Source organism: Myzus persicae, unplaced genomic scaffold (genome assembly GCF_001856785.1).
Source record: "Myzus persicae strain clone G006 unplaced genomic scaffold, MPER_G0061.0, whole genome shotgun sequence".
Classification (NCBI taxonomy): Eukaryota; Metazoa; Arthropoda; class Insecta; order Hemiptera; family Aphididae; genus Myzus; species Myzus persicae.
In genome coordinates, this window is record NW_019103557.1 from 103,235 (window position 1) to 222,368 (window position 119,134).

The 119,134-nt window shown below is 29.4% G+C and overlaps 2 protein-coding genes and 3 long non-coding RNA genes across 13 annotated transcripts; 1 reads left to right on the forward strand and 4 right to left on the reverse strand.

Moving 5' to 3' along the window:
• Positions 1–8,933: 8,933 nt before the first annotated feature.
• LOC111034767 lies at positions 8,934–12,249 on the reverse strand. Its single transcript, XR_002604583.1, has 2 exons — positions 11,462–12,249; positions 8,934–9,543 (listed from the first exon to the last, which is right to left on the reverse strand). It is a non-coding gene; the product is annotated as an uncharacterized LOC111034767 (long non-coding RNA).
• Positions 12,250–21,977: 9,728 nt separating this feature from the next.
• LOC111034756 lies at positions 21,978–32,713 on the reverse strand. Its single transcript, XR_002604581.1, has 5 exons — positions 32,318–32,713; positions 29,612–29,660; positions 25,019–25,036; positions 24,232–24,434; positions 21,978–22,037 (listed from the first exon to the last, which is right to left on the reverse strand). It is a non-coding gene; the product is annotated as an uncharacterized LOC111034756 (long non-coding RNA).
• A 4,069-nt stretch (positions 32,714–36,782) lies between these two features.
• Positions 36,783–42,785, reverse strand: LOC111034757. The gene is made up of 4 exons (XR_002604582.1): positions 42,724–42,785; positions 42,421–42,435; positions 37,105–37,144; positions 36,783–36,886 (listed from the first exon to the last, which is right to left on the reverse strand). It is a non-coding gene; the product is annotated as an uncharacterized LOC111034757 (long non-coding RNA).
• A 3,186-nt stretch (positions 42,786–45,971) lies between these two features.
• Positions 45,972–117,958, forward strand: LOC111034754. 9 transcript variants are annotated; one of them, XM_022316102.1, is made up of 34 exons: positions 45,972–46,132; positions 49,320–49,382; positions 51,093–51,137; positions 51,769–51,783; positions 52,518–52,613; positions 54,883–54,915; positions 58,318–58,377; positions 59,840–59,854; positions 59,976–60,017; positions 60,584–60,625; positions 64,215–64,256; positions 71,205–71,252; positions 71,522–71,548; positions 74,979–75,011; positions 76,133–76,213; positions 77,284–77,325; positions 78,507–78,542; positions 79,413–79,445; positions 80,249–80,296; positions 80,795–80,809; positions 82,468–82,482; positions 92,386–92,421; positions 100,766–100,774; positions 102,779–102,823; positions 104,962–105,021; positions 110,137–110,163; positions 110,323–110,379; positions 111,537–111,548; positions 111,733–111,741; positions 111,865–111,933; positions 112,294–112,326; positions 115,257–115,316; positions 116,577–116,630; positions 117,325–117,958. In XM_022316102.1, exons 1-34 carry the CDS (start codon positions 46,021–46,023, stop codon positions 117,372–117,374), a joined length of 1,464 nt encoding a protein of 487 aa, XP_022171794.1. In that variant the 5' UTR covers positions 45,972–46,020; the 3' UTR covers positions 117,375–117,958. The 9 variants fall into 9 exon arrangements, 6 of the variants coding, with proteins under 6 accessions (XP_022171794.1, XP_022171796.1, XP_022171795.1 ...); XM_022316104.1 differs by having other exon boundaries at positions 110,152–110,163; positions 117,325–117,852; XM_022316103.1 differs by lacking the exon at positions 100,766–100,774 and having other exon boundaries at positions 117,325–117,387.
• LOC111034755 lies at positions 98,009–98,738 on the reverse strand. The gene is made up of 2 exons (XM_022316109.1): positions 98,623–98,738; positions 98,009–98,561 (listed from the first exon to the last, which is right to left on the reverse strand). Exon 2 carries the CDS (start codon positions 98,517–98,519, stop codon positions 98,142–98,144), a length of 378 nt encoding a protein of 125 aa, XP_022171801.1. The 5' UTR covers positions 98,520–98,561; positions 98,623–98,738; the 3' UTR covers positions 98,009–98,141.
• Positions 117,959–119,134: the final 1,176 nt, after the last annotated feature.

Below are 119,134 nucleotides of genomic sequence, written 5' to 3' on the forward strand. Positions count from 1 at the left end.
AACCAACAAATACAACATTTTATTCCTCAAATGCCAGACGAAGAGCACTCTTTCCACTTGGTATCATGTCTTTACGCCGACGGTATCAACGCCGACGGTATCTACGCCGACGGTATCGACGCCGACGGCATTTACACCGACGGCATCTACGCCGACGGCATCTACGCCGACTAGTATCTACGCCGACGAAAAAAATGCCGATGAGTATCTACGCCGATAGTAAATACGCCGATGGTATGTTTTTTTACAAAACGAATGTTTTTCTATGGGACTAATATGAAACTGAAAATTATGGAAAATTAATTATGTTATTAAATAATTAAAAATAAAATACCTAACTCGTGTTGCCTAGTTTTTTTCAATAATAAATATTTTTTGGCTCTAAAAAGAGCCTTTTTATGCCCTAAAAAGAACATTTTTTAATACGACGAGTGCCCCCTAAGCATGACCATTTAGAAAGATTGGAATTAAAAATGATGAGCAATTCCTTGCAAATAATCGGAGGTGTCGCGATTCCCATAGTCTTCAACGATTTCTTTAATACGAAATGCTGTGTCTCGATAACACCGTCGTCCCTGTGCTGGTGGTAATCCAGCAATGTACTGGTTGATTTGGAATTCATTTAGGCTCTGCTGATTTTGCAGACCCTCAATGAATTTCCAAATAGATGGATGATTTGTTCCTAAAAGAGAGCTAAATCCTCGATGTCAGCCTTCAACTGCGTTGTTAGTTTTGGGTAGGTCATTCAACGATGCCTCGTAACAATTCCAGAGGCTCAGCTTAAATTTAGGAAGCATTCTGGCAAGGCCGGTTCGTCGGGGCTTTCCAATCCACGTGGACTCAAAATAATCTACCAAATCTGACATTAGGTCTTCGTTATCCGTATAAAATTTTGTCCGGAGGAGTCTTTCAAAACAATCAACTACGTCAGGCTCTGGAACAAATGCAAGAGCGGCCAACTTTCGCACGTTCAATGCAAAATCCGGATCATCCTTATCCTCGTATTTGGATCGAATGTCAGCAATTGTCTAAATTTTTCTCCAAATGCATTGACTGAAGTGAAAAAAACAAAATCTGTTCCTGATATCTGGAAAATTATGGGAAAAAGCATTTATCTGGGCATTTTCAAAATCGGTCATAACACTGACTGGAGACAGCCCTGGTTTAAGCAGCTTCAGTTTATCCAATACACTCGAATACGTATCTTGCCATTTATCCGGCAAAAGTGAGTAAACCGTTAACAGAACGTTATTATACTTAATAGCGTGTATTGTAAAAACTTGCTTAAACAATGGCGGTGACGTTTTAAATGTACCATCAGCGTACCAATGGTCACATGTCGCCATCAAATCCAAATTCTTTTGCGTGCTAAAGATAATAATTCTATTATCTGAAGCACAGCTGTCGAATTGGAGAAATTTATCTCCAGCCACCGTATAAGCACCGTATAAGTGTATTTCTCGGGAATCAGTAAATCACGCATGTTAGTATGTTTTGTGTATACCACGGACAAAATCAAAGAAGACAAACACATACCCATAACTGTGTTATCGAGACACAGCATTGCGAATTAACTAAATCGTTGAAGACTATGAGAATCGCGACACCTCCGATTATTTGCAAGGAATTGCTCATCATTTTAAATTCAAATCTTGCTAAATGGTCATGCTTAGGGGGCACTCGTCGTATTAAAAAATGTCCTTTTTAGGGCATAAAAAGGCTCTTTTCAGAGCCAAAAAATATTTATTATTAAAAAAAACTAGGCAATACGAGTTAGGTATTTTATTTTTAATTATTTAATAACATAATTAATTTTCCATAATTTTCAGTTTCATATTAGTGATTAGTCCCATAGAAAAACATTCGTTTTGTCAAAAAACATACCATCGGCGTATTTACTATCGGCGTAGATACTCATCGGCATTTTTTCCGTCGGCGTAGATACTAGTCGGCGTAGATGCCGTCGGCGTAGATGCCGTCGGAGTAAATGCCGTCGGCGTAAATACCGTCGGCGTAGATACCGTCGGCGTTGATACCGTCGGCGTAAAGACATGGAACCTTCCACTTATATAGGGAAACAATCAAAAATTAAACTTAATACAAAACTGCTACGTATAAAACCCTTCTCAAACCAATTTGGTTATATGGAATCCAACTATGGGGATCAGCAAAACAATCAAATATTTATAAAATTCAAACATTCCAATCAATCTCGCTACGCATGATTACATGCGCCCCATTTAACATCGAAAACGAACAACTTGTTAAAGATGCTTTACAGCATGATTTCTCAACCTTTTGAGGTCCACGCCCCCTTTCAAACTATTTTATGGGTTCGCACTCGCAAGGCACGACGGTGGAAACAGCAGGTTTTCATTTTTTGTGAATTTTTTCAAAATGTTCACGCCCCCCCCCCCCGTGACATTTTGTCATGCCTCCCTTGGGAGGAGCGCCCTCCAGGTTGAGAACTACTTATTTACAGGAATCATATTATTCGTCATCTTCGTTTTCTGAAGAATTTGACGATGATATTAATGATAATGATTTTGAAGTTGTCAAAAATTTCTGATAATTTAAATGGAATTTTTTGTCTCAATAGCGACTCTGAATGTGAACCTACTGTTGTAGAAATTGATACTGCTCTCAATACACTAGTTACTAGTGACTAGTAGATTCTGGTGATGACTTGGCAGAATTACTAAACAAACCGTCAACTTCAACTGGTAAACTGGTAAAAAAAGATGTAACCCGTCAGTTTGGAAGCGAAACTAAAAATTATTTTTACCAGCAATCTAAAATCCTGATTTAATACACACTTCGTTTGAGTTAGTATGAAGTTCTTAAAATGTCTTCTTTACTCTTAATTCATCCTTAAAATGTGTGATTCAATAGGGAACCTCAGAGTCATACAATGTATTATGTCCTGCGCTCTGTGTCGGTTCGTCTTGTTACATCGGTTATTTGAAGTGCCATCTCCACGATCACAATTAAACGATTCTAAAGATTGAATCTAATCGATCATCGATAGAATTGAATCTAAAGATTCTAGAATTTAGGTAGGTATATAACTTTTTGCCATTGGACATTTGTTTCTACTTTAGTTTTTACGACAAAATAATATTGCAAAGTAAATATAAGATTAACTACCAGTAATCTAACTGTAATTTAAAGCGTTTGGAAGTTTTTTTTTTTGTGTCAAGTGTATATGTGTAGCTAACATAGCGATATGTTTGATGTACAACCTTATACATTTTAAAAATAGGTACAAATATCACTTGTGTACCAGCTGAGGTAACAATATTTATCATATTTTCTTTATGTTTGTCTATTATTTACAACTCCGCGTGTTTATAGTTTTGTTTAAAAAAATGCCAAAAGTTTACTCAAATGTTCATGTCATCAAAAATAATCTAAATCGTAAAACTAATGTATTATTGAAATTTTGTAAAAATATTATTTTAAAGTACAGTCTAGTATTTACTAGTTACAGTACAAGTCGTACAATTTTTTAAAATACAAAATGTGTTTTATTTCGTTTATAATCGTTTTAAATGTTTCTATCATTTTAATGATGATGATTGCTTTTTTTAATATAACGTTTGTGAATCAAATACAATCTTTACAATTATATCGTAAGTATTTGAATAAAACGTAGTATTATACGAATATTAAACGTAGGTAGGTACCTGTCCTATCGTATATTATATAGATATTACACAGTTCAATACTAATTAGATCTGTTATCTGTACATGTTACTTAATACTGTGTATTCATACATAATGTAGTCAGTGGCATTACATTAAATGATTTTATAATAACACATATTTTATTCATGTGTATGTATGTTTATATTTATAGTTTATATCGTTTGGGGTTAGTATAAATAAAACAAAATACATTTTAATTCCGCTGTCTTCATAATTTTTCAGAACTTGCGGATTTAAATAATCTAGACTATGATGAATATTTGAAAAGAGGAATGATATCAAATTGTAAGACCACTTATACAAATTATAAGTATAAAATATAAGTACAATAAAGTTTCAAATCAGCACATTACTTCCGTCCTCTATATTTTCACGCATAAGATCCATTCTCGAATTCAGCTTGGTTGTTTGGCTCCCACCAACTTTGTCTAACTTAACATTTTTAGCTTAGGCTACTTTCATTTCCAACATTTTGATCACACACCACGGCAACTCCCACATTCAATCTTTATCTTCAAGTCACCTCAAAGATTAAACTGGGCCAAAGATTCATTACTTTACTTTTAAATAGGTTCCTGGATGCACCAGATCTTCTCAAAAGAGTCTGCTTTTTTTCCGTCATATACTACCCACAACCAGCTTTTGTTAAATAGTCCCACCACCCAGCACCTTGTACGGCCATAACTGGTCACTTTAACGCATGCTCAGAACATTAACCGTCTGACTCACCCTCTTTTAGATTATACTTTATATTCAATAAATCTCATATTTATATTTTAAATTTTCAATTATACTCAGAATTATAATGTATTGTTTATATTATTGTTTTGTTTTCATTTTTGTAATAATTAACTATATATTTCCATTTTTCTACTACTTCTTCCATTTATAGTAGGTATTTATTGAAAAATAAATAAAAAATAAACTTCGTTTCTATAAAAAAATAATACTTCAACATTTTTAACTATTTTTCACATCAGCATTTATTTTGTCCTATCATATGTTAAGATATTCATAATGAATACAAGGTTAGGTATTTCTCAAAATCAGGGTTCGGGACTTATAGCACTTAAAAACACAATAATAAGCGCTAAAATATGCACCTAAAAATATGCATTTAATATATTTATTATTATTTATTATTTTATTAATAATTATTAAATACAATAAGTGTACTTAATATAAAAAATTTAAAAAAAATCAACTGATTGTTAACTTGTTTCTTAAATTTAAGAGTTTATTGAATTTTATTCGTCAACTATATAATGATGTGAACAATTAAAAATTAAATTTTTCATTTAAATCGATAAATAAATAATTTTACATTTACCGGGAATACCTTTAATTTCAAAGAACGCTTAATAACTGCAATATATTAAAATAATCGTATCGCTCGTATCGCAACATATTATATAATATGTAACGATACGGTCAATCAGGCCATCATAATTTTTTCAAACCACGAAAATTATAAGGAGTTGTGGGTTGTATTTAGCAAATAGGTACATAAGACTGATGCGAGTAAACTGCAGCATTACTATTTTCTTTTTTAGATCGGGTTAAATTTGTGAAGTTGAAATGTTGAAAATTTTTCTAAAATATACAAATTAAGCACAATAGTGTAAAAATAAGCAGTTTCCCGCAAAATTTATGAAATATGCAAAATTATGCACATTCAAATTTTATCATGGCATAGAGAAATGAATTTATTTCGCACTCTGCTACATTTTACAATAAATAAAAAAAGTATGCAATTGCTATAAATCCCGAACCTTGCTCATAATATTTAATTCCAGGGTGCAGCCAATTTATAAAACTGTTTCTCTACATTTTTATATCGCTGTTTTTATTATCGACAGTACCACAGTGTTTTAAATGAATGTGCTAACTTTGTAGTTCCAGCTTTACGTAGGTCTGTTTAACGCTAGCGAGAACAAGTATAATATATTATGTATTCAATGAATTAAAAATTTGTAATATAACCTTGCATTTAACTAAAATGTTTTTGGTATTACAGTAGCTTATAGTCTATTTATTAGCATTATACACAAACATTTAAGAAATCGTACCTATCACATTATTATTTATCATAATTTATGGTTGCTTATTAATAACATGCCTTCATAATGTTATGATGGCATTTTTTAAGTGTAAAATGTGATCACCGGCCACCTTAACGTTTTGTATACTGTATCAAAATATACAATAGAAAATTGTGAATCAAATATAGTCAATAGTTAAATAAATTTAAAGAATAGAATAATCAAATTTGAATATTGTGCTGTGCTATATGTCATGGATATATTTTTAGATGAAAAAAAATTGAATGTTCAACAATATTTTGAAGCAATATACAGTAAGTCCAAAAACATTTTTTAAGGTTGACAAAAAGGTTTATACCTATCACCAGGAGCGTGCCGAATCACCAACAATTATTTCTCAGGGGGGCAGGTGAGGTTAAATTGGTAGTATAGCTAACTCAAAAAATTGTTCAGGGTTTTGTTATCTTGTCAGAGCCATTTCCTCATTAGTCGATTAAAGTATTTTTATTTTATAAGTAAATAATAAAGTCATTTTGTTCTACTAACTATGAAAAAAATTACCACAACATTCATTACTATTAATCAGGTGGAAAAAATGAAGTTTACTCACAGCTTCAAAACTGAAAAATATTTGGATTCGACACTCTGGTTGACATAAATTTCACGTTTCTACCTATACGGAAAGCACCTTATATATTTGATAATCGGACAGTCAGTCGGTAATAAATAATCAAACTTTGAAGTGTTCAAATGTTGAAAAAACTTAATATTAATATAATGTTTATCAAGACTTTGCATTAACGCGTTAATAAGTTAAAGTTAAGTTAATTTTTTTTTATTATTATTAACTTACGGAGTACAAAGAATTAATTTTTCATCAACTGATTTAATTTTACGTTTAAACGTTTATTTCAATTTCAATTTTTATAATTTCATATTTTCATATAAATTATTACCTATTTAAATAAATATAATAATTATTATAAAATTTCGAGTATTAACAATGCTCGTTTTATTTCGCGTCATCGTCAAATGCCCCTTTAATTGATACATCTAAACATCTTATTACTTATCAAATAAAACTGGAATTTTCAGAGTTTCAACTAATATAATATTCTGTTAGTTCGTGTTTTTGGTAACCTAACAGTGCTTATCTACTATTGGTTAATCGTCAACCGATAAAAATCAGGAAATCACTTAGTTATTGTATTACAACTAGTGTACAATTGTAGTAATTTTGTCGTTTATACAAATTAATACTCTTCATTGCTAGGTATTATTTTAATATCACCAATATGAAAACAAAAACTTTTTTAAATTAACTTAACTTGAGTTAAAAAGTAAAAATTCACTTTTGGTTAGGTAACTTTTAACTTAGTTAAATTGATAGACAGTTTAGAATTAATTTTATTTATATATTAATCAAACTGAACTAAGTTATAAATATAAAATATCATTACCTTGCACAGCCTTGATATTTATATTGAACTGTTTCGTAAATAGAGTTTTTATCAGCCAATAAATAAATAATAATTAAGTTAATCAATTACATAAAAGTTAATAATTTTCTTTGTTCATTTCCATTTTTTATAGATCTAAAATTCATAGGTAAGTACTTTTTGAGACCTATACCAAGTCACCTTGTCAGTTGTCATTGTTCCATAAAATGTAATTTAATAAAACAACAGTATTTAATCATTTATTGATAACAACTTGTAATTGACAATTTTCTGGTTTTAATGTATTTTATTGCGTAGGTAATATTTACACATTCATTTTTCATACAATCATACTATTATGTTTTATTTATCTCACAAAAATGTCTGGATTTTTTTATAAACAATATATTTATTGCAATTTATAAATGCATAGATATTGTGTACCTTCCTACCATTATTAATTTTAAAGCTGAACAACTAATGTGTTTGGATAAGGATTTCTATACGTATTAAGATCAAATATTTTATAGTTTTTTTTTATTAGAAGGAACTCGTGGCAACATAGGCTATTAGGTGTGAGTTGGTACGGTAGTGAATTGGTTTTTGTTGGTTTGTAGGGGGGGAAATGGAAGGGAAACACGTGTGTTTTTGTGTTCACAGAATTTTGATTGAGCACCCATATTTTTCTGCCATGCTCCAGTTGGGGGATGGCAGCCTCTCTCCCCAGAGAGATTTCTTATCTGAGAAAAGTGCCGCCTGTGACTGAGGTTCGAATCGGCGACGGTACAAGTTGCAACCGACGTCTTAGTCCACTCAGCCACTCCATCCCCTTGTTTTTAATTATTATTTATATTAAAATAGCGAACAATCACTTAACATTTAACGAATCAATAGAGAGTATTAGCATTAACTAGTCATTTAAACGTGATTTAGTAGCCCATTGACCATAATTAGTCTTACATACTACATGAGTACGATATATATTGTGATTAAATAAAAATGTAAAGATTGTATTAATGTATAAAATAAGTCCCCTATTCCCCTATATACTTTTCAGAATTCAAATTGTCTGATAAGATTGATTTTTCCAAACATTCTGAAAATATAAAAGACTATTGTAAGTATCTAATTTAAATGCTGATTTAATAAGATTATTGACTATTTTTATTGATACTGCGGTATTAATTGTAGACTACTAGACTGTATGGTAAATGAAAATGATCACGGTTGAGGTAAAAAACTAACAAATAGTTTTGATTTTATGACGGGTGACGGTGACAGTGGTAACGTATAAACTAAAACACACAGCCGACAAGTGTACTGAAGAAGACCCGACCGAGGTACCTACTTATTGTCTTCGATGAGAAACGAAAGCTGAACACTGCCGTTTTGGTGAGAATGACCGCATTGATAGCCCAGGCCGAGGAACGCCTTTGGGCCGGTCTTCACCTGCGCTATCACTGTATGTTAAGACCATCGCATAACCTGGCAATGTAGGCACACGACGCCAGTGTGGCCTCATACAAGTAAACAAAATAAAGGCGCTAACATTCGGCCATTTCACTCCTTAGGATCGTCCTCGACCGGGTCGGTTAAGAGGAGAAAAGCTTATTGTTCCGAAAAAAGTATACTATTTATAAAAAAAAAGGAAAAACAACAATAATATAATAATACATTTATACTTTGAATACTTCCCAAGATTCGGCGTATTAAACTAAAACTAATATTAATTCATACGAACATATTACGTAAAAAAAAACCACTAAACATATGTTTATAATATGATCTATATGAAACGGTTAGGAAGACGTCTTTGACGAGTTGGTATAGACTTCCCCTGGGATGGGTACTTCTACCTCCTCGCCGAACTCCACTTCTTCGTCGCCTGGTGAACTGACGATCTTCCACGATTTTAGCTGCGAAACGTGGGCGGTGGTCGAGTACAGTTCTCGGCCATCAGTGACAATCTCAACGACCTGAAGTGTCAGACTACCAAACTTCAATAACCTGTATTGGTCGTTTGCGATATTAGGTCACAATATACGCATTCGATTGGCGCTCGATCCAACAAGTCTGACGCACCAGTAACGACTTTCAATTCAACTGTAAAGATCTTAAAAATGAATTTCGATTCGACGAGCGGGTGGTCGATTCAGCTAAACAAACGTTCGATGACCTTGACGTCCCCTCAACTTCAGCTGTACAAAAGTTGCTCCTGTGTGTGCTGAATGCTGATCTGCATTTCGAAGACCGGGGCCTAATTTTAGGACAGTCTCTGATATATATATAGCCACTAAAATATCCACCGTCTTCTATTTCTGTTTTTTCATCCCACAACGTATTTAATTATGAACCTGTGATATAAACATATTAAAGAAAATAATTTTTACTATTCTTTGTTCTTTTATTTCATATTGCTACATATTAAATTCTTCTGTATTATTTTTTATTTTATATTCCTCATTATCTTTTAAGACACAGTATATTATTGTCATATTTGGATACAGGACTTGTATGCCCTTTAATTATTACAAATAAGATAAACATAAAAAAAATTATCTTTAAAATAAGTGTTCTTAACTTTATGTTAATACTAATTATTTCTACTAATATAGATGTACGTAAATTAATTATTTAACAAATGGACAAAATTAATTATTTTATTAAATTTAGGTGATCATCATTATAAATTTCCGGAATATGCAGGTAAATAATTAATTTTGTTTGAAGTTAAATTTCGTACTGTGTTAATAATAATTCTTAGATATTAATGAAGATTTTGTATAGATAATTTATATTATATTATCTAAAATGTTATTGGTTCACAGCGGTAAAATAAATTAAATTAAGTTGTCATTGTTAAGTTGACTAATTTCTTTTTTGTTTTTTAAACACTAATTTAAATGGTTATAAGATCTTTATTATACTAGTTTAGATGATCTATTGCAGATTAATATCCTTGTTTGAAGACAAAATCAACATATCATCAGCATAATATAGGCGTTGATACCCAACCTTGACAGATTCGTTTCAATAATACTCATGTTTGAAGGAAATGTGACTAAGAGAAGTTCCCCATTGGAGACCAGTGAATGTTGAACGGTTATCTGATGAACCGAAACAGAGGAAACGAAATTTATTTTATTAAATAGTGGGAGCTGTACAGTGTACACTGTACAATATGGGTAGGGCATCCAATGAGGTAAAATGGCCTACGAAGTGCCAATAAGAACAAAGCCAAAAGCACCTTGGACTTTGATATAAGTGTTTGAGAATTCTTTGTTATTGAAGATGGATAAATATTTTCTATGAAAGTGTATAATGACCTGAGGTCACTTAAAGACAATTTTTGAGTATACAAATCGTAAACAACTATTGCACTGATATAAGAGCAATTACTGGGCTTTACATCAATCATCATATTTTATTTTATACACTACTATAGTTGCCCAAGTGCTTTAAATGATAACTAATAATTACATCAATTTGTATTTTAGTTCATCAATATCAAGTTAACAGATTCCATAAAACAATTACAGAATTAATAAAATGCGCAAGTATGTACTTACCTAATAAAAGTTTTATTATTGAGGAAATATTTTTTTTATTTTTAAGTATATTTATATTTGTATTTATATTAATGAAAAACAAAAAAGAAATGTTTTAATCTTAATATTTAAAGAATGAGTACCTACCTATATTAAACTTCTACACAATTTAAATTAATCCGAGTCATCAGAAAGTGTTTATTTCTTTTCAATTTTAATTTCTTTTTGTCCCTTGATCCAAATAATGATGTTTATAAAAGTAAATTGTTCCTAATTATTAAACAAAGTACACACGACAATAGGTAAAATTATAAAATAAAAAAACAAGTTTATCAAATTTAAATATATGCATTTTTAATATCTAGTTATAAATATTTATGTCTTTGCTCTCTAAATTATAAACTGTATCAATATTATTTTCCAGCTAAAAACCATTCCGACAAGACCTCAACAGTATTGCTTGAAAGTGGGTCAACTTATTATTTAAAATACTGAATACACAATATTATAATACTCTTATTCGCCAAAAGCCATTATAACGAATCATTAATATCATATTCCCTAGTATTTAGGCGTTATATAAAGCTGTATAAAAATAGTTATGTAATATTGTATTACCTATTACAATATTATAATTTAAAAATATTACATGAATCATGAACTATTGTAAAATATTTCGCAACGTAGTTAAATAATATAATAACAACGATTAATAAACACTCACAAAAAGCACTTCTGTCTCCTCTTCTACGTGAGTAAAAGTCTATATAACATGCTAGCCTGCTCGAGTGTCTGGTCCTCGAATGCTTATTTTCATGCAGTATTGAAAAAGTGGTGGGGCCTTGGCTAGTTAAAAAGTTTAAACAAGCTAAAAAGTTCATTAATTTTATTATTTTTATCCTAATTAGTTAATTAATTTTCGAATCATTTCAAAACTTAGAAGCTAAATTAACTGTTGAAATAACTTAGCTGTTATCAGTTGAAATTGTTGGTTTTAATGGTTTTATACATTGATATTACTTGGTTGTAAATACAAATAATTTAATAAAATATTAATAGTAATATGTATAATTTCTGTCTGTGCCTTGCGTATCCCTACACCACACCCAGCCATAGGGAACCGGTTTCAATAGCATGGCCGGCAACTTGGGGGGATGCGCAGAATCAGCGAGTTCTCTCGCCGGACAGTGTATAGTGACAACGTTCCGATAGAAAAGTAAATCTTTTCTAATAGTCTACACTTAAATACAAAAAAGAAATTGTACATAATATGTTTAATAGAAAACAATACAAATTCATCAGGAACGGTACCTATCCACCCATATAAATAACTCCTTATACAGTAATATAATTATATTCCAGATTCACCTGAGAACATTTTTGGCCTCATAAAAAAAGCTTTAAGTATGTTATCGATCATTTTTTATCAGAATTAATATAAACAATACGAATAAAACCATTTACCACCTATGTATAGCTATAGTATTATTAAACATAATTTAATCAAAAATGTCTGTGAAATAATTAAATATTTAAGTATTTATATTCCATATCAATTAAATAAAAATAATAACTTGGTATTTATTTGGTTGATTACGTTATATTTTATTTTATTTTATTATTTAAGTTCTGCCTGTTTTGTGTGGAATTGCATGATGTTATATTTGTTGAAATAATTATAATTCAATAATTATTGTTTTCACTTATTGTCGACTATCCTTTTTTATAGTAGACGGTAATTTCGGGTTTTTGGTATTCGTCGACAGTGAATAACAGAATAAGTAGTTGGGGAAATAATAACTGCAATATACAAGTTTATCCATTTAAGAAGGTACACTAATTATTTCGATAAGTATTAAGTTTTTTTGAATTTTTCTATAACTTTTAGATTTATGCTTTCTAAAACTGATTAATATTTAAATATTTTTCACCATTATATTTATTGGTGAAACCACTGTCAACTTTTGATTTTATAATGAGAATACATAATAAAAAGGACATTTATCGATACAATTTTTTTTTATGAATTTTCACATTAACATTTTTATTATCAGTTATTTCATTTGAGAGATACAGTTTCTCAAAGTTTGGTTGTTTAAGGAGGTGTTATAGTCAATTGTGCTACAAATATCCAGCTATCCAAATAACCAGTTTTCTACTAATCATTCGTCGTACTTCAGTGTGTCTAATAAGCCGATATGTTAATAAATTATTTGGGTTCAAAGTACAATAGTTATCATTTATTCATTTTTACCTTGGGTTGAACCATAGAATTATTTAACGGTATCGAATTCATCACTTAAAGCTCCTTTTCTTTACAAATAAATAAATATTACAATCAAAACCTTAAACCACCAAACTTTGAGGAGCTGTATCTCGCAACCGGAAAAAAACGAAAAATAAGTAATAATAATAAATAAAATAGTTTCATTAATTTATGACTTTTTTAGCATATTATGTTCCTATTTGAAAATCAAAAGTTGATAGTGGTCTCATCAATAAATGTAAGGGTGAAAAAAATTTAAATATTGTACAGTTCTAGAAAAACATAAACCTAAAAGTTTTTAAAAAAAAAATTTGATACTTTTTGAGATAAGTAGTGTACCCTCTTAAATGTATCACCCTGTATAGGTAATTCTCAATATCTTTTAAGGTGTGACTTAAACTAAAGACAATAGCATTACTGGCCAGTTCTTAAAATTATAAGAACCAAGAAACGAAGGACAGCAAGACAACAATGTACAAACAAACAAAAAATAGATTAAAAATATATAGGTATAAAAAAATTAAATGGTTTTTACGGCAGTGATCCCAAAACAGCTTTGTGGTCTCGGCGATGATACTTCCTCTTATTGGTGTTGATAGGCGGTTTGGGTGATTGTATTGTTAACTTTATGGTGACGTTTGTGGTGGAGGTTTGGTTTCGGTACGAAACAAAAAAACACAAAAACTAAGAAAACTATATAGCTGTATACTAAACACCTATTTTATTACCACTGAGTTATGCGTGTGTGTGTGTGTGTGTGTGTGTGTGTGTGTGTGTGTGTGTGTGTGGCAGACCGCTGATGAGGTGGTGACGAATCCGCCGGTTGTCATTTGCGCATCGCTATTGTTAATTTAGACCTTTTTTGTAAGACATTTGAGCATCGTTCGATTTTTGGGTTATATATCATTTGCGCATCAGCCGTTTAAAAGGTCTTACATCATTTGCGCATCAATATTATTTAACAATAGAATTGTAAAAAAGGTGTACACCCAAAAGTGCTAGTTGTTTTCTAACTTTGATCTTGAAATTCATTCATCAACTTTCAAATATTGTACAGATATTTCTGTTTTAAAATATGTTTGACGACGCATATGATAAAGAGAAATGGAGAGATTTTGTGATGGCAGCGATGGTACATAATGGGCCGATAAGCTGAGAATATTGAGATAATATTGTGTAGGATTATCATTATAGTTAGCAATAACATAACTAAGATATAATCGATTTTTATCGATTTTTATCGCAAAGTACATCAAACGAGATACTGACACACTGCCGGGACGTACGACTTTAACAACACGTGTTGTACGGCTCTCATATATTATTAATTTAAAAATGAGCCAATTAAAATTTATTAATTGAAATCGAGGAAAATCTGAAATCATTTTCCAAAATTATTTTTACACTGAAAGAAAAATATTAAAAAGTTGTGAAATGATATTTATGTGTCCAAAAAAAAATTGTTATGCCTCAATAAAAATTGATGAACATCGAAGAACGGTATAGAAATACGTGGAGAACATACGCATCTCAAATTGACGGATTCAGAGATAGAAAAACACGAAGTAAGTCAAATTAAGAATTATAAACAATTAATAACAATTCTATTGTTCAGCATGTTGATGCGCATTTGATGTATAATAATTTGGTGCAGGTAAAACGGACAATACACAAACGATAATTAGCGCTGATGCGCAAATGATGTACGATATTTTGGCACAGGTAAACAGACGATGCGCAAATGATGTACGGCCGACGAGTCTAGGGGCAATTAACATTCTAATTGGCGTCGACACTTTAAATTGTATTAATCTTAACAATTTTTATCAACTTAACAATTATAATTTGTATAATGTTACATCTCGGCATTCTTTTTATTTTCTTGATCTAAATAACATCAGCATCTAAGGCCATTAGTTTAAATTTAAACATTTTACAATTTCACAGTTGACATTCTATTTACAATGTTAATTTGGCTTGAATCGAGTTGCATAAATGTCCTTTAGATAGGTTACTTATCATAACCATAGGTACTTAATTAATAATATTAATATTGGATAGAAAGTTGGCATTCTTACATTGTTTGCAACTGTATATGATATTGTTCATAAGACTATTTTATTTTAATATAAGCTTAGGCATGCTCAGCCTTATGTTTCAGGTGTTGTTTTTACCACACACCCTCCTACGAAACCTCTCTTAAACAAAAAAAATAAAATAGACATTCAAAACAGGTTTATAGCATCAGTCATGACGATTTGTACGATCAAATTAATAAACTACTCACTATTTCTTTGTGTTTTTTCATTTGTATTTAAGTTATTTATTTTGTATTAGGTACCGCAGATAATGATACTTCGGTTAGTTGGTTCCCGCGTAAGTTAGTTTTTGTACTTAAAAATTAATTAAAAAAATTTGTAAGTCATAACATTTTCTTCCTGGTTCTAATTCAGTTTTTATATAAAACTGAAAATATAACGTTATAAATACATACATACATTACATTACATACATACATACATACATACATACATACATACATACATACATACATACATACATACATACATACATACATACATACATACATACATACATACATACATACATACATACATACATACATACATACATACATACATACATACATACATACATACATACATAACATTATGTATGAAGTTAATTGTAGAAAATAATTAAAAACATATTTATTAATGTTATAGTACCTTTTTTGAGTTCATTCAAGGATAGTAAGTAGTAGTCCATGTCTCTATTCAATTAAATATATATTTATTTTTTGATAAGGAATAAAATGAATTGTGCACTCAAATTCAAAATAATTACATAGTTAGTGAGAAATATGGTACTATTTTGGTTTAATGATATAATTTAAGATTTAAATGACACAATAATTTTAAAATAGGTACTTAATATTTAGATACTTACTGTAATTTACCTATGTAGATTTTTTCCTTGTCTACATATTATAATCTATGTTTATTTGAGACGTCATTAGAGAAGCTCCTTAATGATGTACTCTCACTACCGTTTTTCCCTCTTTTCACTCATTTGGATGCAATACGTCCTCCACTATATCATCGACTGCGCTGCTCGTGGACGTGTGTTGCTCATGCCTGAAACTGACATCCTAGTATGTTATATTCATGGAGCCTCACAGTAGACCTCAAACGTAACTCAGCTATGTTTATTCCACAGAAAAAATCTTTCTCTGCCTGCCGTGATGGCTCTCTTTATGGGCAATCGCATAGAGTTTGTTCAGCTGTGCCTTGTGGACGCTATCAGTGTAAGTACGTCACATAAGGAGCGTGTCCCATCCTATGAAAGTAATATGTGGAGCATTCATGTCTAGAAAGAGCTTGTGTGACATGAAACTAGGGGTTTGGATTTATGTCCACCCACCTCTTAAGGTCTGGAAGAATACTGCAAGTCACATTGTGGCCGCAACTAGATAACCCGATTTGGTTTAGTGAGTCGTTAAACATCCCGTGGACTATTTTTATTTTTACCGCTAGAAGATCTCCCAATGAAATTTCTGCCAAGAATAAGTCAACCTCAGATCAAACAGCACTATAACTGTAAGCATAGAAATCCCCTGCTCCCGAATTCCTGGATATATCGTACTTTGTTGATGTTTTGGCCTACATTAGTAATGCGCAACGCAGCATGCTCGGAAGGGATTTCTATTTATGCAGGGTTATTCAAAATGATTCATCCCATTTAAAATGGCTATATAATGGTTACTAATAGACTTTATCTCATCAAATTATATACCAATTAATAGAGGATATTCTCAAGTTTTAAAATGTCATTAATCCATTATTTTAAAATAATCGCGTACGGCGACAAGTTAGTTTCCCCAAATTTGTTGACCGGACACCACAAAGCATTTTGTGTGTAGCGTTTTTCGAAGCGTGAATCGACAATAACTGTGAAACGCGATTTTCGCCATCATTACGGGATCGATGCACACACTACTCGGAGTATACGTCGATGGTACTACAAGCAGTTTGAAGAAACATTGTGTTTGTGCAAAGGAAAAAGCACAGGCCGACCTAGTGTATCCGATGATTAAGTGGAACGACTAGATGCTATTCGTATAACCAAAGGAGTTCACATAGAACATTGATAGGTACAGTTAATTAAACTTGACATATTTTTCTTTTATCTAATGTATACCATATTGTTCTGAATCTAAAAAATAAAATTATATGAGCATCTGAAATCGAATGAATCATTTTGAATAACCCTGTATATTATATATGATAATTCAAAATAACAAAATATAAATACTGGAATAAAATATGATCTATAAAAATGAATCAAAATATATCACAAATAACAGCACTAAAATCGAACGATTAACAAATAAACGATGATTTTGAAATAACTAATATCATATGCGTTATTTTGTATTATTATGACATACCCTCATAGTGCCCATCATTTATAATATTTCCGAGCAATGATAGACTCGATTTAACATATGAACTTTTGCCTTTAATTATTATTCAACTTGCCGTTTCCCTTATATTATATGATTTATTACCCGTATCCAGTCGACATGCCCCATTGGTCATGTTAATTATCTCCCCCAGGGTCTAACGCTGGACGTCAGATAGCTATCACTTCAAACGATACAGCCATCAAACATTCATGCAATTTCATTAAGAAAATCAAAATCAAAAATGTATTGCAATAAAACCTGTTAATATACCACTGTTACTATATTAAGAAGAATTATTATTATGTAAATAAATATATATTTATATACTGTAATGGTGTTTTACAACTTTACAAGTATTTAATAGCACAACTATAACAAAAAATGTTCAATTTACTGATTGTAGTGTGGTTGTATGAATATTCAATAATAATAATTATATACTTAAATATAATAATACATAATTAGTATATTAATATTTAAGAATAATCAAGATATCAAAATATGCCTTAAATGAAATAGTTTGTTATTTACAATCAAATACAAGTTCTTTTGATAATTAGTTATGGAACACCAAAAATGTTTTAACATATTTTATTTTAGTTGATTTTTTTTAGACAAAATCAAACAGAAACAAATTGCAGCAATAGGTATGGAAATTATTAATATTATTTAATTAGTATACAATACGTTTTTTCAATTATTATCATTATTAAATCCAAAATGAAAATAAATTAAACGTATATAATGAAGCAAGTCAAGCAATCTAGGGTCTAGCTAATATGATAAGCACGTTATATCTAACCATGCAGTTCCCACAATAAGTATTATACGTATGCGTACGTATAATACCATCTTTATATCTATTCTATTTATACCATCTTTGGGTATTATTAAAAAATACCAAGGATCAGTTGCGCTTAAAACCAAATTTGTATTTTAATATATTTTAGTGTTTAATTGGGTTTACCATGAGCGTGGCTTCTTTTCGAATCTCTGCCTCGTGCTCCAATGTTGGTGTGAGAAACACCACACCACAGCCAAAGAAAGCCGATCGCCGCCCGGTACCTTTCTTTTTCTGAATAGACTGAATAGAGTATAATATATTAGAATATTAGATTATAAAATATGTATTATTGACGTTTATGTTCGTTGCATTAAAATAAAAATATAATTATTCGTGTTATTGGATAAAATAAATACTATACGTCTGTAATTTATCTTAGTATGGTCTATGAACCCTGAAAATGAAGGAGCAGGAGCACAATATTGATCATTGGTTGTATAACGAAAACGACATGTTAAGCGGAATTAATATAAGCCCAAGAAATTAGTACATTTTAAACATTAAATATCCATATTATTTTAACAGATAAAATATTGTTACAACTAGAAGAAGGACCGGAAAAAACAGAAAATCAATATTATACCCGACAATTTTACAGATGTTTTCGTAAGTTTTCAAAAAATAAAATACCCGTATAAATAAGAAGTGTTTTCATAAAAATAATAGTATTGAACTACTGATATGCAGAAATATTATTCATAAACCTAAAGGTTAACATATTAAAATGGTTAACACAATATTAGTTATAACAGGGAACATATAGGATTTGTAGCATTCACATATTTATTTTACACAATCACAAAAATAGTGGAATAAAACACAAACATGTTTTGTGCTAAGACGAAACTAGTCTTACAAGTGTATTCTGCATATAAATATATACCTATTTTGAGATTTTTTGCTTTTTTCATTTTATACTTTTTCATACATCATATTTTAGTTAACTAGGCAATAACTAATAACATAACCAAATCATACAAAAATAAGTCATAATAGTTATAAAAGTTCTAAATACTTGACTATTTTACAATCAATGATTTCTTATTATTTTTGGGGGAGTTGAATTTATTTTTCATTTTTACCGTAATATAACACATGGGTTTCGTCGTTTCGAAGAAGTGCTTAATGTTGCCCTGTTAGATTCATTTTCTGTTAATTAATATTGCTTATAGATAAATAATTTATTGCCACGGTACAAAATATGACCGATATACACAGCCATACATGTTACAGCCACAGATACCCGATTAATCAAATTTCACATTCGGTTTCTAAACTGTCAACTACGCTTTCAGTTTGCAATCTATTTTATTATTGTTGTGATTCAATGAGTACAAATTGCATTGAATCTAAAACTTTTTTTTTGTTTATATGCCGATGATATAACATACCTAAAATTAAATTATAAAGATATTTGTTATTCTTATTTTAGGTGTTTTTTGAATTATTAATATTTTTAAATTAATCGTTACAAACATTTTTTGTGCATATTGCATATTATAGGTTTTTAAGAGCAAAAGTGCTTGCATATACATAGTACTTTTTAGAGCTACTAGTCTTGTACCCTAGTTATAACACATTATAAGATAAAAAAAATTCGTTAGTTCTTTGATTATCAACATAGGTATTAAGAATTATAAATTATAAATTATAACTACATATGCACCTAATCTAATACAACATATAAATCTTTTGTTATTTCCAGAAAAGTTTAAAAACGATGTGTTTAAAAATAAATTTGAAAATGGTAAACTTAAAATTAAATCAATGTTTTGAAAATCTATTATACGATGAACTTTTTTTTATCTAAAACAGAAAATAATGAACCCGTAAATTTTTTATTTAGTAAATTAATGTTTTTAATGTAGGTAAATTTTAAACAGGGATTAAGTTAAAAGTAATGGATTTAGTCCTGAGCATGGTAGAGTCGACATGTATCATGGTGGTATATTGGAGGTGCCGTGAAAATTGCACGGTTTAAACCATCTTTGTTTATGCCCTACGTTAATCAGTTAGTGTTAGTCAATCAGTCTGGACACATTCGATCATATTATATTATAGCAGTCCCATCCAATGTTGCCCGTGAGACTAGTTTGTGATTGTGCCAACAGTAAAAATAGCTTTCCGAAAATATACCACGAGGCTCGCATGACAGTGCATAATTTCTGAGTGAAAAGTTTCAAAGTTATACCAAGTTTGTCGTTTTTACTTAATCCAACCAACGGTGGATTGGATACAATGTGTAATTTTTAATAAAGCTGTATAACAATGTAATAAATTGACTGCGGCCGGAAAAAAAAATGATCAATTAATAAAAATTAATGTACCTATCTCGGTTTTGGTGTAACTCAGTTCAGATTGTAGTATTCCAGAAACCTTCGCAGAAGTGTAGGTACTCAACAACTTCCCAAAGTTTCATCGTGATCAGACGTATATTATCATATATATCGATCAGACGATTTTATATATATTATTTATTATAGCGCGAAGTATAGTAATTAGTAATTACCTATTATGTAACTTTTTCAGCAAAGCACCCAACACAGACTACTGATGTTCATATAGGTTAGTGCTTATATAATTTTAATTATTTTATATAGTTGCTCTTATAACAGTACACTTATGAAATTAATATTATTATACATTAATAACCGTAAACACTTTGTCAAAAAAAATTAAAAATTATGAATCTGTTGAATTCGTTAAATGTTAGAACTTTAAGTGTACACTAATGTTGACATTTTGAATTTGTTTAGGATTCAACCCAAATTTTTAGATCACGACTTTTCTTGTAATTACATCTCGAAGCCATTGTAACATTTAAAACTTGTCTAAGACAATTGGCTTTTTGTATTTTTTACTAATATATTTTTTTGACTCAAAACCTGGGTATCGTCTGAGTTAATAATGATATTTTTAAGTATTTTAAGATTCATTTGAATTTTCTAACTTTTTTATGGACAAAAATTTAAAAAAAAATGTACAATATTCAAAAAGTTTCTCATGACTATAAATAGCTCAAAATTAGTCAAATTTTACATTTTATGAATAAAAGTAATAAGAATACTGGTTGAAAATGTCAAGTGCCTACGGTTATTAGGTTTTAGTAAAACTAAAAAAATAATATCAATTTTGTCAAAATTGGTTTTGTGTAAACATTCACATAATTTTTTACAATTTTGTAAAATTAATATCTACAAATATCTCATTACTGAATCTAAAATAAGAAATCACAATATTTCATAAAATACTTATTAGAAAAAATTATTATTCAAATGAAATTAAAAAAATTACTAGTTTGGTCTATTGGTCTCTTGGCCCTGGGGCTGTCTTCCGTTGAGTTACAATTTTTTATATTTTCATATTTATTTTCAAAACATTTATACAATATTACAATTTTACAATATAATTTATATTAGAACCATTTCGATACATAATCACTGGAAACAATGCTTATGAAGGTATAATATGAAATAATCATAAAATATGTAATAATAAATAAATAGTGGTTCGGCGAGGCTCGGCGTCTGGCTTCTGTTACTAACGTGTTCTCAATGCCAGAACCAATTGGAATCACTAGTTCCCGGATGTGGGACCTCCCAGGTTCCAAGTGTCAAATCCTCGCCACACATACACGTACTCTTATCCAACCGTATCCTTTCCCGTAGTAAAAACCGACAAATTGTGCAGTAGGTGACCCCATAAAATAAAATAAATAAACTCTAAAACAAAAAAAAATTTTCTAAGACAGATGAATAGAATTAAAATTATATAATATTTTTAGATGCTGATAAGATATTAACTGTACAAGAAAAAAGTAAGTTAACTTTACTTTTTACTTTCAATTTTCAAACAAGAATGCGTTTTCAATTTACTATATGCTCTAAACGTTTTGAAAGTGTTAATCCAGATATTTATTAAGTGGAATTAGACGTATAAACGTGTCACAAAATGTCAACTGAATGTCATGCAATACATGTGTTGGGTATTACCCATTTCCACCAAAAGTGTACCTTTCCTTTTCCACCAATACTCGTTTCCACCAAGACGAGTTATATACTACGTTTATAAGTTATATTAAAAGCTGTTTAAAAAGAATAAATTAATATATAACATTATAATTTATAACATAATATAGATGTATAATATGTTACCTTATAATAATAATAATGATGTTTATAATAGTCAAAATTGTCAAAACTGCCAAAATTGTCAAATGTATAAATTTAATTTAAAAAAAAAAATGATTTAATAATATTGTATAATAGTAAAATGTTACTTTATATAATTAGTTGATATTTTTTTAAAAAAATTTTATGATATAGATTTCACAAATTTGTACCAGTAATTAAAAACAATATTTTGTTTTAATTAATAAATTTAGTGTGTTATATTGTATTAAACACAATATAGGTCAAAATAATTGGTTAATACCGGAACACAGTTATAATATTACTAGATGTCTCGCCCTAACTTTTATACCATATTATTGTATAATTATTTTTTTTTTTTAATGTGTACATTTTTATTATGTTGTATATTATTTTATTACATTTTAACAGCTTTTAATATAACTTATAAGCGTAGTATATATAACTTGTCTTGGTGGAAAAGTGGTTAACATCTCATTTGGTGGAAACAAGTATTGGTGGAAAACGGAAAGGTACACTTTTGTTGGAAACGTGTTACACCTCATGTGTTCGCACTCGATTCATTATTTTCTTTTTGCGCATCAGTAACGATGAGATTTGCTGAACCAACTAATTGGCCATTGTTGACAGCCATCATTGTATATGTTACGAGTGTAACATGCCCTTGTGTACATTGCCCGGTCAATGTGGTCCTGCTCGAGCAATGTAAGCCACAATTTTTTTTTTTTAACCAACTAATATTATTTTTTATTAATATTATAAATAATAATGCTGAATCGACATTGACGAGGGTATTTTAAGGTCCTTTCCAAACCGTCTTATGTGAACTTTGCTGAGATTTAGGACATCTCTCGGGGTTATGTTGGAATAACTTGTAGAGGGAATTTCTTTACTTTGGATGTTTTTGAATTGTCTATCCATAAATTATGATTGCATATTAAACGTGATCATCATCAATTTCATCAATATTTGTAGAATATGGAGGATTTCCACTTCAAAATGACACTTGCACATTAAATACAGTCTGTTATCCCCCTTTATTATTAGTATAAATAAAACAATATTAGTCAATGAAGAATTTTCCACAGTCCTATATTCCAGCGTTTCCCAAAGTGTGTTCCGCGGAACCTTAGGGTTCCGTGGGACAATGTCAAGGGTTCTGTTAGATGTAGGAGATTATTGAGAAAATTATGTTTATTTAATGTTTGTTGTTTAAAAAATGTTTGATTGAAAATTGTTTTTAAAATTAAGTTTAATAATGAAAAGTCATTAACAGTATCATTAAAATATAATTTGGATTTGAGAGTTTAAGGAATTGATTTTCCTTTTTTAATTTACAAAAATTATAGTTGAGTTGGATTAGACATTAGGGTTTCGCGAAACACAAACAATTTTTTAAGGGTGCCGTGGTCGTAAAAGTTTGGGAACCGCTGCTATATTCAATTAAAACTGAATAGATAATCAAATGAATTAGGTATATTAGAACTTATTCCTCCTCCTTTTTTTAGGCACAATACTACAAAAAGAGGACATTGAATTTTTGAAGGACAATTTTAGTAAGTAATTTTGAGTGATTGTTAATTAGGTATGGACGTAAATTTCATATTTGTCATTTGATAATTCCAATAAAATTATCGGTAAGGTATATCAGTTTTTGTATAAGTACTATATTTTTGTATAAGAGTTGTCAAGTCAAAAATATTCCAATATTTTTCATACAAATATTATTATAATTCAAATAAACTATCTACTATTATTGGATTACGTTTGTTACACAATTCTTCTTCTTCTTCTTCTTCTTCTTCTTCTTCTTAGGGTTTATTGGGCCTTTAAGACCATTGCGTCTCACAACCAAGCTCGCATCCTTGTCTATCCAGTTCTAGAGAACTCCAATTGGAGATACCTCCCATTTATTCAACATCCTTTTTTTACACACGTCTTTCCAATATCAATTTGATATTTAAACACCTAATAATAAAAGGTAAAAAAAGAATGAACAACCTAGCTTTAATTATCTTAATATTTCAAATAAAAATTTCTAATTTAGACATTTTTTCCATATCCATTTTATGCAGTTTTTGAAGGCGGTAAGAATTTCGATTAATTTATGTTGAATATTAACTAACTCAATTCAAATGACTTATTCGTATATATTTTATGTTAATATTTTTATTAGTTTAATAATATAAGTTGCAGTCAAAATTACATGAAAATATAATCATATAATTTATATTATACATAATTAAAAATTCAATGTTGGACAAAAATAATATGATGCATCAATATTTGCCATACGCATCATTTTTATTATTGTTTTTCTAAATAAATAATGTTGCATGTAGGTGTAGGAAATTGACATGCGTGAAAGACATACGGGAATGGAATTTTAAAATTGATCCTATGCAGCAGTTGGATACATCAGAATACATCTAACTGTTCATTTATTATAAATGTCAATATTTAAAATAAATCCTACACAATTGAGGAATTTATGATGTACCCTTTTGATTTATTTCTAATTCAATAATAAGTAAAAATATACCATATATTACCTCCATATTCCATTAGACCTGAAAAAGACAAGATATTATTGGCGTTATTCATATAAACTCATAAAACAATATTGCTAGCAAAACCTGTCATTTTTAGTGACGTAAAATATATATACAGGGTGTCCCGTGAGGATATATCCATTAGCTGTAGAGGGGGACTCGCCGCCCGTAAAAAAACCTGTTTTTTGCTGTTATACCTTTTAACTAAAAAATTGATTAAAAATCAGGAGATTAATAAAATTTAAATGTTGAAACTTCAATATTTTTAGAAAAATGAACTCTGCAAAATGGGTATCTTCGATTTTTTTTTTAAATTATTTAAAAAAAATATATTTTTTAACTTTTTTACCGAAACATAAAAAAAATTAAAACATGAATTATTTGTAGTGATTATCTCTGTGAGTCTTAATAAAAAACCAGAATTATGAAATCTACATTATTTCAGGAGATATCGCAATGAGTAAATCTTCACGGGACACTCTGTATATGCTTTAAATGATTAGATATTCTTCAACTGAAATAAATATAAAATATAAGCAATAATTTACAATATTTAATAATCTTAAATTTAGGACATACATTTTCCAATTAGAGCTAGATTTAGTTTAGTTAAAAGTGCTATTCCTCAACTTCTGCAGCAATATGGAAAAAAAATGAATGTGAATTTTCTGTAATTGAGCTAAACTACTTGTATACAAAATTAAAAAAATTATATTATAGCTTGCTTATAGTAGTAGTAGGTAATTGAATTATGCAACATAATTTAAAGGGTACCGCTAGAGAACTATTGAAGATGTAACTGGTATTCAAAAGAGTTTTAAATGTATTTTTAAACAATTGATTTTTCACCCTGAAAAGGAGGTTGCTCTTTTATTCAAACAAGTAGTTCTCATCAAGATACTGAAGTTTCTACTATTGGTTTAAAAAGTTATCAGCTGGTTTATTAAAATTGTACTCTTTCAAAAAGTTTTACAATATTTTATTAATGTTTATAAATATATATGTATTATATTAAAATTAAGATACCAAGTTACCTCCTCATCCCAGTATGTGGAATTGTTTTATTATTATTTTATTTTATTTTATCGAATATCCATATATTTTTCCTGTATATACTTCAAATAACCATAATTTCCAATTATTATTTTTACTCTATGGTTTTCAGCAATTGAGTACAAAATACCCATATTTAATGAAATCAGTAAACATACAATAATAATCATAAATAATGTTAATTTAGTTTACAACAATTCCACACCATTGTTATTGTCTATATGTCTGATCAAACTTAAAATATTACTATTGTTATTATCGCTATTATTACTCATAATTATTATCATGATAAAAAAATAGTCAACAATTAATGCTACTAATTATCCATAGGCGTAGATAGCCTATATAGGCTAGGAATGTCTTATTATATTAATAATAAAAAAAAAAAGTTTACAACAATATAGTATCCTAGTTATTGGTGGTAATAACTTTTTTTTTTAAATTATTATTTTTATTAAGCTTCAGCAACTGAGGCCATTAGCTGTAGGTTGTAGTACTGTAGGGTTTTGGGACTGTAGGGTTATGGAACACGTGTGTGTTTGTTTGGCAGAATTTCAAGTGGGCACCCGTTGGTTTCTGCCATGCCCGGTTGGGGGGATGGCGGCATCCCTCTCCAGACACCGTGACCTCCCGGAGAGAAGTGCTGCCCGTGACCGAGGTTCGAACCGACGACGGTGCGCGTTGCAACCGACGCGTTATCCGCTCAGCCACTTTGTCCCCCAAGGTACTAATTTATTAGTTAATAAGTAAATAATAACTTATTAGTTATTACCATGTACGATTGAAGTAGACCATCTTAAATTTGTGTTACCAGGATACACAACCAAAAAAGATTACTCCTTAATAGCTTATGATATTCACCACCAGGGTACAGCACAATCCGTTAACTTCTCCAACCAAAAAATGTTCATAACAAAACTGGGCCGCAATGCTGTTTAGACATTCGTTTCCAGTCTATAGTATCTTAGTTCATGGTGTGTATACAAGGATTAAAATATCAGTACCAGAGTTTTTTTTGGTTGTGGACAGAGATCGCAGCGAGACGGATTCATGCACAATATTGGTCGTTTAATTTTGACCGTTACACTTTCTTAATTTTTTAGTAGAACTTAATATTTTTTGTTTGACATTGGTTAATCAAGCAGAGCAGGTTTAAGCATGCATCAAATCGAATTTTAGCACATTGCCTACCAAGGTGGCTGAGTTACACCACCCTCTGCAAGAATATTTAGCAATATTCATTTTTTTCTGTAAAATGTAATGTTTGAAGGCTCAATAAAAAGGACAAAAGATTAAGAGCCTTATTACATTTAATAGATATGAAATTATATACATATTTTAGTTACATTCTCTATACCCCGATAATATTCCATTTTCAAATCATTAATTATGTCTATAAAATCAAGAAGTTGTCAATACAATAAAAAATTGTATTCTTTAAGATGTAGTTTACTTTTTTTATAGATTCATACAGAAAAAAAATCATAATTAGCAATAAATCAAAATTAAATACACGTATAAATAATGTTTAAAATTGTTTTCAGGAATAGAAAAATCTAAAGTTTTGTTCATAAGTAACTATCAACTATACAGTATACATGATACCTACATATATGTAGGAGGAGATTTTTAACAATAAGCATTTAGTATCTAGAAAAGTGTTAATTTTTTTGGACTTTTCATTACATAATTTGAATTATTGAGTGACAAAATTATTGACAAAAAAAAAAATGTCAACTGTTTTATATTATTATGATATATTATAATATTTAAGTTTTTACTTTCTTGAATAATTTCATGTACTTTAATGTTTAGTTTCATATTGACCTTAACTCTAAATAATTATTTATTACTTTTATTTTAATAGTTAATTCCCTTAAAATCTCAGAGGACTGTTGTACATTTATTTTTATTTTGCATATAAAGATCAGCTAACTATAGCTATACCGATGTCCGATAGTAACAACTTAGTGTAACAAAACAGAGTAGTATAGAGCAAAAAAAGTAGATTATAATAATATAATAAATTTAATAACAAGAGTGTTATCATTTATATAGAGCCATAACAAGCTTTGTTGACTGCGGTGCACGTCTATTATGAATACGATTATAGTAAAAAGAATATAATAATAAGATAATGATTAAAAAACTAACAAGTTTGTTGTGCACAGCTGGCTAGCTGCTTCCTGTGCCTGTATAATTTATTTGACATGCACAACATAATATAATAATTAATAACTATCGATTCGCGCCTTCGACCATAATGATAATAAATAGTAACCGGCGATTCGCTCCACAAAAGTTATGAAACAAGAATGATGATCACCTATCTCCTTAGGGCTTACTAGTTACAAAAAATAATTCGGCGATTAGCATAATTTAACATACCTAATTTAATTACCGCGATTCGAGCACTTGATTATAATAATTGTTTGCTCGTCGATATTAACTACAACTGTTCACCGGCGTCTAACGTAGTAACGTTTTCTGATAACATAATATTAACATATTATATATAATACAATGATATAAATATAACGAGAATTATTGTGTCTGTGTGAGACAGATACTGCTTAGACGTTTTAAGATTCTAAAAACATTTGAACTTTTGGTGAAAATCAATTCAGGAAAGAATCACATAGAAAGTATTTAGTTTTTTGACTCATAATTTCAACTTCTGAAATGACATCCTAAAATGTTCATAAAATGAATATTATGTAACATAAGAATCAAACTGTAAAAATAATAAGTAACTGTGTAAGATATCAAACAGTAAGTTTAAAAGAAAAATTAATATAATTATCTTTTTTATAAATATGTACGAATATAATATGTAATGAAAATGTTTCTGTTGACTTGATACTCAGATTACATCGGTAAGCAGTTTGATTTATGGATTTTAAATTAATTATATTTAACTTACGTACCTACAACTGGTTACACATGGAGTGGTTTGACGGTAATTTATAACTATTAAATGTTCGGACTTGAAACTTTTAGAACAGTAAGAGTATTATTTTATTCTATTCACACTATATTATCAAATGCAATATTTTTTTCAAATATTAATTCAACAAACAATATTAGTATTTTTACCATCGATTATAAATGCTAGTATTTTTTTTTTTATTTAAACTTTTTTATTACAATTGGTTTCAACAGTTAAGTATTAACAAGCAACATCAACAAATAAAAAAAATACTAGTATTTATGGTAAATAGTATTATACTAATATCAAAACAAATCACATTTATAAATATTCCTTCTAAATTATCAATGAAGGATCATTTAGTAAAAACGGTGACTGTATTGAGTTAAAAACGTCTACGTTGTTAAACAATTTTTGCAGATAAATTAAACTTTCTACATGAATAATGTTCGCCAAACGATGAAATACATAAATTTCAACATTATTTAGAATTAATAAAAAATTCTGTTCAGTTATAACCCACATGATTATTATCCGAGGGAATTGTTTTGAAGTATTCTGTATTGTTTACTATTTGATTATGTATTATTTATTCAGGGTAGTATACTTACTTAATAAAATTCGATATGATCAATACATAATGCGCTTGGACATTATTTTCTACATTACAAAAACAAAATACAAATATAATACCTTTAAATCATATATAATATGAATTATAATAAAAAATATTCTTAATAGATACCTAACATTAATATTTGTAATACAAAACTGCATTATGACTATTTTCTCCAAGGTATCGTACTTATCAAAGTTTCAATAGTTAGGTCATTCGATATTACAATTAACAGAATATAATATGTTTAAATAACTGGAATCCTACAAGTGATTTAAACATTTTAATTTTAGGTTACAACGGACAACTTGAATACAATTATTATGCATCCAAACATTGTAGAAGTAAGCAAATTCGTGCATAAATAATTTATTAAAGTGTTAACTTATTTATAATGACATACATTTATAAACAAAATACAATTTCAATTTCCATCGTAAATCTCAAAATCCTCGGGTGAGCATTTTTTTCATAATACCAATTTTGAAATATCCTTCCTAAGTGCGCCCTTACACGGTGGTACAAAGGAACCATGAACATTTTAACTCTCCGTGCACCGTGGTTTAAAATCTACGTTGAAAATATAGTTAGAGAAAAAACACTTTCAATATCTATCACATTGCCTCCAGAAATGTATAGTTTGCGTAAGATTTGTTTTACTATTAGGTAATCATGTATACGAGATCCCTTCAACATGGAGACTATTGCGTGGTCATCAGTCATCACCATGAGCTTTATAAGTAAAGTTTACATAGTTTATGTTGATTTCTATACTTTATTAGTATGATACAGAATAATTATAGCATTTGGATTTTATTATTAGTTTTTCGCACTCTCTTCTACATTGAATCTACTTTAACCTGGTAGAATAATAAATTATCATCTCAAAATGTAGAGCTATAACACAATTCATTGTCTAATGTAAATGCAAAAACATTTAATCAGTGTATCTGTAAATCAGTTTATTTTAATTGTGTTTTTCATACAGCATACAGTAACTACCTTTTTATAAATATTATTTATTTTAGAGGCACTTATACACGAAAACAAAAAGCAGGGTGAATGGGAATATAATTTTACACAGCTGTGTAAGTTCAAATAACATAAATATTGTACTCAATTACTCAGATATCAAACGACTTTAAATTTAGTTTATCTAAATGTGCGATGTATCGAACTTTAAACATAATCTCTATGTATTTAAAAGGACACAGTGACTCATTTGGCTGCTTGCCGTGATAAAGTTAATGAGTTATTTAGCGTTTATGTATCGGTCTTAATTCAAACTAGTTTTTTAGACGTTTTAGGTTGAGTACTTATGTCTAATTATAAGAATAACACCATAATGTAGAGAGAATTTTCTTCCCTCAAATTTAAAGATGGAAGTAGACGTCCGTTATTTAGTCGATTTTACGTAGGCCTCAGTACGACTAATGACCACGGAAAGCACACTACTAGTGCGCAACGCGTCTTCCGCATATTACACTGTACTTTATTATCAATATTCAATCGTATTAATTTCGTGTACTAATATACATAATTTCGGAATACAGTCCACACGAAAAATAAACGTATTCGTTATTTGAATTACTTGCTTACCACGTCCCAACATTTCTGTTGAAACGATGTTGATTTTTGAGGAGTTTTATGTGTTTTTGATATACATATGTAGGGCCGGAATCCCCACTTCGTGATCTATATTAGGCTATGTAGGCATGAAGTTTGCGGAGAGCATGGCAATTACAATATTATCACTGATTATCGTTGGAGGCAATTATATTAAAACTGATGGGAGGGATAAAACTTTAGTTTTTTGTTATTTTGATGGGATGAAGTTGACTATAGGTTGTCAAACGATGACAGTTTTCTGAACATTGTTATTTACAATGACGTTAGGCAATTAAAATGACGAGTATATTCATGTTGAAAGTAACGGGCCGAACTTATTTAAAATTATTATAACATTGTTATTTGATTATAAATCATACAATTATCACTTTTTATGGTACTGTTTTCAAATGTTTGTTTATCTTATTTTTATAGTATTAATGTAGATATATTTATAAAATTAAAATTAAAAGGATTTTTTCATTACCTACAGGTTATCAATACAGTAAGCATATTTTAATTAATTTAATACTGTTTGATGTTTAAAAAATATTAAAAATGTTAAACACTTTATTTAGTTATTCTGAAGGAAGTGTTTCGATTTATAATTTTTGATTTTTAGTTTTCCCATCTCAATCGGATAGTCTAGATCTTTATAAACAAAAAAGACTAAACATAAGTAAGTTCAAATAGTATTAATACTTTATAGTTACTTCATTGCCTATCTTTTAAATCGTTTATTTACGATTCAAAGTACCTACATATGGTTCAAAAAATGTATTTATTATGTGCATATTTTAATATTTTATAATAAGTGTATAGTACTTTGTTGCGCCGAATCACTCCTACTTTTTAATGAAAGATATATAATTGACTTGCGATATGCTAAGGAAAAGAGAGGTTACTCTATAGTATAATAACGTACAGTGTGCACATACTAGGTATTATAAACAATAATGCACTATATAATATAACAACCATACAGGATGCTCCAAAATAATAATAATAATATCCAAAAAATAGATATACTAAGGTAATACAAACCACATATTGTATGATAAGTTGTCGGACAAATAATAATAATTTCACTTACATAATATTTATGGCGGAATGGCCTGACCAGCAACTGGCGTCCTCATCCACGCTTGAAATGCGACAGAGTCTTGATCGGCGGCGGCAACAATGTCTTCCAACTAACGGGAACAGGGAGCGCTTAAATGAACGAAAATATTTCTATCGATCTGTATTTCAGGAGAAAAATAATAACGTAGACAAGTTTATTAGCAGAACCGTATTTTACCAGACGATTAGTTTATTTGAGCTGTATATTTTAGCTGACAAATATATTCTGATAATATGTAATTATGTGTATGAATGTATGATGATTGATGATTGATGAATATGTCTGATAATAACAGAAAGCACGACAACCCAATATGTGTTACACTGTAATTGTGCTGTATTTACATATATAAGAATATTAAGCAAAGAAAAAAGGAGAAAACAAAAAAAAAAAAAAAATAATAATGATAAAAAGATGAGATTAAGATAACAAAAACAAATGGGTAAAGAAATTAGTACAATATAGTTAACTGAATACAAAAGTAAATAATATTATATTAAAAAATTAATATAAAGTATATTCCTAGAATTAATATCAAATATAGTGCTGACAAGAGACTGTATCGAGTTATATACTTTGAGTTTAAATATTTGGTAAAAAAAAGTAGTCCAGAGGATTGTGTTGATAGTATTTCATTTTTGGAGGTAAATGATACCGGTCTTATACAGGGTGTCCCACCAGAATTTATCCATTGCGAAATCTCTTGAGATAATTAATACATCATAAATCTGTTTTTTATTAGACACTCTGAGTAGATGTAATCCTATATTTTTTTTTTAATTTACGTAATTCAATTTTTTGAAATAATTGAAGATATCCATTTTGAAGAGTTTATTTCATTAAACATTTTTTCCTTTTTATTTTTATGAATTTCATTATTTTTAATTACATTTTTAGTTTATATAGGCCCCTACCCAGAAAACGGCGAAAAACTGGTTTTCTTCCGGGCGGAGGATCCCCCCTACGGTTAATGGGTATATCTTCACAAAATGACACACAGCATTTGTTAAAATATGAAGTATATAGGATGGGAAACTCTTATTTCTTAAGAAATCCCTAGCACTTATACAAAATTTAACTTTTATATAATTATATTCTAACATTAATTACAGTTAAAACTTTAGGTAAGTACCTACTATATTAAACTATTTACAACTACCAACAAATTATTTTTAATCGTTGACTTTATTTTTTCCGTATCATTAGTTTAAAACAATTATGTTTATTATACATGATATAATATATTATATTAATTTTTTATTCACAAATACAATTTTTAATGGTGTAAAATGCAAATAATACTGGGTGTAGGGTAGATAGTGTACACGAATCAGACAAGGTGTTCTAAATGCAATGACCAAGGTGTAGTGGATCATTATACCCTACACGTATACCTTCGATTCTAAAAAAAACAATAAGCTAGAAAACTATTTAACAAAAGTTTAAGAGCTACCAAGTTCCTCGTGAGCTGCAATATCCATTTGTGCATGTAAATTTTTTAAGAAATTCATCAACATTTTGTAGTCGAAAATTGGTAAAAATTTTAATTTTAACAATTAAGTTTAGTAATTAACTACACGATTCTTCACATGGATTTTTTTACTTTACACCAAATTTTACTAAATTTTTAGTAACCTCATTGAATGAAATATTTTACTATTTTAATTCTCTTGTTTGGGATCATCCAGTTAACTGTAATTATGCCGGGTGGTTCTAAAATTGATGATTTAACTAGTATATACAATCTCACTGTGCTGGCCGTAGATATTTTAAAATCTAGGTTCTTCCGAACTATTTTAAGAATATTTTCTTAAATGTAAAAAATAAACTCTAGTTTTTTTTGACCATTTCTTATACAAATCGAAGAGCCACATTGTTGTTGTGCTGGTTTCTCATTTTTCTTTCACTCGAGTCACCGTCTAAAAAAAAGTGGTGTGACACATCGATTTGCATGAGAACATTAACAGATGATAAACAGGTGATAGTCATTACTCATTAGTTATCATTTAATAAATTAACACAATTTTATATATTGTCAACTAATAAAAATTATGAAATAATGACAAAATTAAAGTTAACAGAGTTTAAAAAAAACAAATTTATTGACATACACACATAAGTTATGTACCTTAAGTGTAACAAATCTTACGTTACCTGAAAAAGAAAATAAAAAAAAAATGTTTAATTTTAAGATATAGAACGTACTTATTAAAAATGTTGTTTATTTCAGGTAAATGTATGAGAGTAAATTCGAATGAAAAACATACAAAAAAATGTATTAAAAAAAAAAAATTATAGTATTTTTGAATTTTTGAATACATTTAAACTTCTTTATTATACTTCTTATAGATTTTCTGTAAAATGTTGTAGTAACCAAAGAAAAAATTGATTAATTTGGGAGATTAGTAGATGAGCGATAAATAAAAGTGGTGTTTATTATGATGGGAAATATGACACAAAAGAGAAAAATTATTATAAGTTTTAGCTTCACCGTGAACAGAAACCAAAAGCGAACCGGAAATTAACTAAAATATCTAGATTTTTGTCAATGGCACGCGTCTCATAAATTAAAACCAAGCATAGATATACATCAAAACAAAAAAATTCAGAAAAACTTGAAATAAACTTTTTTGAAAAATTTTTTGACAAAAGTAATAAAAACAGTACTTTCTAATTTCATAACTGAACTTAATGTAACATGACATACATTTCCATAATCCCGAGCTAGATTTTATGTCAAACGATACTACGCTCTACTTATAAGTAAATATAACATAATTTATGAACGGTTTTGATAGCAGTACAAAAATATTTAAGACACGCAGATAGGATTTTTTTTTCTATAAACCTTATTTTTAGTTAAAATTATGGAAAAACTCATCAAAATCATAATAATTTGAAAAATTATTTTGTTGTTTTAACTTTTATAAGTTGTCCATTTTTTGTAGCTAAGAATCGAAAGATAGAATAAATATAGAATAATAATTAATACAGTAACCAAAAAATCCAGAAAAATATGTGCAATCGCAATTTAAATCAGATATTTGAACGGAGAATAACGCCTCGGCTTAGTTGGCAGGTCTTTAATTTACTATACATTTATAATTTTATAGTAACTTAAGTGGTATTTTATTTTTATTGGCAATTAATAACACAGGAACATAAAATAAATATATTATGTAGTGGTACCTCAAAGTCATAAACTATATTTGAATCTCAATGAAATGTATTAAATGTTGTAATCGTGTTCATTTTTTTTTTTTATGAAACTCGTGCAGAAAACCTTGGTAAGTATTTTTTGTATTCTCCATAATAATAATTGTATTTCATACCATATTTATGAAAATTAAAAAAAATTATTTCGAATAATAACATTTTTTACCTGTTTTTACAGACAAAGGAACCCAGAAGGGTGTTATTCAGATATCAATTTACAAAATGTTAGGAGATGCTTATGACCACGGTATATATATTACATAGTATTCATTAAGTATTATATAGTATTATATAGTTATTTAAATGTAAGGTGTAAACTGAAACATATACAATTTAATAGTACCTACTTATGGTTAAAGTGATTCGTAATCAAGGAAAATACAAACAATTATAAATATTAATTTTAATTTAAAAAAAATAAAAATGTGTATTGATATTATTAATTTTAATTATGTAGTGCATAATAAGTTTATTAGGTGATATCGTGAAATACATTTTTAATTAATTTTGATGTATAGTATTTACAAGTACATGACATATATATTTATGTCCTTATATAATGTAAAATAAAATATTATAAATAATTTTGTTTCAGTGGACGAAAAATATTTGAAAATGATGAAAAAATGTAAGTCCTTTAGTATATTATTTTTTCTTATTTAATAGGTTCTTACTGAAAATTAATATATAAATAATAAATGTTTTAATTCTTCTAAACGAATAAATTAAGTAAACTCTTCAAACTCTTCTTTACCGATGGATACTTGTACTTCATTTTGTGAAATACACTCAAAGTTTGTACAACTTGATAAGTTAAAAACAAAATATGTGCAATTTGCCAATCATTTTTCTGAATTTTCTAATGTCATGAATTTACCTAAAAGTATTCACAATGATTAAAGTGAGAAAGTTTGTTATGAAGATAATATGTCAGATGTTAGTTAAAACACACAAACGTATGATTCAGATTCAAATGATCGAATTGATTACAATATTGAAAATATAAATTTAGGAAGTTTACTAGATTTATTAAAATTATGTTACCTATTAGACATTATATACCAATATGGTTTGCAGTCATTTTAATTTTCTTCGTTCTCTAACTTAAGTTAATAAGTTAATGGAAAATTGTCATATAACTTTTAACTTCACTGAGTTTAAAAAAAAATAGATTAACTGTTAACTTTAAACTTTTTAAAATGTTTTCCATCAACTTAACTTAACTCTGTTAAAAAATGATTATTAACTTGCCCAGGCTAGTACATTGGGTAAGCCAATTATTGAATGACATTCGCTTTTGTATATTTATTGATTCCCGTGTATCTATTAAATGAATAAATCACATATTATTACAATTATAATTATCAGGTCGGGCTCTTAGCAAAGAAAGTATCTATGATGTTTACGTAATGAGACTAATTAATAACGGTAAAATTTTTTAATCAAAAGATTACATCAATAGTAGCATATTTTTCTTATGTAAATAAGACTACAAAGATATTTAATAAGATACTTAAAGATCATAGTTATTTACCACCTACTTATCTAATTAATGATCATTTTTAGGATGCAGGCCATTAGCTGAAACAGAGTGGAATGAAGAACTACAAGATGCAAAACGTTAGATTTTAGAATATTAAAATTATATTATTTTATGAATTGGGTACCAACATTTTACATTTTAATAACAGTCATAATATTTTACAGTTTGTATGTTCTCCGACTATATTGTTAATGAAATTCAATGTAGACTTTCAGTGGCATGAGCCCGTACATATATGTATATTGCATAATATTGGCTTAGAATTGCATATTAATTGTTCAATACCTATATTGCCTATTCACATTCAGTTTTTTGCAGTAGTATCTTTAACCTGCTTAAGTAATGTTTGTGTACCCGGAACAAAAATTTTCAGTGAATTTTTTGAGCAAAACGGAGACATTACTGCAATATCAACTTCCAGTTTCTATTACATTTTTTTTCGAATCGATACATGTCATATATTGTATTTACATTTCCTATAGGTAAATATAAAAAATGATAACGAATACATCCATATATTACATTCATCTTCATGTAAATATTTGTTTTACCAAAGGACCAGTTTGTACATACGCTATATTTCCTTATTCTTTGAGTTATTAGTTTATTACATTAAAACGTATCTAATCCATCCATATAAGAGAACAAGACAAAAAAATTTAAAAAATATAGTCAATTCAGTAGTACAAGTTAACACTAAATATATAAAATGTTTCAGTAAATAATGTGGTCGCTACAGAACAGTTAAAATTCAAATCATAAGACGCAATAAATACCACCTTTGTTTATAACACAGAAATATTATCAATGGTATTATTTTTTAATTGAATAAAAATAAAATATATTTCTTGTTAGAAATTAAAAATTATAATCATAATCATTATAATCATTTAACATACTTGTCATATAACAATTGCGCTTGTAATAAAAACTAATAAAACATGAAATATTTTCGAAATGTATTTGTATTTCAAACTTTAAAATTACAATATAAATAGGTACACATTATTTGTAGTGTTGTTAAGTTTATTGTATTTTATTTATTTTTTGTTTGTTTATTGTGTAAAACTGTAATAACTGATAAGTATAAGATAAATAAAAGTATTATAATCGACATGTTATATACTCTGTTCAAAATCATTTTCCCACTCGCACCCATTTCAATTTTTCATTTATCGTCAACTCCAATATTTATTACTCCATTCCTGACGATTCCAGCCACCACTTCCTGAATTCCTGCTCAACCCCGTCCCCGAAGGAAAGCTTGCAAATTGATTTTCGCTGATGAAAGTTAATGTGTATTTTTATAACCGTAAAAAACTTAAAAAATTGTAAATTGTAGAGAATTATAAAACACTGTAGAAATAATGTTAACAGTTGTAAACGTAGAAAAACTAGAAAAATGTAAAAAAATCAATTTGAAACCGTTTATAAACGTTTGACACTGCAGAAATAACAAGTCTAAAAAATTATAAACATAAAAAACTTAAAAATTCAGAAACCCACTAAAAATAAAATAAAATAATAATTATTAATAAATAGAATATTTTTAGATTCTAAGTGTAGCGTATGAATATACATATTTTTTTTATGACCCCAGTTAAGGCAGTCGGCATTTAGTCATTGTTTTTCACTTTCATATTAAGCACCCACCCACACCTAAAAATTAAAATCTCTTACCAGTCCCGTGACGGACCCATTTTTTTAAATTTTTTGGGGTGGGTGGGTGCTTAATATGAAAGTGAAAAACAATTACTAAATAATGATTAATTATTATTGCAGGGAAATAATAATAGTGATTCTTGTGTTTATTATACATTTTTTGTATTATGGTGGGTCAATTTTAGGTAGCTTTTCGGTTATTCCGAGTTCCTTAGGTTCGTCTCACCACTGTCCGATGTGAATAGACTCAATAACTACCCTAATATTTTTACCATATAATTGGCAAATAATTGTAAGCGAAAGTTATAAGTTTATAACACTACTAAATTACCCCAGAATAGTGCTACATTTTGTAATGTGACAAGTATATTACTTAGTACATACTACCATTGAATATTTGAGACTTGAGTACATTATATTGTACAGATAAATAATGTGCCTATTATAAAATATATACTAACATTTTTACTCAATGCTAATACATAATTGCTCATCGGTCATCCACGATCCACATATAACATAACTCTCAAGATGATTTTCAAGATACTTTCATAACGTTACTTCCAATACATTTCTTTCATATTTCAATTATTATCGGTCAAGTTAATTAATAATACTATTACAGAAATTACATAAGATGAAATGTGAAAACTATAAATTGTTAAAATATGTTTTGTATATATTTTGCATCAAGTCTCGAGACATTTTACATTGATGAAAATAATATAATAGTGTTTCTTCTAAAAAAAACTGACGATATCCATATTTTTATTTCCAATTCACGTCTTTCAATACTAAACGACGTTGATGTTTCACATCTTCTGCCCGTCCCTTAATGGACTAATTTTTTATTATATTTGTTTTATTGTTTTAAATATTAATACTATTTAATATCATATAAATAGAAAATAAATAAAGATTCTCCATTGTGTGTGGCGTCCGAAAAAAATGTGTAAAATTAGGACCAGTGTGTTTCCAAAATAAGAACAACGGAATTCCAGCTTCCTCAAGAGATTATAAAAAACAAAAAAAGTTTTTTTCTTGTACATTATTTTTTTTTGGTACATTGAGAGAAACATGAACTGAATTATGGTTGATGTACTCTGAATAAACAAGGAACTTATACTGTGCTGTCTGTATGTTATTCAATAATAATAGTTCAATAAATCCATTTGTAAAAAATTGAAAGAAAAGCGACGAAAACGTTAATGGTCATGAAAGCAGTTCTGTTCACTATAGTATTATTAACACTATAGTATTATACCTATAGGTATACACGACGAAATGAACTCATCGTTTGAATAATAAAACAAATACTAATAAACAGTTAATGAAACTATTGGAAGTAGAAGAAAATTATTGGATTGATATTTTATAAAGTATTGTTGAAGGTATTCGTTTTCTCCCGTCACGGGGTCTTGCATTTCGGGGTAGTCACAAAGTGATTGGAGCAACGGTTTATGATAATTATTTAGGAAAAATTGAGTTGCTCGCTAAATTTTATCCTGTGTTGAAAGCACCTATATAGAAAATTATGGTAACAAAGTCAAGGGTAGTGTGTCTTACATATAAAAAACCATTTGTGAGGAACTTATTGGTCTTTAAAAGTGTTTGATCACATAATGCCGATGAAATTATTAAATCAATGTATTTTGGTATTGTTGTTTATTCAATTCTAAATCTTGCCCATATTGATCAGCTGTCGATAATCATACGTTATTATTTGAATGGTACAGTACATGAACGGTTTCTTTGCTTTACCTCTTTTCATAGTCATACTGGTGAAGCTCTAACCGCTATTGAACTAGAATTTCTCAAACGAAGTGGTATTGGCCAACTGCCGTGCACAAACTTAAGATAATGCAGTCAACATGTCTGAGCACTCTGAGAGATATCGTGGACTACAGGCTCAAATTAAAGAACTGAATGAATTTTATGTCCCATGTGTTGCTCATCTTTGAATTTAGTTGGAGATTGCAGCGAAAACAAATGTTCAGAAGCGATCAACTTTTTTTAAATTCTTAAAAAATGATATGCGTTTTTTGTAACTTAACCCATAGACGGGTTGTATTATTAAGAAACAGTAAAAAATTAGAAAGGCTTTCAGAAGTCTCTCTAGTACACCGTGGTCTAGTCGTAATGATGCTATTGAAGCATTTGAAGCATTGGCTGGTAATTATGAAGAGATATATAATACGTTATCTGACATTTCTACAGATATAAATGAAAATGCTGACACTCGTCATTAAGCCGATTCAATTAAGAAAAAGTTAATAAAATTAGAAACAGCTATTACTTTTTTTTCAGAAATGTGTACTAGGTAGATGCTACAAGTGTTTATTTACAAAGAATTGATATATTTACTGGTATAATAGTATACTTCAATCATTGATAACATGTGTGATCAACTCAGAAATGATTTTTACGCAATTAACGATAAAGCAAAAATATTGAGTATCTAAGTAAATAAAGAATAGTCCAATAGAGGAAAAAACCAACGTATAATTATTCAAATATATTCAGATGGTACTTCAGATCATGAAAATTTAAAAGTTAGAGTAAAATTCATAGTCAACAATTGTTTCGTTACTTATATTATTAACAAAATATTATTGATAAATTGCAAATCAAAATAAAAAAAAAGGTAGTTCAGCGCATGAAAATATAGCAAACCTCTTTAGACTTTTCACTCGTTTAGTAATGAATTATTAAAAAAATTTGTATATAATTTAGCTAAAGTGTATTCTTGTGATCTAGAAGAATGTCTATAAGACGAGTTTAAACAATTCATAGGTCAACATGTTACAAATGATCGTTGAAGATAATTTTTCAGGCCCTTTTCTACGTGTTTATGTACTTATCATTCCGAATTATTTTAAGTATACCAGTTACTAACTATGAAAGTAAACGATCCTTTTCTGCACTAACCATAATAAAAATAAATATCGTTGTATGATGGGTGAATCAAGACTGACATCTCTATCAATTCTCTCAATAGAGTTGAAGATATAATAAGACAATTTGCTGAGGAAAAATCCAGGAAAAAGTTTTTTAAATATATCTTAGATTAGATTAAAAATATATGTATATTTTTTTTTATTGCATATGCCACATTACAATTAGAATAAAATGTAATTTAAAAATATGCCATACTTCTTTAAATAATATTTATTAAAAATTACTAAATCTGATTAAATAAGAGGAAATTGTTTTGGGCGAATGAGCCTCACTAAAAGTAATAGCCCCCTTTAAATTATGACTATAATCCGGCCCTGGTTGTGACCTTCAGAAATCGAAAATGACGTTCGTATATAATTTTAATACTTCCGTTTTAATGAGTTTAGAGAACACTGGACAGCTGTTACACAAAATCAGTCTTGAAAAAAATACTTTTAAAATTGTAACTAAAAACTGACACAATTATACAAATGAATCCATTCAGAAAGTATTTAAGAACAAATACCAATACTATTTGTAATTTTCCTTATAAAATTTTGTAATTAGTAATTAGTAGTTTGAAATAATAACGTCTCATCTAATTGTAATTACTAGTTAAATTTAGAACTTTGACTACCAGACTACCTACTTAATTTTATAGTACTATAATTTATACTGAAAAATGAAAATAAATAAAAATTTAATAATACATTACTTTAACTCTGGAATACTTTGATAAATTAAACAATAAACGGTTGTTAATGAAATATAAAATAAATAAATGTTTTATAATTTGATTTTGATTTAAAAAAAAAAAAAACAATAAACCTAATACAAATTATCAATAATAACAATTTTAAATGTGATAAATAATAACAATTCTTTTAAATTTTGTGTAATGAAAAAGTGTTTAAATAAATAAACCTACTTGATTTTCAAATACAAATAAGTCCATGTATTTAAAATGTATTCTTAATAGTAAGTGCTTAGTACTAAATTCGAACCATTTTAAACTTACTATTATCAACTTATATACCATAAAGGCATAAATATTTACTTGAATAATCACCCTGTAGTCTGTACAAATGTGAATTGAAAACTATAATATTGAAAAATCAGATACTATGACAAGCTGTAGACCGTGCAACAATGCGCTTTGAACGAACACTTAGTTAAACAAAAACAAATGCTTCATAAACACGTTTTTCGGAAAAACAAAACGAGCTTAAAGAGCTTTATTTCATCAGAATGTGAATTTTCAATTTCTACTGGATATTTATTTAATATTTTTCTTTGTACGAAATATATTTTTTATTGGGTGGGTAATAAAATACATTTAACATGTAAATATTATAGATAAATTAATGAACGTAAAATATATGAAAATATGAAATACATTTCATTTCAATTTTTACAAAATGTATAATTTCTATGTTGGGTGCATTTAAATGTTAATCAATCTATATCGTTTAATTATTACATTTAACGTTATATTTATACCAATTCTACTTATTTTGTTTAGGTAGACTTAAGGTTAACTTAATCTGACGTATATATTATTTGTATCATTATTTGGTTGTCACCTGATTGCGGCCCAAAGTAACCTTTTTACCTTTTTACCTTTTCACCTATCCCAATTGCAGCGAGTACACATTAGGTAGGTTTGTAGGAAACTACCTATAAAGTGGTTATAAAAACTAAATAAATATCCCGATTGCGTCCGATACGTATTTTGACATAAATATATAACTTTCGTATTCACGATTCCCACGATCACCAATATTCGGCGTGGTAATTTCCAGTCCATTAAAGATAAAAAAAAATTAAGATAAAATGTAAGACTATTTTTTTGACGTATACTTTTTACAGTCTTGTAATAAATTATAAATACTTGTATATTTATTCATAAAATGAATTATATTTATAATAATAATAAACGAGACATTGTATTTGAGTCAGGGCTTGCATTTGAAAAATAAATTTTGTTTTACGTTATTTACAATCAAAACGTTATACAAATTTTGAGTTTACCATAATTCAAAATTTAAACGTTATTCAACTTTTGTGTTTATCGTTATTCATAATTAAAACGTTATACAATTTTTGCGTTTATCGTTATTTAAAATTTAAAAGTATTTAGATACCTGTTTTAAAAGGATACGACTATGACCTTTTTTTGGGGACATAATTTCCCTATTCTGAGTTTTAAGTAGGTATTGTTTAATTTTATTTATTTAATTAAATGGGTTAAACTAATATAGAGAAAACGTATGCACGTTAAAACTATAAGTATATTAGTATAAAATATAAATATTAAACATTTGACAACAATTAGACAAACACTGACGAGTGAAGTGAATAAATCTGAGCAAACTGAACACCGAACACAATAGTTGAATAACTTGAGCGGTATAAATTTTGACCGTAGTACAGATAGTACAGTACAATATTATCAGAGCATCACTATTATTAGCTATTGGTAATTAAACTATTCTATTAATAACTTCTTATTAAGTTTTAAAATAATATCGAATACGGGATCTCCCGGATAGGCCGGATACGGAATAAAATTAATTCTTGGATTGAATAAATAATTGAATACTACTAAGTATTATTAAATAATTGGGAATTAATTATTTCGTTTAATGGAATACAGTATATACCGTTTTGCGTTATGTTTTGTTTAATGATACATCATATATTTTGTTAAACGTTACGTTTTGTTTTGTGTTATTTATTTATTTACGTTTATCGTTTTCCGTTATAATTACGTTTACAAATTTCAATCGTTTTTTATCAAATATAACGTTATAATCATAACGTTATTATAACGTTTGCAAGCCCTGATTTGAGTTACATATACCTACAAATATTTCTAATACAAAATGCATAATTTTATTAATTATAAGCTGTTTTGTGAACCAATGTGTGTTTGGACGGGCCGAAATCGGGATACTTATATTTGGGATAAACTACGACTAGTTGTATTCGTGCAGCAATCGGGCAACTCCGCATTATTTTGGCATGTAGGTAGTATAATGGGTAGGTATAGAGGTATAACAGGATAGAGATTATTATAATAAATTACGAAACGGGGGGGGGGGGAGGCAAAGGGAGAGTATACTTTACAAACAACGACGACGATGATACTAAGTTGATGATGGACGATGTAATTGGTTGGCAATTTCGGCTGCTACGGGCCCACAAAGTTGCGCTTAGCCCATTATGATTTTGAATTATGGTTGGCGAAAACAAACAAAATGAACCAGCGAAAAACAAATGTCCTCGGAACACTCCACGAGGTTAGCAAAAAAAAACAAAAATGGACCGGGGAAAGACTTCCACGAGGTTGTGGAAAAAACAAAGTGGACCGGCGAAAAAGAAGTCCGGGAGACGTGACTGGAAAACTTAGCCAGTGGTCGTGAAAAGAGTCATCGTTGGTCGGCGTCTCAGCTTGGACAGCGGTCACCGACGGAGAGTTTTGAGTAGACGGAGCTGACCAGTGTCGTCGCGTCATGAACTTTTGTACAGTAATTATATTTTGGGGGACAGGTTGCCCTGTCGGATATTTTGATATGTAATTGGAATTTTTTATTTTACTTGGATCCAAATATCTACCAGAAACCATCCTGAATTAAAGTATTTTTATGGCCCCAAAAATGACAGACAGAAAAAAATTTTCATTGTTAAATAATAAATTCATTGCCTAGCTTAGAATCTACAACAAACTATATCGTTAATAGCCTTCAATGTCATTGTTTCTTGACATTAAAAGTTAATTCTATTATCATAACCTACTAACTATTAAACATAATATTGAAACGTAACAACTTGAGCATAAAATTCTGAAGAAATGACAATCCTTAAAAATCCATCGTCAATTTTTTTTATTGAAGAGCACCAAATATAAAATTCAGCTTATTGAAAAAAATATAACAATTCACAATGGGAATCTACGACAAAATAATACTGCAAAGTAAATATAAGAACAACTATCAGTAATTTAACTGTAATTTAACGCGTTTAGTAGCTTATGTATGTGTAATATTATGTATGTACAGTTAACATAGCTATATGTTTGATGTACAACCTTTTAAATTTTTATTATGTTTGTTTGTATTTTGTTATTTACATAAAGCTCCGAGTGTTAATTCTTTTGTTTAAAAAAATGTCAATAATTACTTAAATGTTCATGTATGTTATAGGCTTGAAAAATAAAGCGTAATACTATTGAAGTTTTGTAAAATATTCTTTTAGTTTACAGTCTAGTATTTACTAGTTACAGTTCAAGACGTACAATTTTTTAACCAACAAAATGTGCTTTATTTCATATATTATCGTTTTAAATGTTTCTATCATTTTAATGATGATGATTGCTTTTTCTAATATAACGTTTGTGATTCAAATACAATCTTTACGATTATATCGTAAGTATTTAAAGAAAACATAGTATTGGACAAATATTAAACGTATCTACGGTACATTTAGATATTACACGGTTCAATACTAATTGGATTTGTTATCTGTATATAATGTTACTGTGTACTGTGTAGGTATATACATAATGCAGCCAGTGGCTTTACATGAAATAATTATGTAATAACACATAGCTTATATTATGTATTCATATATAATATTATTATATTCATAAAATATGTATATTGTATACTGTACCCATAACTTATATGATCATTGATCAATGTTCAGGCTGTTAATACTTAATAACAAACCAGCGGCGTATTTACGGGGGGGAAGGATTGGTATTTTTTTTCTATTATTGAAGAATTTACCTACATACCTTGACACTAAATCGTGTTTAGTATTTACTATCTTATTGTATTTTTCATTTTACCAAATAAAGTAGAAAAAAAATCAGTTAAAAGGTTATTAATACCCTGTCAATACGCCACTGAAACCGCCATATCGTAGCTAGTGCGGCGAGTTCGTGCGATTTCTGTCCGATTCCTATCCTAGGTATTGTGCCATACTATATGCCCCAGCAGTTGTATTACTCATTAGTCATTAGTCAGTTATTACTTATTTAAACAAACGTAAGTGCCTTGAAAATTGTGTAATCATAAATTAATAAATCCTTTTTAAAATTATAATAAATCATAAGAAATAAAAAATAAATTTCATAAGTACCATATAAAAAAATAAAAACCAAGCAACTTAAAGACTAATATTGAGTCTTAATCACTATCACTGGATCAATATTAATTAATATCCTTGTGTATATTGAGGATTTCCAAACTGTTAAGCCGCACTTGATCTGTAGTATTTCTAAGGTCAGTTTTAAATCGAAGCAAAATAGAAAAATACCATCTTCTGCCGTAGCTGTTGTAACTAATTTGAAATTTGAACTTGATACTCAATGACTGTCGACGGGAGAATAATAGTTTCGTTGCTTTCGTGATAGTCAGTAGGCCTGTCAGGTCTGACCATAGACCTTATACTACAAGATAAGAACTGTGTATAACAACAACACGCGAGCTGCGTAACAATATACCGCAGTGATGTAGGCTGTCTTTACGAAAAAAAAAATACAATAATCCATGTACTTAAATATTTTACCCTGCTAATCCGCATTACCGTGCATACGAGTAATCGAGTAATCGAAAAGCGCCCTCTATGTGGTTACGCTTTCTATACACTCATTACGTCTTGTAATGACTAGCAATGAGTGTGTGGAAAGCCCGAAAGCGTAACAACATGGAGCTCGATTTTTGGTACGCATGGTAATGCGGGGTAGCAGGATAAAATATCTAGATATTATATAGATTATTGTATTTTTTCGTAAAGGCAGCCGAAATCACTGAGATGTTTTGTTACGCAGCCCGCATGCTGTAGTTATGCGCATTAACTGGCCGGATATCGAATATATAACAATGATGGGTGCACGTGTAAGATTTATTACGAAGGCACCCGGGTATCTAGACACAGCCCTTAAAAGTTTACAGCTTAAAATCCATAGATGATGATTATTATCTATAGTAAAATCGTATAAAAAGTGCTTCAAAGCAATAATGGTCTCATCTTTGTTATTTCTCCTGTTCTAATTTTATTATTTTGATTTAAGTGTAATATGAATTATAAAATCGTTAGAGTATGTTAAATGTGAACAATTATATGAGACTTCAGTGAAAATAAATTTATGTGTGAAATAATGTTATGTTTTATGTATAAAATGTATAGTCAATCGTCAATATATTTATTTTCAATATTAAATTTTTTGCCAAAAACTACTGTTTATAATCCTCGAGACACGTATCGACAATTATCGCGATTTTTATTCTGAAAAATATTCGGGTTCTCCGTAATATGTAAAAGATCGAGCCACATTTGAACTGTTGTTATTTAGATTGCAATAAATGTTGTAATAATTTTCAAAAATTGGCAAAATTTCAAACTTAAATTTAATTTAATCAACTAACGAAAATCATAAACATGTACCTAGATTGATCCCTCGTACATGTTGTGGAAAATAAGAATATTTTTTCAAAATGCAAATTGATGTAATCGTTGTGACGTATTGTTTGGATTAGAGTTGTCTGTTTGAGCGAAAAATAAATATTTTTTCTGAATCACAAAATTGTTATCTGACTTGTGCGTGTGACTGCTTGCGAGACCTTTTCGTGTTACTACTAACGATCATTTAAGACCAACACAAGACAAAGCTGATTTCTGAATGGATAAAAAATTGTCTGTAAAATTGTATTTTCATATTATTTTTAGTCGGCCAAAAGAAAAAAATTGGATGGGAGCCGGGAGGGTATAACCTTAAGGCTTAAACATCCATGGTTGAGCCACTGAATGTGGTTACTTTACTACTATTGTTTTAAATAATATGGAACTATATTAATTATACTTAATATATTGTATTTGTTTATGAAGCTACAGTAAGCACATATCCGTCTCAAAAACGTACAACATAGCAAAAACTGTTTTTTTTCGGGTTAGAACCGCCAGACTAAGGCGACCGAATTTTCGCACTATAAAGTGGACATTTACACTTTACATTTCATCGTTTTTATTTTTACCATATCACAAACACAAAAATATCCTTATTGTTAAAAAATTCAATATTTCAAACTTGAATAACTTTTTTTATATTTATGATATCAAAGAAAATAATAACGATGATTCACAGTAAATTTTCTCCTGTTTATAGTGTGAAAATTTGGTGCTCAGTTTTTACTAGTCTGGGTGGTTCTATCCTGTCCAAAACAGATTTTGATTAAATTATTTGTACTTAGAATATTTTCAAGCCGCAATATTTTGGGTTTGGAAAATAAACGAGTTAATCGTGTATTTTCCAAACACATGGATTATTCGTAGATCGGAGTATTTTGATTTATATTTATCAATTGTAAATTGAATTAATATCATTCATGGAGCATTTGAATATACAGTAAATAGACTATTAAGTGTTAGAGTTTTATTTTTTAAATTATTACCTACTCTACTCATTATATTGTGTCATCATCACCATCACCCGTACGTAAGCAAAAAACGTTAATACAATTCTCTAAATTCTTTCAAAATACAATATTTTGAAATAAAATTAATTAACTTATTAATTAAATTGTAATTCAGCTTTTAATAATTTTCCAGAACTTACAAAAATATATGATACAGATTACGATGCATATTTTAGAAGAAAAATAACAAAAGACAGTAAGACCACTTGATTAAGTTTATATAAATTATTAGTGTAAAATATAAGCACAATAAAGTTTCAAATCTTCATATTGCTTCTATTCATTATATTTTTCATGCGTTAGATTAATTCTCGTATTCAGTGTAGTTGTTTAGGACACTTTTGTTGCGATTACCAACTTTGTCTAACTTAACATTCTTAGGTTAAATTGCTTTAATTTTTAACATTTTGATTACACTACTCCCACATCCGTGAAGTTCTCCACGTCCAATTTCTATCCTCATGTCACGTCGTCACCTCAAAGTTAAACTGAGACAAAAATTCATTACTTCACTTTAAAATAGATCCCTGAATGCACCAGATCTTCTTGAAAGAGTTTGCTTCTGTTCAGTGTTCAGTCATATCCTACCCACAACCAACTACCTTTTGCTATCCAGAGTCACACCTTATACTCATAAACGGAGCACGAAGTTGGAATGCGGGTGGGTGGTAGGGTCATTCCTTGCGACCAAAAACGTTGTTATTAACAATTACCATACAATATTATACAACTTATTGAATTATATTAAATTATATTTCATATTTATTAAACTTAATCAAAATGAGCTATATCAAAATTATAACACCTCAATTAAAATATTTTTTTGCTGTAGAAAACTAGTATAGCGCCTATGAGTTATGACCAGAATACGATAATAATTACTATGACACAATATCTATACACAACCTGGTTCATTATTCACACATGTGCAGAAGTGTGGAACAACATGCAGCGCGGCCACCTTCCCCCGCGGAAACTTCATCTATACTATGGCCACACTACCCGATACCTTGAACGGCCATAATCAGTCACTTTAACTCATGCTCAGAACATATTTTTTACCGACTAATTCCCTCTCTTTCAGATTAAACTTAATATTCAATATATTTCATATATGTATTTTAATTATATTCAGAATTATAATGTAGGTATAACATTATTATTTTATTTGCATTGTAGTATGAATTAACTAGTTCCATTTTTCTGCCACTTCTTCCATTTGGAGAATTTATTGTAAAATAGACAATTTTATTTTTATAAAAATATAGGACGTCAACATTTTTAACCATGTTTTCACATCAGCAAAAATATTGTCCTATTATAGGTATAAACTATAAGATATTCATGATGAATAAGCTTATTTCTCATAATATTGAATTCCAGAGTCCAAAATATTTTTAAACTGTTTTCAACATTTTGATATCGCCGTTTTTATTGTTCGGCAGTAGCACAGGGTTTTAAATAGATGTACTATTGTACTAACTTTGTAGTGCCAATTTCACGTAGGTCTGATTAGCGGTAGAGAGAACAAGTATAATATATTATATATTAAATGAATTGAACATTTACCTTCAATTTAATTAAAATAAGGTTTTCGTGTTAAAGTGACTCATATAAAATATTAAAATGTATTAACATAATACAAACAATATAAGAAATCGTAAATATCACATTATCATTTTTCATAATTTATAATAATCTATTAAATAACATGTCTTCATAATATTATATGATGGCAATTTGTACGTGTAAAATGTGACCACTGACCACCTTTACGCTTTGTTTACTGTATCAAAATATACGATACCAAATTGTGAATCGACTATAGTCTATATAGTTAAATAGATTTAAAGAATAATCAAATTTGAATAATGAGTCGTATTGTATGCATTGGTTATATTTTTAGAGGAAAAAAAATTGAGTGTTACACAATTTTATGCGGCAAAATACAGTAAGTCAAAAAACAATTTTTAAGGTTGCCAAAAAGGTTTATTTATACCTATAACCAAGAGTGTGCCGAACTACCAAACATAATTTCGTCCGGGAGGGGAGGAGGTAAAGCTGGTAGTTTGGCTAACTCAAAAAAATGTTTGGAGTCTTGTTATCTTGTTGGAGCCATTTATTAGGCCGTTAAAGTGCTTTTATTTTATAAGTTAATAATTAAGTCAATTTGTTGAACTAACTATGAAAAAACAAATTATAACATTCATAACGATTTATTAGGTAGGTATACAAAATTAGGTTAACTGAAAAATATTTGGATTCAACTCTCTGGTTGACATAAATTTCACGTTTCTACCAATACGCGCGAGAAGTACCTTACACATTTGATAATCGGGCAGTTAGTCGGTACTAAACATTCAAACTTTGAAGTGTTTAAATTTTAAATTACCTAATGCATTTGATAATCAGCCAGTCAGTCGGTTATAAAAATTCAAAATTTGAAGGGCTTTCATTTCGAAAAGACAATTTATTTATATTGAACTGTTTTGTAAATAAAGTTTTTATCAGCCAATAAATAAATAATAATAAAGTTAATCTATTACATAAAAGTAAATTATTTTCTTTATTCATTTTTATAGATTTAACATTCATTAGTAAGTAACCTATAGTCACCAAGTCATCACAAGTCTAAAATGTAATTTAATATAACAATAGTATTTAATCATTTATTGGTGACCAGTGACAACCTGTAATTTTCTGGTTTTTAAATCTTTTTTGCGTATTTATTACCTGCACATTCGTTTTGTGTACTATTACATTTTAGTTCATCTCACAAACAAGTGGGGATTTTTTTAGTTAAAATGTATTTATTTCAATTTATATATTTAGATATTTTGTATCTACCTACATAAACATTAAAGCTGAACAGCTTTTGTGTTTGATTTAGAGATTTCTATATGTTTAAGAGAAATTATTATATAATTATTATTTGTATTAAAATAGCGATAACTTACAATTATATTATTCAGTACCTACTCAACAATTGATAAAAAATACTAATATTATTTTTGTTTTATTTACATAGCTGTCAGTACTAAACTTTTACAGCTAAAAAATATTATTTATTATTAAAAGAATTAAAGAATTACATTTCGGCTGTTTCATATAACAGATTACAGCTATATAATCTTGTATCTTCACGTGTGAACGTGAACGAGTTCCATCAAACAAATGTGTGTTATTAGGTTGATAAAAATTAATTTCTATGTAAATATATTGTTTTATCTTTACGTACATACTACATAATAATATGTACGATAATCATCCTGATTGAATAAAATTAAAGATTGTATTAATGTATAAAATACATCTTTTATTTTTTTTTCAGGATATAATGTACCTGAGTCAGCTAACAAATATCGCCAAAAATCCTCAAAACAGATTGATAATTGTGGTATTTATTTTGAAAAAGGAGATACTTATTGTAAGTTTATAAGTTAAATGCTAATTTAATAAGATTATTGACTATTGTTCTTGTTACTGCGGTATTGTAGACTATATGGTAAATAATAAAATGATCACGGTTGAGGTAAAAAACTAACAAATAGTTTTGATTTTATGACGATTGACGGTGACAGTGGTAACGTATAAACTAAAACACACAGCCGACAAGTGTACTGAAGAAGACCCGACCGTGGTACGTATGACGTATTGTCTTCGATGAGAAACACAAGCTGAACACTGCCGTTTTGGTGAGAATGACCGCATTGATAGCCCAGGCGGAGGAACGCCTTTGGGCCGGTCTTCACCTGCCCTATCACTGTATGTTATGACTAGAGCTCGGATTTTGTAGCGAATGCTTCTTTTAGGGGGAATATGATAGGAAGATAATTCTTATATATAAATAGGTTTTGAATCGTTCCGATTTTAATGAAGTAAACTTTGTTTTGCTTTTTTTTGCTTTTTATTGCTTTTTCCCATATTTGGTTCTTTTTTCTATATTTTTATACATTTTTCTTGAAAATTTAACTTATTTAACTTATTTATGTGTATATTATACTTGGACTAAATTAATATTACCAGAAATTATAAAACCGGTGAAAAATTAAGTAATTAATGTATGACTGATAAAATAACGATGGTTATTGTGTCAAAATAGTTTTATCTGCAATTATCTATAGTTGTATTTACGACTCAAGGAAAGTGAAAATTATCTGAATTATACCTGCGTATTTTTATAGCACGTTCCAATACTTTAGTTGACTGGTAAATATCAATCGACAATCAGTGAAATAAAGTGCTCTCTATAATCGTCAAAATGCCAAAAGTTAAAAATAAAAATTATATTAGCACCTATTAGTATGAGTTTTAATGAAAGTAACGTGACTAAATATATAGTCGTAAATTCCTTTTTTAATATTTAATTTTATGTGTAACTGAAATTTGTTTTTTTAGAATTAAATTTGATAAATGTTTTTTTTTGCTTTTTTTGGCAACTTAAAATGCTTTTTTAAGGATTTATTTTGCTACAAAATCCGAGCTCTAGTTATGACGATCGCATAACCTGGCAATGTAAGCACACGACGTCAGTGTGGCCTCATACAAGTGAACAAAATAAAGGCGCTAACATTTGGCCATTTCACTCCTTAGGATAGTCCTCGACCAGGTCGGTTAAGAGGAGAAAAGCTTCTTGCCCCCCGAAAAAAGTACACCATTTAAAAATGTCGTAATTAATAAGTAATAACACATTTACGTGAATATAAAAAAAGGAAAAACAACAATAATATAATAATACATTTATACTTTGAATACTTTCCAAGATTTGGCGTATTAAACAAAAACTAATATTATTTCATACTAACATAATATGTAAAAAAAAACCACTAAACATAAGTTTATATAATCTATATGAAACGGTTAGAAAGACGTCTTTGACAAGTTGGTCTAGACTCCCCCTCGGATGGGTACTCGTACTTCTACATCCTCTCCGAACTCCACTTCTTCGTCGCCTGGTGAACTGAGGATCTTCCACGATTTTAGCTGCGAAACGCGGGCGGTGGTCGAGTGCAGCTCTCGGCCATCAGTGACTATTTCAACGACTTGATAAGTGTCAGGCTGCCAAACTTCAATAACCTGTATTGGCCATGATTTGCGTTATTAGGTCACAATATATGCATGCGATTGGCGCTCGAACCAACAATAGTTGGACGCACCAGTCTCGTCTTTCTATTCAACAGTAAAGATCTTAAAAATGAATTTCGTTTCGACGAGTGGGTGTTCGATTCGGCAAAACAAACGCTCGTTGATCTTGACGTCCCCTCAATTTTAACTGTACTACAGCTGCTTGTGTGTGTGCTCATCTACATTTCGAACAATGACACCTAATTTTAGGACAGTCTCTAGTATATATAGCCATTAAAATGTATACCGTCTTCTATTTCTGTTTTTTTTTACAATGTATTGAATTACTAACGTTTGATACAAACATATTAAAGAAAATAATTTTTACTATTATTTGTGTTTTTATTTCATATCGTCACATATTTATTTTTTATTTTTTAATCCTAATTATCTTTTAAGATACTGTATATTATTGTTATATTTATATTCAGAACGTATTACAAATAAGATAAACATAAAAAAAATTTACCTACCATAAACGTAATGTTATTACTAATTATTTCAACTAATCTAGATGTACGTAAATTAATTATTTAACAAATTGACAAAATAATCTATTTTTTAAAATTTAGGTCTCAATGAGTACCAAACTACGAACTATGCAGGTAAATATTTAATTTTGTTTGAAGTTAAATTTCATGTTGTGTTAAGTTAATAATAATTCATAGATATTATTAAAGTTTTGATATAAATAATTTATGTTCTATTATCTTAAATATTAAAATGTTTTCTTTTTTTGTGTTTGTAATCAAATCAATTGTTTCTAAATAGTCATATACTTCATTAATATTTTTTGGCAATACACGTAATATTTGTCGGTGAGCTCGATATACATTATCGCGTAATTACTTTGTAAATCTTAATAAAAGTAAATTAGTATTTACTAATGCGCAGTTCTCAATTTCGGAAATTACGATTTTGGATGGTCTTACCGTAATATCTTCAATTGCAATTATTTTTGTGATAGTCCTGATAATTAGACGCACAATTTGTTTTGTCTCCTCGTCGTGGTCATGTTCTAACTAGAACTTTTAAGTTTGATTCATCTGTTAAATAAAAGAATAGGGATAATGAATAACTACTATATAACAAAAGTTAACAGTTTTGGTATTCCTTACCTGTTTGTAAATTAGGGTAAATTAAATATATATTTTTGCTGTACATGTTTTCTTGGCACATCACCAACACGTTTTGCCACAATGGCTCTCGCGGGCAAAAGAAACCTAACCGAACCGATGTTATAAATTCCATTGTAATCATGTACGACCGAACCATGTGTAACACTAAACGTGGGTCATAAATTTTGCTATCAACTAAACGATTGCGAATATTGTGATGTTCTACAATATTTGTAGGTTCCGCTTTTAGCTTTTTTTATCAATTTCATCTGATGATAGCCCCTGCTGGGGGCAAATGTAATTTCAATACCTTTTGATAAGGCACGCGGTCGCTTCAAGTACCGGTGATTGTAAACTGCGCCCAAAATACAGGTAAACACAAAATCACACATGTAAACTGCGCCCGAGTTTTTATCAAGAGTAAAAAGGTGACATGTAAACTGCGGCCGGATAAAATTACAGGTAAAATACTTAATTCGTCGCAGCCATATAATTTGAATAATTAAAAAGAAAAATAAATACAAATATTACAAATAATTACATATGGTGGATACATATTCGTCAATTTGAATTTGACTACGATTATATTTATTAAGAGCTTTGGAATTTATAAAATTCATACTTAATTCGTTACAGCCATATAATATGAATAATTAAAAATAAAATATCATTTTAAAAAGCAAAATAAATACGAATATTACAAAAATTAACGTCATATTTTTATAATATATTAGGAATTAATATAAAATAAAATTTTAAAAATTAAAATAATTATAAATATTACAAATAGTAACATATGGTGGATACATATTCATCAATTAGAATGTGACTACTATTATTTTTATTAATTACATTTTCTAACTTTTCGCGTTTTTTTTTTGTTTTAGAGTTTTGGAATTTAAACGGTTCATTTATACTATTTAGTTTAATGTATACTTCTATTTGAATTTCTTTTAACTTTTCTATGAACATGAAAATATTTGGATGAGTTGTATAAAAGCTGGAATTAAAGTGAGAATGGAAAGACTCGCATACATTGAGGTTAAAGTTGGCTCTGCTGATGCTTGAGCCCATATTTCAGGTGAATACTGAGCTTCTTCACTTATACATACGTCTACCAAATAATCCGCAAATCGTGTCACTCTTTCGTCGTCAGGCTTTGATTTCATTAAATAATTGACAAAATACTCAGATAAACTTCCCTGGACTTAGAAATGGTAAACCGTAACAATGCACTAACCACCTTCTAATATCGCTGTTTTTATCTTTATAGTCATTACTTAAACCATTTTGTTTGATACTTCTATTCCAAGACTGTGCTAAATGAAAGCGACATCCGTGGCCAAACAGTAGGCCAAACAGTATTACATGCTAAATGAATAGCTTTTTCGAAATCTATTACAACATCGGATGGTGAAATAGTTATATTGTTTTGGAAACTATATTCACAAATAGATTTTAAGCAATTAGTATATGATATTGTACTTTTATCGGAGAGTAAAAATATGGCGAGTGGTATGTAATAGTCGTTGATAAAACCATGAATCGTAAACATTTGTGTGAAGTATTTAGGGCATTATGAAAATGTACCATCCATGTACAACCATTTTGATAGTGCAAGAGCTTTTAAATTAGAAATGCAACTGAAAACAAAATATTTCAACTCCTTGTTGTTTATTAATAAAAATAATTCATCTCTATTTGTCTGAACACCGCGTTCATCAAGAAGTAATTGAATTTCTTCAATTGATTTAGGGAATGGAGGCAATATCTTTCTTCTAGCATTATATATGTTTCTTTTAATATTACGTACATAACTTACTTGTAATTGTTCCGTTGGTATATTTTTAATACCATTACAAAATATTCTACTAGGTTTAGTGCATATATCTTCAGTCGCCTTGCGTTTTACGATACCAGTCACGAATTGTTTTTAAAGGTTTTGATCACTTAATGATTCGTGGTTATGGTTTAAACTTTATTCAGTGATTCTGTCGTCATCACCTACCGTTTTTAAAAATGCTCTACAAGTTTTGACCGTACATCGCCATTTAACCTCACCCGAACTTAGAGGCCGATTAATTTTACGAAACTTAAAATTAGAAATAATTTTCAAACATTTTTCACGCTGCGACATGAATTGTTCGGCCATTGTGACTTAACTGATTAAAATGAATACGATAGGTTCTAGCAGAACTATGCTGGAAGTAGTGATAACCATCAATTGTCGTATTACTGCAATATAGATATTTGATAACGTGATGGTATTTCTTGACGAAAATATAATGTCTGTGATATACTTGAAAAAGTACACAATCGTCAAACATAGAGACTTTGATAAGTGAACATTTAATAAGTTAATAAGTCGGGCGCAGTTTACGTTATACCTTTTTAACATAGATAACATTTGGGGCGCAGTTTACACAACACCTTCTCAACTAAGATAAAAATTCGGGCACAGTTTACAAAAAAAAAGGTCATTTGGGCGCAGTTTACGTATGCCCTCAAGTACTGCAGTTTCGAGTGCACTGCATGGTTAGTTATTGTAGTCATAATATACATATATTATTACATTAATTTTATAGTGTCCAATTACCGGATACAACAATAAAAAATCGTTGAAAATTTTGGCCCAATCACCGAGTCAACTTGTTAAAAATTTAAAACTTTAGTGGCCCAATTACCGTATAACTTTTTGAAAAAAGTTTAACTGTGGCAAAATTCCAGGGCTCCTGTAATACATGTTAAATACACGTCACAAGTGCATTATTTAATTTAGATCAATACGCAACAATATTTTATATACCTATAATATATTGCAATCCCATTAGTTTACAATATGCTTATTTAAAATGGTAACTATAATAATGACTTAAATTTGTTTTTTAGTTCAACAATATTATTTTAGGAAATTTCAAATTGCGATGGCAACATTAGTTAAGGGAGCAAGTAAGTGCCTAATTTATATAAGTTAAACTTTTATGAAATTAGTTTTAGATTCTGAGTGGAACGATGAATGTATTGATTTTACAATGATGTGTGTTTTTTTTTTTATTTTTTATTTATTTTTTTTATTTTTTTTTTTTGGGTCTGTCATCACCTTTTAGGACAATAAAACTGCTTCGATTTTCTTTAACAGCAACTTTTCTGATTGGAAAGTGAATCTAGTTGGTACTTTGGGGGGTTAAAAGTAAACATTTCCCAGTAGTTTTCAAAAGCGACGTGAAAAACAAAAGAAAAATTAAGGAAAAACGGGAATTAAAACAAAATCGATTTTGGTTTTGTTGTAACTCTAAAACAAATGGCCGTAGATATATGAAACTTTCACAGGTTGTTTATATTTGCATTTTCTATACACTATAAAATTTTGAAAATAATTGGACTCTTTTTGAACTGTTTACGGACATTGTCAGTTTTCAATTTTTTTAATTTTTTTTTTCTATAAATCCTTAGTCACGGTTTTTTTTATAAGCATTTAAAGTTCAAATATTGACAAAATACGTAAAAACGACGAAAATTTGGAAATTATTTTAAGTTAGAAATTCGTAAAAAATTTTGTTTTTAAATCTAAGATTTTAAAATTTAATACAAGATTCCTCATAAGTTTGTCTACCTTTATCAAAAAAAAAATTTTTAGGAGAAAGTCAAATTAAATTTTTATGAGCGTTTGAAATTCATATTTTTAAAACATTTGATATTCACTCGATTTCTCATATAACGATTTTCTGTTTTTGTTGTAATTAAAAAACGAATGAAAGTAGATACTTGAAAATTTCACTGAATGTTGATATTAGCATTTTCTAAACACGATAAAATTTTGAAAATAATTTGACTCTTTTTGAGATGTTTACGGACATAGTCAATTGTCAATTTTCTTAGTTTTTTTTCTATAAATACCAATAAAATTTTATTTGTTGGGCGAAAAAGTTTGAAAATTTAATACAAGGCTCCTGATATATTTTTACAATAGCAATTGTAAAATATTTAAAATACATAGGCACAATTTTTTTTTATAAGCAATTTAAAATTCGAATTTTGACTCAGATATATTGGTATTAATATGTCTTAAACCAAGACTGAAATACCGTCTCCACTCAGAATCGTTTTTCTTATACAATGATATTGTATCATTGAATTCAAATTCAATTCCATCCATTATACAGTGACCCACTCGTAACCTACTGTACAGCAGAGCGACATCCACTTACCCGCTTTTTTGTTTTTAAGTATATTAATCAAAAAACAAAACGTTTTAATCTCAGTATTTAATGAATGAATACCTACATTAAACTTCTGACAAACAGAGTCATCAAAAAGTGTTTATTTCTTTTTAACTTTTCAACTTCTTTTTTTCACTTGGTCCAAATAATGATATTTGCTAACGTAAATTATTCCAAATTATTGAACACAGTACACACGACAATAGGTAAAGTTATAAAATAAAAAAATTATTTTATCAAATTTAGATCTATGCATTTTTAATATCCAGTAACAAATATTCATGTACTTGCCTCTAAATTATAAACTGTATCAATATTATTTTTCAGCTAAGAAAATGCCCATAAATTCGGAAACTACAACGATTGAAAGTTGGTCAACTTATTATAACCTATATAATTAAAAAAAATTTAGTGTACACGATATTATAATGTTCTTATTCACTAAAAACCTATTAAATTCCGTTATTATAATATTGCTTAGTATTAAGGCTTTATTTAGATGTCTAAAAATAGTTATATAATAATATTGTATCACCTATTACAATATTAAACTTTAAAAATATCACATGAATTGTATTATTATAAAATATTTCACAACGCAGCTAAATAATATAATAACAACATTTGATAAATTCCCATAAACTATGATATCCATAAAAAAAGCACTTCCCTCTCCCCTGGCTACGCTTCTGCGTTCTTAAAAATCTATAAGACTTGTTAGCCTACTCGTGTAGTCCTGTACAATAAGTCCTTCAATGATTATTTGTATACTTAAACTATTCCAAATTATTGAACACAGTACACACGACAATAGGTAAAGTTATAAAATAAAAAAATTATTTTATCAAATTTAGATCTATGCATTTTTATTATCCGGTAACAAATATTCATGTACTTGCCTCTAAATTATAAACTGTATCAATATTATTTTTCAGCTAAGAAAATGCCCAAAAATTCGGAAACTACAAAGATTAAAAGTTGGTCAACTTATTATAACCTATATATTTAAAAAAAATTAGTGTACACGATATTATAATGTTCTTATTCACTAAAAACCTATTAAATTCCGTTATTATAATATTGCTTAGTATTAAGGCTTTATTTAACTGTCTAAAAATAGTTATATATTAATATTGTATCACCTATTACAATATTAAACTTTAAAAATATCACATGAATTGTATTATTATAAAATATTTCACAACGCAGCTAAATAATATAATAACAACATTTGATAAATTCCCATAAACTTTGATATCCATAAAAAAAGCACTTCCCTCTCCCCTGGCTACGTATTGAAAAGGGGGAGACATTGGCTAGTTAAAAGTTCAAATTAAGTTAAAAACTAAAAAGTTTATTAATTTCATTATTTTGATCTTCATCAGTTAATTCATTTTTCAATCATTTAAGAACTTACTAGGCTAATTATTGACTGTTGAAATAACTATGCTGGCTTCAGATGAAATTGTTGGTTTTAATGGTTTTATACATTAATATTACTTTACACGGTTTTAAATACAAATAATCTAATTAAATAATAATAAAAATATGTAATAATTAAATTTCTGTCTGTTCCTTGATTAAATAATATTGTAATATATAGATACTAGATAGACACAGAATACTCTATGTGATCTAAGTACTTACTGATTAAAATGGTAAATTAACATTTTTTTTAATGAGTTAATTTTTTTTTTCATAATAGTAACTTAAGTATTAGCGAGTTAAATTTATTTTTTGTTAACTTGTTAACTATTTGTTTAACTAGCTTGTGTTCACTTACCTTAACTTGAGTTAATTATTTTTATTAACTTGCCCATCTTTGGACAATAACAATGTAGTAACCCATATCAATTATTGCTCACACAAGAATTTTGTTTCGGTTGATGAAAATTAAATATTTGTTTGTTTAAATATAGGGATATCATATATCATATCATCGATGATGACAAAAAATTAAATAGTTGTGTGATTGTATATGATTTTTTATTCTTTTAAACTTGGCATAAAAAACATAGCAGATATTTATTAGGAAAACCCTTGATTTTTCAAGCTAAATTATATGACATCACACCTTACATTTGTTCTAAGGTAGGCACACCTAAAAATATGTTGATCGTACATCCAATTAAAAAAATGACAAAAAATTGTTTTTAATTATTATTATTAAAACTGGCTCAGCTTCATTTGATAGAACTATCAACTTATAAATATTTTCAGCTTTTAATAATTCAATGTTACAAAATTGTACAACATTTATTAAAATATGCTAGGAGTATAATGCCCTACTTAGCAAAAGTGGTGTAAAAACCAATTAACATTAGTTTTGAAAAAAATGCATGTTTGTATTTTTCATGTTATCTCTATTATTTTTATTATATTTGATTTAATTAAGGATTCAGCAGTATCTGCGAATTTTATCGTCGAACAGTGTATAGTGTCAATTTTTGGATAAAAAATAACTGTGTATTAGCAATTAATAATTATTCTACATTTAAATACGAAAAAATAAGTATAATATAACATTTTTAATAAAAAACAATACAAATTCACTAGGGACGGTACCTACTTCCCACATAAATAACTACTTATACAGTAATACCATTATATATTTACCAAAAAAACGGTGAAGTTAAACTCAGAATTCTATTTCACAAAGGGCTTCCAAAGGTTGGTTTCAATACTTCAGAAAACTTGGATATCCGGCAACAGTCAGCAACTAAGTAAAACCAAAGAGATCTGTCTATTGCGCACATTAACTGGTTTCTTCCAAAACTGTCGCGGGATTAGGTCTCAACTCACTAACTTTAAACTTAATGTGTGTTCTATCAATTATGATTTTATTGTTCTTACCGAAACATGGTTAAGTCAGTTAAATGATTATATTTCTGATTGTAAACTAGGCCTTGTTAATTATATTGTTTATCGACGTGATAGAAATAGCTTAACTAATACTTTCTAAGGGATGATGATATTCTCATTGGCGTGCTTAAAGATTTAACCTCACATCTAATTTCTATTTTATAATCAAATGTTAAACCAAGTTTGTAAGTGTCTCTTTTGGGCCATTAGAGTTGGTAGTTAGTGGAGTCAATATTGCTTCTTCTGCTCCTTGACTCGTCTACGAGTCACACATACAGTCAGTGGGATCAGTTATCCGTCAATTTCCAGATCACGCATATATTTTTTGTTTCGACTAAAATTTGTCGGGGATCACTTGGAATAATGATGTTTACATGTTTAGGTTAGTTTACTCTTTTCAAACGCCTGTAAGTGCTCACTGTGTTCTTGAAACCTTTGCATCTCATTCGTGTTTCCAAAGAAATAATATTTTTAACAACACCGGTTCCCTTTTAGGTCTAGTCTTTAGTAACACAACTTCTGTAGTAGTGGATAAATCCAATAAACCAATCTTAGCTATTGATTTATATCACAAATCATTAAGTCTTGCTGTCCCTTTAGGTCACCAGTAACTGCTGTGTTACTCCAGAGTCACTTGCTGTGAACATGTAGATTGTAGGTACACTAATTTTTAAAGTTTCGAAAAGTTGACTTCTCGAATATCAAATCCTTTATTGCATCAATTGATTGGACCTCTACATTTGTCACTCGATCTTGATTCCTTCTATGATGCATTGCATAAATCAGTCATTGAATTTGCATCTTACTGCCACTTAAAAACCTCCTCTAATTCCTTCATTTGGATCTAAAAAAAACCTGAAAAACTGCTTTACTCAAGAAGATAGAACATAAAAAGTTTAAATTAAATCCAAACGCGCATTCTTATAAAGAGTTTTCCCTACTCATCGCCACATTCAAATACGAATCTAAAAATGCGTATCGTGACTCTGTTAATAAAGTTGAAACATCATAACAACAGAATTCATCTTATTTTTGGAAATGAGTGAGTAAAAACCGTTCTGCTAGGGATGTTCCGAGAAATTCGTTTAACACATTTTTCGTCCGTTGTATTGCGACTGACTAAAGAGTTTTCCCAAATTAACAAGATGGAAATTGGATCTTTGCACGTTAAACGAGTCCAACTTAAATTTTTAAAGTATGCAAGTTTCATATAAGGCATTCAATGTGCCAAACAAAATTACTCTAATGAATCTAAAGAATCTTAAATTCTGGACTTTCAATCAATAGCTGACCATATGCAGATGTTAAGTTAGACTTTTCTAAAGGGTCTCTTATCTAATGTTGTTGACTCTCCTACCCATTTATCCCTGACAACCATTAAGATTCCTCAATTTCCAACCAGAGGCCCTGTGTAGTATAATCCAAAATACAAAAGCAGTTATATGAAAAATGAACAGTTAAGACGCATAATGTTCATCGCCAATGAGGATCCCTTCTTTTTAATCTAACTACCTTTATTGTTTACTACCCTCAAATCTTTTCTTATTTTTTTTGTTGTTCTATTTTTAAGCAATATTATTGTTATTATTATTCATATTATATATATTCCATATTCTTTAAGTACTCAGAATTTAAATGTAATACCTGTTGTATTAAAATGGCATCACTCTTTAATTATTATAAATAAATAAATAAATATTTCAGATACTCCCGAGAACATTTTTGTGCTTATAAATGAAGTTTTAAGTAAGTTATTAGGAAATAATTAGGAATAAAACAATATCCCACCCATGTATACCTATATCATTATTAAACATACTTTAATACATTTAGTTTGATCAAAAACTGTATGTCAAATAATTAAATATTCAAGTATCTATATCAAATATAAATAATAACTAGATATTTATTAAGTTTATATGTTATATTTTATTTGTTAATATTATTTAAGTTCTATTTGTTTTTTGTGCGATTCCATGATGTTATATTTGTTGGAATAATTACAATTCAATAGTTATTGTTATCACTTATGTTAGTTAACGAATAACCTTTTTTTGTAGTAAACTGTAATTATGGGTTTTTGGTGTTCGTTGACAGTGAATAAGTAATTGTGGAAATTATAACAATAGGTATATATGCTAAGGGTCAGGGACGGCCAAAGAGTCGATCACGGACAATTTCAGAGTAGGTTATGTTAGAATTAATTTTTAGGGCCATGAATCAGTTCGTGTTGGGATCCCGTACAGTCCACACGTACATTAATCGTACGATCTCCGCTTTTATTTGCTTCCGATAGCAGTAATTTGTGCTCGCTGCTGTCCCCAGCGCAAGTCGCGGGATATCCAATTACTGGTATTATATAAACATATTTATCTTCCAAAGCCATTTATTATACCAATTTTCCTTATCTACTTCGTGAACTCTCGTAATCGTAAACCCACAAGTCCAACCTTATAACCAATAAAGTAACAAAAAATAAAAAACGCTTTATCAGACTCAACCACTTACGATCTTCAGGTTACGCCACCTCTTCACTTTCGAAAAAGACACGAATATTTTAACTTTCGCAAAATTGTTTCTCTCCTTTAGCTCCTTCTGATGATGGCAAATGGTCACGAAAGTCGGTGAACAATTGCAGACATCTAGCGTAATCAAACCTTCAAACCCATAGTCCATATTCATCGAATCTGAGCTAAATTACAAGGATTTTATTATTAAAATTGACGAACTAACCAACTCTTCTAATAGCTAAAAAGCTCTTAAAGCTTCTACCAAAGGCCTGAAATTACAAACGTTCAACCAGGCTTCATATAGAGCAGTTGTTAAATACCTAGAAAATGAAGTTCCCCACCACTCCTTCTAGAGTAAAGAAAATAAACCATACAGAATGGTGATTAAAAATCTTCATCCCTCACCAGATTTTCATTCATAAAAGTGAAATTTCAACCCAAGAAATATTAATTTAATTTATTTCCAAATCGCTCATCCCAATACTTTTTATTGACTTAGAGCCCGATCCAACCAACTCTGCAATCTTCAAATTAACGTCACTCTGCTTCTCAAAAATAAAAGTCGAAGCACCGTAAGCCAAGAAGTCATTCTACAATGCCTCTGTTGCCAATCTTATCACCAACATACTGCAGCCACTAACCTAGATGCGTTCGCTGTTGCGGATTGCACGACTCTTCTTTATAATTAAAAAAATCGAAATGACCCGGCCAAATGTGCCTTTACAACAAAATACAAAGATTGTTGTAGTAGAATAAAATTAAAAGAATTAAAAGAAAAGAGCTAAACGAGGAGGTGAGTAGGGCGAGGATATATGAGACAGACGGTGTGTACCCGGTTCAATAGCCTATAGATTACAATTCTGATAATAATATTATACTACTACTTAATATTATTATTAGATTTACTTCCTAATTTATTAGCTGGTCTTTTAATGTGAAATAATGAATTCACTTACCTTGTATTGATGTGGATAATGTAGATCCTTGTTGTGGTGGTAACGTCTCTGGTGGGTGTGGATCGATGCGCGTTACTATTACTTTACGACTTTTACGATACTACGTTCCTTTTTCTAAATACAGTGCGTTTATTCTTAGCCTTTACGGTAGAATACAACCATGTTCTTAGTTTTAATAACACTTAGAAAACCTTTATGTAATGAATAGATTAGGATTAAAGAATGAGATTTCTAAGGCAGTGCAATAAATTTAAATAAGAGATTTTTGTGACAAAATAATTGGGAGAATATGCTAATATGAATTCATACTTGGTGTTAGAATAAACGCAATAATTTAATTAACTTTGTAAGAAAAGAAAGATCAAGGTAAAACGAAATTCTCGTTTTTCTTGAGACAAGCTGCGTGGACGTGGTGTGCCCTGTTGATTGTGATGATGCACTGCGCCGATACAGTGCATCGTATGATTGCTGCGGCTGTTCCGACGAGCATAAAGAGTAGAGCAAGAGTGAGCCTTGCTGTTGTTTGCGCGTTGTGTATATACAGGAGGTCGATTGTTTTTTCCCACTTGATTGTTGTCGCGTCAAGTTACCATTGACTGGTTGCGTTTGCCACGTGAAATATGCATTCGAATGCCTTTGTTCTTGGATGTTGGTTTTAGCATTTGTCACATTATTTGCAAGGGTACGTTTTGCTAGGACATGTACTCCCATGGTGTTGTCACTTTTCTCCCTTTACGTGACATTTTTAGTGATGATATTATAAACGAGTGTTGTATTATTATGTGTGTGTGTGGATTATGTGTTCTGGTCGTATGTACTTTTATTGAAGTAGAATTAAATGTCCATCATTGTGTCTTTTGTGTATATTGTAATGTGCATTGATTCTTGTAAGTTGCCTTTTGATGAAGTTATATGTGGTATAGCTCATCGGCGGTGTAATTATTGTTCATTGTGCAACAATTAGCTATTTGGCATTTTATTGTTTGAGGTGATATTGTATTTTTGCTTGGGATTGTGTAGTGCACCTATTTCAGCTTGTGCAAAAATTAATATTAAATTGAATATGTACTCGATATGATTTGATGGACCTTTGAGTGAGCATGTGGAATGTTGATTACGTCATAACGTGTTGTTCGATATCTTACTAGGTATTGATTAATTTCGTTTATGTGAAGACCGAAGGTGTTTACCAGAAGCGGCAATTGATAGGACTTTGAGTGAGTCATAACGTGTTGTTGTTGCTCGATATTTTATCATTGATTAATTTCGTGTATGTCCAAATATGAGCATGTTTTTTTATGAGTGTCCGTTTGGGAATTTTAATGACTTCCTGTTGTTTTCACGATTATACGATGATGTATTCGTTTAGAAATTTCGATTGCTTAATAATATTTAAAATAATATATTTAATTACGTTTATTTTTATACGCCAAAATATGTCTTCATCTAACATATTCATCCCATACGTTTATTAGAGTATAAATTATGAATTATAAATTATAAAGTATATTATTTATATATTACATTGTATTGTCCACAAGGACATCATCAAAACACGAAAGCTCCAACCTTCTAACTCCTTTCGAGAAAATACTTCAAATTCTCAAGAACAACTCATTTCTCCTAACCTTCAAAAACCAAGCCAGGCTGAATTTCCCCACCGCTCAGAAATCAATTAACACAATGATATCCCGCAGAATACTCCTTCGACTTCTCATGCTTCCTCAAGCAATAACTCTCCTTTTTCATAAACAAATTTAGATTATTAATCAATCCATTAATATTACTACTCACAACAGTCATCAACAAACTCATAAGATCAATGACCGCCAATAAACTATCCACTCTAACAGTTCTTCTTTGGAACGCTAACGGAATCTCCAACAATACATATGAACTTCAAATCGCCCTGAAAGAAAACAATGTAAATATTGCCCTCATTACGGAGTCTCTCTCACCTTCAACTCAAAATTAAAAATATTCAAATATGACCGTCTTCAGGCAAATCACCCCGACGACACAACTTACGCTGGTGCTGATCTTATTATCTCTTCCAAAATCCCACACTCTCATTTTCCCCCTAAATCAAATCAAAGCATGCAACTAGCCACTACATCTGTAAATATAAATTCCATACATACATAATATCAGCCTACTTTCGACCCGGTTGCCCTTTCCCTGCAGAAAATCTAGCCGTATATCTTCAATCACTTAACAATACACATATCATCGGTTCTGATTTATATTGATATAATAATAACAATTTAGACTTTACGATGGCAATTAATACATCAGCTCGATGTACTGGCTAATACAGTATAATCTATGGTTAATCTGGCATGTTTGTTTTTTTTTGTTTATATTACCCGGAACACGTTGGACAATTATTTAAAATATTATATTTATTCAATTTAATTGTTTTTTTTTTTTTTTTAAATGTCATCGATTGAAGTTATTCTTGTCAATGGAATGTTGACACCTCAAATAGTTGTACCAATTATCGGTGATGGTGCCTTCCTTTTCCGTTTAATATCATTTCATTTGTTTAACACTCAAGAAAGATGTCAGGAGATCCGAAATACAATTGTTTCTTATGTGTCTGATAATTGGAATAACTTTAATACTATGTCTTACAATTCAAATGGTGACAACTTTTCCACTGCTGAGGCTTATGTTCGTGAAATGGTCAATCCTACTGCCTACGGTAGTTATTGCGAATTGGTTGCAGCTGGAAATATTTTCCCATATTTATTTCAAATTTATTATAATAATAATCTTTATGCAAAATTTGGTGTAGATACATTCTCAGTAAAAAGATTGCGTCTAACTGGAAATATTAAAGTAAAAAGTAAAAAGCTTCGCCGTGCTAGATATACGGATAAGACTCGAATCAACCAAGTTAAGAAAGCTAAAACAAAGTACAAAGCAAACAAACACCAAGAAACTTTAGTGTTTCCGCCTAAAATTAATTTAATCAATTGGAAAATTAAGAAATTATCTGGCCTAGCATATAATCCCACAATTGATTATAAAAATAACATTGGCATTTGTGTATTACTATGAACCAAAAATGTAATTTTTGTAACGCTCTCAAGTGGAAAGGCGAAACTCCTGGTATGTGCTGTAATATAGGTAAAACACAACTCGATCCTTTACAGCCGCCCCCAGAACCATTACGCAGTTTACTTGAGGGAGACAATCCTGATCATGATAACTTCATTAATCGTACTAGGAAATATAATAGTTGTTTTCAAATGACTTCGTTTGGTGCTAAACAGATTGTTGAAGAAGGTTGTATGCCAACATTTAAAGTGCAAGGCCAAGTCTACCATTTGTACGGCAGTTTGATTCCAAATACTCAGGAAAACCCACAATTTTTACAAATATATTTTGTTGGCGAAGACGAAAAAGAAGTTAAACTTAGATGCTCTCTTTATCCAGAAATTAAACAAGCATTAGTCAAACAGGTACAAAATATGCTGCATACTGAAAATAAGTATATAGAAAAATTTTCTTTGACCAAAAATATGCGAGTAAATTTAAAAGGAGACAAGACTGCTGAACAATTTTCTGAGCTACTCTTAAAAATTGGAGATGGAAAATATCCATAATGTGAAGAAAAAATTACTTTGCCGACATGATTAGGTACCGTTGTTTACTTTACAAGAACTTACATACAAAATATACCCTGGCATCGAAAACCTCAAAGAAATATCAATGGACTGGTTATGTGAGAGGGCCATTTTGACATCAAAAAATGATACGGCAGGAGAAATAAATAATATATTATTGGGCTCTTTTCAAGCCAAAAAAATAGAATACAGATCGGTGAATTCGGTGCTCTAAATAGATGATGCATATCCCGTAGAATTTCTAAATTCACTCAACCCTACTGGATTCCCACCACATTTATTAACATTAAAAATTGGTACTCCTATAATGCTTCTAAGAAATCTTAGTCCACCAAAATTGTGCAATGGGACTTGCCTACGTAATACTGATCTTCAAAAAAATCTGATAGAAGCTCAAATTATGACTGGATATGCAAAAGGTGAATCAGTTTTTATTCCTCGCATACCAATGATACCATTAGATTATCCATTCCAATTTAAGAGAATGCAGTTTCCTGTCAAAGTATGTTTTGCTATGACAATAAATAAATCACAAGGACAAACCTTGAAAATTGCAGGGATCGATGTAAGAGAGGATTGTTTTTCACATGGACAATTTTATGTGGCATGCTCCAGAGTCAGTATGCCCACAAATTTAGTTATTTTAGCACCAACAGGAAAAACATCAAATGTAGTTTATAGAGAAGTTTTGTAAATTTTGTAAATTTTGTTGTCACACATTATTATTCTTTATTATTTGATTAAGTCTGCTTGATTAAGTGGTAGGTTCTTTAACAGGCTACGAAGTGCACGGGATCAGCTAGTAATATAATATAATATTCCAGCTATTTTTAAATTATTTTCCCCAATTTATTGTCGTCGAGTATCGCTTATCTGTTGTGAATATCGTACACATCCATAGGTATAGTATATCTAAATAATAATATAAATACCGTCATAAACGCTGCCGTAGTTACTGATTCCTCTTACGAAATAGTTGGTGGTATAGGGATTTAGTCTATTTAGTATTTAGTATATAGTATTTACGATATTTTAATGAAGAATATATCCAGATATTTATGTAGTTATTATATCGTGTCACAGTGTCACACAATTTATACTTCGGTCAATGATATCATTTTATAGTTTTAATTTTTCGGTTAATTTTTAAAATGTTTAAACATTTTACAATTTCACGATTCACATTTTATTTCCAATGTTAATTTGGCTTAAATCGAGTTGCATAAATTAATATCCTTTAGATAGGTTATCTATCATAGAACATAGGTAAATAATTATATTAATATTTCATAGAAAATTTGCATTCTTGCATTGATTACAACTGTATATGATATTATTCATAAGATTATTTTATTTTAATAAAAGCTTAGACGTGCTCAGCCTTGTGTTTCACGTGTTTTTTTTACCATCCGCCCGCTAATGAAACCCTGCTCAAAAAAAAAATAAGAAACATACAAAACAAATTTATAGCATTAGTCATGAAGATTTTTATGATCTTATTTATTTTTTATGATTTTTATTATATTAATAAACTACTCATTACTTCTTCGTGTCTTTTAATTTGTATTTAAGTTATTTATTTTGTATTAAAATTAGATTCCAAGGATGAAAATGGGACTTCTATTGGATGTATAACGAAGATAAGTTAGTTTTTGTACTGAAAAATCAATTTAAAACATGTATAAGTCATTACATTTTTATCCTGGTTCTAATTTAATTTTTTGAAAATATGACGTTATAAATACATAAATACATTTTATACATACATACATACATACATATATGCATACATACATACATACGTACATGCATACCTACATACATACATACATACATACATGCATACGTATATAATATTATGTTTGAAGTTAATTATAGATAATAATTAAAAAACATATTAATTAATGTTATAGAATTTCATATCGATTACTTCAAGAAAAGTAAGTAATTTTCCATGTCTTCATTCAATTAAATATATATTTATTTTTCGATATGGAATGTAATGAATTGTGCACTCTGATTCAAAATAATTACATAGTTAATTATAAATATGGTACTATTTTGGATTAATGATATAATTGAAGATTTAAATGACATAACAATTTTAACATTTAGATACTAGTTGTAATTTATCTATATTTATCTATATTAATACCTATATGTTTACTTGAATAATATGTTTTATTTTTATTTTATTTTTTATTTGGATTGTGGACACTTCGATGAGTGGCTTTAAGTGCAACCCAGCCTCCTTGGTAGGCAATGTGCTAAGATTCGATTTGATGCATGCTTAAACCTGTTCTGCCCGATTAACCAGTGACAAACAAAAAATAAAAAATAAATACTAATTTCCACTAAAAAAAAATAAAAAATGAGTTATTAATTAAAATAAACCTGAACATTGTACACGTTTATACAAATATTTTATGGCACAGCAGCCCGCGGGTTTGCAGTAACCTGCAACCTGACCTTTTCGTCCGTCATATTGTGCGTTTTACTTGATTTTATATATCTTTGACTTGTAGCATTGCGAGTTCCACGACTTAACTTTATGTGTCTAGTTTGCATTTTTAAAAACAAAATATTCCATCAAAACTTACTAAAACTCGTAATATTATTGCAATGCTCTGTTTTTTTATGTCAATTGAATGTATTTTATTGTTTAAAAGTTATATATTGTTATTACTTATTAATATTCGGTAACCATAGTGTTGTTGTACGCTCGGTGCGTATTATTATTATTATTATTATAATTATTATTATTATTATAATTATAAGTATTATTATACAATTTACAAGTTAAATATTAAAAAGAGTTTTTGTGAGCCACAATTCACACCTAGGGGTATGAAAGTCTCTGAGACTCACTTAATATACACATAAAATTTCAAGAAAATTGGTCCAGCTCTTTCGGAGGAGTTTGGTAACAAACATTGTTTATATTGCGACACGGGATTTTTATATATTAGATTTAAAATAGTAAAATATAAATACAGAAATAAAATCGGATCTATAAAAGAAATCAAAAAACATCACAAAAACCGCACTAAAATCTAACGATCAACAAATAAACGATGGTTTTGAAATCACTAATATGTAAGAAAAATAATAACAAGCATCAATATAAATCCAAATTTTAAAAATTACAAACAAAACAAAGGAAATCAAATAATAGAACAAAATCCAACATTGAACCCATAAGCAAATGGGAAAAACATTAGGTTTTTCTTGGTTACCAGAATAATCAAAATACCTTAAATTGTTAAATAGTAAAAACTTAATAAAACCAAAACATTTCCTTAGGTAACATACAGATAATCTGCACTTAAACAATGAAGATATCTGGATTAGCTTTTGATGAATAACTCACTTATATATAAAAATAATAACATATACATAACGATAAAATAAACACAATACGAGTATATTATAGACTAAACATGTTAAAAGTACTAGCAATTATAAAAGATATATAATATGGAACAGTAGATACAGAAAGGAAAAAAGCACACTAATGAAGCATTTCCCCAACCCTTCCCCCCCCCCTCATAGAAAAAATTACAATTTCAGAATTTTTCTTTTGCCAAACATCAGTGCCATTAGTGTGAATTTGTGCGACTTTAACCAGAATTTGTGCAACAAATTCGTTATACCCGAAAAAAATCGTTCTTATAAATATACCATTGTTCTATATTAAGAAAAATAATTGTTATGTAAATATATATAATATATATATACTCTATATTATGAGACTATAGATGGTGATGATGCGAGCAGTATATTATGCTTACCTGCTGTGGATTGAGGAGTGAGGACCCAGCTTGATAATTACTTGATAGAAATAATATGTTTTATTTTGATTGCGGACACGCCGATACATAAAGGTCCCCCCGGCCGCTTTTGAGAGCCTGCCTTCCCTGGTCAGATTTCACGATAGCAGTCGCTTAATAGCAGGACACTATTCGTGGTCGACCTCGTACCCCAAATTGTGTCCCCTTAAACATAATAAGACCCTAATGTATTGTAGGACGTAATTTATGGATCGTCGTGCCCATACGCCGTATCCGGCAAGCCCGCTATACGCCCGGCTGCTGAGTTAGCGTAACTGCCCCGAAAATTACGTTTACATTGTAAATAATTATAATTATCATAGAAATAAACAGACAAGTTATGCCTTAAAACTCAGTGTTGACTTATTCTCAAACTCAATGAAACAAGCCGGTAGGCCACTGTTTCACAGTGTTAATATTGTGGCTTCGATTAAATTCGGCATCAATCTTTTTACAGCTAATTTTGTGCCGTTGCACAGTTTTGGTGCATTCAAATTCCGTAGTAAAATAATTGATGAGCCGACCTTCAAATTCAAGCAATGCGACTGCATACCGGGCGATACCAATGAATTCAAAAATTCAACTGGATAGTTGACTGCATTATCTTCATTCAAAGCGCCATCAACATATTTATATGATGTCAATGCACTAGGCAATTTTTCTTGAATGAGATAATTGATAGCATTGACTTGCACATTTTTTGGTGCTACAATTGGGAGTTCACTCAACTAATTGTGATTTCTGTAATTCTGGACAATATTCGGAAACACTCGTTAAATCAATTCTTCTTTTGGTTGGGGAATTGTACAAAAATTGTTTGGCAACCTAATTAAACCGTTTGTGTTATCAATTCGAACTTTGCCATTTCCGATTCCCAACAATTTCTTCCAAAATCGATCTGCCAATTGATCACTGTGCAACTGAACACGCATGTTTATGATTAACGTCAATTTCTGCACATATCTCCACAGGAAAGAAGACTTTAGGCACTCATGATCTCATCTGCCGATGTCGAGCATGGAATTACGGGCAGTGTTTTCCTTAAATCACCAAATTTTAAAGTTTTTTGTTGTTTTTGGCTATGTCGCTAGGTATGCACTTAAGAGGCCATAACTCCGGAACCACTTATCGCACAGCGTACAAACTTCAACGAAAACATCTACATATCAATTTTAATATGGCCTGAAATTAAACCTCAAAATCGGTTTGGTGAATCTTGAGTTATAAAATGTATTTAAAATGTACACTTGTTTATATATGTAATATGTATGCAATGGTTTCTTACAAGTTTTTAATAACACAATTACAATAAAGAATATTCAATGTACTGATTGTTGGGCAATTGTATGAATATTCAATACTAATAATTATATACTTACTTAAATATTATAATATATAAATAATGTATTAAGAATAACTTAGATATCAAAATACATGTCTAAAATTCAATAATCTGTTATTTACCATCAAATAAAAGTTCTATAGATAGTTATGGAACAACAAAAAAGTTTTAAAATTTATTTTAGTTCATTTTTTTTAGAGGAAATCAAAAAGAAAAATATTGAGAAAATAGGTATGGAGATTATAATTACTATTTAATCAGTATACAATACGTTTTTTTCAATTAATATCATTATTAAATCCAAAATGAAAGTAAATTAAACGTATATAATGAAGCAAATCAAGCAACGTAGCTAATATGAAAAGCATGTTATACATGTGTGTGCGACTAACAAGGTAAGGTTAATTGGACACCACAGACCTCGCATGAGGGGGGTTCTAACTTAGCCATTAAGTGCACGTACATAAGTCAAATATGTCCTATCCTCAATCTGTTAAGTACCGATTCATTTTTTCTATTTAACGAACTGTTTATAAATCTAATGGTCCTATTTTTAATTGTGTCGAGTTTGGTGTTTTGTTGTTTCCAAGTATAGAGTCATTTGTGGTTGGTTATATCATTTATGTATCTTTTAAGGTTGTTATAGGAGGGTCCTGACATAATATTAAATTTAGGATTTGTGGTGGCGAGCTTAACCTGTTTGTCAGCTAGTTCATTCCCAGGGACCCACCCACATGAGAGTTAATTTATGTTAAATCGCTCTGTATGGCTTATATTTGGTAGTTACTACCCATACCAATATTGTGCTCCTTTTATTTTACGGTTAATATATCTGAAATTTGTGCTGACCTCTCTATTTTATTTTTAGCTTCATACTTTAAACAGTTTATATGTAAAAACAATTAATACATTTTTAATTAGAACTTATATAATAATCAATTACCGGGTGACTAGTTAAATATTTAAATTTTAACTATATAGTTTTATATAAGATTTAGTATTACCTATATCTAGTAAATTAGTTTTTAACTTTATTTTAAAATGTTCAATGGTTGTTTGATTAACCGTACAAATCGATTATTCGCACCCCCTTGGTTCCCAATTAGTGCGGATAATCGATGCTCCACGGTATTTATACATCTAAAATGAATAACTTTTACTCGTACACATTTTTATAATCAAATAAATACTGTAAGTCTGTAATTTATCTAGTATGGTCTATGAACCCTGAAAATGATGGATTACAATATTGATCATTGATTGTTTAACGAAAACGTCATGTTAAGCGGAATTAGTATAAGCCCAAGAAATTAGTACATTTTAAACATTAAATATCCATATTATTTTAACAGATAAAATATTGCTAAAACTAGGAGAAGGACCGGAAAAAACAGAAAATCAATATTATGTGCGACAATTTTATAGATGTTTTCGTAAGTTTTCAAAAAATATACCCGTATAAATAAGAAGTGTTTTCATAAAAATAATAGTATTGAACTACTAATGTACAGAAATATTATTCATAAACCTAAAGGTTAACATATTAAAATGGTTAACACAATATTAGTTATAACTAGGAACGGAGGATTTGTAGCATTCACATATTTATTTTACCCAATCATCAAAATAGCGGAATAAGAAACAAACAAGTTTTGTGCTAAGACAAGACTAGTTTTACAATTTTATTCTGAGATTTTTTGCTTTTTTCATTTTATACTTTTTGATACATCATATTTTAGTTAACTAGGTAATAACTAATAACATAACCACATGGTACAAAATAAATAATTAATTCTAAATACTTGACTATTTTACAATCAATGATTTCATATTATTTTTGAAGGAGTTGAATTTATTTTTCATTTTTACCGTAATATACATGGGTTTCGAAGAAGTGCATATTAATACTGGCCTGTTAGATTATTTTCCATTAATTAATTTTGCTTATACATAAATAATTTATTGTCATGGTACAAAATATGACCGATATACTGAGCCATACATGTTACAGCCGCAGATACCCGATTAATCAAATTTCACATTCGGCTTCTAAACTGTCAACTACGCTTTCAGTTTGCAATCTATTTTATTTTTGTAGTGATTCAATAAGTACAAATTTCATTGAATCTAAAACTTTTTTTTGTTTATATGTTAATGACATAACATATAATTAAATTATGAAGGTATTTATTATTCTTATTTTAGGTATTTTTTGAACTATTAATATTTTTTAATTAATCCCTAGGAACATTTTTTAGTGGATATTGTATATTATAGGGTTTTTAAGTGCAAAAGTGCTTGCATATATAGTACTTTTTAGAGCTAATAGTCTTGTGAGCTAATTATAAGATATTATAATATAAAAGTGTCGATAGTTCTTTGATTATTAACATATTATTATTATTAATAAAAACTTTGTTATTTTTATTATCAACTATAAATTATACCTACATACTTGTATGCACGTAATCTAATACAACACGTAATTTTTTGTTATTTCCAGAAAAGTTTAAAAACGATGTGTTTAATATTAAATTTGATAATGGTAAACTAAAAAATAAATCAATGTTTTGTAAATCTATAATACAATGGACTTTTTTTATAAAAAACAGAAAATAATGAAACCGTATATTTTTTATTTAGTAAATTAATATTTTTAATGTAGGTAAATTTTAAACACTGATTAGGTTACATGTAATGGATTTGCATATTATATAGTCCTGAGCATGGTATAGAGTCGAAATACGGGGTTCTTCTTTCAATAGACCATATATTATATTACTAGACATGCTTTATGGTAAGGTCTGTGGCAAAAGAAAAATGGCACTTTTTGTTGACTCGTTGACTCGTACGCGTGGTAGTACAATACCGCATGCTTGGTCTATTTATTCTCCATATCAGATTAACAGGTGGGTACGCGTACGATATGTGTTCTGTCTAAAACTAAACTCCACAATGGTTATTGTAACTTTAAGGTCAACACTATAAGTTGTGCACAGCCTACCAATGAGCTAAGATATTGGCTCCAGTTAAATTCTACGAACCAAAATGACTATTTAATATTCGTGAATCATAAGGAATAAGCAGCTGTTTGTTAATGTTTTATAGTGTAACTAGCACTTTGTTAAAAATTTCAACTCCATATGCTTCAAACTTTATGCACTTCGTTATTTAATATTCGGTATAATAGGGTTCAAATTTTACCATATTTAAATATTTTCATTAGCCATCTTAAATCGTAAAATACTTACACCATTTTAAAATGCAAATTTAGTAAAATGTTACATGGTGCATACTTACTGCATGGTGGCACGGTGCCGTGAAAATTAGAATAACTCAACTATCTTTGTTTAGACTCTACGTTCATCAATTAGTGTTAGTCAGTCTAGGACACGTTCGATTATATCTAAGTCTAAAGTTTCAAAGTTATATCAAGTTTGTCGTTTTTACTTATTCCAACTTACGTTGGATTGGATACAATGTACGATTCGGTGGATTTTGATAAAGCTGTATAACACTGTAATAACCTGAGTTCGGCCGGAAAAACATTATCAATTAATACAAATTAGTGTATCTTGGTTTTGGTTCAGATTGCAATACACCAGAAACCCTCTCGGAAGTGTACTCAACAACTTCCCAAAGTTTCATCGTGATCAGACATATATTTACTTTTATAAATTATACATTAGAGCTTGAAGCATAATAATTATTTTATTACTTTTTCAGTAAAACTCGAAATAAAGACTACTCAAATTGAGATAAGTAAGTTAGTATTTATATAGTTATAATTATTTTGTATAGGTACTCATATAACAGTACGCATATGAAATTAATATAATTATACATTAATAAATGTTAACATGTTGTAAGTGCACTTGGTCAAAAAAAAAAAACGTATGAATCTGTTGAATTTATTAAATTTTAAAATTTTAACTGTATTCTAGTCACATAGTTATTTTGTAATCGCTTTGCCATAGTTATTTTAAAATTAAATTTAAATTACAAAATTTTTTGATCATAACTTTTGTTGTAATAACATCTCGTAGTCTTCCTAACATTTAAAACTTGTTGAAAACAATTGGTTTTTTGTATTTTTTACCAATATATTTATTTGGCTCAAGACCTCGGTATCGGCTGAGTTAATAATTTATTTTTAAGTGTTTTAAGATTATCTTAAATTTTCTAGCTTTTTTATGGATAATAATTTTAAAAATATTTACAATATTCAATAAAATTCCCATGTCTACAAAAAGCTCAAAAGAGACAACCTATTTTGAAAATTTTGCATTTTCAAATTTACGAATAGTATTAATAAAAATACTTGTTTAAAATGTCAAGTATCCACAAAAATTAGTTTTTAATAAATCCAAAAATATAAAAAAAAAAATTGGTTTTAGTAAAAATGTCCTTGATTTTTTTACAAAAAAAATTTTAAAACCAGTATCTACATTCATCAATTTAGAAATATGAAAATAAGAAATCACAAATTTCATAAATCACTTATTAGCAAAAAGTAAAAACCGGCTAATTGTGCAGTGGTTGACGCCATAAAATAAAATAAATAAACACTAAAAAAAAATTGTTTTTCCCTTAAGATAGATGAATATAAATAAAATTATATTACATTTTTAGATGCTGATAAAAAATTGACATTAGCAGAAAAAAGTAAGTTAATAACTTAACCTTTTGCTTTCAATTTTCACAATTTATCATGTTATACATTTTTTAAACGTGTTCATCCAAAGATGGATTAAGTGATATGAGACGTATGGTAGTGTCAATTGAATATCATGTTTACCACTCGACTTATTATTTTATTTATATGCATCAGTAATAAGTTTTGTTGAACCAGTTGGTTGGTCATCGTTAACAACAATTCAAGACAAAACAAACTAGTGATCACTTGTAAAAACTGTTTTCAACACAACAAGTATGGTATTTAATAATTGACAGTAGTTTTAAGTGACAAGAGTATGAGCTACGGTTGCAAATATGACGTTCACTGTATGTGATCTGCATAAGACATCGCCATCCTGGGAAGATCTTAAAATCTCAATCGGGTAATAACAGCAATGTTGCTGGATCAACATTGACGAGAGTACTTTAGGGTCCGTTACTGAATTATCTTATGTGCACTTTGCTGAGATTTGGGATATCATTCAGATTTAGGTTAAAATAAACTGTAAAGCAAAAATTTTTAGAGGGGATGTTTTTGAATCGTCTACTAACATTATGCTCACACATTAAACGTGATCCATACGAATTTCATAAATGGCTGTAGAATATGGTGGAACTTCACTATGAAATGACACTCGTGCATTAAATTAAATATGTTTCCCCCTTATTTGTTAGTATACATAAAACACCATAATTAATAAGGAATTTACCATGGGAGTATATTCAATTAATATTGTATAGATAAATAAAATGAATTAGGTATATTAGAACTTATTACATATCTTTTTCAGGCGAAATACTACAAACAAAGGACATTGAATTTTTGATGAACAATTTAAGTGAGTAATTTTGAGTGATTGTTAATTAGGTAGGGACGTAAATTTCATATTTGTCATTTGATAATTCCAATAAAATTATCGGTAAGGTATATCAGTTTTTGTATAAGTACTATATTTTTGTATAAGAGTTGTCAAGTCAAAAATATTCCAATATTTTTCATACCAATATTATTATACTTCAAATAAACTATCTACTATTATTCGATTACGGTTTTTACACACTTCTTCTTCTTCTTAGGGTTTATTGGGCCTTTAAGAACATTTCGTCTCATAACCAAGCTCACATCCTTGTCTATCCAGTTCTAGAGTTCTCCAATTGGAGATACCTCCCATTTATTCAACATCCTTTTTTTAAACACGTCTTTCTAATATCAAATTGATGTTTAAATACCTAATAATAAAAGGTAAAAAAAGAATGATTAACCTAGCTTTGATTATCTTAATATTTCAAATAAAAATTTCTAATTTAGAAATTTTTTCCATATCCATTTTATGCAGTTTATTTTGAAATCGGTAAGAATTTCGATTAATTTATTTTGAATATTAATTAACTCAATTCAAATGACTTATTCGTATATATTTTATGTTAATATTTTTATTAGTTTAATAATATAAGTTGCAGTCAAAATTACATGAAAATATAATCATATAATTTATATTATACATAATTAAAAATTCAATGTTGGACAAAAATAATATGATGCATCAATATTTGCCATAAGCATCATTTTTATTATTGTTTTTCTAAATAAATAGTGTTGCATGTAGGTGTAGAAAATTGACATTCGTGAAAGACATACGGGAATAGAATTTTAAAATTAATCATATGCAGCAGTCGATACATCAGAATACATCTAACTGTTCATTTATTATAAATGTCAATATTTAAAATAAATCCTACACAATTGAGGAATTTATGATGTACCCTTTTGATTTATTTCTAATTCAATAATAAGTAAAAATATACCATATATTACCTCCATATTCCATTAGACCTGAAAAAGACAAGATATTATTGGGGTTATTCATATAAACTCATAAAACAATATTGCTAGCAAAACCTGTCATTTTTAGTGACGTAAAATATATATATTATGTTTTATATACTTATGAACATAAAAACAATGAAATTCTGTTTCCAAACTTAGAACTTATTACCAGTTCATCAAAAATTGTATCCATATCAAAACAATTTCCTGGCTTAGATCCAGCATAACTTTTTGCTCCACAGCGGCATTGGGCCTTCATATGCCATTTATTTATTAAATTAACCCAGAACCATAATGGAATTTAGATTCTGATACAATTGACTATTTGTCAAAAATCCGCCTTTTCTTAGTTTGATTGATATTGACTTTAAAAGTACAAAACGTTTATGCGGAAAAAATAATAGAAAATTTCCACATGATGTATTTGAAAGGTGTCTTCTTAATGGCGAATGCAAAAAAAGGAATTGGCTCTCAACTCAAAATCTAAGATTGCGCTTTTTCTAATGAACACGCCTTCAGTGTTCCTAATTTTGGATTTACAATTTTTTTAAAACGTCACAATTTAGTTAATGAACACGAGAAAAGTATAGCTCATACTACAAATGTCCGTAGATGGTTTTTGAGAACAACTAAAAATAAAGACGTTATTGATCATGCTTTACAAGAAGAAATACAAACTCAAATGAGCTACTGGAAAAATGTGTTGCATCGAAGTTAGAAGAACTGATTCATCAATTTGCCCCACAATGGAATAAGAGAAATAAAGATACTTAAATCCAGAATTATTTCATTTTAAGTATTAACCATAAATATAAATTGTAAAATATTTTGATATAGATACTTAAATAATAAATAAATACTTAAATACTACTTAATGTTTTTTATGGTTTTTTTAGAGGGGGGGGGGGTTGGCCGGAGGAGCGGAAAAAACTTTTTGCTCCATAGCGGCATTGGGCCTTCATATGCCATTTATTTATTAAATTAACCCAGAACCATAAACTACTGTGACGTCTTATTATAACAAATTTCGAATGCTTAACCGCATTTTATACAAATATGATGGTAATATTAATCATTACTATTTGTAATTATTTTGCAAGTTATATCAGTTTATTGTACTGTTAATTTATAAATATTACATTTTTCATAATATTGTTACTTAACTATTCATTTTAATTGCAGGGGACACCGATATAGGTAAGTAAAAATTAAAATTAAAATCAGCATTGAAAAAAACTTGACTACCTAATTTGACACTACCTACAATAATTTGTGTTCCTAGGTATAATAATAATATATTATACTTATGGTTCGTAAAAATAACTTCAAATTACAGCGGCTACATAAACTGCATAAAACTATAGTTATAAGTTATAACAATGTTCATTGATATTTATTTTATTTTAAATTATTATTATTATTATTATTGTTTTAATTTAGGGAATAGCCTAAACTTGAGGTTAATTTAAGTAGTTTAACACTCCAAAATCATTAAACTAAATAGGTATCAATGGTACTCCATTAATTCTCAAAATTACAAATCTAATGACTTTTTTTTATACCTTCAAATAGTTAAGTTATTATATTTTTTAGATTAACGTTCCGTTTCAGTTAATTTGACTGACAAATCCAGTTAACTTAAATTATAATGGTTAAGTACATAGTAAAGAGATAAAACAACTATCCCATATCCACTAGTGTGTTGTTCAAGGATTGGAACTTTTTCTTTTAATAATTCCGTTGGATCAAAATTAACAACGTAGCGCTGGCCGGTCACATCCAAACCACGAGTACTAGGCAGCGGTGATAGTGTCTGTGTATCAGGAACTAGGATACTATGGACTGAAAACGACAAGGTGACAGAAGTGCGACCAATTTTTACTACGGACATTTTATGGTGGGGGAATTTACCGGCCGCGCTAAACCCTGACGGTGAATACCATGAACTACTAACGAGTGTGCTGTGGTCCGAAGGCTGACTATGAAAGACATTTAATAGTTAATACCTACCTGTTTATTAAATATATGATATTGTTCCAGGTACATTGAAGAGGGAATTGTTTCTAGATATACTTTTTATAAATCTTAAAATAATCTAAACATAAATCTTGTTCTAACTTCTAACATGTAAATCATAAATACTAATAAAATAATTTATATTACCATACACAATAACAAATTCAATGGGGGATAGAAATATGATGCATCACTTTTTGCCATACGCATGATTTTTATTATTGGTGGTTTCTCTAAATAACTGGTGGATGGAACTTAAATGTTGATCATATGCAACAGTAGATACATGAGAATACATCTTTTCATTTATTCTAAATGTCAATATTTAAAATAAATCTTACACAATTAAAGAATTTATGATGTACCCTTTTGATTTATTTCCAACGCAATAAGTAAAAATAGGTCATATGTTAGCTCCATATTTCATTAGACCTGAAAAAGATAAGGTATTATTGGGGTTATTCATACAAAATAATGAAACAATATTGCTAGCAAAACCTATCATTTTTATTGTCGTATAATATAATATATCCAATGGGGGAATATAAATTCAAGTTAAAAAGTCCATGACATTATCCACTCGTAACAAGGATTAGGATTGACCTAATCGTTCTCTTTCAATAAGATTCTATTAATATCCTGTTGTAATAAATAATAGTCTTTAAGAGAAGTAGTAATTAAAAATAATTTTAGATCGCCAGAAAATAGAAGAAAACGACTGTTTAATTTCTAATGACCTTAATTTCATCAATAAAAAGTGCAAAAGAAATACAAAAGAAATATGCTCTTGAGTCTGGTGAGGAACACCAGAAGTATCATGAAAAAACGCCATTAAAATCAAAAATCTATGTGTGTCCTAACATAACGATCATGAAGACATGAACGAAACCTCCACATAAATGGTTTACCCAAACCAGAATTCAACAAAACGTCCATCAGGAAATTATAATCAACGCTATCAAACGCTTTGTCGCTTTTGTAAAATCAGTATGTTATATTAAATAACCTATGTATGGTTTTAAAAAGCATCAAATACTTGAGTTTTGAGAAAAAAACAAAGTTACAAATGTTTGTTTAACGGTAGGGGTGGAAACCACGCTTCTTATCAATTAACATTGAATTTACATAATATATCCTAACGGAATTCAAGACAAATGAATCAAATAATTTAACTACATGATTTAATACTTAAATTGGTTGATAGTTGACAATGTTAGAACTATTCCCAGGTTTAAAGATGAGTTTAACAGTACTAAGCTTTAATATTTTCGAGGAAGCATAGTGTATACTTTCATTGGCGGATTACGAAATATAAACCTCATTGGTTATGAATACTGTGACCAAATTTGAAAACAGACTATATGGAATGGATCCACAGAAATAGAAATGAATTTTGGCTTGAACAAAAGTAGCAAAGTATTGAACAAGAATAATACTTATATTGACAAAGCACATACAAACACGCATCCTTTAATGGTTGTAAATGGGCTATGATAACACACAAACTGACGAATTAACTTTTGATAATAACAAAAAAGAATTAAAGATATAGGTTCAATAAAAACTCACTAAAACGTATTACTATTTTCACAATACCAATGTTATACGATTTATAAGATAACAGAAGTTAAAAAGAAACCTCACATAAAATTATGGGGTAGTTTTGAGTGCTCAGTTAGTCAATTCCATACAGATTTGAGAGTTAAATTTTGCTCAGGGCCCAAGGAGTATTGATTTGACTATGCTAACAGTAACCATTTGCTTAAGGTATATCTTAAGATACAACGACTATTTTACGTTAACGCAACTACATTAAATAGTTAAAATTACTACCGATTTTGTAATGAAACGCAATTGGTTGGTAAGAATTTTGTTTTTATTAACATATAATATTCTGAACCAATTGGCTCATCCTCTGAGTTTGATAAAATTTAATCTTCTCTTCTTCTTTTTGGCTTCGGCCTTTAAGACCATGCCGCTAAGTACAAATCTTGCCATATATCCCTGTCCTCTGCAGCTTCTCTCCATCTGATTCATGGATCTAACGTTTTTAAGTCCTTTCTTACGCAGTCTTCCCACCTCAGTCTAGGTCTACCTAAAGGTCTTTTACCTATTGGTTCTTCCTCAATTACTTGTTTAACTAGAGATCCTTGCTTACGCCAAGCATGGCCCCCCGGCCCCCCACATAAGTCTTCTTTTTATAATCTCCTTGACTATGTCAGGTCTCTGAAACTGTCTTTTGAGTTCATAATTATGTAATTTTCTCCATTCATTGTTTCACTGTCAAAGACCGGTCCATATATTTTTCTTAAAACTTTTCTCTCGAATACTCCTAGTCTCTGTTCTTCGGCTTTCCTCAATGCCCACGTCTCAGAACCATACAGGACAATAGGTCGTAATAATGTCATATACGTTCTTATTTTTAAGTTTTGTGAGAGTGTCCTCGATTTTAGTATTCTTTCTAATCCATAATATCCCTCGTTAGGTTAGCTTAATTGTATTCTTAACGAGATGTGCGAAGACCGGTCGCTACTAACGAAATTGCGCCACAAGGGCGTTTGGTTTGTGCTTATGCTTAGTAAAAACAACTTCAAATTATAGCAGCTAAATTAACTACATAAAACTATAGTTATAACTTATAACAATGTACATTGATGTTTATTTTATTTTAACTGTTGAAATAATTCAGATAATGGCCTAAACTTACAGTTTATTTAGCCCTCCAAAAACATTAAACTAAATAGGTTACATTGATTCTCAAAATTACAAATCTAATGATTTATTTTATACCATCAAATAGTTAAGTTATTATATTTAGATAAACGTTCCATTTCAGTTAATTTGACTGACAAATCCCGTTAACTTAAATTTTAATTGTTAAGTATATAGTAAAAAGATAAAACAACTATAACATATCCATGAGTGTATTGTTCAATAATTGGAACTTTTTCTTTTAATAATTCCTTAAGAACAGTAAATAATCTGCTTAAACATATTTTTCATGAGGGTGTCACTATTCAGAAACTAAACTAAATTTTAAATATTTAATAATTAACAAGTTTCATTTGAAACAGAAAAAGCTAACTAATATTAAATATTATATTTGGTGTTGAATTAGGTTTCAATAAGATTTTCCATGTTTGTCTTACTTGTTCTATACCTATCCCTGTATATAAAGGAAATTTTACTTTAGAATTAGTTGACGCAGAGCTGAAACTATTTGAGTTATCGAATTTTGAGGATAAATTGATATTAAAATGTCAAGTTCCACTAAAAAGGGATTTTCAAGATTTTGATTTTAAAGAGTTGAAATCGGTAAATATAAATTTGCACGTATAAATTATATACCTATATTATACATATTTTACAGCACGACGGCTCCTCGGGTTTTCATAGCGACATACAACCATAACTTTTTGTCCGTCTTATTCTATTTGATCGGCGTGTAGCTATCATCGGGCAAAGCAGGGCAGTTCACTGGGGCCCCTTAGAGCTCAAGGGCCCTCAGAGGTCTTTGTAAATTTTAAAAATACACCCGTAAAATAATTGAAATAAAATTGAAAAAAAGGTTGGACATTTTTAATATGATAATTGAATATTAGAAATTTAATATGAATATTGTATACCTATAAATACACACAATATGCAATGATCGATGTTAGACTATGGCTTAGATCATATTATACACTGGATAGAGCTTTGATTTAAAATCTTGAAGCATAGCTGCTCGTGCCCGAAGTCATCACTGCGCATGAGCAAAGTATATGATCTAAGCATTCAGTACCTAATCGTCCTTATCACTATAACACATTATTGTTCCTTCCCCGTCCCGCGCAATCTATTTCATTTCTCACGCAAGCGCAATAAGTACTTCGGGCATGACAGGTCTGCTTCAAACACGGACTATACGCTATAGCTCTATCCAGTGTATATGATCCACGGTTTAAGATAGAATGGTTGAGCGACGATTCATACAATCCCACAGTACATTACGGCGGAAAAGTTTCTTATCAAATAAATGTTTTTACTCACTGGATACTAGCGCTTCCGGTGCCAACATGGCCTATCACTAAATGATGGCGCCAAAAACAATAATTCTAGACGGAATTTTACTATTTACTATTTAGCCATACCATAGAATAGAAAATAAATATAACTCTATTCTGTAAGACTGTGAACATACTACAGAATGTAGCTATAGCCATACACATAAAAAGAGATAAAGGATATGTTAATTCGCGCCAATTCTATTAACCATGATATTATAATAATTGTGGTTATTGTGAATTAATTATAAAATTGTCATACTTGTTTTTATATTAATTTAAAAATGCCAAGTTATTGTTGTGTACATGAGCCTCACGAGGCATTAAAATCTCTTTTTGGAGCCCCCAAAAATGCAGAGATTAAAATATTGTGGGAAGAAGCATTAGGGATGCAACTTAAAAAAATTCATAGGATCTGTGCAAAACATTTCTATGAAAGTGATATTATTAGTAGGTACTTGGGACTCAGGTCAAGGATCCAGTAAATATACTTTTCATCTTAGGATATAATATAAGCTTTTGGTTTATAGTGTATATAGTAAGATATTAACTATTACAAATTATAAAATTATGTTTTTATACAAACTATATTTATACTTTGATTTACCCATTATTCCTTTTGGTAATCTGTTTTGGTTTAGAATAGAAAAATTGAAATTAAAAAATCGGTTTATTTAACAACTGGTTCTTATTTTTCTTTGTAAAATGAGTTAATACTTCATACAGCTAGTATTAGATTGGAAAGCTATTAAAAGCCAAAATAAAATTGACATTTGTTAAAAAAAAATACATTGTAAAGTTCTTCTACGTTTTCAATCATAAAGTATTATGAAGTAGGTACTATATAATAATAATTATTTTAATTAATAATTATAATAAAGTATTATTATTATTTAATAAATTTAAAGAATATCAAGATTATCGTGGTAATTTAGTAGATCGCACCACGGGGCAGTGAGTTTTTTATATTTTTGATAAGAAACTCTACCGCCGAAATATCAGACCTCGTCGCTTAACCATTCTATCTTAAACCGTGATATGATCTAAGGACTACGGAGTAATCGTTATCTTATCGCACAACGGCCAAGGCACAGTACCAAGGCACAGATATCTATATTATACTAGATCAGGACGGTACTCGGGGCGTTGCACATTGGAAATAGTGAAGCCAGATTTCAAGCGCTTATCAGTGTATTATTACATGGGCGCCATACTGCTGGTTGGCAAAATATTCGAATTCTCTACTGGAACTAGCATAATAATTACATAAATTCGTTACTTTTTTTACATAACTTATAGACCTAGGACTTCAAATTTTTAATCTGTTGTGTATAGACTATAGATGTTACTATGTTAGTATGGTATTAAGTATTTGATGGCATTTGTATTAAGATTAAGTATGTATGAAAAAGTAAAAACTCATCTTGTATAATTGTTTATTAATTATTAATACAATTTTTACATAATTTCATGTCATAACACTCATAACACAACATATAATATTACTGATTTATTTTTATTTTCGTGTAACTACTTACTTTTCTAATATTTCCCTATTAAGATTTTGTGCGTTTTACTTAGTACCGCGGAAACAATTGTATAGCTACCACTACCATCCTCCACCGTGTATAGTCCCTCGTCGAAACGATACCTGTACAAGCATGTACACCTGTACAATGTTTCTTACCAATCCGCATCTAAAATTCTGTACACTGGTACAGTTTAGTTTTCTTGCACACACCAGTCGCCGATGAGTTGTTTAACTGTACGATTCGTGAAAATATCAAATAACTAATATTTCATTCCAAATATTTTCATTGTAGGTGCAGGATAATTGTGTACAAAAATTAGATAAAAAATGACTACCTAATTAAAATTAATAAAGATGTCAAATCCATATGATTATATGAACTTCGCAAGTATTCATTTTATTAATTTTGATTGTTAAATATATAAAAATTAAAAAGAATAAAATACTTTTAAAATAAATGTATATATTCTTATTATTTTAAAATTTGCTCATAAATATTTTACATAATGCATATTTTGAGTGCATAATTTAAAAATGTAAGGGCAATTAAATGCATATTTTCGAACTTTTTAGTGCATATTTTAATGCATATTTTGCCAATTTTTAGTCCATGAATGCATGCTTATTTGTGCTTTTTTTAGTGCATGAAATTACGAGACCTGTTTATGACTATAATTATGTTCAGATTCATTTTCTATCATACTGTAGGCACAAGTTTGACAGTCAATTTTTTTACAGACCCTTCTAACGATAAATCCACAAATATAATATAAAATAAAATCTTTTACGAAATCAAAACTATCAATATATGGCAGAAGACTTGGTACATTTTCATCTTCAATATAAAGCACAATAAGTAAAATAATATAATAATTATTGTCAAAAAAAGAATCAAATAAATGGTAATTAAGTTCATAAAACGCATAAAATGATATTATAATCATAATACTTATTCAATGTTTTGCCAACCACGAAATTGGTGATAACGGATTATTACTATTAGTTAGGCTTCATACGATAACGCGAGTACCAGTATAATCTAGTATAATATAGATATCTGTGCACCAAGGTTTGTAAATATTAAAGGGTTAGAATCTTCATTTTGAAGTAAAACTTAAAGTATAAATAATATATTGGACATAATATTATTATCACTCAATTAAATACGCATTTCATTGGTATATAAGTTAAGTCAGCAAAATATTTGATTTTTTAACTCCAAAAGTATTACGTAGCATTAACGAACGAACTTGATCAGTTTCAAAGCAAGTATTCGGATGTAATATAGGACCAAATTTTTCGATCCAATTCCTCAATGTTCACCATCTCACTTTTCCTGAATTAACTGAGACGTGTTATGTTCACCAGTTATGCAAGGATATAATAACCAAATTTGGAGTGATGGAATGTGATCTAACAGAAGTACTCATGGCAATTTTACTATTTTATACCATTCCTGTTACTTCAGCAGGAGCTGTATGATCCTTCAGCAAACTAAAAATAATCAAAAATTATCTTAAAAATAGTACTGGACAAGATCGACTCAAATATGTATCATTGATTGCAGTTGAAAACAGGGCAGCTTTAAAATTGGATTTAAGTGACGTTCGAAACTCAGCGTTGTTACGGGCAGACCCAGTCCGATCAGCCGGTGCGGGTATAAACACCGATAAGATCTGCCGCCGTTGAACGTGAGCTGCGCGATCGTGCAACTGGTCCGGTAAAGTCAGTGCTTCGCGGAGCGAGCGGATGAGTGATGGTGATGACATCTCGCCTGCTGTGTGCCATTTTCGTTGGCCGATGGTTCTGTCCTCGTATCCGCTCGTCCGTCCTGTGTTAAGTTGCTGTGCGTTCGATTGCCGGTCGAGTACCACACGCAAGCTCCGTGCCGTTTATGGTCTTAAAAGTCGAGCGTTAACTTGTTGTGTGTGCCGTACTGCCGTTGTCCATTGTTATGCGTCGGAATCTCGTGCATATAACGCGCCGCCGGGCTCATAAATATAGCTTGCCGCCGCGCGCCGGCTTCTGATAGACCGGTATATTGGCCGCCGCACGGGCAGCTACCGTCGTCGTTCGGTCTGAAAATTGTTATTATTTATTATTGTACGTACTAGCGGTACTATCGTTAGTGTCATTATTATTATTATTATTATTATTATTATACGCTGATACGGGGAGACGTCTCCGTCAGCTCTTCGTTGTTGATATTCTTAAAGTTAAATATTATACTATCGTGCTATTATAGGCACCTGTTCTACATAATATACATACCGTGTTCAATACTATTCACCTATATATATATATCATAACCAATATTAGGTCTTAACGGTGTTACCTTAAACCCTTACACTCTCGTCAGCCGAATCGCTAGGTGACCGCCGGTTCCGTAGGAGCCCGCCGGTGCCAAAACAAGTGAAGTGATAGATCACTATATCGCTAATATTAAAAGTCATCAGAGTGGGGTTTACTATGTACGCTATGAGACACGTCTCGCCGTTCGTAATTGCCACAATCCTCAATATTTTTATTATCGACGTCCCCGTTGCGATTGTCGCGACGCGCCATCGGATATAATATAGTAATATTCTTTTCTTATTCGTATCTATATAGTGAGCAATAATAATAATAGTATAATATGTATTTAGTTTTAATAGCAGTGTACTTATAATAATTCATATTTTATATTTAAATTGATGAATCTTTTAAACATATTTTAAACTATTTAGTTGTTGTTTTCCCTTTAATTTTTTTTTTTTGTCATTTAAATAATTTATTTATGAAAAATATTATTTTTAATTTGTCTACCCTAATCCCGATCCCAAGTTTCGCCTCTGGTTTAAGCAATCACGCTTAAAATTGTAAACAAACTTAGGTCACTGAACTCACAAGCTACCAGTCAAAGATATACAAGAGCAAGTCAAACACATAATTTGACGGACAAAAAGGTCAGGTTATAGGTAGCTGGAAACCCGATGGCCGCCGAGTCTTACATTATATAATATACATATTATAAATGTATTGTGTATAGATACATAATTTGCACGTTTATTTTAATTAATAACTAATTTTTCGCGCAACTTTCTTTATTATTTAGTAGAACTTAGTATTTTTTGGTTGACATTGGTTAATCGGGTAGAGCCGGTGTAAACATGCATATGAAATCAAGTTTTAGTACATTGCCTACTAAAGTGGCTGAGTTTCACCTTTTTCTGCAAAATGTAATGTTTGAAGTTCAATGAAAAGGACAAAAGGTTAAGAGCTCAATATTAGATTTACTAGCTTTGAAATTATAAACATATTTTAATTATATTCTCTGTACCCTGGGAATATTCTATTTTCAAATCATTAATTGTGCCTATAAAATCAAGAAGTTGTAAATGCAATAAAAAATGATTTTATTCTTTAAAATGTGGCTTACTTTTTTTAAAGTTTCATATTGAAAAATATCATAATTAGCGATAAATCAAAAGTAAATACATGTATAAACGATGTTAAAATTGTTTTCAGAATCTGTTCCGAGAAAATTCATAAACTTCTTCCAAAGTAACTATCGACTATACAGTATACATGATACCTACATATGTGTAGGAGGAAATTTTTAACAATAAGCATTTAGTATCTAGAAAAGTGTTTATTTGTTTGGACTTTTCATTACATAATTTGAATTATTGCGTGACAAAATTATTGACGAAAAAAAATGTCAACTGTTTTATATTATTATGATTTATTATAATATTTAAGTTTTTACTTTCTTGAATAATTTCATATACTTTAATGTTTAGTTTCATATTGACCTTAACTCTAAATAATTATTTATTACTTTTATTTTAATAGTTAATTCCATTACGATCTCAGAGGACTATTGTACATCTATTTTTATTTTGCATATAAAGATTAACACTATAGCTATACTGATAGGAGCATTATAGTGGAACAAAAAGAGTAATATAGAGCAGAAATAGTAGATCATAACAATACAATACATTTAATAATAACAGTGTTGTCATTTATATAGATGTAATATTGAATTAACATATTGATTAGTTGGTTACATGGTGGGCTAAGGAAGTTGGATATTCGCACGTCGGTTATTGGGGAGTTTACCAATTGCGCTTAAAATGACCTTTAAATATACCAATTGCGCTCTGTCTTTTTTAGGTCGATATACCAATTGCGCTCTGTCTTTTTTGGGTCAATATACCAATTGCGCTATGTCTTTTTTTTGGGTCGATAGACCAATTGCGCTCAGTTGTCTTCAGGGTTTATAATAGTATTCTACATTACACCTAGTATATAAAAATATGTATTTTAAATAGATATTTTCAGTCAATATAAAAAATTAAACTTTAATTTATATTATATTATATATTGTGATTTGTGTTATCCCATACATAGTATATATCTGTATAGTACTTATTAGACAGTGTATGGAACGTACAAATTAGGTAGATAAATAGGTGGATAACGATCATTAATGATAATGAAAAATTGTTATACGAGTAGTCTATCACTCAAATTCATACTTTATAATATGTTCGTTAATAATAATAAAAAAAATATTTAATAGTTCGCCCTACGTCGAGTCGGGATAGGTACTACTATCATTTATAAGTTTGTAGCTTGTCGTATTTTCCCGTAATTTCGTTTTGCTTTAAATTAAGTATATTTGAATGTATATTAGTTAGCTATATTTAATTGTGTATGTACATATGTAACTTTTACCGCCGTGTAGTAACTTACATATTATGCCCATGTAAAAATAAGGAACCTAAAATATAAGTAGCGCAATTGGTGTACTGACCTAAAATTTAAGTGGCGCAATTGGTATACTAACCTAAAATACAAATATTGTTTTAGGCGCAACTGGTCCATGCCCTGTTATTGTACTGGCCGACATATGAACAATAGCCATTACTCACAGGCCGACCTTTGTTTTGTGTGTATATGTGTGTTTTAGCATGAGAAATTGGACATTTATTATGTCAGTATGTAGTTTTAAGAGGCTACCTATTGTTGAGTGATTTCAGACGAAACCACATTGTTCTTCGATAAAAAAATTAGATGTCTCCAAATGCCAAATATAACATTTTGTTTACCATTTTTTCCATGATTTTCCAGTTGTACTTATGAGTGAGATTAGCTATATTAAATTTGTTTTTATTTGGTTTTGGAGTGGGTATAAAGATATCATTTCGACACTGGATTGGGAATACACCGTTGTTCCATATTATATTGTATATTTTTAATAGTTGGATTTTGCCATTCGGTATTAGATTTTAGATAAATGAATATGTTAAGTCATTAAGCCAAGGACTTTCGCTTTTGCAGTTTGACATGTAATTAAAGAGTTGACTACCACTGATGGAAGTATTTAGATGGTTGTCTTGATGGTGGAAGTTATTTTGGAGTTCATGTGTGATGGTATTTTCTATGTTGTGTTTATAGTGTGTAAAGAAGACTGGGTCAAAATTTGAGGCGTAATTATTTTTCTCGAATGATAGCACGAAAGCGTCGTTTATGGCTGTTGAAGATGAGAGTAGAATATTATTATGTTTCAAAATAGGTTGAAGAGGATGATGTGTTATTCCTTTAATTGCTTTAATTTTTTTCCATATTTCTGTAGAACAGGAGTTGGGCTTATTAAATTGGTGTATGTATATTGTTGCCACGATTCAGTTTTGTATTTTTTAGTAATGCATCTAGATGCTGCTCGAGATACTTTAAAATGTATGTGATCAGAGAGTGATCTGGTTTTTTAAAATTTGTTAATGCATTTTTGAATTATTTTATTACGTCTTTGCATTCATCATTCCACTATTATACTATTTTTCTTTTTGTAATGTGTTTGTTTTTCCAATAATTTTATTTGCGGCATCTAATATAATGTCTGAGAACTAAATTATTATGGAGTTTATTTGTGCTTGTGTCTGTTGGGTTTCATTGTCTATTTTAATGGGATTTTCTAGGATATTTGGTTTATAAGATCTTAGTATAGTTCCCAATTCGGGTTTTTGAGATTCCAATGAGTGTGTGACGGCGTTTTAAGGAATTGGTCTAGAAGAGTTATGGATATAGGCCAGTAGTCACTACAGTTATATTCTTTGAGTGCTCTCCATTCGATTTATGGGACAAGTGTGCTATTGGATACTGATAAATCTATATAGTGGAGAAAGATTTATTTGTTAAGTCATGTCTGGTGTAATCCACGCCAGACAGTTTAGTAGTATGAGCTGATCAATATCCAGACATTTTTCCATTATTTTTTCTCTAAGGTCAGTGTGATTTGATCCCTAAAAGTATGAAGGGTTTTGGCAGCTGTTGTATGATTTGGTTGAAGTCGTGGGGAAGCAGATTGGTGCTGTTAGGCACATAAATATTACAGACGCGTAGTGGGTTTTTGAGTTCAATAAGGACAGCAATTATTTTAAGGTGGGACTGAAATTGGATTTCTTTGCTTTTTATGCGATTTGTGATGAAGGTAGCACTGGCGGTATTTTGGTGATTTTTGAAGTACCCTTAATATTCATGTATGAGAAATTTTTGATTGGATTTTAGGTTAGTTTCTTAAAAGCAAAAAACTATTGGTTGAATATTATATTTTGCACGTTGAATATCGGTGAGATGTTTAAAAAGGCCGTTTATATTAGACTAACTGAATTAACCAGCTACGTCCGTCGCTGCAACACGATTGCGCAACTTTTCCTTTTTTGACCCGGCTAATTACACCACGATTGCGCAAAAAATTTGCAACACCATTGCGCCCCGATCCCTTTTTACCTGTTAAAATCACAACACCATTGCGCACCAAATGATATGTGTATATACTATATACTATATATAATAATTTATATACAACATAAAATAATGTATACATACAATATATTTTCATATACATGCACTTGAATCATATAACTAGTTATTAGGTCTATGACTTAAACTTATTACCTATTAATTCACAATTTTCCTTCTCAATTATTACAGGCTTACCAACATACCAACATTCAACACCGATATGATGATATTATCACTTATTAAGAAAATGTTATCTTTATTATCTTCATAAATATATTGCTTTACACCAAGTTGACGATCAGATAAAATTATAAAAATAAATATAAATACCAATGCTCACTCGTTCAATTTTGTATATGTATATAATATCAACAAACAAATAATATTGAGTATATTGACTTTAATATAATTTATAATACTATATATTTTCATTTTGAAAAAGTGCATTTTGTGAATTTATAGTTTGAGTGCATGTAATATGTACATGCAAGTTATAGAAAGTATGTATTGTATGTATGCATTATTTTATGTTGTATATAAATTATTGTTTATAATATATACACATATCATTTGGTGCACTGGCGTTGTGATTTTAACTGGTAAAAAGGAATCGGGGCGCAATCGTGTTGCAAATTTTTTGCGCAATCGTGTTGTGGCCACCGGTGAAACACGATTGCGAAATGCTTTACCTTTTTTGCAACACGATTGCGGACGATCATTATATATCAAAAGGTCTTATGTTGCACCCAAAAAATGACACGACTGCGGTCAAAATTTAATGAAACGTTGCCTAGTTGTGCGACGCGGTCTACCAAGCCCAACGATTGTAAAGGTTAGGTTAGGTTAGGCATATTTTTTAGTTGATCAATTACTTCATCTAATGAATTTGGGAATGTTGGGTAATGTTTTCGTCTCTTCTCATACATAGTTTTCCTCACAGTTTTTATGCCTTCTTTAACTATCGCTGTTACTGTATTATTTAATAGTTCCGTTCTTATTATTTTTAACGGCTTAGTAGATAAATCTTCTTCCCATTTTCTTTCACAGTTTTCCCTTAATATCTGTCGCTCGATTTTTTGTGCAGAGTTCTCAGCGCAGATATGCTCGCCGGAAGATTCACAGATTGATTTTTTATCTGATGTCGTCAAAATACTTGCACTACAGACTTTATTTGTACATAACCATTTCAGAATTCCATCTTTCCGCTGTCGCCTAAATCGATATTTATTCGTTTTGTGTAGAACTAACTCCTTACCACGTTTTGATAAAATAATTTGAAAGTCTTCCATAGTTTAAAAACACAATATGGTGTCACGTAAATACATCGCGGTAAATTTGTCGTGGTAATTTGGGCGCGGTAAATTAGGCGCGGCAAGTTGGGCGCCGGTGTAATATCGTCGCACGTAATTTCGGCGAGTGACGATACATGCCTTATGTACAATATTTTATACTTTATTATAAATACTTAGTTTAAAAACAATATGCATAACTTATTGGCAAGTATAAAATATAATTTAAGTCAAACAAGTCAAAATAGTTTTAAATTATAAATATAAATTAAATTGTACCACAAATAGTATAATACAATAGTCAAAATAATATAATAATTAATAAATACCTAGTTTAAATACAATATGCATAACTTATTGGCAAGTATAAAATATAATTTAAGTCAAATAAGTCAAAATAGTTTTAAATTTTAAAAATATAAATTAAATTGTTCCACAGATAGCTAATAATAATAAAAACAAAAATGTATACAAATAAAGTTCTAAATTATAATTGCAACTGGAAATTAACAGCTATCCCATGTAAATAATTTTGAATATTAGTAATATTTGGGTCAAATGTTGAGGTTAATTTTCGAATACGAATTGCAGAATCTTTATATTTTTTTTTTTTAGGTAATGATATTCCAGAAAGTAACTGTTTGACTTTAAAAAAGTTTATATTATTTTCTTTTTTCAACGCATTAATAAAAATCCAAATAGATGGATGAACTGAATTTAACAACGAATTGAAACAATTGTGCCAGCCTTCTACTGCATTATTGGTGCGAGGAATATCTTTTTCAATTAAAAAATAACAATTAAAATAGGAAATAGTGGAGGTGTTTTTCGTCCTCTTCTATTAACGCGACCAATATATGTATCCTCAAAGTAATTTATAAAATTTGACAGAAGTTCCTCATTGTTTTTATAAAATTCTGTTTGAAGAAGGTTTTCGAAACTATTTTCAACAAGATTTTCGGGTAAATATGCTAATGCCAGTATTTTTCGAATATTAAGAGAAAATTCTGGATCAGTAGAATATTTATTACTTAACCCAATATTTTGAATTTGCCGCCAAATTGACTGTCCGAGATGAAAAAAACAACCTCGAATTTTAGTATTTGGGTACATAAATAGGGCTGCATTCATAGCAGCTTTTTCAAAATCAGCCATAATCATCAATGGATTTAAATTTTTTTTTTAAACATTTAAAGCTAAAAACATACGGCGATAAGTTACTTCCTTTTTATCTGGTAAAAGAACATAAACTAAAGGAACAACATCACATAATATTAAACTGTGGATTGTATATAATCGGGTGAAAATACTAGGACAACACGAAAATGTGCCGTCAACAAACCAGTGTTCACTTTCTAATAATAAATTTAAATTTTTTTCTGTTGAAAATATTAATATTCGTTTTTCATTGATATTTTCAGAAAAACTGTCATATAATAAAAATGATTCACCATTCGTAGTTGTTTTGTACTCATCTGGAATTTTTAGCTCTTCTAATGTTGCAGGATTTGGAGGAGCAGAACTTTCGATTTGTCTTGTTCGTTGTACTGTTCTTTTCATTTGATTTATGGGAGGTAGTGTACCTGCAATTGCATCATCAACCTAAACAAATAATAATAATAGAATAGAATAGAATAGGTAAATTAAATTATAATGTTTTTACTTTTGATACAACTGATCAAATAACAGCATGAGTACTCAGTTGAGATGTTTTCTCTACATTCTTCAAATCATTCATATATTCTCTTCGTTTTATATTAGCTATGTCAGGTACATGGTTAGTATATTCAATATATTTAATCACAGTTTCATCTCGTGTGTGAACACGACCACGACAGCTGAATTGTTTATAATCATTACATTTCCAAATGATTTTATCGTCGCCGTCTTTTTCTTTTTTATGCACATAATTATTGTGAATCAATAACTTTTGATTTCGTTGACTCAAAATATAATTTAAAGGCATTTTGTTTCAAAAATTGTTATTATATAAATAATTAAAATACACGGCACTGTATAATTGTATAAATCGTAACAAATCGGTAACAAGCGTTGACGATAGACTGACGGTAAAATACAAAGTTCAAAAGTAAACATAACACATTATAGGATTTATAATCACAAATCATCGAGTCACGAGCCTATCATTTTACCTATAATTTAGATAGGTACCGCAATATAGACAACGATAATTTAAAACAATCATAATTTAGATAAACGACGATATCATTAAATTGACGCGATCTAATACAAAACGACTATATGACGCGCGATAATATTACACCGCGACGAATTTACTGCGCCTAAATTCCCGCGCCCAACTTACTGCGACTAAATCACATGGAACCACACAATATACACTATATTATACAACGAGATTGCAGCTATTACTGTAGTATTTAACAAAAATGACTTGTAACTGCATACTAAACTTAATACGCTCAGAATTTCCACATACCCACATTATCGAAGTATTATTTATAAATTTGGCAACATGTGTCCACAATAGTGTAATATTCGGGGGTCCGCTGATAAACTATAATCGTTCGCAATTGTGTTATTAAAAAGATCGCCCCGATAAGAATCGTCCGCAGTCGTATATCACCGAGCACAATAAGTATGGGCGATGAATAATTACAATTGTTAATTACCCTACTGAAACGCAACACTTTTGAAAATCCTTTCTATTTGCGCGGTGAAAATACGAAAAGAACCTCTATTCCAAATTTCAAGTTCGTACATTCCGTAGTTTTTGAGTTCCAGCGATCAGTAACAAGTGGCATTTGGATTTTATATATATAGATTGTATTATTTGATCCATATTTGTGTTATGTATTAAGAGCATGGTCTTGAGTTTTATTGCAGTGTTTGGTCTTGTGGAGGGAGTACATGGAATAGAAGATTTGCGAATTTCGTGAAGCGAGATTTCATTCTTTTATCATTTATAATATTAGGTCGAGTTCCTACAATTGGACTCATTAAAAATATTTTGTCTATTTTAACTTGTTAACATTGTGAGTGGATGTTGATAATATGTTTGTTAATATATATTTAAACTGAAGAAAGCTTATTGGGGAGTTTTGGTTAACATGGAAAAAAAGTACAATAGGTTTGAATGCTTCGTCTCTATTTTCGCCAGATCTTGTTGATGAGTTTGAACGTGATCGTATTTGTACCTTAACTTTTTTAATACTGTATAGCAGGATTTTCATTTTTTTTCTACTGAGTATGGCAGAAAATATATTACCTACCTATAGTATTAACATATGGGTACTTAAAGAAATAAAATAAATTACTACATAGGACAAAACGTTATTCCAAGGACAATTACGCCAACGTATCGTACAATATAATAACTAACTATTTAAAGTTAAGTCGCGTGGACCAATCTCTTGAAAAATTATTCCTCTTCAGAATATCAAACTAAAACTATTAAGCTATGTATTGACAGTCAAAAAATGTAAAGGACCTACACAGTGATAACAATAAAAATAGGCCTTGAATTATCTAAAAATGATTAGATGTTTTAAGATTCTAAAAACGTTTAAACTTTTGGTGAAAATCAGTTCAGAAAAAAATCACATCAAAAATATTTCGTTTTTTTACTTATATTTTCAATTTCTGAAATGAAAGCCTAAAATGTTCAAAAATAAGAATCAAACGGTAAAAATAATTATTACGAGTAACTATGTAAGATATTAAACAGTGGATTTAAAAGGAAAATTCAAATTAATATAATTATTTTTTTTATACCTAAGTACGAATATAATTTGTAATTGAAATGTTTCTGTTGACTTGATGCTTAGGCTACATCGGTAAGCAGTTTGATTTATGGATTTGAAATTAATTTAATTTAACTTAACGTACCTACAGCTGGTTGTATATGGAGTGGTTTGACGTTTGACTGTAATTTAAAACTATTATATTTGTAGTTGAAACTTTTAGAACAGTAAGTGCATTATTTTATTGTATACACACTTTATTATCAAATGCAATATTTTTGCCAAATATGAATTCAGCCGACTGTATTTCTATTACAACCATTGATTATAAATACTAGTAATAAACTAGTAATAAACATATTTATAAATATTACTTCTGAATTATCAATGTAGGAAGATAAATGATTATTAATGATCATTTAGTAAAAAAAAGAAAGAAATTCAGCGATAGAGACAGCCTTCTATTATCCTTCAAACATTCAACTACAGCACACCATCCAGAACGGAAGAACCGAGACTCACAAAATGATCCAAAGGGAGACAAAACCGACGACTGGCCGCTGCCCGATGAAACCAGTCTTTCAATAGATGTAGAAGTAGAAACTAACGCTACAGGTTAGGTTGCCTAGGTAACCAGGTACACAATAAAATCCAGAAGCCGAAAGACCATCGCTGCTGCATCACCGTGGGCGCACCTGTCGACGAATTGCGGATTGCTTATCCTACACAATCGACGACAACCACTCCGAGTTATCGGCTTTACCGTTATACTTTGCCACCCGAGGAAAGCTCTCGGCGTGTCGCCTACCGTACCGGGTAGTGAATAGGTTAATCACACACGACACTACGGCCGTAGTCTGAACGACCAGTATACAAAGATCATCGACTTTCGAGCACAAACAATTTCCCAGTCGTAAGGTGTGCGGGGAAAATAATAAATTGTTTTTTATTAGAGTTCAGGGCAACCAAAATAAAGTTCTCTTGAGTGCATCTGTTATTGCCATACATCCAGACGAGACCTACGAGTAGACGCCACTTTTTCATGCGAACCGGGAATAGGATAATGTATATTTACGTGTCTCAACCAAACGCTACGACACACTCTCGAATTGTAAACCAAAATCCCATCCGTCAAACCGAAGGTCTCAAAATCGTTGGGTGCATGATTTTATACCCCAATATTCCTTATATAAATCTTTTTAGTTTATATAAATAAACAGCAAACTTTTCTAATAAACATCCGTAAATTACGAATCATTACTAGGCAGTATAATCGCTAGTTTGTTCTTCAATACTTTTTTATATGAGAACTACTTAGTATTTCAAATAATATCTGAATGGATATATTCGTATCTGTATTTAAATAGAATTTTAAACGAATTTTTCACAAAACGGCCACTAGCGGATAGTGGTGAACAATCCGCCTGTTTAAACTGGTCTATTAGAAAACCAGAAAATTATAGTTTAATTTTAAAGAGCATTTACGGGCGTTTGCTTGAAAATTAAATAACAGCGGTCGCAGACAATTCTCTGCTCAGATCCGAGACTTGGTTTCGGGAGATCAAAGAGCATATTTGAAAAAACCATGTTTAATTTCAGACGGTTATCCGCAGCGGATATAAACCGTGACAGCGTGCGGTCAAACCTCTCTGTATAACCAGCTTTAAAAGATGTAACTGAGAACAAATATTCGCTGTTCAGTTATAAACGCAAATGATTATTATCTGAGGAAATTGTTTTTAAAATATTCTGTTTTATTTACTATTTGATTATTATTTATTCAGGCTAGTATACTTATTACTTAATTACATTCGATATGATCAATGCACAATGTGCAAAGACATTATTTTCTACACTACAAAAACAAGATATAAATAATACCTTCAAATCGAATGTGATATGATTTATAATTCAAAATATTCTTAATAGCTAATATTAATATTTGTAATACAAAACTGCATCATGATTATTTTCTCCAAACCATCGTAGGTACTTATCAAAGCTTCAATAGTTAGGTCATTCGATATTACAATTAACAGAATATAATATGTTTAAATAATTAAAATCCTATTAGTAATTTAACCATTTTAATTTTAGGTTTTACTGAAGAATTTAAAAATGATGGAGCAACAAAATGCCAGAGTAAGCAATATCGTGCATAAATAATTTATTAAAGGGTTAACTTATTAATGAAGGGGTCAATGGATAAAAGTGTTAACTAACATTTTTGAAATTGTTCACAAACGCAACTTTTGTAACTAAATATTTGTAAAGTTAGGAACTTTTTTGATATTCAATATATGAAATTACTTATAAGAGCATAAATATGGGTCTAGGGGTCCTCTGTAACATACTATAACTTGGATATTGTACTTCCACCAAGTAACTAAAAAACGTCATTTAACACCTTTATCTATAAAATAATGGTATAAATATGTAATAGGTACTGTGAATAAATGAGTTATAAAGAGAAAATGTTTTTATGATTTATTTTTAATAAAATACATTATTAGTCAAAAAAAAAATATAATATAACTTTTATGTCTAAAACTTAAAACACCAATGAAAAAAAAAATTAATTAACTTTTATCAAATATTAACCAAATCAATATTTATAATATTACTATGAATAATACTTGTACTTAGAAAAACAGGATATGATAAAATTAAGCTTATAATAGAAAATATTGTTCATAAAACCACTTGAACTCATCAGGAACAAATTGTACTTGTGTTCTTATGTTGTCTAGTTTTTCTTTAGATATATTCCCAGTATTGTCAGTCAGTCTTTCTAAAGTATAGTTGTTAGCATTGTTTATTTTATCCTTAAGGATATGCACTGTTTTAAATGGAACAGTTTCATTATGTGACTCTTTATATTGGTAGCTACCAAATTTACTTGTTCGTATCCATTTAATACTGTCACGAAAATATACTTTTTCACCATCAATATTTTTTTTAGATAATCAATATCAAACAAACAAAAATTGTTAGAAACATTATTATTTGATAATAATAATATTAACCAATAACAAATTAAAGTAAAAACAATCCACGAAGAAACATTGGTATAATATTTGCAGACAGTGTCTAAAAATACATATACAAATAACACCGAAATTTAATTCAATAACAGCATGGATAAAGGCGGTAATATCCAATAACACTTTGTTCTAAGGAGTTAACATACACTACCACTTTTATCCACTACAATTAATGATTAATTCTTCTTATAACATCCTTATCAATTTTTTATTTCGGTAACTACTAAATAAAACCTTATCAAATTTTGATATAATGTTTATAACATTATAACACCTTTATTCATGCAATAAAATGCATTTTTTAAAAAAATGTCAGTTAACACCTTTATCCATTGACCCCTTCATTTATAATGACATACATTTATAAACAAAATAAAATTTAAATTCCCATCGTAAATCTCAAATTCCTTGGGTGAGCACTTTCTTCATAATGCCAATTTTGAAATATCCTTTCTTAGTGCAACCATTACATGGTGGTACAAAGGAACCACGAACTTTACACAATTTTAACTTTCTGGACATCATAGTTTGAACTCTACGTTGAAAATACAGTTAGGGAAAAAACACTTTCAGCTTTTCCTGATTTTTCCAATATTCCGGTTGACTTATCAAACTGTTCTCTTTGTAAATCCCTTATTTGGATTCGGACTATATCAAACATTACAAATAAAAAAATGAGACTCATCGGTTTAGCATTACCACTATCAAAATGATACAATTACCAATGAACTGCAAATTTTTTTTTATAGATTTTGATTGTTAGCTTCCTATTTACATTCGTTTATATTTTGTTACTTCAATATTGATTTAGATTTCATAAAAAATATCTATCACATTGCCTTCAGAAATGTATAGTTTGCTTGAATTTGTTTTGCTATTAATCATGTATACGAGATCCTTTCAACGTGCAGATTTTTAAGTGTGGTCATCAATCATCACCATGAACTTTATTAGTAAACTTTATATGGTTTATGTTGATTTCCATACTTTATAAGAATGGTACATAATAATTAAAGTAATTGGATTTTATTGGCTTTTTGCACTCTGTTCTACATTGTATCTACATTCATCTAGTAGAATAATATATTATCATCTTAAAATGTAGAGCTATAACAATTCATTGTCTAATGTAAATGCAAAAACATTCAATCAGTATATATTTAAATCAGTTTATTTTAATTATTTATTTCATACAACATACAATATTTACATTTTTATAAATATTATATATTTTAGAGGAACTTTTCCCCCATAAAAAACGGTTGAATAATTGGATGTGTAAATTTACAAAACTGAGTAAGTTCAAATAACATAAATATTGTACTCAATTACTCAGATACTAAACGGCTTTAAATTTAGTTTATCTAAATGTGCAATGTATCGAACTTTAAACATAAAAGAATAAAAGGATAAGATGAGTCACTGGCTGATCTATCAACGCACAACCCAAACTGCCAGTGGCAGGACCGCATCGGTATAGAATTTGGCATGCAGATAACGATTGTGACTTAGGCATCCATTAAGAAATGATTTTTGGAAATTCAACCCCTAAAAGGGAAAATAAGATAATATTAGGATTTAACAGAGGCGCTATCTGCCCAGGAAAATATTATAAAATTCCATAGTTTTGCCGCGCTTACTTCATTTTTCTCTAAACGACCAAACGTATGAATTTGAAATTTGAAATTATGGTTCCCCTAATAATCTAGATTTGCTTAAAACAGTATTTTCCAAAGAGGGCGATATCACCCCCTTCGGGGTGCTAGAGCCAGAGATGGGGATGTGGTGAGCGCTGTGCATGACACTGCGATCTATAGCACTTTAACTATTTAACGACGAAGCACGTAGTCGTCAGTCTTGAGGTGTGTGTTGAGAAAGATAGGTATTGAAATTAATTAACGCTTAGATTTGTTTTGATAACAATAAAGTAAAACAATTTATTAACTATAATTTAAACATATAAATCATTAAGCACACTGTCGTAAGCGCGTTAAGCTATCGAGCAGTTATGTCTATCTTCATCGGCGTAACTAGGGGGGCTAAGTGGGGCTTAGCCCCTCTAAATGTGTATTTATCCCCCTAAAAATATATTGTACTTGTTTTATTATTTACATTTTGTTTTTAAATGAGTTTATACTTTCATTTTATTGTTAATTTTTAATTTTGATTTTAGAGGACAGTTACGCTTATAGCGGTGGAGGTGTGAGGCCCTCAAAGTTATTTTGAACATTAGTTTTCTAGGACTCTAGCCCCTGTAACTATTAAATCCTAGTTACACCTATGATCTTCTAAAGAATGGTAGGTGCTCTACCTGTACTTATGCGGGTTCTAACAATGACGTCTAGTGGCGTGATATTCTAGTATTCTTATTTTACCCCCCAATATTGCTGATTAGCATTATTATGCAAATCTGATCTATGTTTCCTGTTATTTAGGCTTTTACAAACATCGCATATTTATACCTACCTTATCGATCATAAATTATACCTCGTGTATAATTTATCATTATAAGTAATAATATATTCTAATAAGTGTTATGAAATAATAATGAATAATATATTACTCCTTTTGGGTTTACTACAACCCTCTAAGATGAAAGTCTCCGACTTTCAAACAACAAAATAAAATATTGATATCCTTTTTTTTTTACAATAATAGACCGTTAGCCTGGTCGCTGCTTCTCCATACGCTCACTCACACACCGACCGATCTGTGTATGTGTTTACTGTGTATACATGTATAAGCAATCCAATAGAAGTGAACGGGATTACCGAGCAAGACTATTGAACGCTTGTGTGCGGGGGATGTGTAAATGTGTGTACTTATATAAGAATAAATGTAAACACGAATTTACGATATTAAAACTGTATGATATAATACAAAAAATGCTTCAATAATAATGCTTCAAAATAATACACAATACATAAACTTCTTGCTCATTTGGCCCAACAGGTTACTACAATATTGGTCGTCTGACACAATAAATTGTTCAATATACAATAAACTAGCTGATCCCGTGCACTTCGTAGCCCGTTAAAAAACCTACCACTTAATCAAGCAGACTCAATCAAATAATAAAGAATAATAATGTATGACAACAAAATTTACAACATTTACAACATTTCTCTATAAACTACTTTTGATGTCTTTCCTGTTGGTGCTACAATAACTAAATTTGTGGGTATACTGACTCTAGAGCATGCCACATACAATTGTCCATGTGAAAAATAATCCTCTCTTACATCGAAGAGAGCATCTAAGTTTAACTCCTTTTTCGTCTTCGCCAACAAAATATATTTGTAAAAATTGTGGGTTTTCCTGAGTATTTGGAATCAAACTGCCGTACAAATGGTAGACTTGGCCTTGCACTTTAAATGTTGGCATACAACCTTCTTCAACAATCTGTTTAGCACCAAACGAAGTCATTTGAAAACAACTATTATATTTCCTAGTACGATTAATGAAGTGATCATGATCAGGATGGTCTCCCTCAAGTAAACTGCGTAATGGTTCTGGGGGCGGCTGTAAAGGATCGAGTTGTGTTTTACCCAGTGTTTGGAAAGAACGTCGTTCATGAACGCACGTTCATGCGTTCACGTTCATAAATAGTGAACGATACGTGAACGTCACTCGTATTTTTAAAATAGAACGTGAACGTGAACGCTTATATTTTTAATGAACTTGATCGATTATTAAGACGTTTAATTTATTTACCATTTAATAAATATATTTTAATCAATCATATTATAATAATATTTTCCATTGTAGTTCCTATGATATCGAATTTAAATTTAATTAGTAATTACTGAGAAAAAAAAATTAAATGAACGCCCAATAAACGCGTTCATTTTTTGAATGAACGTGAACGNGTAAACTGCGTAATGGTTCTGGGGGCGGCTGTAAAGGATCGAGTTGTGTTTTACCTATATTACAGCACATACCAGGAGTTTCGCCTTTCCACTTGAGAGCGTTACAAAAATTACATTTTTGGTTCATAGTAATACACAAATGCCAATGTTATTTTTATAATCAATTGTGGGATTATATGCTAGGCCAGATAATTTCTTAATTTTCCAATTGATTAAATTAATTTTAGGCGGAAACACTAAAGTTTCTTGGTGTTTGTTTGCTTTGTACTTTGTTTTAGCTTTCTTAACTTGGTTGATTCGAGTCTTATCCGTATATCTAGCACGGCGAAGCTTTTTACTTTTTACTTTAATATTTCCAGTTAGACGCAATCTTTTTACTGAGAATGTATCTACACCAAATTTTGCATAAAGATTATTATTATAATAAATTTGAAATAAATATGGGAAAATATTTCCAGCTGCAACCAATTCGCAATAACTACCGTAGGCAGTAGGATTGACCATTTCACGAACATAAGCCTCAGCAGTGGAAAAGTTGTCACCATTTGAATTGTAAGACATAGTATTAAAGTTATTCCAATTATCAGACACATAAGAAACAATTGTATTTCGGATCTCCTGACATCTTTCTTGAGTGTTAAACAAATGAAATGATATTAAACGGAAAAGGAAGGCACCATCACCGATAATTGGTACAACTATTTGAGGTGTCAACATTCCATTGACAAGAATAACTTCAATCGATGACATTTAAAAAAAAAAAAAACAATTAAATTGAATAAATATAATATTTTAAATAATTGTCCAACGTGTTCCGGGTAATATAAACAAAAAAAAACAAACATGCCAGATTAACCATAGATTATACTGTATTAGCCAGTACATCGAGCTGATGTATTAATTGCCATCGAAAAGTCTAAATTGTTATTATTATATCGATATAAATTATTTTTATTTTTATTTTTATTTCACTCATTTTAATACCAATATTGTGTATTTAAATTAAATATTTCTTGATAGATGGCGCCACTGTTGTATTCTTTCAACCCCACTTTTACCCCATTGTAGGTCGAATTTTGAAAAATCCTTTCTTAGTGCGCCCCTACATTGCTTAAGGAACCTCTATATAAAATTTCAAGTCTTTAGACCCAGCGGTTTGGTCTGGGCGTTGATTCTTGGTAAAGTACACTTTCCTGTGTATATATAGATAATTATATTGCATATAATAATATTTACGCTTGCGACAGTAAAATAATATTATGATATGACGGCGATTTGCGCAAGAGTGCACCACAATTATTCCGTATTAGCTATTGCTATACGGAACGGACTAAAAGAAAAAGACATGACCGGTATTCCGTCATCGCGGCATAATCTACATATTATATAATAATTCACAAGAAAACATAATAGAATACAAAAATAAAAACAATATAATTCACGGATATGTCTGCGTTTGAGTGTTGGGCAGGTGATGATGCATTAATAATAATGTTGTTTTTCGGGTGGCAACTATTTTAACATCCAACGCTCTTAAAAATAATTACGTCCAATTATTTTAATATTTCCAATTTTACATAGTTCTTGATGAATCTTTTTTTTTCATTTTCAAGTTTTTTTAATCTTTAATAGGTATCTGATAGAAAAACAATTATTAAACCCAAAATCAAAAATGGCTAAAAAGAGCTTAAAATTATTACTAACTCTGATTAATATTTCGATTGGTCAATTCCATGTGAACAATTATAATTGAAGAAACAGCAGGGTATTCCAAGTTTCTACAATAAATATTTTTTGATTAACATCAAAATAGTAAAATGTGCGCTCCTCCGTATGGTTGTTATCGTCACATTTGACGCTTCGAGAATCTGATGGCAATGATTGTAAGTGTGAAGGGAGCATTGTCAATATTATGACATTGTGATGGATCACGACTCACGACTCTTTTAATGTTTGATTTTTGTAAATGAATTATTCCCCTGCTCCCTTCGTTTTACCTAGTTAAACCAAAGCTCACAGCTAAAACCATTTGAGCTGTTGATTTGGGCTAAAACGATGTTGATTGTAGAAGAGTTTCATGTATTTTCGATGTATAGATATATATATATATGTGTAGGGCCGAAAGCTCCACTTCGTGATCTGTGGTAGAGTATGGAAGCATGAATTTGGTAAGGAGCATGACAATTTCATTATCACTGCAGGTATAGTCGGAGGCAAATAATATAGCAAAACGGATGGGAGAGATACAAACTTTAGTTTTTTGTTATTTTCATTGGATGAAGTTGACTAGGTTGTAAAACGATGTCAGTTTTCTGACCATTGTTTTTCATAATGACATTATTAATTGACAATTAAAATTACCCGTGATTAACACACGTTCATGTTGAAAGTAACAAGTCGAACTTATTTACAATTATTATAACATTGATATTTGATTATAAACCATACAGTTATCACTTTTTATGGGTACTGTTTTCAAATGTTTGTTTATCTTATTTTTATAGTATTAACATAAATACAGTTATAAAATTAAAATTAAAAGATTCATTACCCACAGCTTACCAATACAGTAAGCATACTTATTTTAATTAATTTAATACTGTTTTAAAACACTAACAATATTTATTTGTCTTGAAACTGTTTGAAGTTAAAAAAATATTATAAATCTTAAACACATTATTTATTTATTCTTAAAGAAGTGTCTAGTCTTAAAGTTTATAATTTTTAGTTTACCCACATTCAGAGGAGACTCTAGATTCTTATAAACTAAAATTACAGGCCATAAGTAAGTTCAAATAATACTACCTAATACTTGATTTACTTCATTACTTATTTTTAAAAACGTTTATTTACGATTAAAGATACATATTTTTTTTTTAATATATTTATTATGTGCATTTTTTAATATTTTAAAATAAGTGTATATTACTTGTTGCACTGCATCACTCCTACTTTTAGATACCTGATTTACCATATATTGAGGAAGTTTGAGGTTACCCAATAGAATAATGACCCACAGGTATATAATGCGCATACTAGGTATAATAAAAAATAGTTTTTACTTTTAATTTAGTTAAATTTTTTTGCTAAAATTATTATTTATTTATTTATTTTTGAAACAATTGAAGTTTTCCAATTTGTAGAATTTATTTTTCTAAATATTTTGAAGTTTCAGCATTTCATTATTTTTGTTCATTTTTTTAGTTTATATGAATACTCGTAAGACAGCGAAAATCAGGTTTTTGTCTTAGGTTCGTTTCGCAAGCACTGCCACTTCCGAATCTTAAAATCTAACCTTGACAGTTGGAGTGCATTGGAATTATTGTACTTTTAATGTGAGCTAAGCAAAAAAAGAAACAAAGAGGTTTTATGTCTCACTGACGAATTATTGAACTTAAGCCCGGCGACTAAGGCCATTAGCTGTTGTAGGGGTTATAAACTGTGGTAGGGGTAAGGTTGGTTCGGAAGGTTGTTTTTTACGATCGTTACGGTTGTTACGGTAGGTAGCAAACACGTGTATGTGTAGGCGTGTAGCAAGGTTTTTTAACTACTATGAACCCGAGTGGTCACCCATCCGGGAGCTAGTAGCTGTGGCTACTTACTTACTCCCAGGCAGCAGCCAACGAGGGTAGTGGCGTGCGTTATCTTCGCTACTGTGTATGTGAACAACAGTACTTAGTACTTATTTTTGTACAATTTTGTACAACCTATGTAGAATTATGTACAAACCCCTCCTCCCCTCCAAAACACGAGAAAACGTGATTTTTCCATGCGCTTGTCGGAGAACCGTCCTGGTGGCGGGTCTACCTCTACGGCTAATGGGTTTATCTTCACAGGATACCCAGTATATTAAAATATAAAGTGTATACAAAATCGGAAACTACTTAAAAATCCCGAACACTTATAAAACAATTTAACTTTATATTCCAATAATAATTACAGTAAAAAGTATAAGTAAGTGCATATTTTAAACTAATTACAACCGTCAACATCAACCATCAACAAACATCGCACAGGAACATTCAAGAAGTATATAATCTACCTCAAAGTCATAAACTATATTTTAATCTCAATAAATTATATTAAATGTTGTAATCATGTTCATTATTTATTTTTTTTTTTTTTGAAACTCATGCAGAAAACCTTGGTCAGTATTTTTTTTTACCCTCAATAAAAATAATCGAACAATGATTATTGTATTTTATACCATATTAATAAAAATTTAGAAAAAAATATTTTTAATTATAACAATTCTTACCTGTTCTTATAGACAAACACTCTAGAGACAATGTTACGAAGGAAAATATATACACAATTTTAGAAAATACTTATAACAACGGTATAATATATTATAGAACACTGTATTCATTATATGCGTCATTTTATATACGTAGTTGTTTATGAAAGGTATAAACTGAAACAAATAAATAATTGGTTGATACTTACAGTTAAAGTGATTCGTAATCAAGGGAAATACAATAAATTATAAATATTAACTTTAATTTAAAAAAATGAAAACGCGTATTGATTTTATTAATTTTAATTACCTATATAGTTTATAATAAGTTTATTAGGTGATATCGTGTAATACATTTTTAATTAATTTTGATGTATAGTATTTACAAGTACATAACATATATATTTATGTTCCTATAATAGTATAATGTAAAATAAAATAGTATAAATAATTTTGTTTCAGTGAACGAAAAATATTTGAAAATGATGAAAAAATGTAAGACCTTTAATATATTATTTTTTTCTTATTCAATAGGTTCTTACTGAAAATCAATATATAAATAATAAATGTTTTAATTCTTCTAAACGAATAAATTAAGTAAACTCTTCAAACTCTTCTTTACCGATGGATACTTGTAATTCATTTTGTGAAATGCACTCAAAGTTTGTACAACTTGATAAGTTAAAAACAAAATATACGCAATTTTCCAATTTCATTTCTGAATTTTCTAATTTCATGTATTTACCCAAAAGTAATCATAATAATTAAAGTGAAAAAGTTTTTTATGAAGATAATATGTCAGATGTTAGTCAAATAACCCAAACGGGTGATTCAGATTTTAAAGACACTTCTATATACACTCAAGCTGTATACCAGGATAAGCGACCAAATTTGCACACTATAAATAAGAGAACATTTACTGTGCAACATAGTTCTGATTTTTTTGATATCACAAATACGTGGAAAGTTCTCATTGTTTAAAAATTCATTATTTCAAACCTTAATAGCTTTTTTTCATTCGTGATAGCAAAAAATAAAAACGATGTTGCGCGGTAAATGTTCCCCTCTTGATAGTATAAAAATGTGGTTTCTTGTTTGGACTACAGCTTGAGTGGTTCTCTTTCACGCAAAGCAGTTATTGCAATGTTGTACGTTTGTAAAAAAATGGAGACAACATATGCGGGTGTTGCGTCCTTTTGAGGGGGTCCTAGTAATAAATCTTACAATTCAAGAATAAAAAATATCGTTGACTAATAAAACCGCACACTTGTGATAAGATACATGTCCAAACAACAAGCTATTGGTGGGTAGGTTAAAACAACACATTTAATACTTTAATAGGTTAAAACGCACAAGTTTTGAAATTGCTGTATCCACAAACCGCACACTTGTGATGTCGACCACAATAAGGTCGATAGACAAAAACCGCATTCTTTATAATAGTATAATAAAAATAAATAGAAAATAATAGCATTTTAAAATTCTATAATTTTTTATTTATTATTTATTCAAACGAAAAAATGTATATTAGTTTATAATTTAAAAATGATTAGTGAAACATTTTTAGTTTGGGTCATCGTAATCATACTTTATAATGTATGTCTATCGTCTATGTATACAAGACCAACTAATAACGACTGGTGCCTAAACACTTGAAACGTGTTAGCAAGATTATAGCGTAGTATATTTTTATATTATCTTACCTTATCCGGTATCCCTTATTTAACACTAAAAGTAGTGTGTGGTTTTAACCCACTATATACGTTTTGCAGTGTTTTGCTACCAGTGGTCGCAGTCGGGATAGTCGAGTTGCACTTATTACCTACAAATGAATGGTCGAATTACACTTGGATTGAAAAAAGGTAATGGTCGAACTGCACTCAGGTAAAAAGCAGGTAGTGGTCGAACTGCACTCGTTCAAAAAAAAAAAAATTAAAATGAAAAACCAGTTAAAAATATTGTGCATCGGAAAGAACGCTACGGTGTACTTATTTAATAGCATTATATTATATTAGTTCGTGCCATTTAGATAACGCATGTAAGATTAATACTTTTATTGTACACCGTATGGCGTGTATTATGTGTCTATGTAGATCTATACAAAATACAATCATTACACACTTTTACGTCGCTTTGTAAATATGAACAGCTTAAAAATTATTAAAAGTGAACGAGGTCGTGACTTAATCGTGTATCAAAATTAAACATTTTAGAAAGAAAAATATGCAAATGATGGTGTTAAATGGTGTGGTACCTATCGTGGTTGTCTTTCAAAACTATATCTAGATGAATTTTCTAAAGTAATTTTTCGGTCTGAATTGATACATATTCATGAAGAACCACTAAATTTAACTCGGAGAATGATTTCAAATTCAGCAAAGAAAAAAGCCCTTCAAATGTATGATAATTTTATTAAAATATTTTTTTGAGCCCAAGTGCAGTTCGACCACTACCTGTTTTTTACCCGAGTGCAGTTCGGCCATTACCTTTTTTAAACCTAAGTGCAATTCGACTAAAATAAGTGCAATTCGACCATACTCGTCGCAGTGTGGGAAGATACAAAGGGATGGCATCCTTTCACTTTTTAAATTCACAATTTTCACTTCTTTTGTACGAAGGGGATGTATGAGAACTATATACATTTTGAAAGGCATCACTCCACTTATTTTGGGCCACTTCGACCACTTTTTGCCACACAATAAGCGATAAAGTGTGCGGTATTTGTCGATTGACCTTTTTATGATCGAAATCAAAAGCATGTTGTTTTTGGATGCTACCAAAAATATTTAATTTATATATTAGTATATAAGTATATTACAATCACAATATATACAAGTATATCTCGAATCAGAAAGTAAAAATTGTTTCCACAAAAGCGCGTTCTGTTAATCTGTATTCCCAATATTTCAAAAAATAAAAAGCTGATTCACTATCACCCTCGCACATCTGTGAATGATAATTATTATTTTATGTATAAATATTTATTTACTATTTTGTAATCAAAAAATATATAATACCTAATTTAAAAATTAAATTTTATCAAGCTTAGATATTAAATTATTTATCTTGATTAACGGCTCATATAACATAATTATTTCCCATTTATCCGGATAAGATAAGAGATAAAAAATAAAGATAAAACACAACACCGCAAAATTGGTGTCGCGTGATTGTTTCCAGATGAAAACTGGCCACCGACAACCTATGTTTTTTAACTTGAACAGAGTACCTATTTATAGATCAAATACGGCAGTACTTATAATGATTAATGAATATTAAATATTAATGTCAACACGACAGTCTCTAATAATATATACATTGATAAGGCAATTATTAAATGACATTCGTTTTTGTATATTTTATTGACTCCCGTGTATCTATTAAATAAATAAATCATTTATTTTTATTATAATTATAATTATCAGGTCGGGCTCTTAGAGAAGAAACTATGTATGAAAGATACGTAATGAGACTAATATTTAACGGTAAAATATTTGAATTAAACGATTACTTCAATGGTAGCATTGAGGGTGCCCATATGGGTGGGCAAGAAAGGAACATGTCCCCCCCCCCCTGAAAAATGTCAAAAATTTTGGAAAATTGTTTACTGTGATCAGAATCTATTTATTTATTTAGATACAAATTAAAAAATTAATTTAATATATGAAAATCTATAATTTGTTAGTGAAAAATCAGTTCATTCATTAGTTTGGCAAATCAGGTCATCGGCTGTAAATAATAACTGTCTTTTTCGTTTCTATCCTATGGATAATCATCAAATTTTAAAATATTGTGTATGCCACAAATACGCTTTGTATATGTGTGTGTGTGTGTGTACACCACCATAATATTTTATTTATGATCATAGATTTATATATACTTATAATTAAGTACATATATAATATTTAATACAGAAATACGGAAACGGAATGGGTATTTTTACACATGCACATTGCCCGGCTGTCGGTCCCACTACCCAGTAGTGCTATTGTAAAATAATACTCGTATTATGTTAGGTTATGTTAATTGTAATTTATAATATTAATTTTATAACTACTAGAGAGTAGAGATTAGAGTTGAAAATAGAAAATTGAAAACTATGAAGAAAAAAAATAGATTTATAAATTAAAATAGATTGATGAATTAAAATGTTGTCCCCCCCCCCCTTGAGAATTTTCCTATGGGCGCCCTTAGGCCACTAGTCACTAGTATATTATATTTATGTAAATAAGACTACAAAGATATAATCCAATTTATTTCACAATTGTTCGTTGTTTTGATAGTTACATCAAAGATTAAAGATTTTTACGTTATATATAATATATATGTATGTACCTGTGTATATATTATAATATTAGATATGAATATAAAAATTAAATCAAGATTCAGAATAAAAAATGTAAGGCAAATCGAATCTTAAATCAATCCTAAGGAATAGTTTTGAAAATATCGGAAAACTTAACAATATCGTGTAAATATTAAATTAAATCGGAACTGTAAGTATTTTTTTTCTTTAAGTTAATAGGATTATAGTTGTTATAACTTAGAGTACCTATATAAGTGCGTAAAAATTAGAAATTTAGATATTTTGTATGTGATTATTGTGATTTTAATTCAATTAGTTTTATTAATTATGCTAAAAAAATGTTAAAATCCTAAACATTCCAATGACTAAATTCTTAAGTATTTAATCATTCATAATTCAATACCATTTACCTACTTAACTAACTAATGATAATTTTTAGACTGCAGGCCATTAGCCTTAAACGAGTGGAAAGAAGAACTAGAAGCTGCAAAAAGTTAGATTTTAAAATGTTAAAATGATATTATTTTACGAATTACCAACATTTAATAACAGTTATAATATTTTACAATTTACATGTATTCAAGCAATTTGTACCCCGGCTATAACTGTTATTAATGAAATTCAACGTAGGCAGGACTTCCAGTGGTGCGAGCCTATACAAATATGTATTTTGCATAATATTAGCTTAGAATTATATAGTAATTATTCAATACCTAAAATGTCTTTTCACATTCATTTTTTTCATTAGTACCTTTAACCTGCTAAGTAAAGTTTGTACTCCCCGAACATAGATTTTCAGTTAATTTTCTGAGCGAAACGGAGACATTACTGCAATACTGCAATATTAACTTCCAATTTCTATTACATATTTTTCGTATCGATACATGACATATATTGTATTCACATTTCCTGTATGTAAACATAAACAATAAACCAATACATCCATAATTATAACATTTATCTTCATTCTTCGTGTGATATGTAAATATTTGTTTAATCGAAGGATCAGTTTGTACATTATGCCCACATATGTCTGAATCCACTAGAAAATATTACCTCTTTGGGTACTTAGTACTTACATTAAAACCTATTTAATCCATCTATAAGAGAGAACAAAATAAACAGTTTAAAAATAATTTAGTCAATTCAGGTCCAACAAGTTAACACTATTTATTAAAATATTTCAGAAAATAATGCTGTCGCAGCTCAAGAAGAGGTAATACACTGGGGGAAGTAAACACCATCTTTGTTGATAATAAGGAAAATTATCAATGGTATTTTTTTTATAATTGAATAAATTAAAAATTTGATTTTGTTATTACAATCATTTAACATATTTGTCATATAACAATTGCGCTTGTAATAAAATTTAATAAATCTAATAAAACATGAAATATTTTCGAAAGCTGTTTCCAAAATAATTCGTAATTATATTTTTAACTTAATTAATATCAAAATTACTTCCACGTTTAAATATTTAAGAAAAAAAACTCTATGTATAAATACAAAACATTTGAGACAATGAGAAATGTTAATTATCTATAACCTCACACTCCCCAATACAATAATTGCTATACATTACATTTTAGCCCTAAATAAAAAAAAGTTTTAAATTTAAAGTATGAAATAATATATATCATATTTAATATATTTATGTGGGTATTTGTATTTAAAATTTTAAAATTACAATATAAATACACATTATTAGTAGTTTGTTGTGTTTATTGTCCTTTCTTTATTTGTCGTTTGTTTATTGTGTAAAACTGTAATAACTGATAAGTATAAGAAAAATAAAAGTATTATATTGACATGTTATATATTCTGTTCAAAATGAAATCATTTTCCCACTCGCACCCATTTCAATTTTTCATTTATCGTCAACTCCAATATTTATTACTCCATTCCTGACGATTCCGGCCACCACTCCCTGAATTCCTTCTCAACCCCGTCCCCGACAGAAAGCTTGCAAATCGAGTCTCGCTGATAGAAAGTTAATGTGTAATTTTAAAACCGTAAAAAACTCACAAAAATTGTAAATTTCAAAAAAATGATAAAATATTGTAGCAATAAAGTTAACAGTTATAAACGTAGAAAAACTAGAAAAATGTAAAACAAAACAATTCCGAGAGACTAAAAAACCGCATAAGCAGAAACCGTTAATAAACGTTTGAACTGTAAGCATAACGATTGGAATATATAGATATTTTTTTTAGGGGGAAGTCACGACAACATAGGCCATTATTGGGACGTTGTATGGTATACCAAGTAGGAAGTTTTTTTGTACATATTTTTAGTAGGTTTTTTATGTTGATAGTGTTGTAACACGGGTCTGTATTGCTAAAAAACCCGGTGGTCACCCATCCGAGAGCTGCCAACGCTGGGCGTACCACCTTACGTACCGTACACTTAAGAGTTTCTGCAGATAGAGCGTACGACCGTACCTCACCAAGCCCCGAATAAAAATTTTGTATTTACAGTGATGATGGATTTTTTTTTTATATTTGGGGTAGTAAAAATACTGTGATTTTCGACATCAATATCTTTTCTGATAGAAATATAAAATTAAAAATAAAATAAACATACTTTTGAGGTTAAATTTGAAAATTTTCAGTCATTTTAGACATTTTAGAAAACGCTGTGAGAAACAAAAAAAAAATTTTAATTTTTAAGCTAGACCAATTTTTGAACAAATCGATTTTATTTTTTTGGTATAACTCAAAAACTAATAAGTAATAGCCGTATTGAAATGTCCAAAAAAAATTTTATACTTACTGTTACACATAACTATTTGGACTCTTTTTGAGCTATTTAAATCCTTGAGACATTTTTTAAATTTTGTAATTTTTTTTGAAATTTGTTTAAAAAAAATTATACTAAGGACTATAGTATAAAAGCTTGACAGTGTAATGTAAGGTTCCTCTTAAGTTTCTCTAATGGAAGTTCAAATATTTAAGAATTGTTATAAGGAGGAGATGAGCCATTGAATGTCACACATAA

Bases quoted from the DNA above. Each gene is read 5' to 3' on its own strand.
- LOC111034754 (XM_022316102.1), top strand. From the start codon at position 46,021: ATGTGCTTTATTTCATATATTATCGTTTTAAATGTTTCTATCATTTTA. The intron at 49,383-51,092 runs GTAAGACCACTT...TTATATTTTTAG, and splicing joins AAGAAAAATAACAAAAGACA to AGGAAAAAAAATTGAGTGTT. The intron at 111,934-112,293 runs GTATAATATATT...ATTTTGTTTCAG, and splicing joins AGAAAATACTTATAACAACG to TGAACGAAAAATATTTGAAA.
- LOC111034755 (XM_022316109.1), bottom strand. From the start codon at position 98,519: ATGAAAAGAACAGTACAACGAACAAGACAAATCGAAAGTTCTGCTCCT.